Raw genomic sequence first — 142,505 nt, 5'->3', positions numbered from 1 at the left:
GAAAGTGTGTGCCCTCAGGCCTGGAGGGAAGCAAAAGTAATTCCCCTAACTAAGAATAGTAAAGCCCCCTTTACTGGCTCAAATAGCTGACCAATCAGCCTGTTACCAACCCTTAGTAAACTTTTGGAAAAATTGTGTTTGACCAGATACAATGCTATTTTACAGTAAACAAATTGACAACAGACTTTCAGCACGCTTATAGGGAAGGACATTCAACAAGCACAGCACTTACTCAAATGACTGATGATTGGCTGAGAGAAATTGATGATAAAGATTGTGGGGGCTGTTTTGTTAGACTTCAGTGTGGCTTTTGACATTATAGTTCATAGTCTGTTGCTGGAAAAACATGTGTTATGGCTTTACACCCCCTGCTATATTGTGGATAAAGAGTTACCTGTCTAATGGAAGCCTCTCCAACAAAATCCAGGTAGAATCAGGAATTCCCCAGGGCAGCTGTCTAGGCCCCTTACTTCTTTCAATCTTTACTAACGACATGCCACTGGCTTTGAGTAAAGCGGATGACTCAACACTACACGTCAGCTACCACAGCGAATGAAATGAATGCAACACTTAACAAAGAGCTGCAGTTAGTTTCAGAATGGGTGGCAAGGAATAAGTTAGTCCTAAATATTTTTTAAAAACTAAAAGCATTGTATTTGGGACAAATCATTCACTAAACCTTGTAATGAATAATGTGGATTTAAGCAAGTTGAGACTAAACTGCTTGGAGTAACCCTGGATTGTAAACTGTCATAGTCAAAACATATTGATACAACAGTAGCAAGGATGGGGAGAAGTCTGTCCATAAAGCACTGCTCTGAATTCTTAACAGCAACAAGGCAGGTCCTACAGAACCTAGTTTGTCTCACCTGGACTACTGTTCAGTCGTGTGGTCAGGTGCCACAAAGAGGGACTTAGGAAAATTGCAATTGGCTCAGAACAGGGCAGCATGGCTGGCCCTTGGATGTACACAGAGCTAACATTAATAACATGCATGTCAATCTCTCCTGGCTCAAAGTGGAGGAGAGATTGACTTCATCACTACTTGTATTTGTGAGAGGTATTGACATGTTGAATGCACCAGACACCCATGCATACCCCACAAGACATGCCACCAGAGGTCTCTTCACAGTCCCCAAGTCCTGAACAGACTATGGGAGGCGCACAGTACTACATAGAGCCATGACTACATGAAACTCAATTCCATATCACGTAACTCATGCAAGCAGTAAAATTTTATTTAAAAAACAGATAAAAATACAACTTATGGAACAACGGGGACTGTGAAACAACACAAACATAGACACATGCATACAAACACACGATAACATACACACTATACACACACTTACACATGGATTTTGTGTGGTAGAAGAGTAGGGGCCTGAGGGCACACACTTAAATCTGTTGTGAATGAATTGTAATGTTTTTAAAATTGTATAACTGCCTTAATTTTGCTGGATCCCAGGAAGAGTAGCTGCTGCCTTTGGAGCAGCTAATGGGGATCCATAATAAATACAAATACACACCCATTCAAGTGTTTGGACATACCTGGAATTGATGGAATTGTCCACCTCAATGACTGTATACAGTTGAGGTCAGAAGTTTACATACACCTTAGCCAAATACATTTAAACTCAGTTTCACAATTCCTGACATCTAATCCTAGTAAGAATTCCCTGTTTTAGGTCAGTTAGGATCACCACTTTATTTTAAGAATGTGAAATGTCAGAATAATAGTAGAGAGAATTATTTATTTCAGCTTTTATATCTTTCATCACATTCCCAGTGGGTCAGAAGTTTACATACAATCAATTAGTATTTGGTAGCATTGCCTTTAAATTGTTTAACTTGGGTCAAACGTTTCGGGTAGCCTTCCACAAGCTTCCCACAATAAGTTGGGTGAATTTTAGCCCATTCTTCCTGACAGAGCTGGTGTAACTGAGTCATGTTTGTAGGCCTCCTTGCTCGCACACGCTTTTTCAGTTCTGCCCACACATTTTCTATAGGATTGAGGTCAGGGCTTTGTGATGGCCACTCCAATACCTTGACTTTGTTGTCCTTAAGCCATTTTGCCACAACTTTGGAAGTATGCTTGGGGTTATTGTCCATTTGGAAGACCCATTTGCGACCAAGCTTTAACTTCCTGACTGATGTCTTGAGATATTGCTTTAATATATCCACATAATTTTCCTTCCTCATGATGCCATTTTTTTTGGTGAAGTGCACCAGTCCCTCCTGCAGCAAAGCACCCCCACAGCATGATGCTGCCACCCCTGTGGTTCACAGTTGGGATGGTGTTCTTCGGCTTGCAAGGCCCCCCATTTTTCCTCCAAACATAACGATGGTCATTATGGCCAAACAGTTCTATTTTTGTTTCATCAGACCAGAGGACATTTCTCAAAAAAGTACGATCTTTGTCCCCATGTGCAGTTGCAAACCGTAATCTGTCTTTTTTATGGCGGTTTTGGAGCAGTGGCTTCTTCCTTGCTAAGTGGCCTTTCAGGTTATGTCAATATACACTGCTCAAAAAAATAAAGGGAACACTTAAACAACACAATGTAACTCCAAGTCAATCACACTTCTGTGAAATCAAACTGTCCACTTAGGAAGCAACACTGATTGACAATACATTTCACATGCTGTTGTGCAAATGGAATAGACAACAGGTGGAAATTATAGGCAATTAGCAAGACACCCCCAATAAAGGACTGGTTTTGCAGGTGGTGACCACAGACCACTTCTCAGTTCCTATGCTTCCTGGCTGATGTTTTGGTCACTTTTGAATGCTGGCGGTGCTTTCACTCTAGTGGTAGCATGAGACGGAGTCTACAACCCACACAAGTGGCTCAGGTAGTGCAGCTCATCCAGGATGGCACATCAATGCGAGCTGTGGCAAGAAGGTTTGCTGTGTCTGTCAGCGTAGTGTCCAGAGCATGGAGGCGCTACCAGGAGACAGGCCAGTACATCAGGAGACGTGGAGGAGGCCAACAACCCAGCAGCAGGACTGCTACCTCCGCCTTTGTGCAAGGAGGAGCAGGAGGAGCACTGCCAGAGCCCTGCAAAATGACCTCCAGCAGGCCACAAATGTGCATGTGTCTGCTCAAACTGTCAGAAACAGACTCCATGAGGGTAGTATGAGGGCCCGACGTCCACAGGTGGGGGTTGTGCTTACAGCCCAACACAGTGCAGGACGTTTGGCATTTGCCAGAGAACACCAAGATTGGCAAATTCGCCACTGGCGCCCTGTGTTCTTCACAGATGAAAGCAGGTTCACACTGAGCACATGTGACAGACGTGACAGAGTCTGGAGACGCCGTGGAGAACGTTCTGCTGCCTGCAACATCCTCCAGCATGACCGGTTTGGCGGTGGGTCAGTCATGGTGTGGGGTGGCATTTCTTTGGGGGGCCGCACAGCCCTCCAGTTGGCGGATGCTTTAGTCCAGGTCTGGGAGGAGATCCCTCAGGAGACCATCCGCCACCTCATCAGGAGCATGCCCAGGCATTGTAGGGAGGTCATACAGGCACGGCCACACACACTACTGAACCTCATTTTGACTTGTTTTAAGGACATTACATCAAAGTTGGATCAGCCTGTAGTGTGGTTTTCCACTTTAATTTTGAGGGTGACTCCAAATCCAGACCTCCATGGGTTGATACATTTTATTTCCATTGATAATTTTTGTGTGATTTTGTTGTCAGCACATTCAACTATGTAAAGAAAAAAGTATTTAATAAGATTATTTCATTCATTCAGATCTAGGATGTGTTATTTTAGTGTTCCCTTTATTTTTTTGAGCAGTGTAGTACTCGTTTCACTGTGGATATAGATACTTTTGTACCTGTTTCCTCCAGCATCTTCACAAGGTCTTTTGCTGTTGTTCTGGGATTGATTTGCACTTTTCGCACCAAAGTACGTTAATCTCTAGGAGACAGAACGCATCTCCTTCCTGAGAGGTATGACGGCTGCGTGGTCCAATGGTGTTTATACTTGCGTACTATTGTTTGTACAGATGAACGTGGTACCTTCAGGCATTTGGATATTGCTCCCAAGGATGAACCAGAATTGTGGAGGTCTTGGCTGATTTCTTTTGATTTTCCCATGATGTCAAGCAAAGAGGCACTGAGTTTGAAGGTAGGCCTTGAAATACATCCACAGGTACACCTCCAATTGACGCAAATTATGTAAATTAGCCTATCAGAAGCTTCTAAAGCCATGCCATCATTTTCTGGAATTTTCCAAGCTTGTTTAAAGGCACAGTCAAGGCTGACTTCTGCCCCATGGAAGCGTGTACATAGTTTTCGTGACATTGTTAGCCAACCCATCTATGGAGACATAACATGCACAGTTTGAGCTACTCCAGGAAGTGACATTGCAGACTAGCTCAGTGCTGCCTCGCCCATTGAGTAACTCAAGTTGAAGGCCGACCTGGGTACTGCAGGCTGCCATTAGCAACAAAATTATCCTTAACTTATTGTGTGCAATTTAAAAATAATCGGTTCAAGATCATACATCTAGCGTATTAGAAGCAATTGTTGGTACCATGATAGCCTTCAAAAAAATGTTTTATTTACACAAAGATTGCCATTTTTCCATTCACTATTATGGGGGACACTGTTTTCGGCTAACAAAGCCTGCAATACCGCGGCCGGCTTTGAACTGCCGTGGCTTCAATGAGAGGGGGCAGTCGTTCTCCCCTAGTCCACCTACAAATGCTTATCCAAGATGTTACACTGAACATTAGCCCTTTTTTTTATTGATATCCTTGAAAAGGAACAGTCCCTTTAACATATTGAAGTGCATTTTGTTGCTGAAGCTAATGTTTCTCCCATATAGTACTACACTGGAGGTGGCTCACACATACTGTGCCTTAAGTACATTCCATTCTAGCTGATGTGTGACTAAACGGTTGGTGGACTCTAGTTTGGATTGGACAGACATCAGAAAGCAGTTGTGTTTGTAAGTAAGGAGGTATTGAGACATGGCCATTGACTGGTGACGTCAGTCAGATTCATGTGAATGAGATAGGGAAAAAAGGATTGAGAAATGATGCGGAAAGGTTTGTTTTTAGTGGACTATTATTTTATATTTAGCCATTTGGTAATGTTGGCCGTTCTGACTAATTTAAACAGAATGGTGTGTTTAAAATGAGTACCATAACCATTGTCGAGCAAATACCCCTTTACAGTGAACTTTCTTTACATCAGGAAAAAAGTGCCTACGTACACTGTGTACAAAACATTAGGAACACCTGCTCTTTCCATGACCTAGTCTGACCGGGTGAATCCAAGTGAAAGCTATGCTTCTTTATTGATGTCACTTGTTAAATCCACTTCAATCAGTGTAGATGAAGGGGAGACGACAGGTTAAAGAAGGATTTTAAAGTCTTGAGACATGGATTGTGTATGTGTGCCATTCAGAGGGTGAATGGGCAAGACAAGATTTAAATGCCTTTGAACGGGGTATGGTAGTAGGTGCCAGGCGGTTTGAGTGTGCCAAGAACTGCAACTCTGCTGGGTTTTTCACGCTCAACAGTTTCTCGTGTGTATCAAGAATGTTCCACCACCCAAAGGACATCCAGCCACAACTGTGGGAAGCATTGGAGTCAACATGGGCCAGCATCCCTGTGGATGCATCCTATCTGTAGTTGGACTTGAAGCACTATGCTGTCAACGTTCTAGCCACTGCCTTTGTAAGGTCACGGTCATTATGACACAAGGCACGCCAAACTTCTGATTCAAGAGGCCAATCCATGAGGGTGAATGAACTCTCAACTCATGTAAAATGAATTAAATATCTATGCATAAGGAATTACAACAAAACAAAGTAGACAGCGGTCTTATCCATAAAACACCAAATAGACGACGACCCCCCCAAGTACACACACAGGGAACCTAGACATTTAAATCTGAAGAAAGCATTTTATTATTCAAGTCAATCGGATTAAGTCTTTACATCTACATTTTAGTCATTTAGCAGACGCTCTTATCCAGAGCGACTTACAGTTAGTGAGTGCATACATTATTTTTTTATCATACTTCAAATCAAAAAGGTCATTACCATGATTCCAATTTCCAAAAATGTCATTTGATAAGACTACCAACATACAATTAGTAGAAAATAAGTAAAACTAAATCAAAAATGGTCAGTGAGTTTGACTTACTGTCGGTATTGCTTCGACAACTTTCCACAGCAACACAGTTCATAATAACTCTGAAAATGAACACAAAAATCAGTGACAAATATTTAGGAGAGTTCATACAGTAACATTCTGTACATCTCAGTCCAGTCCACATCATCACTCCAAATAAGCAATGCCTTAGGTGTTGCCCTTAGCGGCGCATATACCCATGAGTAGGTTTCAGTTCACCTATTGAACACTGTCTGGCTTTTCAGTTTTAAAAAACCCTGGTAAGTTAGTATTGATAACGTCCTCTCTTTCCTCCATGACCCCAACCAGTTCCACCACCTCGCCAGCCACCCTTACCCCCTCCTCCCCAACCACCATCTCCCCAACTACCACCACCACCTCCTCGACCACCTCCCCAACCACCACCACCACCTCCCCGACCACCACCACCACCTCCCCGACCACCACCCCAACCCCCTCCGCCGTCTTGTCTCTTCTGCCAGGTTGGCATCTCAGGGAGGGGGGCATCTATCTCAGAGGGCCGGCCACCTCGATCTGGCACCCTCCCCATCAGGATCTATAGAAGATAAATACAATGGTAGGTCAATGACAGGACAATGGATGGGGACCATAGAACATTTTAATTTAGTCAGTTATGCTGCACTTCCACCTAAGAATTACCCCACCCCAGTGTTTTATGTTAATGCTAGCTCTAGTATAACTGTGTTTCCATCAGGAGTGTGACACTAAATACTTGGGGCAAGCAGAATCAACAACTTCTGCACCATCAAGACAGTTGCTTTGTGAGGTATTAAGGTTCACAGGTAGCCATTGTTATGTAAATGCGAGCTGAAAAGTACCAGTGGCTTGGCTTTGGCCCCAAGTCAGAGCAGGTCCACCAGAGCCATGGTCCAGTGAGACACGGGTGCTAGCCCGCATAGATGGAAACAGAAAAGTCTGAGCCTTTTGGGTAAAACACTGGGGTAAATCTAAGATGGAAACTCAACATTAGTGCGATTCCACTGCTGGGTTTTACACCGGTACTTGGCCTAAGGACTCAAGACTTTTGTACACTCAGACATTTGGACACAATGTACATTGGGTCACATTACACAGTCTGGAAGGCTACAGTACCTTATTGACAGCACAGGCAGTATTCTCTCTGCTGGAGCCACTGCTGGTCTTCACCACGTTGCATATGTCCTCCCTGGCTGCCAACAGGTGAGCCATGCCTACAGATGAACTCTGGGCCAGGGAGTGTCTCTTAGGCTGGTAGGCCCTGGCCATGCTGTCAACTCTCTCCTAACAGACAGACAAGACAGTTTGTTGAGCATATGACATGCACAATGAGATTCTGCATAGAAAAAGCAAAGGGTGTAGCCTGCCGATTAAGGACGGTAGCACTGTGCCCTGATGAGGAATCAAATCACATTTTATTTGTCACATGCGCCGAATACAACAGGTGTAGGTAGACCTTACAGTGAAATGCTTACTTACAAGCCCTTAACCAACAATGGAGTTTTAAGAAAGAATACGAACAACAACAAAAAAAATCACACAAAAATACAATATAAAATAATACGAAATAAAAGTAACAAATAATTAAAGAGCAGCAGTAAAAATAACAATAGCGAGGCTATATACAGGGGGTACCGGTACCGAGTCAATGTGCGGGGGCACCGGTTAGTCGAGGTAATTGGGGTAATATGTACATGTAGGTAGAGTTATTAAACTGAATATGCATAGATAATAAACAGAGAGTAGCAGCAGCGTAAAAGAGTGGTGGGGGGGCAATGCAAATAGTCTGGGTAGCCATTTGATTAGATGTTCAGGAGTCTTATGGCTTGGGGGTAGAAGCTGTTTAGAAGCCTCTTGGACCTAGACTTGGCGCTCCGGTACCGCGTGGTAGCATAGAGAACAGTCTATGACTAGGGTGGCTGGAGTCTGACAATTTTTAGGGTCTTCCTCTGACACCGCCTGGTATAGAGGTCCTGGATGGCAGGAAGCTTGGCCCCAGTGATGTACTGGGCTGTACGCACTACCCTCTGTAGTGCCTTGCGGTCGGAGGCCGAGCAGTTGCCATACCAGGCAGTGATGCAACCAGTCAGGATGCTCTCGATGGTGCAGCTGTAGAACCTTTTGAGGATCTGAGGACCCATGCCAAATCTTTTCAGTCTCCTTAGGGGGAATAGGTTTTGTCGTGCCCTCTTCACGACTGTCTTGGTGTGCTTGGACCATGTTAGTTCGTTGGTGATGTGGAAACCCAGGAGCTCTCAACCTTCTCCACTACAGCCCCGTCGATGAGAATGGGGGCATGGTCGGTTCTCTTCTTTTTCCTGTAGTCCACAATCATCTGCTTTGTCTTAATCACGTTGAGGGAGAGGTTGTTGTCCTGGCACCACACGGCCAGGTCTCTAACCTCCTCCCTATAGGCTGTCTCGTCGTTGTTGGTGATCAGGCCTACCACTGTTGTGTCATTGGCAAACTTAATGATGGTGTTGGAGTCGTGCCTGGCCATGCAGACATGGGTGAGCAGGGAGTACTGGAGGGGACAGAGCACGCACCCCTGAGGGGCCCCCGTGTTGAGGATCAGCGTGGCAGATGTGTTGTTACCTACCCTTACCACCTGGGGGCGGCCCGTCAGGAAGTCCAGGATCCAGTTGCAGAGGGAGGTGTTTAGTCTCAGGGTCCTTAGCTTAGTGATGAGCTTTGAGGGCACTATGGTGTTGAACGCTGAGCTGTAGTCAATTAATAGCATTCTCACATAGGTGTTCCTTTTGTCCAGGTGTGAAAGGGCAGTGTGGAGCGCAATAGAGATTGCATCAACTGTGGATCTTTTGGGGCGATATGCAAATTGGAGTGGGTCTAGGGTTTCTGGGATAATGGTGTTGATGTGAGCCATGACCATTCTTTCAAAGCACTTCATGGCTACAGACGTGAGTGCTACGGGTCGGTAGTAATTTAGGCAGGTTACTTTAGTGTTCTTGGGCACAGGGACTATGGTGGTCTGCTTGAAACATGTTGGTATTACAGCCTCAGACAGGGAGAGGTTGAAAATGTCAGTGAAGACACTTGCCAGTTGGTTAGTGCATGCTCGGAGTACACGTCCTGGTAATCCGTCTGGCCCTGCGGCCTTGTGAATGTTGATCTGTTTAAAGGTTGTACATCAGCTACGGAGAGCGTGATCACACAGTCGTCCGGAACAGCTGATGCTCTCATGCATGTTTCAGTGTTACTTGCCTCGAAGCGAGCATAGAAGTAATTTAGCTCATCTGGAAGGCTCGTGTCACTGGGCAGCTCGCGGCTGTACTTCCATTTGTAGTCTAATAGTTTGCAAGCGGGATTTCTTATAAGCTTCCGGGTTAGTGTCCCGCTCCTTGAAAGTGTCAGCTCTACCCTTTAGCTCAGTGCGGATGTTGCCTATAATCCATGGCTTCTGGTTGGGGTATAGTCACTGTGGGGATGACGTCATCGATGCACTTATTGATGACGCCAGTGACTGAGTGAAAGGGGACACTTTAAAGTTGAGACTATCAAGATGCACCCAAGGACTCCACCTGCCTTAGCTCTGTCTGACCAGCCGAAAGACTGCACAGTGACGTCGAGACGTTTGATCAGCATCCTCCGTCGACACTCATACTCTGAGGACAGGACCGTGTTGATCTGCTCCAGCCTCTCCTGTGGAGACAAGGCCCATATTCAATGCACACTTGGCATCCCCTCATGCCTTAGCAGGAATTATACACTTTGCCTCCACAAAAATGGGTGACATTCTGAATGCTGTCTGCTTACCCACTGTTCACTGTCGAGAGAGTTATTCAGTACTGGCTTTCCAATGTGATCCTTTGGAAGCTCTTGAAGCAGTGCGTTTATCTGGAAATACATACAGTGCTTTCAGAAAGTATTCATACTCCTTGACTTATTCCAGATTTTGTTGTGTTACAGCCTGAATTCAAAATGGATGCGAATTAATTGAAAATCAAATACAGAAATATCACATTTCATAAGTATTCACACTCAAGTCAATACTTTGTAGAAGCACCGTTGGCAGCCATTACAGCTTTGTGTCTTTCTGGGTAAGTCTCTAAGAACTTTCCACACCTGGATTGTGCAACACTTGCCAATTATTATTTTCAAAATTCTTCAAGCTCTGTCAAATTGGTTATTGATAATTGCTAAACAACCATTTTCAGGTCTTGCCATATAACTGTAACTTGGACACTCAGGAACATTCACTGTCCTCTTGGTAATAACTCCAGTGTAGATTTGGCCTTGTGTTTTAGATTATTGTCCTGCTGAAAAGTGAATTAATCTCCAAGTGTCTGGTGGAAAGCAGACTGACCATGTTTTTCTCTAGGATTTTGCCTGTGCTTAGTTCCATTCCTAAACGATTACAAGCATACACATAACATGATGCAGCCACCACTACACTTGAAAATATGGAGAGTGGTACTCAGTAATGTGTTGTATTGGATTTGACCCAAACATATCACTTTGTATTTTGGACAAAAAGTTCATTGCTTTGCTACATTTTTTGCAGTATTACTTAACTGGCTTGTTGCAAACAGAATGCATGTTTTGGAATATTTTATATTTCGTACAAGCTTCCTTCTTTTCACTCTGTCAACTAGGTTAGTATTGTGGCATAACTACAATGTTGTTGATCCATCCTCAGTTTTCTCCTATCACAGACATTAATTTCGAACTATTTTAAAGTCACCATTGGCCTCATGGTGAAATCCCTGAGCGGTTTCCTTTCTCTCCGGCAACTGAGTTAGGAAGGATGCCTGTATCATTGTAGAGACTGGGTGTATTGATACATTATCCAAAGTGTAATTAATAACTTCACCATGCTCAAAGGGGATATTCAATGTCTGCTTTTTTTTTTACCCATCAACTAATAGGTGCCCTTCTTTGCGAGGCATTGGAAAACATCCCTGGTCTTTGTAGTAGAATCTGTGTTTGAAATTCACTGCTCGATTGAGGAACCTTACAGATAACTGTATGTGTGGGGTACAGAGATGAGGTAGTCATTCAAAAATCATGTTAAACACTATTATTGCACACAAATTGAGTCCATGCAATTTGTGTGACTTCTTAAGCACATTTTTCCTCCTGAACTTATTTAGGCTTGCCATAACAAAGGGGTTGAATACTTATTGACTGAAGACATTACAGCTTTTCATTTTTAATTAATTTGTAAAAAATTCAAAAAACATAATTCCACTTCGACATTATGGGGTATTGTGTGTAGGCCAGTGACGAACAAAATTTCAATTTAATCCATTTTAAATTCAGGCTGTAACACAACAAAATGTGGAAAAATACTTTCTGAAGGCACTACAGGATACAATACAATGCATCCATTGAATACAAAGACAATGATAAAATCGATGGCTATGCATTCAGGACTTTCTCACAGACTTATTATTTTTGTCATTTTAGCAGACGCTCTTATCCAGAGCGACTTACAGTTAGTGAGTGCACACGTTTTTCATACTGCCCCCCCGTGGGAATCAAACCCACAACCCTGGCATTGCAAGCACCATGCTCTACCAACTGAGCTACAGGAGGCCTATTGGGTTAATTAAGGACGTTTTTGCAGCTTTGGTATACCAGACCTTCTGAGCTAAGAGAGGAAGTGAACACACCTTTTTCCCTATCCCAGAGAACAGCTCTGCTACTCCATGCTCTCTTGGCTCTGGGAGCTTCAGTGTTTCACAGATTGCCTGGAGATCGTTTCTGTCTTTGTGCTCTTTGTCCTCAGCAGGTCGTCTCTTTACTATCTGCGCAGCTTGTAGCTCGGAGCATAAAAACACTGCAGAATAAAGATAGGAGCCACAGGTAAAAAATGCAAATGCAAAATGAAAACTCAAGACATAAACCACCCGAGCTACGGACTGTTCACCCCGCTATCATCTAGAAGGCGAGGTCAGCACAGGTGCATCAAAGCTGGGACCAAGAGACTGAAAAACTGCTTCTGTTGGGACCGAGAGACTGTTAAATAGCCATCACTAGCCGGCCTCCACCCAGTACCCTGCCCTTAGCCACTGTCACTAGCCTGCTACTAACCGGTTACTCAACCCTGCACTTTAGAGGCTGCTGCCCTATGTACATAAACATGGAATTACTGGTCACTTTAATAATATTTAAATACTGTTTACTCATTTCATATGTATATACTGTATTCTACTGTACTCTAGTCAATGCCACTGATATTGCTCGTCCTAATATTTATACAGTACCGGTCAAAAGTTTGGACACCTACTCATTCCAGGGTTTGTCTTTATTTTTTACTATTTTCTATATTGTAGAATAATAGTGAAGACATCAAAACTATGAAATAACACATATGGAGTCATGTAGTAACCAAAAAAGTGTTAAACAAATCCAAATATATGTTATATTTGAGATTATTCAAAGTAGCCACCCTTTGCCTTGATGACAGCTTTGCACACTCTTGGTATTCTCTCAACAAGCTTCACGAGGTAGTCACCTGGAATGCATTTCAATTAACAGGTGTGCCTTCTTAAAAGTTAAGAAGGAAAGAAATTCCACAAATTAATGCGTTTGAGCCAATCAGTTGTGTTGTGACAAGGTAGGGGTTGTGTACAGAAGATAGCACTATTTGGTAAAATACCAAGTCCATATTATGGCAAGAACAGCTCAAATAAGCAAAGAGAAATGACAGTCCATCATTACTTTAAGACATGAAGGTCAGTCAATGCGGAACATTTCAAGAACTTTGAAAGTTTCTTCAAGTGCAGCTGCAAAAACCATCAAGCGCTATGATGAAACTGGCTCTCATGAGGACCGCCACAGGAAAGGAAGACCCAGAGTTACATATGCTCCAGAGGATAAGTTCATTAGAATAACTGCACCTCAGATTGCAGCCCAAATAAATGCTTCACAGAGTTCAAGTAACAGATACATCTCAACATCAACTGTTCAGAGGAGACTGCGTGAATCAGGCCTTCATGGTCAAATTGCTGCAAAGAAACCACTACTAAAGAACACCAATAACAAGAAGAGACTTGCTTGGGCCAAGAAACACGAGCAATGGACATTAGACCAGTGGAAATCTGTCCTTCGGTCTGATGAGTCAAAATTTGCGATTTTTGGATCCAACCGCCGTGTCTTTATGAAATGCAGAGTAGGTGAACGGATGATCTCCGCATGTGTGGTTCCCACCGTGAAGCATGGAGGAGGAGGTGTGATGGTGCTTTGCTGGTGACACTGTTGGTGATTTATTTAGAATTCAAGGCACACTTAACCAGCATGGCTACCACAGCATTCTGCAGCGATACGCCATCCCATCTGGTTTGCGCTTAGTGGGACTATCATTTGTTTTTCAACAGGACAATGACCCAAAACCCACCTCCAGGCTGTTTAAGGGCTATTTGACCAAGGAGAGTGATGGAGTGCTACATCAGATGACCTGGCCTCCACAATCACCCGTCCTCAGCCCAATTGAGATGGTTTGGGATGAGTTGGACCGCAGAGTGAAGGAAAAGCAGCCAACAAGTGCTCAGCATATGTGGGAACTCCTTCAAAATTGTTGGAAAAGCATTCCAGGTGAAGCTGGTTGAGAGAATGCCAAGAGTGTGCAAAGCTGTCATCAAGGTAAAGGGTGGCCACTTTGAAGAATCTAAAATATATTTTGATTTGTTGAACACATTTTCGTTACTACATGATTCCATATGTGTTATTTCATTGTTTTGATGTCTTCACTATTATTCTAGAATGTAGAAAATAGTAAAAATAAAGAAAAACCCTTGAATGAGTAGGTGTATCCAAACTTTTGACTGGTACTGTATATTTCTTCATTCCATTGTTTTACTTTTAGATTTGTGTGTATTGTTGTGAATTGTTAAGATACTACTGCACTTTTGGAGCTAGGAACACAAGCATTTCGCTACACCCGCAATAACATCTGCTAAATATGTGTATGCGACCAATAACATTTGTCTGAACTATTACAGAGCCGCAACATACCAAAAAGGGTATCATAACATGATGGTACTCAGGCCAGTATTCTGGACAGATGGCAAATTCAATACTTACATGCTAGCTTTAGATAGTCTTTATTATTCTGCAGCCCTCCCTGTAGAATCCCGGAGACAAGGCCTTGATAGGGGCACTGCAACTCCTTCAGCATGCCACTCATCTCAAACTGAAGGCCATCAGTGTCACCTAAACACACATGTTTCAGAATTAACATAGCAATAGTATCTGATTTAACAAAACAAATGTCGATCAAATGGGACAGTGAGAGGTGATGTCTTTTGGCTCACCTGAACCTGACGTAATGCTCTCTTCCAGATCACATAACGGTTTCAGACGGGATGCTAACCACATGCATAGGTTGACATACTCAGGTGATGACAGTCCACCTTCACATGCTCTGACAAGCGTCTCCTCATTCTGCAGAGGTCCGTCATACCTGCGCACCAACAAACAACAAAATTATCTAGCTGTACGCTAGCATAGAATCATAGCTATGATAGCACTTGGATGTTGCATGGATGCATTTGCGAGGGAATAAGCAAAGTCCATAATATTTTTATACCGCTGTCTAGAACGACTACACTAGCTAAGTATACTGAACAGAAATATAAAATACAACATGCAACAATTTCATTTATTTTCCAGAGTTACAGTTCATATGAGGAAATGTCAATTGAAATATTTTCATTAGGCCCTAATCTATGGCTTTCACGACTGGGAGTACAGATATGCATCTGTTGGTCACAGATACCTTAAAGAAAATGGGCCTCAAAATGGGTCACAGGATCTCGTCACTGTATTTTTGTGCATTCAAATTGCCATCGATAAAATGCAATTGTGTTTGTTGTCTGTAGTTCATGCCTGCCCATACCATAACCCCACCGCCACGACAGGGCACTCTGTTCACAACGTTGATATCAGCAAAACGCTCAACCACACGACGCCATACACGTGGTCTGCGGTTATGAGGCCGGTTGGACGTACTGCCAAATTCTCTAAAACAACATTGGAGTTAGCTTATGGTAGAGAAATGAACATTCAATTCTCTGGCAACAGCTCTGGTGGACATTCCTGCAGTCAGCATGCCAATTGCACACTCCCTCAAAACTTGAGACATCTGTGGCATTGTGTTGTGTGACAAAACTGCACATTTTAGAGTGGCCTTTTATTGTCCCCAGCACAAGGTGCACCTGTGTAATGATCATGCTGTTTAATCAGCTTCTTGATATGCCACACCTGTCAGGTGGATGGATTATCTTGGCAAAGGAGAAATGCTCCTTAACAGGGATGTAAACACATTTGTGCAGAACATTTCAGAGAAATAAGCTTTTTGTGCATATGGAACATTTCTGGGATCTTTTATTTCAGCTCATGAAAGATGGGACCAACACTTTACATGTTGCGTTTATAGTTTTGTTCAGTGTATATTGCAGTGTTGGGGAAGCTACTCTGAAAATATAGTTTACCAAGCTACCAATTACTTCACACTGGACGAAGTTAAGCTACACTAAAGCTATAGTAAATATAATTTACTTAACTAAAGCTACTATGAAAAAGTAGTTCACTACATCCAAACTACTTAGTGAAAAATTATCATATGTAAATCAAAAACACTTTGGGGTCATATGTTAACAGAAAGTGTAATAGAGTACCACAGTATGAGTCATAATACACATCAAACCTAGCGGTCAAACAGGGAAATGGTTCCAATCGTTTTTTCACCATTAATTTTTATAAATAAGGGCTGTGTTTCGTGTAGGCTTACCCTTGCGTGACGTTTTGATAACCGTGTAAATCTCTCTAGGACAAGGTGACTTTTATCAATATATTCACCTGTATTTACCCCCCCAAAATGAAATGCTAATTAACTGCTAATGTCACTATCATATAGAACTACAAATGCCATGATGATATGGACTAGACTGCAGAATCTAGGCAAATGTAAGAATCTCTGGATTAACTAATGTTAGCTAAATGTAGTAATGAATAAATTGGCAACATCTCTTTAAATTGACAATTCTGTGAACTGACACAATACCTGTTAGCAAAGGTGTCTGCTAAAGATGACGTGAGGGAGCTTGCAGGGATTTGTAGTTTTGCATGGTCTACTTTCATGCTAATTAGCATTTTCGAATCAGAGTTAATAGAGCCGAATATATTGATAAAAGTCACCTTGTCCGAGAGACATGTACATGGTTATCAAAACGTCACGCCAGGGTACGCCTACACAAAACACAGCCCTTATTTAAAGTTTTTACTAAAATCCCCTATGGGAAAAATGTATGGTGGAAAAACAATTGGAACCAAAAACAAATAAACAATTGGATCCATTTGCCTGTTTGACCGCTAGGTTTTATGGGTATTATTATTCCTCCACTGTGGGGCTCTATTCAGCCCATTTAAACACAAAAACTATGTTTGAAGTGAGAATTGGGCCGGTCTGATGCCGAAAGAGAAAGGAAATGATTGCCTAATTCACCCAGATTTTATTTTTGCACAAAAAAGTAGCGTGCAGTTCCAGAAGTTAGCTAGCTACACCGCTACATGGCAAAAAAAGTAATTGAAACACTAAAGTTAGCTAGCTACCTATATTTGAATTTAGTTAAACTACCACCAAGATACTGCAAATGTAATTAAATTACTAGTTGAACTACATGTAGTTCACTACTCCCCAACACTGTTATGTTGTCAACACCCATGCTACCTTAACCCTAACCGAGCAGCATCATCAGTGGTGTTGTTGTTGTGCTGACTTGCTTACCCGACTTGTTCCAGCGCATCTAAAATATCACTTTCCATTGCGGCAGACAACAATATCAGAAGATTCCTTCTACTTTAAAGATGTAACCGATAGAAGCTTGAGTGTGTTGACATTGTGATACAAACATATAATTAGCTTAATTCATCGTCTACTAGCTAATTTAGCTACGCCGTTTTGAAAAACATGCCGCAAGTCAGGAGTAACGAAAATTACATCCGTAATAGAACATGCATCTTGGTTACTTCCATTCCGCTTAGTGTGTTCCCGCTAATAACCTCCCGGACTATCTTCATATCTTCCGTGGACTGAAAAAGTATCAACATATCATCAAAAAGCGCACTTTGAAAAGGGAGTTACATGACATCCCATTCTGAAATGTTATCATTTACCATTAATTTATGTGAATGAAAATAAACGTGTTATTTGTGTTATGCCATGGCCCATGATCTATAAATAATGCTGTCAATCTACTATATAACCGTAATTATCTGTAAGGTAATTCAACAGAATACTATTATAGTATATGTGACTTTCACATGGGAAAACATTATGCGATGCATTTCACTCGAATGGAAGGAATTGGTACTATAATAAAATCATCCTGCTGATCAGTCTTGATATTTGCTCACTAGCTAGGGATAGTCTAATACATGAAAAATATTCCTGATTAAAGGGTAACTCAACCACAATTTCAGCCTTTGCCTAACCCCTTCAAATAAAACTTTTTTTAAAATACATTCAGGTGAGAAGTTGTGGGTGGGGGCAATTGTTCATAAATATTCATTTTGTGGGAGGGTTAATGTAGTTGTACCTGATGCCAACACCTTCTCCCAAAGCATCGTGAGAAAATACCGCTGTAGACAGTGGTAAGGCGCCGACTTCTTGACATTATTGCCATTTCCTGCGTAAATTCGAATCCCCCATTGGGCGCAAAAAAACATATTTGAAATGTGGATTCACATTTATTGCGGTATTGTGTTGGGAAGAAAAGTGCAATCATCACCTTGAAAATTAAGATTAAGGGCTCAATTAAATCCAACCCGCATTGTAGTATTTAAACAGTAGCTATTTTTCCAATGGTCAAATTTACTCACACATTGGTCTTGGGTACTGTATAAAAACCTACAACTACTACCAAGGCGAACCCTCTCACAGGTATGCTTTCACTTTTCAGAATTAGAAGTGTGTGGACATATAATAATAATAATAATAATAATAATAATATGCCATTTAGCAGACGCTTTTATCCAAAGTGACTTACAGCCATGCGTGCATACATTTTTGTGTATGGGTGGTCCCGGGGATCGAACCCACTACCTTGGGGTTACAAGCGCCGTGCTCTACCAGCTGAGCTACAGAGGACCACACATCAGCTGAATAACATCTGCCCCATGTGGGATTAGAATTTACAACCATTGAACTGCTGTATGACCCTATGGTTTTAGCGGATTGAGCTACCAATCAGTCAAAACCGGTTAGCTAAAAAGTACTCAGATTTGACATGATGATCATTGTCATCTATTTCTTGTTATGATGGATGTAGTTATGTGGATAAATATATAATCCTCATAGCCTACAGTGGGGGAAAAAAGTATTTAGTCAGCCACCAATTGTGCAAGTTCTCCCACTTAAAAAGATGAGAGAGGCCTGTAATTTTCATCATAGGTACAGTCAACTATGACAGACAAAATGAGATTTTTTTTCTCCAGAAAATCACATTGTAGGATTTTTTATGAATTTATTTGCAAATTATGGTGGAAAATAAGTATTTGGTCAATAACAAAAGTTTCTCAATACTTTGTTATATACCCTTTGTTGGCAATGACACAGGTCAAACGTTTTCTGTAAGTCTTCACAAGGTTTTCACACACTGTTGCTGGTATTTTGGCCCATTCCTCCATGCAGATCTCCTCTAGAGCAGTGATGTTTTGGGGCTGTCGCTGGGCAACACGGACTTTCAACTCCCTCCAAAGATTTTCTATGGGGTTGAGATCTGGAGACTGGCTAGGCCACTCCAGGACCTTGAAATGCTTCTTACGAAGCCACTCCTTCGTTGCCCGGGCGGTGTGTTTGGGATCATTGTCATGCTGAAAGACCCAGCCACGTTTCATCTTCAATGCCCTTGCTGATGGAAGGAGGTTTTCACTCAAAATCTCACGATACATGGCCCTATTCATTCTTTCCTTTACACGGATCAGTCGTCCTGGTCCCTTTGCAGAAAAACAGCCCCAAAGCATGATGTTTCCACCCCCATGCTTCACAGTAGGTATGGTGTTCTTTGGATGCAACTCAGCATTCTTTGTCCTCCAAACACGACGAGTTGAGTTTTTACCAAAAAGTTCTATTTTGGTTTCATCTGACCATATGACATTCTCCCAATCCTCTTCTGGATCATCCAAATGCACTCTAGCAGACTTCAGACAGGCCTGGACATGTACTGGCTTAAGCAGGGGGACACGTCTTGCACTGCAGGATTTGAGTCCCTGGCGGCGTAGTGTGTTACTGATGGTAGGCTTTGTTACTTTGGTCCCAGCTCTCTGCAGGTCATTTACTAGGTCCCCCCGTGTGGTTCTGGGATTTTTGCTCACCGTTCTTGTGATCATTTTTACCCCACGGGGTGAGATCTTGCGTGGATTCCCAGATCGAGGGAGATTATCAGTGGTCTTGTATGTCTTCCATTTCCTAATAATTACTCCCACAGTTGATTTCTTCAAACCAAGCTGCTTACCTATTGCAGATTCAGTCTTCCCAGCCTGGTGCAGGTCTACAATTTAGTTTCTGGTGTCCTTTGACAGCTCTTTGGTCTTGGCCATAGTGGAGTTTGGAGTGTGACTGTTTGAGGTTGTGGACAGGTGTATTTTATACTGATAACAAGTTCAAACAGGTGCCATTAATACAGGTAACAAGTGGAGGACAGAGGAGCCTCTTAAAGAAGAAGTTACAGGTCTGTGAGAGCCAGAAATCTTGCTTGTTTGTAGGTGACCAAATCCTTATTTTCCACCATAATTTGCAAATAAATTCATTAAAAATCCTACAATGTGATTTTCTGGATTTTTTTCCCTCAATTTGTCTGTCATAGTTGACGTGTACCTATGATGAAAATTACAGGCCTCTCTCATCTTTTTAAGTGGGAGAACTTGCACTATTGGTGGCTGACAAAATACTTTTTTCCCCCACTGTACATGCTGACTAGACCCGGCACGCGCATGCATCCGTGTGAGCCATCGCACACATGTTGATTTTGTCCATCCACACCAGACGCGATCAGGACAAGAAATATCAAAAACGAACTCTGAACCAACTATATTAATTTGGGGACAGGTTGAAAGGCATGAAACATTTATGGCCATTTAGCTAGCGGGCTGTTGCTAGAAATTATTTCCTGGGATATAAATATTGGGTTGTTATTTTACCTGAAATGCGCAAGGTCCTCTACTCCAACAATTAATCCACAGATAATAGGGTAAACCTAGTTAGCTTCTAGTAATCTCCCCTCCTTCAGTCTTCTTCAGACTTTAAATGGCGGTTGGCAACCAACTTTAAGGTGCATTACCACCACCAACTGGACTGGAGTGTGGACCTCAGTTCAGCTTTCAATCACCCACGTGGGTATATGCTCCTAAAAACCAATGAGGAGATGGGAGAGGCGGGACTTACAGCACGTCAAGCGTCAAAAACAGAACCAAGTTCTATTTTAGCGCCTGGCTACGCAGATGCTCGTTGACACACATAAGCAGTTTGGATGAAATGATTGAATCACATGTACAGTGGGGGAAAAAAGTATTTAGTCAGCCACCAATTGTGCAAGTTCTCCCACTTAAAAAGATGAGAGAGGCCTGTAATTTTCATCATAGGTACACGTCAACTATGACAGACAAATTGAGGAAAAAAAATCCAGAAAATCACATTGTAGGATTTTTAATGAATTTATTTGCAAATTATTGTGGAAAATAAGTATTTGGTCACCTACAAACAAGCAAGATTTCTGGCTCTCACAGACCTGTAACTTCTTCTTTAAGAGGCTCCTCTGTCCTCCACTCGTTACCTGTATTAATGGCACCTGTTTGAACTTGTTATCAGTATAAAAGACACCTGTCCACAACCTCAAACAGTCACACTCCAAACTCCACTATGGCCAATACCAAAGAGTTGTCAAAGGACACCAGAAACAAAATTGTAGACCTGCACCAGGCTGGGAAGACTGAATCTGCAATAGTTAAGCAGCTTGGTTTGAAGAAATCAACTGTGGGAGCAATTATTAGGAAATGGAAGACATACAAGACCACTGATAATCTCCCTCGATCTGGGGCTCCACGCAAGATCTCACCCCGTGGGGTCAAAATGATCACAAGAACGGTGAGCAAAAATCCCAGAACCACACGGGGGGACCTAGTGAATGACCTGCAGAGAGCTGGAACCAAAGTAACAAAGCCTACCATCAGTAACACACTACGCCGCCAGGGACTCAAATCCTGCAGTGCCAGACGTGTCCCCCTGCTTAAGCCAGTACATGTCCAGGCCCGTCTGAAGTTTGCTAGAGTGCATTTGGATGATCCAGAAGAGGATTGGGAGAATGTCATATGGTCAGATGAAACCAAAATAGAACTTTTTGGTAAAAACTCAACTCGTCGTGTTTGGAGGACAAAGAATGCTGAGTTGCATCCAAAGAACACCATACCTACTGTGAAGCATGGGGGTGGAAACATCATGCTTTGGGGCTGTTTTTCTGCAAAGGGACCAGGATGACTGATCCGTGTAAAGGAAAGAATGAATGGGGCCATGTATCGTGAGATTTTGAGTGAAAACCTCCTTCCATCAGCAAGGGCATTGAAGATGAAACGTGGCTGGGTCTTTCAGCATGACAATGATCCCAAACACACCGCCCGGGCAACGAAGGAATGGCTTCGTAAGAAGCATTTCAAGGTCCTGGAGTGGCCTAGCCAGTCTCCAGATCTCAACCCCATAGAAAATCTTTGGAGGGAGTTGAAAGTCCGTGTTGCCCAGCGACAGCCCCAAAACATCACTGCTCTAGAGGAGATCTGCATGGAGGAATGGGCCAAAATACCAGCAACAGTGTGTGAAAACCTTGTGAAGACTTACAGAAAACGTTTGACCTGTGTCATTGCCAACAAAGGGTATATAACAAAGTATTGAGAAACTTTTGTTATTGACCAAATACTTATTTTCCACCATAATTTGCAAATAAATTCATAAAAAATCCTACAATGTGATTTTCTGGAGAAAAAAAATCTCATTTTGTCTGTCATAGTTGACGTGTACCTATGATGAAAATTACAGGCCTCTCTCATCTTTTTAAGTGGAAGAACTTGCACAATTGGTGGCTGACTAAATACTTTTTTTCCCCACTGTATGTGTACATTTGTTTTGTAATGCGAGCAGTGTGGTCAGCATGTTACAGTTGACCAGGGCAGCTCTACCAAGGCAGAAATTTGACAAACTGACTTGTTGGAAAGGTGGCATGCTATGACGGTGCCACGTTGAAAGTCAATGAACTCTTCATTAAGGCCATTCTACTGCACATGCTTGTCTATGGAGATTGCATGGCTGTGTGCTCGACTGTATACACCTGTCCACATACTTTTGTATATATAGTGTACATATGAAATGGGTAAAACAGTATGTAAACATTATTAAAGTGACCAGTGTTCCATTATTAAAGTGACCTGTGATTCCATGTCTATGTACATAGGGCAGCAGCCTCTAAGGTGCAGGGTTGAGTAACCAGGTGGTAGCCGGCTAGTGACAGTGACTAAATTCACGGCAGGGTACTAGGTGGAGGCCGGCTGGTGATGGCTATTTAACAGTCTGATGGCCTTGAGATAGAAGCTGTTTTTCAGTCTCTCGGTCCCAGCTTTGATGCAGCTGTACTGACCTCGCCTTCTGGATGATAGCGGTGTGAACAGGCCGTGGCTCAGGTGGCTGTGGTCCTTGATTATCTTCTTGGCCTTCCTGCGACACCGGGTGCTGTATATGTCCTGAAGGGCAGGCAGTGTGCCCCCGGTGATGCGTTGGGCAGACCGCACCACCCTCTGGAGAACCCTGCGGTTGTGGACAGTGCAGTTGCCGACAAGATGCTCTCAATGGTGCATCTGTAAACGTTTGTGAGGGTCATAGGGGTCAAGCCGAATTTCTTCAGCCTCCTGAGGTTGAAGATGCGCTGTTGCGCCTTCTTCACCACACTGTTTGTGTGGGTGGACCATTTCAGTTTGTCAGTGATGTGTACACTGAGGAACTTGAAGCTTTTCACCTTCTCCACTGCAGCCCCGACGATGTGGATGGGGTGTGCTCCTTCTGCTGTCTCCTGAAGTCCACGATCAGCTCCTTCGTTTTGTTGACGTCGAGGGAGGTTATTTCCTGCCACCACTCCGCCAGGGCCCTCACCTCCTCCCTGTAGGAGATCTCGTCTTGGTTGGTAATCAGGCCTACCACTGTTGTGTCGTCACTAGATGACTGACAGGGGGCGCTGTTTTGAAGCCACCGTGTCTCCATCTTGGCACTCCCCCACCATTATAAAAATTATTTTGGAACTATAGAAATGCATTAATACATTTCTACATTTATTTTTGACATGTTTATTCTATTACAGACACCGTAATGCATACTTTTAAACGATATGTGAGCTAAACATAATTTTCTTCTTAACATTTTCCTTAAAGTATATATATTTTTAAAGTACTTATGTTACTCTACTTAAATACATGTAATTTTGTCCTTGAAACATTTAAATGAAATACTGTAGAATTCCATTAATTCCTATGGAGATCTGCTTTTCTGAGGAGTGCCAATATGGCCGACCAGTGGCTTCAAAGCCTCTCATTGGCCAATACATTGCATCAGCAATCCAGGGTCTATATACATAATTGGTTGTGACTAGGGTAACGGGGTTGAAGAGACAAATATGGCTTCCATATAATTTGGTTTTGTTTACTCTCAAATTGTATAAACATTCTATTTCATAGATACAGTGGGGAGAACAAGTATTTGATACACTGCCGATTTTGCAGGTTTTCCTACTTACAAAGCATGTAGAGGTCTGTAATTTTTATCATAGGTACACTTCAACTGTGAGAGACGGAATCTAAAACAAAAATCCAGAAAATCACATTGTATGATTTTTAAGTAATTAATATGCATTATATTGCATGACATAAGTATTTGATACATCAGAAAAGCAGAACTTAATATTTGGTACAGAAACCTTTGTTTGCAATTACAGAGATCATACGTTTCCTGTAGGTCTTGACCAGGTTTGCACACACTGCAGCAGGGATTTTGGCACACTCCTCCATACAGACCTTCTCCAGATCCTTCAGGTTTCGAGGCTGTCGCTGGGCAATACGGACTTTCAGCTCCCTCCAAAGATTTTCTATTGGGTTCAGGTCTGGAGACTGGCTAGGCCACTCCAGGACCTTGAGATGCTTCTTACGGAGCCACTCCTTAGTTGCCCTGGCTGTGTGTTTCGGGTCGTTGTCATGCTGGAAGACCCAGCCACGACCCATCTTCAATGCTCTTACTGAGGGAAGGAGGTTGTTGGCCAAGATCTCGCGATTCATGGCCCCATCCATCCTCCCCTCAATACCGTGCAGTCGTCCTGTCCCCTTTGCAGAAAAGCATCCCCAAAGAATGATGTTTCCACCTCCATGCTTCACGGTTGGGATGGTGTTCTTGGGGTTGTACTCATCCTTCTTCTTCCTCCAAACACGGCGAGTGGAGTTTAGACCAAAAAGCTCTATTTTTGTCTCATCAGACCACATGACCTTCTCCCATTCCTCCTCTGGATCATCCAGATGGTCATTGGCAAACTTCAGACGGGCCTGGACATGCGCTGGCTTGAGCAGGGGGACCTTGTGTGCGCTGCAGGATTTTAATCCATGACGGCGTAGTGTGTTACCAATGGTTTTCTTTGAGACTGTGGTCCCAGCTCTCTTCAGGTCACTGACCAGGTCCTGCCGTGTAGTTCTGGGCTGATCTCTCACCTTCCTCATGATCATTGATGCCCCAAGAGGTGAGATCTTGCATGGAGCCCCAAACCGAGGGTGATTGACCGTCATCTTGAACTTCTTCCATTTTCTAATAATTGCGCCAACAGTTGTTGCCTTCTCACCAAGCTGCTTGCCTATTGTCCTGTAGCCCATCCCAGCCTTTTGCAGGTCTACAATTTTATCCCTGATGTCCTTACACAGCTCTCTGGTCTTGGCCATTGTGGAGAGCTTGGAGTATGTTTGATTGAGTGTGTGGACAGGTGTCTTTTATACAGGTAACGAGTTCAAACAGGTGCAGTTAATACAGGTATTGAGTGGAGAACAGGAGGGCTTCTTAAAGAAAAACTAACAGGTCTGTGAGAGCCGGAATTCTTACTGGTTGGTAGGTGATCAAATACTTATGTCATGCAATAAAATGCAAATTAATTCAAAATTATAAATAAAAATCATACAATGTGATTTTCTGGATTTTTGTTTTAGATTCGGTCTCTCACAGTTGAAGTGTACCTATGATAGAAATTACAGACCTCTACATGCTTTATAAGTAGGAAAACCTGCAAAATCGGCAGTGTATCAAATACTTGTTCTCCCCACTGTATAACCATGTAATGAGGACAATGGATATCAATTTAAATTAAACTTTTAGTAACCCAACTGCAATAAAAAACTATTAAAAACATAGCAGGCATTAATAACATTGAGGACATTCAGAGACTTGTCCCGAAGCCACTCCTGCGTTGTCTTGACTGTGTTCTTAGGGTCGTTGTCCTGTTGGAAGGTGAACCTTCACCCCAGTCTGAGGACCTGAGCGCTCTGAAGCAGGTTTTCATCAAGGATCTCTCTGTACTTTGCTCCGTTCATCTTTGCCTCGATCCTGACTAGTCTCCCAGTCCCTTCCACTGAAAAACATCCCCACAGCATGATGCTGCCACCACCATGCTTCACCATAGGGATGGTGCCAGGTTTCCTTCAGATGTGACGCTTGGCATTCAGGCCATAGTCTGAGAGTTGTTAGGTGCCTTTTGGCAAACTCCAAGCAGGCTGTCATGTGCCTTTTACTGAGGAGCGGCTTCTGTCTGGCCACTCTACCATAATGGCCTGATTGTTGGAGTGCTGCAGAGATGGTTGTCCTTCTGGAAGGTTCTCCCATCTCCACAGAGGAACTCTAGAGCTCTGTCAGAATGACCATTGGGTTCTTGGTCACCTCCCTGACCAAGGCCCTTCTCCCCCGATTGCTCAGTTTGGCCAGGCGGCCAGCTCTTGGAAGAGTCTTAGTGGTTCCAAACTTCTTCTATTTAAGAATGATGGAGGCCACTGTGTTCTTGGGGACCTTCAATGCTGAAATTTTTTGGTATCCTTCCCCAGATCTGTGCCGACACAATCCTGTCTTGGAGCTCTACAGACAATTCCTTCAACCTCGGCTTGGTTTCTGCTCTGACATGCACTGTCAACTGTGGGACCTTATATAGACAGGTGTGTGCCTTTCCAAATCATGTCCAATCAATTGAATTTACCGCAGGTGGACTCCAATCAAGTTGTAGAAACATCTCAAGGATGATCAATGGAAACAGGATGCACCTGAGCTCAATTTCAAGTCTCATAACAAAGGGTCTGTTTTGTATTTTTAATACATTTGCAAACATTTCTAAAAACCTGTTTTCGCTTTATCATTATTACATTTACATTTATGTCATTTAGCAGACGCTCTTATGCAGAGCGACTTACAAATTGGTGCATTCACCCTATGATAGCCAGTGGGACAACCACTTTACATTTTTTAAATTTTTTATATGTATTTATTTTTAATTTATATTTTTTAATTTTTAGAGTAGATTCTTAATTTTCATTAGTTTTATATATATTTGTTATTTCTTTTTTCAAAATTTTAATTTTAATTTAATTTTAAATTTAAATTTTAAATTCATCTTATTTTATTTTGCTAAATATTATTTTTTATTTCTTTCGGGAGATGACAAGTGCCTGGATTATTACCTCAAATCAAATCAAATCAAATTTTATTGGCCACATGCGCCGAATACAACAGGTGCAGACATTACAGTGAAATGCTTACTTACAGCCCTTAACCAACAGTGCATTTATTTTTAATAAAAAAGTAGAATAACACGTCTCCCGAGTGGTGCAGTGGTCTAAGGCACTGCATCGCAGTGCTAGCTGTGCCACTAGAGATCCTGGTTCGAATCCAGGCTCTGTCGTAGCCGGCCGGGACCGGGAGACCCATGGGGCGGCGCACAATTGGCCCAGCGTCGTCCAGGGTAGGGGAGGGAATGGCCGGCAGGGATGTAGCTCAGTTGTTAGAGCATGGCGTTTGCAACGCCAGGGTTGTGGGTTCGATTCCCACGGGGGGCCAGTATGAAAAAAAAACAAAAAAAAAACGTATGCACTCACTAACTGTAAGTCGCTCTGGATAAGAGCGTCTACGTAAATGTAAAATAAAACAACAAAAAAGTGTTGAGAAAAAAAGAGCAGAAGTAAAATAAAATAACAGTAGGGAGGCTATATATACAGGGGGGTACCTGTGCGGGGGCACCGGCTAGAGTTAAAGTGACTATGCATAAATAATCTACGTACAGTCACTGTGGGGACGACATCATCGATGCACTTATTGATGAAGCCAGTGACTGATGTGGTGTACTCCTCAATGCTATCTGAACAATCCTGGAACATGTTCCAGTCTGTGCTAGCAAAACAGTCCTCTAGTTTAGCATCTGCTTCATCTGACCACTTTTTTATTAACCGAGTCACTGGTGCTTCCTGCTTTAGTTTTTGCTTATAAGCAGGAATCAGGAGGATAGAGTTATGGTCAGATTTGCCAAATGGAGGGCGAGGGAGAGCTATGTATGCGTCTCTGTGTGTGGAGTAAAGGTGGTCTAGAGTTTTTTTTCCTCTGGTTGCACATTTCACATGCTGGTAGAAATTAGGTAGAACTGATTTAAAGTTTCCCTGCATTAAAGTCCCCGGCCACTAGGAGCGCTGCCTCTGGATGAGCGTTTTCCTGTTGACTTATGGCCTTATACAGCTCATTCAGTGCAATCTTAATGCCAGCATTGGTTTGTGGTGGTAAATAGACAGCTATGAAAAATATAGATGAAAACTCTCTTGGTAAATAGTGTGGTCTACAGCTTATCATAAGATACTCTACCTCAGGCGAGCAAAACCTTGAGACTTCCTTAGTATTTGATTTTGTGCACCAGCTGTTGTTTACAAATATACACAGACCGCCACCCCTTGTCTTACCGGAGTCAGCTGTTCTATCCTGCCGATGTAGCGTATAGCCCGCTAGCTGTATGTTGTCCATGTCGTTGTTCAGCCACAACTCGGTGAAACATAAGATATTACAGTTTTTAATGTCCCGTTGGTAGGATAACCGTAATCTTAAATCATCCAATTTATTCTCAAATGATTGAAGATTGGCTAATAGGATTGATGGGAGCGGCAGTTTACTCGCTCGCCGTCGGATCCTCACAAGGCACCCCGACCTACGTCCACGATATCTCTGTCTCTTCCTCATGCGAATGACAGGGATTTGGGCCTTGTCGGGTGTCTGTAGGATATCCTTCGCGGCCAGCTCGTTGAAGAAAAGATCTTCGTCCAATACGAGGTGAGTAATCGCTGTCCTGATATCCAGAAGCTCTTTTTGGTTATAAGAGACGATGGCAGAAACATTATGTACAAAATAAATTACAAATAACGCGGAAAAACAGACATAATAGTACAATTGGTTAGAGGGCTGTAAAACGGCAGCCTTCTTCTCCGGCGCCATTATAATCGTCTTGTGCCGCTTCCTGTGTAAGGTAGGGTCGTACTCTGCGAATGTTGTAGAGCATGAACCTACAGGATCGGGTCACCACTTTGATGTTAGCGGAGAACGACAGGGTGTTGTCCAGGGTCACAACAAGGTTCTTTGCACTCTGGGAGGAGGACACAACAGAGTTGTCAACCGTGATGGCGAGATCATGGAGCGGGCAGTCCTTCCCCGGGAATGGGCTAGTGACTGTGACAGCATGGAATTCAAATGAGGAGATAGACAGATGGGTCAGGGGGAAAATAGAGAATGTCCACTTGGACTTCATAGACTTTAGTTAGTGTTTGGTCTGTTAGCGATGTTACCAAACAGACTAGTTCTGTCTCTTACCTCTAGTTAGCGTCTGGTCTGTTAGTGATGTTACCAAACAGACTAGTTCTGTCTCTTACCTCTAGTTAGTGTCTGGTCTATTAGCGATGTTACCAAACAGACTAGTTCTGTCTCTTGCCTCTAGTTAGTGTCTGGTCTGTTAGCAATGTTACCAAACAGACTAGTTATGTCTCTTACCTCTAGTTAGCGTCTGGTCTGTTAGTGATGTTACCAAACAGACTAGTTCTGTCTCTTACCTCTAGTTAGTGTCTGGTCTATTAGCGATGTTACCAAACAGACTAGTTCTGTCTCTTGCCTCTAGTTAGTGTCTGGTCTATTAGCGATGTTACCAAACAGACTAGTTCTGTCTCTTGCCTCTAGTTAGTGTCTGGTCTATTAGCGATGTTACCAAACAGACTAGTTCTGTCTCTTGCCTCTAGTTAGTGTCTGGTCTATTAGCGATGTTACCAAACAGACATTACTTCATCTCTTGGTTAGCTACATAACATTACTTCATTTCTTCTTTAGCTACATAGCATTCTTCTGCTCATTCTAGTGAGAAGTAGCTTTGACATAAGGTAGGAAGACCCACACAGTAGGCTACAGGAGGAAATCTGCTGGATATCAGATACCTTCTTAGATATATTCATTTACCTATTTCCCCCCCCTCCTCCCTTGTTCTAGCTATATTTATTTATCTATTTCCTCCCCCTCCTCCCTTGTTCTAGCTATATTTATTTATCTATTTCCTCCCCCTCCTCCCTTGTTCTAGCTATATTTATTTACCTATTACCTCCCCTCCTCCCTTCTTCCAGCTGTATTTAATTAACTATTTGTTCCCCCTCCTCCCATCTTCTAGCTGTATTTATTTACCTATTTCCTCCCCCTCCTCCCTTGTTCTAGCTATATTTATTTACCTATTTCCTCCCCTCCTCCCTTCTTCCAGCTGTATTTATTTAACTATTTTCTCCCCCTCTTCCCTTCTTCTAGATATATTTATTTAGTTTGGGTAACCTCTCCCTGTGTCTTTGTGTCTCTAGGTGGGCTTGTCAGCCAAGTCGGGCGTGGCAGGGGGCATCCTACTGGTGGTGCCCAACGTCATGGGCATCATGTGCTGGTCTCCTCCACTGGACAAGCTGGGCAACAGTGTCAGAGGCATTCAGTTCTGCATTCTAGTTCACTCTGTCTCTTCCTATGGTCAGATAGGACAGTCAGTTTGAAAGTAAAATTATTTGTCTCTCTCTGCATCCGTCTCGGTCTCTCTACTACAGCTGCTCCACGGGTGCCGGTGACGTGGGTTCATATTATGGGGTATATTGTGTGTAGATTGCTGAGGATTTTTATTTATTTAATCCATTTTAGAATAAGGCTGTAACGTAACAAAATGTGGAAAAAGTCAAGGGGTCTGAATACTTTCCGACAGGACAACGACCCTAAGCACACAGCAAAGACAACGCAGGAGTGGCTTCAGGAAAAGTCTCTGAATGTCCTTGAGTGGCCCAGCCAGAGCCCGGACTTGAACCCGATCTAACATCTCCGGAGAGACCTGAAAATAGCTGTGCAGCGACGCTCCCCATCCAACCTGACAGAGCTTGACAGGATCTGCAGAGAAGAATGGGAGAAACTCCCCAAATACAGGTGTGCCAAGTTTGTAGCGTCATACCCAAGAACACTCGAGGCTGTAATCACTGCCAAAGGTGCTTCAACAAAGTATGGAGTAAAGGGTCTGAATACTTGTGTAAATGTGATATTTCAGCTTTTAATTTTTAAAAAATAAATGTGCAAACATTTATGGGGTATTGTGTGTAGATTGATGAGTGGAAATGTAATCCATTTCAGAATAAGGCTGAAATGTAACAAAATGTGGAAAAAGTCAAGGGGTCTGAATACTTTCCGAATGCACTGTATATACTTAACATGGACAACATTACAGTCAACATATGCATGTCGTTATAAAGATAAACAATAATAATTAATTTGAATAACTTCACAAAGTGACAAACTCAACCCTGTCACAGTCTCACAACCTTGTTATGGTCAAACAAGTAACGGGGTTGTGTTTTTTGGCTCAAAATGGCTACTGCTCTTCATGTGGTGAAGAACAGGAGACCACAAGGCATGCATGAAATTAAGAATTTGCATATATTTTGAACTGCTAGGGGCAAAAAGAGCTAGATTTACTTACTAAAAGACCAAAATATAACTTTTGCAATGAACTGACAAAATGAAAAGCAGAATTTGTCATTTAAGTTACTCTTTAATGGTTTGCAATGTTATGTACAATTTGGTTGCATTGTACATATGCAATGTCTCCACCATAGAAATATAACACTATGGACTCCCCTCGGATCATAAGGAAACCTGAGGTGGAAAGAGAATGATAAAAATCTTCAAAATAATCCCACAAGATGACACAAGATTAAAACTCACCATTTTATTATGATAATGTTATTTGATATGACAAATTACAAGTGTATGATGTAACATAAAAACAGTTAAACATATGTATGCATATTTACATTATATATTTATGAAAAGTAACAAGTTACATCTGTATAAAGAAAGTACAACTATGACATGAGTTATTGAACTATACATTTTACATCATATACTTGGAATTTTCAAACCATGATAGAAATACCTAGACATATATAAACCAATATAACCAGAACAAGAGCTGTTAAGTTTTAGATGGAAACTATGATGGACGTGAGGCACTTTTTCAAGGTTGTCAGGATGTGAAGCCAAGGGCACTAAGAAACTGAAAGAAAAGATGCATGAGAAAGAAAGTAAACAGGCAGTGTTTACAGAAGAATTAGAGTACCATTTATACTGCAATTTTCAAAACACAAATGTTTTCCACTATTTAGAACTAATCACGTTACATCATCAAGCGTTGTAATAAGAAAAAAGCATACATACATCATCAGTGCACCAAAGCGTTGGATAATTGAAAAGTAACCACTCAACTGCTGTGAAAATAAACCTTTTTAAACAATACACTGAAGAAATACGTTTATATAGGCATTTCTATTTTAACGCACACAAAGTCAAGAATGTACATTTTTAAGCAATCCAAAGATATGCACACTTTCCAAGATTGAAATAAGTATAAAAGACTAGCAGCAAAGTGGTTAAAAACTGAAGTCTTATGCAAAGTTAACAGGTAAAACATAAATATATTAAAGCAGACAGACATGTTGCATATATAATACAGTACATGATAGCGAGTTACACTATGCTGGTTAATGCAGAATGAAACGGATGATTTCAGTATCTCTCAGATAAACTTGTATGAATGTACGTCCAACACTTTGCTTCTCAGCCAGCAAGTTTTTAATCAGGTTCATCAAATCTTGGGTTCAGCTTGCAATATGCAGGGCAATCCAAATTACAATATGGGAGAACAAAAACATTGATAAACCAACCAAATGCGCACGCACACACACGGTTATATGCTATCATAGGAACTAGGTATTGTTTAAACAGTCTTTCGTAGCTGACTTTTCACTCAACTCAATAAAAAATTAGTGATTGTATCTAGCAGCTTTATATATATATAGATATAACTTTTTTTTAAATAAGTGGACTGCCACTACTGTACCATGTTAGCACTCTAGCCTTCCTCCCTTCGTAGAAAACTAGAAAGAAACTCCATTAAAAGCTCAATAGTCATTTCCATCATGAACGCCCTCTACTTTCAATGTGAAATAATACTAAAAGGTGACCTATGTACATAATGCTGTCAATTGAAGCTACAGTATATGCTGACAGCAGTGATAAATACAGCTATATCTTTTCATTTCCAAAAAACAAAATGGGATTATTATCAGGTATTTAAATATAGTGTTACTTATTTACAGGTGCTTGGAGTTTGGTACCTGGGGTAACGTGTAAATAGCGTTATTAAAGTGTACCGTCACTGACTCAGTGTGGAGAGAGGTCTATGTGTTTCCCATGGTCAATAGTTTGCATAGAAAGTAAAGAGTGTTGGTTGGTGCCTCGCATGGGGCATAAGGGAGGGATATGGAAGAAGTTGACTGCCCCCATCCAGTCTGGAGACGAGACAGGGTTGCCACTTCCTTTTCTCAAGAAGTGGCGGGCCGGGGGATGGTGTGCATATCTATTGGCTACAGTACAGGGCTGTAATGACAAGCTTTTTAAATAGGGGAGGGCGATTTTCAAACCTTTTGATAACGATTTTGTCTAAATCACGTGTCAAACTCATTCCACGGAGTGTCTAAGGGTTTTTGCTCCACCTTTGTACTTGATTGATGAATTAAGGTCACTAATTAGTAAGGAACTCCCCTCACCTGGTTGTCTAGGTCTTAATTGAAAGGAAAACACAAAAACCCGCAGACACTCGGCCCTCTGTGGAATGAGTTTGACACCCCTGGTCTAAATGATCAAATAAACTAATTTCTTTGTTCTCAAAAACTATTCAGGTACACAGGCAGAAAGATTTATCAAAACAGTTCATTCTGATGTGTGGAATTAGCATACTGTCTTTTAAAGATGCAGTATCGAATTAATACAACCGGGGGTATGTCTACAGTTATTGTTTGTTATCGTGGCTATGTTCCTCTGAGTGAAATATGGATTTCAACAAGGACCTTCATACTGTATCTACCCATCAGCCTTCAACAAAGTCAGGTTTGTTACAACGAGTAAACACATATCAGTTTCTATGATCACTGTGCTTGACGTCTCACTGCCACTGCATATGAAGACCTATGCACATACAGTGTGTAACAAACAATCATACCCATATGCTATAATTACCTATAGGCAAATGCACTTTGTGACATTTAAAAATGAGGCACCTGTTCATTCATGACTGGGCAAATGTTAAACTATGTATTCTAGGAGTTACCGTGGACAAACTGCAAAATGACCTAATAACAGCAGTACATTTGACTCCTTACAAATGCTTCAATCACAAGGGGACAGACATCCAGTACATTTGAAATATGAAGATGGTGCTGTAACCAAAGCTTGGAGACCAGTGCTTTCAAGGTGGGCTTTTCGCACACTAAATTTGAGTTTTAGTTGGTAATTTCTAGTTGATGACTAATAAAAAAAATAAAAAAAAGTGTTTTCCCCAAACTAGCCTGATTTAAGTGCCTTGTTCAACAAAGGGGCACTCAAGACCCCTTACTCACCAACATTAAACTGAAAAACTTGCTGGTTGAGCAAAACTTCAGCTTTAAATAAAAAACAACAGTTTTACCATGAAGCAAAGATGTGATGGAGTCAAAATAGAAAATCTGGTAAAGTACCTGGAATTGTGACATTTTGGTCTCAAGGAAGGTGAGTCAAGAAGTGCTAACATTAATTCTTGACTTGTTCGGAAGATGGAGGATTGCAAAACACATTACCATATTTTCGCTTCTGCTCATGGAATCGATCCCTTTATGTTGGAATGCAATTAAGTGGTCCAAATCACTCTAACATCTAGCTATGTCAGACTGTACCACGAAAATATAAAAAGGTGTTACGTTCTTTTTTTGTTCAACATTTGATGAATAGGAAAAATAAGGAAACACGTACACATCCACCACAGCAACATCTTTGAACTGTTAATTTACTCAATAAGAATGGTCTTAAGGTTAATGTACCATTAGAATTGTGTGAAGGGGGGGTAAAACATTTATAGTGCACTTTAATGCTCGAGTCATAAAGGAACGGCCACTGTTACCCAACTGCAAATTCACAAGAACATATCCCTTTTAGCATACTCAAACACTAAGTATGTTTTCTGTATGCACAATTGTTTTGTTTTGTTTTTTGCTGTTGTTGTGTAGTTTTTGCTCTCTGTACAAAATACAATATTCCTTCATAAAGTTACACATTACTTGTAGGGAGAGTGACATGGTGGCCTGGTTGTTGTGTTTATTATGTACGAGTGTGAGTAAGAGTGTGTGTTTAGTAATATCTCCACGTCTGTTAATCTCAACGCCTTCTCCTCGCGTTCAGCTCCCGAACTTCACTTCACGCTCAGAGCCCGTAAAGCACGAGGTTCGTCTTCCGCTGCTCTCTGCGCCGGAAGACACAAACATCTCCAAAAGACCTCCAGAGCTAGGCGTCTACAACAACGTCACCCCCTCTGAGGTGAATGAAAAACAAGGTTGCCGGTATTTTAATACCCAGCTTTTTTCCGCTTTCCTGTGTCAGCTAGCTGTGTTGTGGGTAGGTCATCCCGGGTGAGGGGTCAGAGTTCATTCAGGTCACCCGGCGGCCTTGTGCTTGCCCCCGCAGCATCTGCAGGCCTCCCCACAGTGGTGGCAGGCTCTCAGTGGCAGGTAGCAGCACATACAGGGAGCGATGAAGGACAGTGCCGTCAGGGCCAGCCAGCGCAGGCAGAACTGCTCGTCAGCCGCGTCACACGAGCAGGGGTCCGAGAAGTCTCCCTCCGAGTCAGACATGCAGTGGTACAGCATGCTCTCGGCACAAAGCATGCAGCTGACTTTATAGATGCACTGCTTGATGGGGTCTGGAGCGTCCTGGCACTGGCCCCGCTGGTTGTCCTCATGGTTGAACATTTCTCGGCAGTAGATACAGCGCGAACGCTCACCGTCCTCCCGCCTCCGCCGCCCTTTTTTGGACTTGAGCAGCGGCGAGGGCTGCGTCTTGATGGATGAGTCTTTACCCAGCCCTAGCCCCAGTCCTGTGCCCATGCCCATACTTCCAGGGGCTGAGTGGGACTCCATTCCCGGCCCCTCGGGGAAGAGGTACTCACACTTCTTGCTGTCCAGTTTGTGGAAGAGGGCAGGGAAGTCAGGGTCCTCTCGCTCTGCCTCCTGCTTCCACATGACGGGGTGGCGGTAGTCCTCGTAACCGCGGATCAGAACGTCCTTACGAGGGTTGATCCTTACAATCTCCTCCTCGTCCATGTGAAAGCTCACGTGGCGCGTAGACTTGAAGGAGACCTGATGGAGACATAGTGTTATTTCATTTAATTCAGTTCAGAGAACACAACAGACATTTTAGCAGTGTGTCAGTATATATTTAATTTATTTGAGTATTCATCTTGAATGATCTTTACTGTCCTTCCATGTCATGTAAGACATTCTTCAGAATAAGTATACCTTATTGAACTAGATCTAACATGGAGGTTTAATCTCTAGTGGCAATAAAGGGCTAATGATATACTGTAATATAGTGGGTCTAGAATAGAGGTCTTCACAGGTCCAACTTACGAAATGGAACATGGCTTTCCCACCCGACCCAATATGAATAAAAAAACATTTTTAAAAATGGAGACACGTTCCGAAAAGGCCTGTGGAAAAACAGACTCGAACAAACCCCTTCCGATTTGGATCCGAAGACCCGTTCAGAGTAGAAAGAAAGAAACCTCAGACTGGGTGCTGCCGGCGCCATCAATAAACTAGCGATATTAGTCAAATGATCAACAGTTGTGTGTCCTTAAAACCTGCCTAAAACAAATACAAAATATTTGTTGTGTTTTGATGTGTAGCATATTCAAAACTTTATAGCCTATTGTTATATTGGTTTTTAAAACAATAATTGTCCACCTCACGGTTCAGCTGTCGGAGATTTGAGTGCTAAATGCGCCAGGACATTGCATGCATATATGCCTATCGGCATAGGTGTCCACTGTCTGATATTAATATTGAAAAAAATATATACACTACCGTTCAAAAGTTTGGGGTCACATAGAAATTCTTGTTTTCTAAAGAAAAGCAATTTTTTTGTACTTTTTTTTTTACTTATGTAAAATACTTATGTCCACGACTGTGTGGACACGCACAACTCCAACGTTTTCAATAAGTTTGCTGATGACACGACATGGTTGGCCTGATCACCGACGACGATGAGACAGCCTATAGGGAGGAGCTCAGTGACCTGGCAGTGTGGAGCCAGGACAACAACTCATCCCTCAACGTCAGCAAGACAGAGGAGCTGATCGTGGACTACAGGAAACGGAGGGCCGAGCACGCCCCCATCCACATCAACAGGGCTGTAGTGGAGCGGGTCAAGAGCTTCAAGTTCCTAGGTGTCCACATCACTAAGGAATTATCATGGTCCACACACACCAACACAGTTGTGAAGAAGGCACGACAATGCCCCTTCCTCCTCAGGAGGCTGAAAATGTTTTGGCATGGGCCCTCAGATCCTCAAAAAGTTATACAGCTGCACCATTGAGAACACCTTAGTATGGCAACTGCTTGGCATCTGACCGCTCAAGGATTTTACCATGAGGCCAATGATGACTTTAAAACAGTTACAGAGTTTAAAGGCTGTGATAGGAGAAAACTGAGGATGGATCAACAACATTGTAGTTACTCCACAATGCTAACCTAATTGACAGAGTGAAAAGAAGGATGCCTGTACAGAATACAAATATTCAAAATCATGCATCCTATTTGCAACAAGGCACTAAAGTGATACTGCAAAAAATGCGGCAAGGCAATTCACAAAGTGTTATGTTTGGGGAGTACCACTCTCCATTTTTAAGCATAGCGGTGGCTGCATCGCAGTGGAGGCTGCTGGGGGAGGATGATTCATAATAAATGGCTGGAACTAATTAGTGGAAAGGGCCTTTCCACTAATTCCACTCCAGCCATTACTACGAGCCCGTCCTCTCCAGTTAAGGTGCCAACAACCTCCTGTGCTGCATCATGTTATGGGTATGCTTGTAATCGTTAAGGACTGGGGAGGTTTTCAGGATAAAAAATAAACAGAATGGAGATAAGCACAGGCAAAATCCTAGAGGAAAACCTTGTTCAGTCTGCTTTCCACCAGACACTGGGAGATGAATTCACCTTTCAGCAGGACAATAACCTAAAACACAAGGCCAAATCTACACTGGAGTTGCTTACTAAGAAGACAGTGAATGCTCCCGAGTGGCCGAATTACAGTTTTGACTTAAATCTACTTGAAAATCTATGGCCAGACCTGAAAATGGTTTAAAGAACTGGTTTAGATTCGTAAATAGGCCTACAATAATAATAATAAAACAAATGATAATAAACACAAAAATAAAAATAGCGAGTTGCACACAGTCCATTTGGCCACATCAACCTTATTCTCATCTTTGTCCACAATATTCCCCTGGTCGGCTTCTTTTCACTATACTCTTTCTCCTCTAATTTTCGTTTTACTTCAATTAAAAAGGCCATCTTTGCAATCAACAGTAGCCTAGGCCAAGGCTCCTTTCACTCGCTCCCTCTGTCTCTCTCCTCAGCAGCAGGAGCACGTGAGGTGAGTGGCGGAAACCAGTTTCAGCTGGACATAAATTCAGTTTTATTGAGTTGCAATTGGCTGACACAGATAACAAGCAGATAAAAGTAATAATTTAGGGCCCGGTCCCGCTCGGTTCCCGAGTCGGATCTCAGAATTCCAGGTCTGTTGGACCCGTGAAGACTTCTAGTCCAGACATGTTTGGTACTGACCTGAGGAGGCAGGTAGCGCTGGTTGCTGGAGGGAAACTCGTCAAAGGGCTGAGCGCGGACGTAGCAGCCCCGGCAGGGTTCAGTGGACACCACACTGTGGACACTCAGGGGGGAAAAGGGCTCCTTCATGGGCGTACAGATGGAGGGCGGCTCCTCACACAGGGTCTGCAACACAACGACAAAAGTACTATTTTCAATATATCATTCATTTTTCACATTTCACCTTAATTATACAAGGCGCCATTATTATACTTCACAAGTAGGTATAAGAAGCATACCACTGACTCACATTAGCTACAGACACCACTGATATCCTAACTATATTTCTCTCACATTTGTCCACCAGGTAGCGCCCAGAGACCACATTTCTCCTTGTGCCTCTGCCTGTGAGATGAGATGACTCAAGCCCCTTCTGTTGAGAACACAGAGTTCCTAGCAGCCCCCCCATGTGTTCCCACAGGCATTTTATCGGTGTGACAGATCCTAGTCAACTGTATTGGACAACTACTGTTAAGAACTCGAACACACACAAATACAAAATACATGTATACATACACCCACCTGCCTATTAGGTGACAACAATGGACTATGAGTTCTGAGCCCAACCCCAGCAGGAGAGGAAGAACAGGTGTGGAGGAGAGGAAGAACAGGTGTGGAGGAGAGGAAGAACAGGTGTGGAGGAGAGGAAGAACAGGTGTGGAAGAGAGGAAGAACAGGTGTGGAGGAGAGGAAGAACAGGTGTGGAGGAGAGGAAGAACAGGTGTGGAGGAGAGGAAGAACAGGTGTGGAGGAGAGGAAGAACAGGTGTGGAGGAGAGGAAGAACAGGTGTGGAGGAGAGGAAGAACAGGTGTGGAGGAGAGGAAGAACAGGTGTGGAAGAGAGGAAGAACAGGTGTGGAAGAGAGGAAGAACAGGTGTGGAGGAGAGGAAGAACAGGTGTGGAGGAGAGGAAGAACAGGTGTGGAGGAGAGGAAGAACAGGTGTGGAGGAGAGGAAGAACAGGTGTGGAGGAGAGGAAGAACAGGTGTGGAGGAGAGGAAGAACAGGTGTGGAAGAGAGGAAGAACAGGTGTGGAAGAGAGGAAGAACAGGTGTGGAGGAGAGGAAGAAAAGCAGCCATTACAGAGAAAGGCCTTATGGTGAGTTCTTAATGATGGCCAGCACATTTCAGCACTCACACGAGCATGGAGCTCCCATCTGCGCACGTACACACAGACACAAACACACACTCAGACATGCACTCGCACACAAATTCTCACACACATATTGGTACACAACCTTATATGCAGTCACAAAAAGATGCATATTCTCACACAGAGAAGCATATACTTTATATTTCAAACACAAGCAGAAACACACCCTTCCCTCATTCAGGCCTCTCTCGCTGCCTCTCTCTCTCGCTGCCTCTCTCTCGCTGCGTGTGGAGGAGGCTGCTGGCTCTGGTTAGTCAGTGCTGTGTGTAAAGTAGCCCACGCCAGTGTTTTAACGCACAGCGGAAATCTGGTTTGCTCCCAGCTGCTGCTACAGTAATTAGTGGTTGCTAAGAGATGCTTCCTTTGACTCTTCCCCCCCACCCCCCCTTTCTCTTCTTACCCACTTCTCTCGCTCTCCCCCCTCAGACTGCTAACAAACCGTGTGTGTGCGCGTGTCTTTTTTCCTCTTGGCTTCTCTGAATGCTAAAATACTGTGTGTGGTGTGTGTGTGTCACACACCCGGTGTGTTAGCAGTCTGAGCAGGAATGCCAGAATAAGGAGAGGAGGGGAGAGAGAAAGAACAGAACAGGAAAAAATAAGTGTGTGTACGTGAGCATATGTATACGTGAGTGTTTATGCATGTGTGTGAGAGAGAGCACGGCCAACAAGTCTGCTGAGGGAATGTCATAAACCAACTCCAGCTGGAGAAATGCAGGCCAGAATTTAAAATGCCAGATGACAGCTGTTTGTGTGTGTGTGTGTGTGTGTGTGTGTGTGTTTGTGACTGTGTGAGAAAGAGAGAGAGGGGGTTAGGGGGATGAAATTGGAACCAGACTTGGGCTTCCTTTTAAAGCGCTGCACTGAGCCCCACCATTCAAAGGCATGCGTGGGGGCCAATCTGGTTCCGATCTGACCCCAGAGATGTTGAGGTGGAGATGGTGGGGGGGGGGGGGGGGGGACCTGGCTCAGGACCAACATCAGAGCTCCACGCAGTTCCACCCTCCCAGGCACACACAGGGGAAGGGGCTGGCCTGCTGTGTGTGAGTGTGTCCTACGTTATGTGTGTGCATATATTCTATCAGTGACTCATAAAGACTCACAGGTCCAAGCATCTGTATGTTCACAGTATTTCACTGTGAAACATCAAGTAAAAAGAATTCAGATGTGTGTTAAAGAGAGGGAGAGAGAAGGGGAGAGAGTGGGATTGTGTATGAGGAGTTCTTCAGTGTTAGGGATGATGACTCATCCCTAGAATGCATCCTCGTAATGCTGCTCAGCCCTGCTCTACAAAGATTCTACTGGGGCTTCTCTCCAGTACGCTTTCTCCTCAACCAAACTACCTAACCTGACTAGAACATTCCAGGCGCCGTTTGACCCACTTCTTTAATCTCTCCAGGACTATAGCACCCCACCTCCTCTCAAAAACCTGATTGAATTGAAATCGCTGCAAACACAAACTACATTTCTACAAGTTCTATCTTCTACATTTAAGATGAGGAGAGGATCACCCATCCTTCTCAGCAGAGGTCGTGCAGTAAAAAACAGATGTGGTTTTGCGTCTCAAACACCTGTCAAATGGTGCACCTAAACAAGGTTCTGCATAGGCTGTCAAGGAGGGTGGCGGGTGTATGCAATTTGTACAGTATGTCAGCCTTTGAGTGGGTATGTACAGTACCAGTCAAAAGTTTGGACACACCTACTCATTCCAGGGTTTCTCTTTATTTTTACTATTTTCTACATTGTAGACATCAAAACTATGAAATAACACATATGGAATCATGTAGTAACCAAAAAAGTGTTAAACAAATCAAAATATATTTTAGATTTTTCAAAGAAGCCACCCTTTGCCTTGATGACAGCTTTGCACACTCTTGGCACTCTCTCAACCAGCTTCACCTGGAATGCTTTCCCAACAGTCTTGAAGGAGTTCCCACATATGCTGAGCACTTGTTGGCTGCTTTTCCTTCACTCTGCGGTCCAACTCATCCCAAACCATCTCAATTGGGTTGAGGTCGGGTGATTGTGGAGGCCAGGTCATCTGATGCACCACTCCATCACTCACCTCCTTGGTCAAATAGCCCTTACACAGCCTGGAGGTGTGTTGGGTCATTGTCCTGTTGAAAAATAAATGATAGTCCCACTAAGCGCAAACCAGATGGGATGGCGTATCGCTACCGAATGCTGTGGTAGCCATGCTGGTTAAGTGTGCCTTGAATTCTAAATAAAATCATAGACAATGTCACCAGCAAAGCCCCCCCTCACCATCACACCTCCTCCTCCATGCTTCATGGTGGGAACCACACATGCAGAGATCATCCGTTCACCTACTCTGCGTCTCACAAAGACACGGTGGTTGGAACCAAAAATCTCAAATTTGGACTCATCAGACCAAAGGACAGATTTCCACCGGTCTAATGTCCATTGCTCGTGTTTCTTGACCCAAGCAAGTCTCTTCTTCTTATTGGTGTCCTTTAGTAGTTGTTTCTTTGCAGCAATTCGACCATGAAGGCCTGATTCACGCAGTCTCCCCTGAACAGTTGATGTTGAGATGTCTGTTACTTGAACTCTGTGAAGCATATATTTGGGCTGCAATCCGAGGTGCAGTTATCTCTAATGAACTTATCCTCTGCAGCAGAGGTAACTGTGGGTCTTCCTTTCCTGTGGTGGTCCTCATGAGATCCAGTTTCATCATAGCGCTTGATGGTTTTTGCGACTGCACTTGAAGAAACTTTCAAAGTTCTTGAAATGTTCCGGATTGACTGACCTTCATATCTTTAAGTAATGATGGACTGTCGTTTCTCTTTGCTTATTTGAGCTGTTCATGCCATAATATGGACTTGGTCTTTTACCAAATAGGGCTATCTTCTGTATACCCCCCCTACCTTGTCACAACACAACTGACTGGCTCAAATGCATTAAGAAGGAAATACATTCTACAAATTAACTTTTAAGAAGGCACACCTGTTAATTGAAATGCAATCCAGGTGACTACCTCACGAAACTGGTTGAGAGAATGCCAAGAGTGTGCAAAGCTGTCATCAAGGCAAAGGGTGGCTACTTTGAAGAATCTCAAATATATTTTGATTTGTGTAACACTTTTTTGGTTACTACATGATTCCATATGTGTTATTTCATAGTTTATGTCTTCACTATTATTCCACAATGTAGAAAATAGTAAAAATAAAGAAAAACCCTGGAATGAGTAGGTGTGTCTAAACTTTTGACTGGTACTGTATGTGTCGACTGTGTGATTATGCATGTGTGTGTGTGATTATGCGTGTGTGTGTGTGTGTTTGTGATTATGCATGTGTGTGTGTGTGATTATACGTGTGTGTGTGTGTGTGTGTGATTATGCGTGTGTGTGTGTGTGTGATTATGCATGTGTGTGTGTGACTGGCTGTGGGTGTGCGGTGTGTGGTGTCAGGGTGAGAGAGGAAGACTGTGGTGTTCTGGTAGAGGGTGCTGAACCCTGCTGGGCACGATGTGGGCTGATAAGAATGTCCTACACCACACACACACACGGACTGCGGGTTAAGAGGTTCCAGATACCAAGAGACCTGGCTGGCCATCAGAGTATTAGGGGAAAACCAGACATCCCAAAACACTCTACATGGCAGACATGTTCCTAGTCCAGTCCAGCTCATACAGAGAATGACTAGGCTAAATCCAATAAAGGCCCAAATGACGCTCCAGAGTGCCCTCCATCCCATGTCAAAGTGACTCGTCTCGTGGCTCTCGGCTGGGCTACAGCACAAGGTCACTTTCAGCTAAATGAATTCATGTCAGACCTTCGATGAAGAAATGAAACTGAACAAAACTCTGAACAAATGTTTTGTCTGTACACACAGTTCTCGTCATCTGAGTCAAATTCTGTGAAGGAGCGAAGACTGGAACGTGTTAAATGATGAAGAGGTGCAGAGTAATGTCACACATTGTGTGGTGGCATTTAAGTGGAGCGTTCGTTAGCGCTCTCTAGCTGCGTGGCTTGGTGTTAGAGAGTGACTAGCCTCACGGTTTCTCGCCCGTGTAGCTCAGGTCTCGGACCGCAACACTCGGATGCCAAATTACTATGGCGACACCCTCTGTTGCTCACTCACTGAACCCCTCTCCCCCTCTCCTCCCACTGCCTGCTCCTCTGCTGCTTAGCAACAGCGGTGCCATTGGACTTCCTGTATGGCTGATTCCTTAAAGCTGCTCTCCACATGAACAAGAACAGATTCAGCCTCCCTCTCACGCCCTCTGACCTTCTCTACTCCACTCAGTGAATGTCAGATACTGAGGGTCAAAGGTGACTGCAGCCCAGCCACCGGATCACTGACGGACACAAAACCCACAGATACTGGGAACTAAAGAGCAGCAGGAGCTACTAAATGATTGGCTTGGCAGGTCATCTGAAACAAGGCCTTTCGTTAAGAGGTTCAGTTTGCCATGTATACTTAGCAAATACCACGCATTGTACCGTCGTGTCTACTTGTGGTGTTTCAAGGAGCAGTGTTATGTTTCAACAACACACCCAATATCTAAAGCAAAATCAGCGTAGGTGTGTAGTCATATACCTGTACTCCATCTTGTTGAGATTGAGAAAACCTTGCTAACCACACTTGAAAACAGTACCTGTAGCTTGTGAAAGCTCAGACTGAGGAGGTCAAAGTGATAACCAACTCCTTTATCAGCTTCCGAACACAATACGTCCGAGCATAGCTCAATCTATTAATAGACGAGGAACATGAGTAAATACGAGTGGCTTCAGATAATCCATGAGGCCAAATGGGAGACATTTCGCCATGTTTATATTTTTTTTTACGCAATTGGGTTCCCCCAGGTATCAGTTTTGACCAGATGACAGATGTGCACACCTAAGCCGTGGGCACACTCAACAACTCCCCAGCAATGGAAGGTAAGGTCCTGGCTGTTCAAACAGACTCAAATCCTAAAGACAACTGGCAGAGTAGAAGACAAAAGGGCCTGAAGTAGTACTGGGATAGTGTTCTGTTGAGCCACTGACTGCTTAGATTTCCCAATGCTATGCTTCCTGGATTCAAGCATCAGCAAGAGAACTGAAACACACTAGACTAGTGAGAAGTCAAGTTAGTCCTACAGCAAACCTCAGTGCTAGCAAATAGAGACACAGGTACGTGGACTCACCTGTAATCCATCTTCAAGAGAGTCTGAGTCGTCAAACACAGGACAGCCTGGAAAGGAGAAGATTGAATAAAATCAGATATTCAATAAGACTTCCAGCTACACAGATACAGATGAGCTACAGAGAGAGAGACAGAAAGAGACAGAGAGAGTTCACATAACATACAGTATGTCCCCACGTCACCAAGCCATATATTAAAATTCCCTAAAATGTCAAAAAGTCCCCAGACTTCACATGTCCCCACAAGTACGCCACTGGTGATTGAAGGAAGAGGGAAGCCATTGAGGGAGGTATGGTAGGCCAAGACTTACATTCGCCCAAGAACAGCTAAAAGGGGAAATGAATGCTACTCTGTGTTAGTGGGACACATAGCCTAATGAAATCTGCTCTCGGGTCGAGGCTAAAAAGCCATGACTCAGTCCAAAAATGTTGCATTCACTGACGACAAGTTTCAAGTAAGTTGACTTATGATAAGAATACTAAGTAATTGTACTGTTGAACTTGTACCCGACATCATGTCTAAAAACAAGCTTTTCCTGAAATCTTGGGGAAAATAAATTAGTCCAAAGTTAAATGTTGGCAGTAGTGTAGAAAACAGAGATTAGCTCATTTCCACTGGGACGGACGAAGAGGAAACTGTTTGTACCTGAGGCATCAAGAGGCTCTTTTAAGACTCCCAGTTCACTTAATTAGGATCACCAAGACCTCATTTAAAACGAGCCAGGCAGGCAGCAGGAAAAACCGGACCTCTGTCTGTCCCCGTCTGTACGTCTGTCTGTATATCTGTCTGTGTCTCTCAGTCTAGTTTAGAGAAGAAGACCGTCGGGTCGAAACATTGCACAAGAAAATTGTTGGAGTATTGAACAGTGTGCGGGTATCCATCTTCCTGTCTGTCAGTCTCTGCTACGGTGAGACCCATGCTGTCTGTCTGTCTGTAGCACGTTGAGACAGAGACTTCCTGCAGCACGACTCTGCTAGTGCTGGGCCACGGAGCTGCCAGGGCCATGTGTCCACTGTTGCTATGGCAACTGAGGACCGCAAGGCTGACACACACACTCTTAAACACACACTAAGAAGAACACACACACACCACACTGCAGTCCGGCAGCAGAGCGATGCAACAGGAATACAAAGGAACCTGCTTGTGTGGAGAAGAGGCATTACACAACACTGGTGGAATACAGAGGAAGCCAGAACAGATCAGAGGATACAGAGAGGAGAGGAGTAGAACAGGCTCTGAGAGCGCTGAGAGCCAGGCAGCAGTCTTATTATCAATCAGTTAGGAAAGCAGAGGCTAGCTTTTTCAAACAGAAATGTGCATCCTGTAGCACTAACTCCAAAAAGTTCTAGGACACTGTAAAGTCCATGGAGAATAAGAGCACCTCCTCCCAGCTACCCACTACACTGAGGCTAGGAAACACTGTCACCACTGATAAATCTACGATAATCGAGAATTTCAATAAGCATTTTGCTACGGCTGGCCATGCTTTCCCCCTGGCTACCCCTACCCCGGCTACCGTCTCTGCACCCTCCGCTGCAACTTGCCCATGCCCCCCCCCCCCCCCCCCCCCCCCCCCGCCCCCCGCTTCTCCTTCACCTAAATTCAGATAGCTGATGTCCTGAAAGAGCTGCTAAATCTGGACCCCTACAAATCAGCTGGGCTAGACAATCTGGACACTTTCTTTCTAAAATTAGCCGCCGAAATTGTCGCAACAACAGATCACCGACCGTTTAGAATCCCACCGTACCTTCTCCGCTATGCAATCTGGTTTCCGAGCTGGTCATGGGGGCACCTCAGCCACGCTCAAGGTCCTAAACGATATAATAACCACGATCGATAAAAGACAGTACTGTGCAGCCGTCTTCATCGACCTGGCCAACAATTTTGACTCTGTCAATCACTGCATTCTTATTGGCAGACTAAATAGCCTTGGTTTCTCAAATGACTGGTTCACCAACTACTTCTCAGATAGAGTTCAATGTGTCAAATCGGAGGGCCTGTTGTCTGGACCTCTGGCAGTCTCTATGGGGGTGCCACAGGGTTCAATTCTCGGGCCGACTCTATTCTCTGTGTATATCAATGACGTCGCTCTTGCTGCTGGTGACTCTCAGATCCACCTCTATGCAGACGACACCATTTTGTATACATCTGGCCCTTCACTGGACACTGTGTTAACAAACCTCCAAACGGGCTTCAATGCCATACAACACTCCTTCCGTGGCCTCCAACTGCTCTTAAACGCTAGTAAAACTAAATGCATGCTCTTCAATCGAACGCTGCTTGCACCCGCCCGCCCGACTAGAATTACTACTCACGGCGGTTCTGACTTAGAATATGTGGACAACTACAAATACCTAGGTGTCTGGTTAGACTGTAAACTCTCCTTCCAGACTCACATTAAGCATCTCCAATCCAAAGTTAAATCTAGAATCAGCTTCCTATTTCGCAACAAAGCCTCCTTCACTCATGCTGCTAAACATGCCCTCGTAAAACTGACTATCCTACCGATTCTTGACTTCGGCGATGTCATTTACAAAATAGCTTCCAACACTCTACTCAGCAAATTGGATGTAGTTTATCACAGTGCCATCCGTTTTGTCACCAAAGCCCCATATACTACCCACCATTGTGACCTGTACGCTCTTGTTGGCTGGCCCTCACTACATATTCGTCGCCAAACCCACTGGCTCCAGGTCATCTATAAATCACTTCTAGGCAAATCCCCACCTTATCTTAGATCATTGGTCCCCATAGCAACACCCACCCGTAGTATGCGTTCCAGCAGGTATATCTCACTGGTCATCCCCAAAGCCAACACCTCCTTTGGCCGCCATTCCTTCCAGTTCTCTGCTGCGAATGACTGGAACGAACTGCAAAAATCTCTGAAGCTGGAGACTCTTATCTCCCTCACTAAGTTTAAGCATCAGTTGTCAGAGCAGCTTACCGATCACTGCACCTGTACACAGACCATCTGTAATTAGCCCACCAAACTACCTCATCCCCATATTGTTATTTACATTATTATTTATTTTGCTCATTTGCACCCCAGTATCTCTATTTGCACATCATCTTCTGCACATCTATCACTCCAGTGTTAATACTAAATTGTAATTATTTTGCACTATGGCCTATTTATTGCCTTACCTCCATAACTTTCTACATTTGCAGATTTTCTATTGTGTTATTTACTGTACATTTTGTTTATTCCATATGTAACTCTGTGTTGTTGTTTTTTATCGTACTGCTTTGCTTTATCTTGGCCAGGTCGCAGTTGTAAATGAGAACTTGTTCTCAAATTGGCTTACCTGGTTAAATAAAGGTTAAATAAATAATAAAATAAATAGCTGGACAAAATTAGGCTACAGGAAATGTGCAATACTGTTAATATTCCCATTTTAGTTTGGGTTTTCAGTGAATTTACGTAAATCACAAAGCTCATCTGCATTTCCTGCGGTGCAGGAAAATTCTCAACAAACGTGTGATCAAATTAAGATCCTACACCTGTACCTTAAAGCCTGAACTCCAAATTTCACACACAGCCCCTATCCTGACCTAAATGCATCCCTCAGCTTGTGCCCCTATCCTCTGACTCAACTGTCTGGGCACAGGCTTGGGGTTGTCAGTCTGTACAGGAAGTTGTGCCATTATGTCCTCCACAGCTGGCACAGATAAGATAGGAGAGCCAATCATGGGTGAGTGAGCAGGGAGCAGGGGAAGTCATCACAGCTAATCAACACTAAGCATCTACCACCAGGAGAACAGACAGCAGGTCAACCATTACATGCCACAGACCAACCCACAAACACACGCAGACACACACACACAGAAACGAACACACACAAATTCATACAAATACAGGCATAATGTCAGAGGCAAGGAGTCTACAAAAGCATGAGTTCTGTGAGGTGAGACTGTACTGAGGTGGACTGAAGCTCAGGGGTCCTTCCTAACCCACCTTGGTTGATGTCCTCGATGGCCCTGCGGATCCCTCTATCGAAGGCCCTGGCGTCGGCAGGACTCTGGAATGTCAGGCCAAACTTCTTGTCGTTGATCCTCCAATGGTGGAATATGGGGTTGACCTTGTTGTAGACCAGGTCCTTCTTTAGAATACACTCCAGAACAACCTGAACACAGAGAGCCATCTGTTAGTGACTTGAAGTTCCCAATTTTATTACATTGACATTTTAGTCATTTAGCAGACGCTCTTATCCAGAGTGACTTACTGGAGCAATTAGGGTTAAGTGCCTTGCTCAACGGAACATACTGATTTTTCACCTAGTCGGCTTGGGGATTCAAACCAGCAACTTTTCGGTTACTGGCCCAACGCTCTTAACCGCTAGGCTACCTGCCCAGATGGTAAAATGTTGGACCCACTACTTTAATGCAGAATAAGCTAGCTTCTAGCTTTCTCCAGAAGCAGCAAGAAAGCCCCAAAATCAGTTTCCTCACTCAATAAGCAATGCCGTTTTATGGTTAAGTAGAAATCCAGCATGGTATAGGAGTGTAAAATCACTCAATGGAAACTATGCTATTTACCCCTGTCTGAGGGAACCTTTGAGGAACAGACATTTAACCTCCATCTTATTCAACACCCTAAGCTGTTTAAATGTGTCACGTTTAATTACAACACAACACGAAGCGCGTGGAGAAAAATGAAAAGCCCCAACCCTGTCCCAACACTGGATATGAGGAGAAACTTCTGAAAAATAGAAACACTCCAAGTCCCCAATAATTAACCCTAACCCTTCCCCCCCTCTTCATTTGTAAAACACATTACAATATAGTGGGGCTTTATTTTACAAATGATAAAGCTGGAGTTATGATACGTTTTGGAGCCAGGCACAGAAACTAAGTGTGTGAAAGAGAGACGGTTGCTTCCAAAAGCCTATTATTAATCAAGACTGCTAGATGGTCTCCAGCCCTTCCTCTAGGCAGATTAAATGAAATGAGATACGGCCATTAGTCTTTGAGGCTTTGGGCGAATGTGCACGACGACGAGGGCTGAGTGAGTGAGAGGGGGCGCGTGCACGTTGGGTAGAATGAGGGAGGGAAGGAAGGGACGACATTGTTGTGTGGTAACTTGTGCATTCTGTTTGATGTGCATGTTTGAAACCGTTATTTGGTGGTTGTCTATGACATGGTAATTTGTGCTATATTGTCACGTTTATAACCAAACGGCAGTATTAGTAAATAAAGATTGGTAATAACATTTAATTGTACCTATGCAAAAACAATATAAGAAACCCCTAAAACAAATCACCAGTCAAAGAAAGTCAAGCCCCTACGGCATCATGATGGTCAGTATCTAAATCATTGTCAACGTGTACACCTTTGTCTATGTTTGATAAGAGAGCATAGGTGGAAGCTGTATGTGTGGGTGTGTGGATATGTGATATATCTGGTGTGTGACTGATCACATGAGTAGTGCACAAAAACATTCATGTATTACAAATAGGCCTATTAGCTGTAAATGCAGGTGTGTATTAGACAGGAGTGTGTCTCGCTCGCCCAGAGAAAGAGAGGAATAAGAAACAGCAGTAAGAAAGTGAGCAGTAAGGGTTTAGCCCTTGTGTTTACACAGAGCCTGTGGAGGGAAGGAGGGAGGGAGAGGGAAGGAGGGAGGGAGAGGGAAGGAGGGAGGGAGAGGGAGGCGTGAGGGGGTGTCTGCCTCTGGGGCTGATTGTGGGAGGCGAGACTGAGCGGAGCCGGAGTGGGTAAGGTGAGCGGCTAGCCTGGGAGAGGAGGACGTATCGCTGTTGAGGAAGGATGACACTCAATACCACATTCATTCAACACAGGGAAATAGAGAGGTGGAGCCACAGAAAGGTGGAGAGTAGAGACCAGAGAGAGACCTAGAGAGCGAGGGAGAAAGTGAAAATACAGATGTAGGCTCTTAGTTTGAGCCAGTCTCCTACAGCAGGAAAATAATCATGCAGCAACAGGAAGTGTGAATTTTTATGTATGGACATTTTTGTAGAGGTACATTTTTCGTAAGGGAAAATCAAGTCTGAAACTTAAACGTGGAAATTACAAACTGTAGAAGCCTTTTTAAACCTCAAATACACCAAGTTCTCCTGCAACAGGGTGATCAAATTAAGATCCTATGTATGTAGGAGACAGAGGTGGAGCGAGAGAGAGGGAGGGATTGGTAATGAGATAGTGAGAGAAAGAAGGAGAGAGAAGATCAATTTAATTCAGTGAGAGTCTTAACAGATTGGGGGAGTTTGAAGGAGGGGGACTGATTCCACTCTGGGATGTTGTCAAGAGGACAGGACTGTTTCTCTGTGTGAGAGCAGAGGACAAGCAGACACCAAACAGCAGACACACCAAATCAGAGAGATAGATGCCACATCCATCCATTCAGTTATCCATTTGATAATCTACCAAGCAGCAATGCTATATCTATAAACTAATTCCAAAAACAACTTCCGATACACATAGAGTACCGTAACTGGGGCACAGTCCTCTTAGTTTGTACGATCTCTTATCTTTATTCATTTATGGGTTAAAATCCTGAAGGAAATTCGTTGGTTCAGGAAAAAAGATTACAAATCATTCTCAATCACTCCAATACAAAAGTAGCCTATTAGGCAGGCTACACAAATAAATAAGTACATCTAAGAAGGTTAGGTTAAATCTAGCAGTGGAGAAAGAACTGCCATATTAGAGAGAGTCAGAGAGTTTAGAGAGAGAGAGCTGTTATAATCTGAGAGCTGGTAATTCAGCAGCCAATAAAATCTGTGCTCTTTAACAAACACACAGAGAATGAGCGAGAGAGGGGGAGAGAGAACAGAGAGAGAGACGGGGGGACAGAGAGAGAACAGAGAGAGAGAGAGAGAGAACAGAGAGAGATAACAGAGAGCCAACAGAGACAGAGAGAACAGAGCGAGAGAACAGAGTGAAAGAGTGAGAGAGAGAGGAGAGAGAACAGAGAAAGAGAGAACAGAGAGAGAGAACTGAGAAAGCGAGAGCGGGAGGGAGAGAGAGAAAGAGCAAGAGGGGGGGAGAGAACAGAGAGAGCAAGAAAACAGAGCGAGAGAGGGGGAGAGAGAGAGAATAGAGAGAGAGAACAGTGTAAGAGAGCAGAGAGAGAGAGCAGAGAAAACAGAGTGAGAAAGAACAGAGAGAGAACAGAGAGAGAGTGAGTGAACAGAGAGAGAGAGAGAACAGAGAGAGCAAGCGAACAGCGAGAGAGTGAACAGAGAGAGAGTGAACAGAGAGAGAGTGAACAGAGAGAGAGAAAGAGAACAGAGAGAGAACAGACCAACCAACCTGCACATGTCCTCTATATTGTTATTGTTCAATGGTTATTTTATTGTTGTTACTGTTGTCCCGAATAGAGAGAAAGTCAGCGAGAGAAAGAAGGGGAAGAGAACAGATAGAGGGGTAGAGAGAACAGAGAGAGAGAACAGAGAGAGAGAGAACAGAGAGAGAGAGAGCGCAAGCTAGGGAGAGAGAGGAGAGAGAACAGAGGGGGAGAGAGAGAAAGAACACAAAGAGAACAGAGAAGGAGAGAGAGCAAGAACAGAGAGAGAGAACAGCGAGCGAAAGAGAGAGGGGGAGAACAGAGAGAGAGAAAACAGAGAGAGAGCGTGAGAGAGAAAGCGAGAGGCAGAGAGAGAGAACAGAGAGAGAACCGAGGGAGAGAGAACAGAAAGAGAAAGAGATCAGAGAGAGAGAGATCGAAAGAGAAAGAGGGGGAAGAGAACAGAGAGATAACTGAAAGAGAACAGAGAGAGTGGGGAGAGAGTGAACAGAGAGAGAGAACAGAGAGAGAGGGGGTAGAGGGAACAGAGAGAGGGGTAGAGAGAACAGAGAGAGAACAGAGAGAGAACAGAGAGAGAGCACAGAGAGAGAGCGAGAGAGAGAACACAGAGAACCTACAGAGAAATTAACCTGGAGAAGAGTCCCCTCAGCAAGCTGGTCCTGGGGCTCTGTTCACAAACACAAACAGACCCCACAGAGCCCCAGGACAGCAACACAATTACACCCAACAAAATCATGAGAAAACAAAAATATCATTATTTGACACATTGGAAAGAATTAACAACAAAAAAACAGCGCAAACTAGAAATGCTATTTGGCCCTAAACAGAGAGTACACAGTGGCAGAATACCTGACCACTGTTACTGACCCAAACTTAAGGAAAGCTTTGACTATGTATAGACTCAGTGAGCATAGCCTTGCTATTGAGAAAGGCCGCCGTAGGCAGACCTGGCTCTCAAGAGAAGACAGGCTATGTGCACACTGCCCACGAAATGAGGTGGAAACTGAGCTGCACTTCCTAACCTCCTGCCAAATGTATGACCATATTAGAGACACATATTTCCCTCAGATTACACAAACCCACAAAGATTTCGAAAACAAATCCAATTTTGATAAACTCCCATATCTATTGGGTGAAATACCACAGAGTGGCATCACAACAGCAACATGTGTGACCTGTTGCCACAAGAAAAGGGCAACCAGTGTAAATACAAAACCATATTTATGCTTATTTATTTTCCCTTTTGTACTATATCTTTACAAAACTGTATATAGCCATAATATGACATTTGAAATGTCTCTATTCCTTTGGAACTCTGAGTGTAATGTTTACTGTTCATTTATATTGTTTATTTCACTTTTGTTTATTATCTATTTTACTTGCTTTGGCAATGTTAACATATGTTTCCCATGCCAGTAAAGCCCTTAAATTGAAATGAGAGAACAGAGAGAGATCAGAGAGAGAGATAACAGAGAGCGAGAACAGAGAGAACAGAGGGAGAGAGAGATAGGACAGAGAGAGAGAGAGAACAGAGCGAGAACAGCGCGAGAGAGAAAAGTGTGCACGCGAGAGAGAAGGCCCATTGGTGGCAATATCAGGAGCCAGCTGACTCATCAGTACACTCTGTGCCGCATCATTACGCTTATTGGCAGATCCCCTCCAACATTGCAGTCACCACCTCATCTCTCCATCTCCCCCTCACTTTCTCTTCTTTCAGTCTCTTTTTTTACAGTTTGACTGGCCATCTCACGCTCTTTTTCCTCCCCTCCATCTCTTTCACTGATCCCTTCTTTCTCTCGCTCCCTGGCTCTGTCTCCATCTCTTCCCATGTTCCCATTGTCTGTAGTAAAATGGTGGTTTGGACCTCCCGCTTTAACAAGCCACTGGGGTGGGTGACATCACCAGAATCATGCTCCATGTAGCACGGTGACCCAGGCTCAGAATAGACAGTTACACTGAAAGTGGCATAGCAGGCAGGAGCCACTTCTCTACGACACTTAATGAAGACAGTCATCTCTTCATTCTTGTCAAAGGAAATGGTCATCAATATATTTGTTTAACATGAAAAAAGAGACGTAAGGGCATGATAGTTTTAGGACGAGAGCATAGGAATATTTGACTAGAATCAGTGCTCAGAGCACCAATATCCGTTCAATTCTTTCCATCCTTTTTCCTCTATCTTTTTAGTTTGAATTCCTACATCCCTCATCCCCCTCTTCTGAGCAGTCTGCCCTTCTCTTCTCTCTGATGATGTCAGCATGCATCACACACTCATTCAGCCCGCTCCTATTTACAGATACCTTCCCTGCGCAGCGGAGGAAAGCCAAACAGCCACTTCCTGTGTGACTGTGTGTGTAAGGCGGAGGCTGATGGTGATCTCATCCCACGACCCCGTCGCTGTGGAATGTGTCACAGGCTGAGTCGATGCATAGTACATAGCGAACATGCTTGCTCTCCATTGTGATAGATTAGTGTGTGTGGTGTGTATGAGGCCCTCAGAGTGAGTGTGAGTTGCATGGTGAGGAGTGTGAGGTGTGTAAGGTTTGTGTAAGGAGTGTGTGACTCCCTGAGTGGGAGGTTTGTATAGTTTTATATGATTCTTAGGCTACATGTCACTAGGTTGGGTGATATGGCCCAAATATCATATCACAACATTTCCCACATTTTTTACGGTATTTGATGTTTTTGAATAATAAAAGTTCTACATTTGCTTTATGAGCAGTGCATGACTCTAGGGTGGCAACACATACATTCTAAGGGATTTAAAAAATGGGGCCTTCTCCATTCTGATTGAACAGTATAGAACAACCAAACTTCAACCAAAAATCATTTTTCAGCAATTTCTGCATTTCCTCATTTGAGATCGTTTCCACATAGGGCTGCACGATATGGGCAAAAAATCTAGGCCTTGTTTTTAACCAAATATTGCAATTGCGATTTAGATCAAAACGCTTGGGTGAACTGTTGGAATAATGGAAATAGAATAATTATTCTAATTCTATATTAAGAATTTAATCGTGGGCACTTTGAATACAGGTTTAAAAAAAGGGGGAGGTCACAATTGTTTGTACACTTGTTTACATGGATATGCTTCTTAATAAAAACCTATTTGAAACAAGCCATTACACTTCTTTATTATCAATGCATTTCATTATTATTATTCAGGTTATTAGTTATAAACATTAATAAACAAATTAAGAAATGACAGGTTGGAGAGGATCTGTCGCATTTTTGTATTGACGCAACATTAACAGAGTCAAAATAAAGATATATTCCTACCATGTCCTTGTCTGTTGGCTTTTCTGCATATGAAAAAAATACAGATCCTATTACGACGAACAAAACCATTTAAACAAAGTCCGATGGGTTCTCCTACTTTCCCAAAATATTCGCATAACGTCACAAACCCTGCTACTACGGTCATTCTTCAAAGAGAGGACGCCATATTGAGAGAAATTATGTAGCCTAAGCTACTGAAAACAGGCCTTTTACAAGACTAAATCATGAGATTGAGTCCAGACAGGCTACTTTAGGAAACCTTCTGAATGGACATATTCAGACCCCTTCCCCTTTTTCACATTTTGTTACTAAAATTGATTAAATTATTTTATTTCCTCATCAATCTACACACAACACCCATTAATGACAAAGCAAAAACTGGTTTTTAGAAATTCTTGCAAATGTATTAAAAATAAAGAATAAGAATACCTTATTCAGAGCCTTTGCTATGATACTGGACATTGAGTTCAGGTGCATCCTGCTTCCATTGATCATCCTTGACATGTTTCTACAACTTGGGAGTCCACCTGTGGGAAATTCAATTGATTGGACATGATTTGGAAAAGCACACACCTGTCTATATAAGGTCCACAGTTGACAGTGCATGTCAGAGCACAAACCAAGCCATGAGGTCGAAGGAATTGTCCGTAGAGCTCCGAGACAGGACTGTGTCGAGGCACAGATCTGGGGAAGGGTACAAAATAAATTCTACAGCATTGAAGGCCTCCATCATTCTCAAATGTAAGAAGTTTGGAACCACCAAGACTCTTCCTAGAGCTGGCCGCCCGGCCAAACTGAGCAATCGGGGGAGAAGGGCCTTGGTCAGGGAGGTGACCAAGAACCCAATGGTCACTTTGACAGAGCTCCAGAGTTCCTCTGTGGAGATGGGAGAACCTTCCAGAAGGACAACCATCTCTGTAGCACTCCACCAATCAGGCCTTTATGGTAGAGTGGCCAGACGGAAGACATTCCTCAGTAAAATACACATGAAAGCCTGCTTGGAGTTTGCCAAAAGGCACCTAAAGACTCTTAGACCATGAGAAACACGATTCTCTGGTCTGATGAAACCAAGATTGAACTCTTTGGCCTGAATGCCCAGCGTCAGATCTGGAGGAAACCTGGCAGCATCCCTACGGTGATGCATGGTGGTGGCAGCATTATGCTGTGGGGATGTTTTTCAGCGGCAGGCACTGGGAGACTAGTCAGGATCGAGGGAAAGATGAACGGAGCAAATTACAGCAAGATCCTTGATGAAAACATGCTCCAGAGCGCTCAGGACCTCAGACTGGGGCAAAGGTTCACCTTCCAACAGGACAACGACCCTAAGCACACAGTCAAGACATTTACATTTTAGTCATTTAGCAGACGCTCTTATCCAGAGCGACTTACAGTTAGTGAGTGCATACATTTTCATACTGGCCCCCCGTGGGAAACGAACCCACAACCCTGGCGTTGCAAGCACCATGCTCTACCAACTGAGCTACAGGGGACAACACAGGAGGGGCTTCAGGACAAGTCTCAATGTCCTTGAGTGGCCCAGCCAGAGCACGGACTTGAACCCGATCGAACATCTCTGGAGAGACCTGAAAATAGCTGTGCAGCGACCCCATCCAACCTAACAGAGCTTGACAGGATCTGCAGAGAAGAATGCTTCAACAAAGTACTGAGTAAAGGGTCTGAATACTGTAAATGTGACATTTCATTTATTAATTTTTTTTAATATATTTGCAAAAATTTCTAAAAACCTGTTAGCTTTGTCATTATGGGCATTATGTGTAGATTGATAAGGGAAAAAAACAATTTAATCAATTTTAGAATAAGGTTGTAACCTTACAAAATGTGGAAAAGTCAAGGGGTCTGAATACTTTCCGAATGCATAATAATAAATAATAATATGCCATTTAGCAGACGCTTTTATCCAAAGCAACTTACAGTCGTGCGTGCATACATTTTTGTGTATGGGTGGTCCCGGGGATCAAACCCACTACCTTGGCGTAACAAATGCCGTGCTCTACCAGCTGAGCTACAGAGGACCACATTGTAGGCCTACAGAGAATCAGCGAACTCATACACCCACAGCCCCGTCAAAGCACCCGTCAATCAAAGCCACCAGCGTATGTCAGAGAAGAGAGCAAATATTTATCCTTTCCTTAAACGTTTTAAAAACCTAGGCCTACCTTAGGCTTTCCGAAAGTAGGCTATAAGATAATCAATTGACAAGGAAAGTATGAAGATGAATTTGACAATCATTAAAATAGAAACAAATACATGCAACATGTCCATAGCCTATTAATCAGTAATGCTGATTATCGAGGAGTAGTGTTGGAATGATTTTTAAAATACTGAGAGGAACTATTATAATTTTAATGGATAACTTGGTTGATTTACTGTGTGAGGTGAAGAAAACAATGACATAAGCACTGTTGGGCACATTCCTACTTTTGACATTTGCGAGAAGCAGGCCAGGTACTTCTATGCGTGCTCCGTCAACATCAACAGGACAGAGAAACCAGACATATGCTCATTGCGTACATGGAGTGCGTAAATTATGGTATAAAATAAACCAAAAATTGTTTCTCACAAGTGTAGCAGGTTGTGAACTCTGCAAACAACGTTTCCACTCCAACAATGATAATGGTAAATTACTGTAATGAATACATGCATTAACAGAAATTAATGTAACCATCTGACAGGGATTAATGGTAAATTGCCTGTTTTACAAACGGTAGGTTACCACATGGCCATTCATAAAAGTGTATTTCGGCTGATACTGTATAGCCTAGGCTACGATTCTACTTTGCAGGGATAAGAGGGCAGTCATTTCCTTGGTCTCGCCTAGGGCGGCATATTGGCCAGGATCGGGCATGATCAGTGTTGATTAGTCTAGAAATTAAGAAAATATTCATATTAAATTATACCATGCCAGGTTGGAGAGGATTGCCGCATTGTCCATTTGACACAACATTAGCGCATTATAGGCCTCAATAGTCAGACATATCCAACGTTTTTTTTAAAAGACCAATGTATTTAATTACTAGCAAGCAATGAAAACCTGCATTGTATAAAAAAAAGTCCATACATCAAATACATTTTTACTGAAGTGCCATAGGAGATGTAGAAAGTTTAATATACAGACTAGGTTAGAAAAACAATTGCTTATAATCATTAGTAAACACTCCCACTATTACGTAAAGTTTATCTACATTAAAATAACGTTAATAAAAACTTAAATACATACTAAAATGAATGTAGGCCTGTTTAAACGGTTTTGACGGTTATTTTATAGCTTAAATGAGGAGAATTGCACTCGATGTGTGTGTGTAGAAAGCGAGGTGGACCCTTACCGATTTGTCTTTGAGCCGCTCCCCCTTGATGAGGAAGTCTGCTGTGGTGGTGGTGGTGTTTGGGTCTGTGGTGCTGCTGTTGCTGTCGCTGTCCGGTGTCCGGCTGACTTTGTAGACGGTGACGCAGCTGAGGCCCCCGGCTCCCAGAGGCAGCCACCCACCGCTGGAGTCATCCCGAGTCATGACCACTGCTCTCACACGCGCATAACTGTCACTGAAGACAGAGACAGAGAGAAAGACATGGTTAGGGTGGGACTGTAACAAGACCACGGCATCAACTACCTCTGTATATAGAGAGAACACAGATACTATGACAACACAACCATGTCGCCTCACGGGTACAGGGCTGCCATTGCACACACAGAGAACATGGTTAGGCATAATGACGGCAACACGACCACTGCTTCAACACATGCATGACTTGTCACTAAAGAATAGAACACACACACACACTATAACCGACCGTAATGTGACACTCACAAATGTCAGTAAGAGTGAGAGAGAGAGAAATAGAGAGAGGACAACAGAAAGAGAGTTGGAGGTGTCAGAGAAACACACAGTAATTAGAAGTGACAGGTCATGAAATACAATGGCAGGAGGGCCTGAAAACCCAACACATCCCAAAAACAAGAGGATATTAAAACCTTGAACAATCATTTACAACCTCCGTATCTCATGGGCTTTTATGAGATGTCACTGACCGATGTAGGGCCCTATATCTTTTTTTTTGCCCGATTCCACTTTCTCCCAAATTCGGATTTCTCCGTTTTGTTTTTCCAGGTTTCCAGTTCAGGTTTTAACTCTCAAAAATCACCGGCTCAGCGCGTGCGTCCGTGTGTGCCATCGTGCGCATGTTGATTTTGTCTAACCCTACCAGACAGTTCATGACACGCAGGTTAACTAACTACCAACTATACTGAACAAAAATATAAAACACAACATGTAAAGTGTTGGTCCCATGTTTCATGAATAAAAGGCCACTAAAATGTGCAGTTGTGTCACACAACACAATGCCACAGATGTCTCAAGTTGAGGGAGCGAGCAATTGGCATGCTGACTGCAGGAATGTCCACCAGAGCGGTTGCCAGAGAATTGAATGTTAATTTCTCTACCATAAGCCACCTCCAACATCATTTTAGAGAATTTGGCAGTACGTCCAACAGGCCTCACAATCGCAGACCATGTGTAACCACGCCAGCCAAGGACCTCCACATCCGGCTTCTTCACCTGCGGAATCGTCTGAGACCAGCCACCCGGACAGCTGATGAAACTGTGGGTTTAAACAACCGAAGAATTTCTGAACAAACTGTCAGAAACCATCTCAGGTAAGCTCATCTGTGTGCTCGTTGTCCTCACCAGGGTCTTGACCTGACTGCAGTTCGGCGTCGTAACTGACTTCAGTGAGCAAATGCTCACCTTTGATGGCTACTGGCATGCTAAAGAAGTGTGCTCTTCACGGATGAATCCCGGTTTCAACTGTACCGGGTAGATGGCAGACAGCGTGTCGCGCTGCATGAGGCAAAATGGTAGTCATACCTGATACTGACTGGTTTTCTGATCCACGGCCATACTTTAAAAAAAATATGTTTAAGGTATCTGTGACCAGTCATGTGAAATGTTTGGGAATCTGTATTCCCAGTCATGTGAAATCCATCCATAGATTAGGGCCTAATGAATTTACTTAAATTGACCGATTTCCTTACAGTTCATATAACTCAGTAAAATCTTTGAAATTGTTGCATGTGGCATTTATATTTTTGTTCAGTGTTTATTAATTTGAGGACAGGTTGAAACACACATGAAACATTCATGGACATTTAGCTAACTTGCTGTTGCTAGCCAATTTGTCCTCGTAGATAAACATTGGGTTGTCATTTTACCTGAAACGAATATGTTCCTTTTTTCCCACTGGATCGTTGTAAATTTGGACCCATTTTCAGTCACACAAAATCATGTGTTCCCTACTTCGACAATTAATCCACAGATAAAAGGGGAAACCTAGTTTATTTTATTTTATTATTAATCTCTTCATATTTATTCTTCTTCTATGGATTTTATATGGCGGTTGGCAACCAACTTTAAGGTACATTACCGCCACCATCTGGAATGGAATGTGGACCTCGCTCATCTTTCAATCACCCACGTGGGTTAGTATGTTCCTAAAAACCAATGAGTAGATGAGAGAGGCAGGCCTTTCAGTGTGTCAAGTGTCTAAAATAGAACCAAGTTCTATTTTAGCACCGGGCTACGCAGACGCCCGTTGACGCGTGCGAGCAGTTTGGATGAAATGATTGAATAACATGTACATTTATTTTGCAACGCTCACGCACGCAACAGGGGTGGTTTGGTCAGCATGTTTTGATAATCTTGGGCAAATTAATGCATTTTCAAATAAGTTCAGTACATTTAGTTGATGTCCTACTAAATTCAATACATGTTTGAATATTGTTGAATTCCGTTTTAATGTCTGGATTCCATGACTCCATCAGCGTTCTCCACAAGGTATGGACAGGAGCATAAAAGGCTCATCTGTTTTTTTTTAAAGGCCTATGGGTTTAAGAGAGTTTGTAAAGATACCAACACCTATAATCAATCCCAGGTTACCATAAACTAAAACCCACCATGGATATAACTAAGTAGTGACACATTAAAAGCCCAAACATACAGTCCCAGTCAAAAGTTTGGACACACCTACTCATTCCAGGGTTTTTCTTTATTTTTTACTATTTTCTACATTGTAGAATAATAGTTAAGACATCAAAACGATGAAATAACATGTGGAATCATGTAGTAACCAAAAAAGTGTTAAACAAATCAAAATACATTTTACATTTGAGATTCTTCAAATAGCCACCCTTTGCCTTGATGACAGCTTTGCATACTCTTGGCATTCTCTCAACAAGCTTCATGAGGTAATCACCTGGAATGCATTTCAATTAACAGGTGTGCCTTATTAAAAGTGAATTTGTGGAATTTCTTAAAAATAAAGAAAAACCCTTGAATGAGTAGGTGTGTCCAAACTTTTGACTGGTAGTGTATGTCAGAGCCAGAAAGTCATTGTCTTTGTGTGTGTGTGGTCAGTCAGTGCATACGATGTGTCCCACTTCTTGGAGGCCAAACAGTGGTTGAGTGACTATGTGGCCAGGCTACAGACTCCAGAGTCAGGCTCATGCTGTGGCCTCACTTTTCCACTACAGCAGGCAGGTAGCGGAGGCTGTCACTGTTAGGTTACTGTAGTGAATGTATCCAGCCATCTTCCCTCTCCCTGCAGTCTGATGGCTCTCAGATTATATAAGAACATTCCTCTGGGCCACCGGAAACGACAGCACGTTACAGAACCTACTAGTAACATATTAAAGGCGGAGTGAGTGAGTGAGAGATATACCGCGAGACGTCTTTCTCTGTGTCATGTTGCACCCTCACAGGGGTTAGAGTTTATTAACCTATTGATGAAGCAGCCAGCACCACTGGATTTGGTTGACAATGGGTATTTACCCCCTTCTGTTTAATGTAATCAATTGTAGTAGTCAGTGAGCCAGGGATGAGGGATAAAATGCCAAATTATGCTTGATTTTGCAGATGAGCCCTGCATGAACACATCAATAAACAACAATTACACTATACATATCTAAGGCTGAAATGTAACAAAATGTGGGAAAGGTCAAGGGGTCTGAATACTTTCCGAATGCACTGTACATACACATCAATTATGCAATACATGAAAAGCAAAACACAATCATATGAAACAAACACATTCTTCAGTAAAAAGGCCCTCTAACATCTGCATGAATTGCCCTAGAGGCACCAACTCCACCAGCTGTGGCCCTTTACACTTGTATCCGTATAAGGGTTGAAAATGGCAAATTTGGACACTGATAAGCGTCTAAATTGGAACGCAGTGGCTGTGAAGTAACATAGTATACATGAAGTCAGAGCTCAGGGTCTCTGCTTCACAGCTCTGTATGGGTTTTCACTGACCGCCGTTCTGAACTTGAGCACCGCGTGAGACAAGAACTTTTGCAGTTTTTGTTGCCCGAGTGAGAGAAATGCTGTAAATTACGGAGACTATGTATTTTGAAAGATGAGATGTTGAGGTTTATAATAAATTCTCTGGCTGCAGTCTGTCGACACACAAGCAAGCCAAACACCCAGGAATCTAAATGTGCACCTCAAATTTCCATATCATAAAACGTTTGTATGCTAATATAGTCTCAACGTTTATGATCACTATGTTTGATGTACAGTTACAAGATGATATGGCGTTATACCCTGGGTTGTCCTGAACAGAATAACCATTTTTGGATTGTGTAAACAGTAATATAAAAGGCGGGAATGCAGGGCTATGTTCCAAAGTAAACAACTACAAGTGTGCTTGCTCTAGTTCCTCAACAGCACAGCTAGGGGAACAAAAAAAAGCACCTTATAGTTGAAGACTCTTCTATGAGTCATAAAAGTGCATCAATCTACGAGACTTCAAAAGAGGGCCAGCCTACTTTCTGATACAAAATGCAATGACGTATACTGAACCTATCGCCCGTAATAAAGTACAATGCGCTATGATAAACTGCGTCCAATGGCTTCAATACAGTGGCAGCTGCATAATTGGAATGAATGTTGACTGAATTATTTGTTTTCTGCTATTTAACGAAAGACAATACCTATTCCTATAGAAGGAGCCTATTTTGATTCTTAATTTCTTAACTAACTCATCAACAAGCTTTTTGAAAGATGGCTTTTCGTCAATCCAGATAAACAGGAACATGATCAATGAGGGCATCATCCAAAGCACAGTTGAAGTCAGAAGTTTACATACACTTAGGTTGGAGTCATTAAAACTCGTTTTTCAACCACTCCACAAATTTCTAGTTAACAAACTATAGTTTTGGCAAGTCAGTTAGGACATCTACTTTGTGCATGACAAGTAATTTTTCCAACAATTGTTTACTGACAGAGTATTTCACTTATAATTCACTGTATCACAATTCCAGTTTACATACACTAAGTTGACTGTGCCTTTGAACAGCTTGGAAAATTCCAGAAAATGATGTCATGGCTTTAGAAGCTTCTGATAGGCTAATTGACATCATTTGAGTCAATTGGAGGTATACCTGTGGATGTATTTCAAGGCCTACCTTCAAAGTCAGTGCCTCTTTGCTTGACATCATGGGAAAATCAAAAGAAATCAGCCAAGACCTCAGAGAAAAATGTGTAGACCTCCACAAGTCTGGTTCATCCTTGGGAGCAATTTCCAAATGCCTGAAGGTACCACGTTCATATGTACAAACAATAGTACGCAAGTATAAACACCATGGGACCACGCAGCCGTCATACCGCTCAGGAAGGAGACACATTCTGTCTCCTAGAGATGAACTTACTTTGGTGCAAACCAATCCCAGAACAACAGCAAAGGACCATGTGAAGATGCTGGAGGAAACAGGTACAAAAGTATATATATCCACAGTAAAACGAGTCCTATATCGACATAACCTGAAAGGCCGCTCAGCAAGGAAGAAGCCACTGCTCCAAAACCGCCATAAAAAACGATTTGCAACTGCACATGGGGACAAAGATCGTACTTTTTTGAGAAATGTCCACTGGTCTGATGAAACAAAAATAGAACTGTTTGGCCATAATGACCATCGTTATGTTTGGAGGAAAAAGGGGGTTGCTTGCAAGTCGAAGAACACCATCCCAACCGTGAAGCACGGGGGTGGCAGCATCATGCTGTGGGGGTGCTTTGCTGCAGGAGGGACTGGTGCACTTCACAAAAAATATGGCATCATGAGGAATGAAAATTATGTGGATATATTGTAGCAACATCTCAAGACATCAGTCAGGAAGTTAAAACTTGGTCGCAAATGAGTCTTCCAAATGGACAATGACCCCCAGCATACTTCCAAAGTTGTGGCAAAATGGCTTAAGGACAACAAAGTCAAGGTATTGGAGTGGCCATCACAAAGCCCTGACCTCAATCCTATAGAACATTTGTGGGCAGAACTGAAAAAGCGTGTGCGAGCAAGGAGGCCTACAAACCTGACTCAGTTACACCAGCTCTGTCAGGAGGAATGGGCCAAAATTCACCCAACTTATTGTGGAAGCTTGTGGAAGGCTACCCGAAATATTTGACCCAAGTTAAACAATTTAAAGGCAATGCTACCAAATACTAATTGATTGTATGTAAACTTCTGACCCACTGGGAATGTGATGAAAGAAATAAAAGCTGAAATAAATCAGTCTCTCTACTATTATTCTGACATTTCACATTCTTAAAATAAAGTGGTGATCCTAACTGACCTATGACAAGGAATTTTTACTAGGATTAAATGTTAGGAATTGTGAAAAACTGAGTTTAAATGTATTTGGCTAAGGTGTATGTAAACTTCCGACTTCAACTGTACGTATGCACAAATCATCAGATACATTTTTACATGATGTGGAAAAGAACATACTTGGTTTTACCTTCATTAAGTACCCATTTCAGTTCAACAAAGGCTATCTGCAGGGTAATAAAGGCAGATTGAAGCTCTGACAGAGCCTGGTCAGCTGTGGGGGCAATAACATAGTGGCTGTTGAGCAAGTTGAGAAGACTAAACTTCTTGGTGTCATCTTAAACTGTAAATTGTCAAGGCATATTGATTTAATTGTTGAAAAGATGGGGCAAGGTCTGTCTGTGATAAAGAGAAGTTCAGCATTTTTAACACTACAGTCGACCAAACAAGTCCTGCAGGCTCTAATTTGTATTAATCTTGACTATTGGCCGGTGATATGGTCAAGTGCTGCAAAAAAGGACCTAGAAAAGCTGCAGCTGGCCCAGAATGGAGCAGCATGTCTTGCCCTTCAATGCAAACAAATCATGTCAATCTCTCTTGGCTTAAAGGAGAGGAGAGATTGACTGCATCAAATCTTGTTTTTGTGAGAAATATTAATGTGTTGAAAATTCAAAATAATTGTCTGTATAATCAATCAACATACATATAGCTCTGACAGACATACAGTCCTTACCCCACCAGACATGCGACCAGGGGTCTCTTCACAGTCCCTAGGTCCAGAACAAATTCAAGGAAACTTACAATATTATATAGAGCAATGATTGAATGGAACTCCCTTCAATCTCATGTAGCGCAAGTGAACAGCAAACCTGGTTTCAGAAAACAAAAGAAGCAACACCTGACCTACTTATTGTGTGTATGTATGTACTGACATGTACATTGAGTGTACAAAACATTATGAACACCTTCCTAATTTGAGTTCACCCCCTTTTGCCCTCAGAACAGCCTCAATTCGTCAGGGCATGGACTCTACAAGGTGTCGAAAGCGTTCCACAGGGATGCTGGTCCATGTTCACGCCAATGCTTCCCACAGTTGTGTCAAGTTGGCTGGATGTCCTTTGGGTGGTGGACCATTCTTGATACACATTGGAAACTGTTGAGCGTGAAAAACCCAGCAGTGTTGCAGTTCTTGACACACAAAATGGTGCGCCTGGCACCCACAACCATACCCTGTTCAAAAGGCACTTAAATCTTTCATCTTGCCCATTCACACTCTGAATGGCACGCATACACAATCCATTTCTCAATTGTCTCAAGGCTTAAAAATCCTTCTTTAACATGTCTCCTCCCCTTCATCTACACTGATTGAAGTGGATTTAACAGGTGACATCAAGAAGGGATCAAAGCTTTCACCTGGATTCACCTGGTCAGTCTCATGGAAAGAGCAGGTGTTCCTAATGTTTTGTACACTCAGTGTATGTGTAACTGATAGATGCACACACCCCCACACATTATTATTATTATTATTATTTCGCTGTATTGTTTATTTTTTAGCAAATTTGTGTGCCTTTTATTGTTCTTTATATATATATATATATATATATATATATATATATATATATATATATATATATATATATAAATCTGGAAGGTCTACATGTTAATGTTTTTAAATGTATGTCAATTGTAATGTATTTTTGCCTGTAATGTATTTTTCGTAATGTGCCGGACCCAAGTAAGACTAGCTGTTGCCATTGGCGTCGGCTAATGGGGATCCTAAATAAAATCAAAATCAAAGCATACACTACAGTCTGCATACAGGTGAAAGTATATATACTTTTTACAGATAAACCAATATTGTTCATGTAAATAGTGAAAAGAACCGGACCAAGAATCGATCCCTGTGGGACACCCTTTGTTATGTCCAGAAGACCTGATTTAACACCATCAATAAATATATACCGTCCGTTAAATAATTTGATGACTGAACGTTTACAAAACGTTTACAAAGAGATTGCCTATTCAATCAATGTCCAATAGGCTAATGGTTTCCGTCACAAGGCAGTTCCCGTTACAAGAGTAGAGCAGCGTTTTCCATTTTCTCCATTCATACCAGTGTAAAGTCTCTTCACTGCAATAACTCAAACAGGTGCCCTTTGCTCTACATCCACGCCCTTGGCAAACCTTGATGCCGAGGTTATTAGTTATCGATTCATCCATTTGAGCCATCGAGCATTAAACTTATTTTTGCTCGCATCCAAACTTAGGTAGGCCTACATACAAATGCTAGCTACCCCTGGTAATAGTTGACTAACGTTCCTTCCATGATCAACGACCAAGGTTAATACCTCCAAAATAAATCAACCAACAAAACAGGAAAGTTGGTTTCAGCAGCCTTGAGACCACACAGTCAATTCCGGCCCTGTGGGAGTGGAGGAAGGAGGGATGAGGGGAGGAGGCCTACTGCATTACACCCCTTGTGCACACAATGTGGTAACACGCTCCTGGTCATGCTAATCAAAAGTAGCCTTCCTTACAAACATTAGGGCTTGTAACACAAACAGGAGAGATGTGAACTAATGCATTCTTTACATTAGTAAAATATGTGTAGTAAAATCTGCCTCTCTTCAACATCAGATTTGCAACTTTTCTGTTTACACTATCCTTATATTATCCTTGGATGTGGTGTGGCCAAAGCAACATTTCTGCTTCATATGTGTGTAGATTCAGCATACCGTAACTACCATAGTAGTGTATAGACAAACAAAAAAAGGATAGCTATCAAACTATAAAGGAGCTCATCTAAACCATGTCGCCCATAATGTTGCACAAATGTGTGGACATTTTAAAAGCCTTTAATTTTCAAATTTGCCTAACAACAAAAATGCTGTGTACTGGTATTAAAGGGATACTTCAGGAGTTTGGCAATGAAGTCGTTTATCTAATTCCCCAGAGACAGATGAACTTGTGGATACCATTTGTATGTTTCTGCGTGCAGTTTGAAGGAAGTTGCTAACTATAGTTGCCGCAATTACTAACTAGCATTAGCGCAATGACTGGAAGTCTATGGTATCTGCTAGCATGCTAGTAGATACCAAAGACTTCCAGTCATTGCACAAATGCCAGTTAGCATTGGCGCCTGTAGATGTGTCTCTACCTACGGAGGTGGCTTGAGAAAGAGAGATTTTTATCTAGATCAGTCTCTTTACACTACAAAAATGTGTGTCCTGGAACTAGTATGTGTTATCAAACTAGTGAAGTGTAAAAAGGCCATAACAATGGGCTGTGATGACCTGACAGTGCAGGCAGACAGGGAGTTTACGATGAGTTCCATTTGGCAGCTCTTTACAGGGTTCTACACTAACTATTTCCACTGGTGTGCTACCAACTTTTTCAGTTTGTGGCACCAACACATGATTTGGTCACACCAATTTTTTTATAAAATAATTGATAATGACCGGGCCTGTGTCCCATAATATGCCTGCATTCCATACAGAACCAGGCGAATAATGACTAGCCATCTTTTAAATTAGCATGCCCTTGTGATCTTACACTGATTGTGGTAGATTTACTGTAACAGCAAAGAAAATATACTTAAAATAAAGTGCAAAATGTATTTATCCAGGTTTCAAAGTGCTATGTGTTATGCGAAATCCTCTAGAAGGCAGAATTAGCAAAAACTATACTTGATACCAAAAACAATACAAAGGCCCCCCCCCAAAAAAAACGGGGAGGACTGTGATATCCCCCCGTTTTTTTCAGGTTTTTGTTCTCAAAATCACACTTTAATTGAAAAGCAACTAAATTGGATGTTCTAAGTCCACAACAAAGATTAAACCATATCAGGGGACCATTTTTTAGGTCTGGGAAAAATCTGAGAAATTTAGATTTTTTTTGTAGTTACCCTTTATTTCAGGTGCAAACCAGCCAGACAGTTGTGTTTGGCTAGCAGTGTTTCTGTAGCGTACTCGTGATGAGTTTCCAAAATAAATGGACACTGGATTGATGCAAATGTAACCGACCACCTCGATTCGGTCTTATGTAAAACATTTTGAAATAGTGTTTTTTACATTGCAGTTGAGGAACAATGGGAAAGTAATTCTGCTTTGAAAGTTGATAAACTTATAACCCCACTTTTGAGAAAATGGTCCTTGAATGTTTTGGAACACCTACTGGACAGCTCTTCTTTGTCTACACCCATTCAGCATCGTTCACACCCTCTTAAGCCTTAGTCCCAGCCATCTCTTTAAGGATTCACGTGAGGCCATGTGGTAAACACATGCTATATCAATTAAAATGTGAGTTTATTTGTCACATGCACAGGATACAGAAGGTGTAAACGGTACAGTGTTAGTACATGCATATTTGCATAGTACAGGTTTATAATGGCGCCGGAGGGAATGGCTGCCGTTTTATGGACTCTTAACCAACCGTGCTCGCCTGCGGTAGAATATATCATGATAAGCTGTAGACCAGACTATCTACCAAGAGAGTTTTCATCTACATTCTTCGTAGCTGTCTATTTACCACCACAAACCGATGCTGGCACTAAGACCGCACTCAATGAACTGTATCCGGCCATAAGCAAACAGGAAAATGCTCATCCAGAGGCGGCACTCCTAGTGGCCGGGGACTTCAATGCAGGGAAACTTAAATCCGTTTGACCTCATTTCTACCAGCATGTTAAATGTGCGACCAGAGGGGAAAAAAAAAAAACTCTATACAACCTTTACTCCACACACAGATACGCGTACAAAGCGTTCCCTCGCCCACCATTTGGCAAATCTGACCATAATTATATCCTCCTGATTCCTGCTTACAAGCAAAAACTAAAGCAGGAAGCACCAGTGACTCGGTTAATTAAAAAAAGTGGTCAGATGAAGCAGATGCTAAGCTACAGGTCTGTTTTGCTAGCACAGACTGGAATATGTTCCGGGATTCTTCCGATGGCATTGAGGAGTACACCACATCAGTCACTGGCTTCATCAATAAGTTCATCGATGACGTCGTCCCCACAGTGACTGTACGTACATACCCCAACCAGAAGCCATGGATTACAGGCAACATCCACATTGAGCTAAAGGGTAGAGCTGCCGCTTTCAAGGAGCGGGACTCTAACCCGGAAGCTTATAAGAAATCCCACTATGCCCTCCGATGATCCATCAAACAGGCAAAGCGTCAATACAGGACTAAGATCGAATCGTACTACACCGGCTCCGACGCTCGTCGGATGTGGCAGGGCTTGCAATCTATTACAGACTATACAAAGGGAAGCACAGCCATGAGCTGCCCAGTGACACGAGCCTACCAGACGAGCTAATTTACTTCTACACTCGCTTCGAGGCAAGTAACACTGAAACATGCATGAGAGCATCAGTTGTTCCGGACGACTGTGTGATCACGCCCTCCGTAGCCGATGTGAGTAAGACCTTTAAACAGGTCAATATTCACAAGGCCGCAGGGCCAGACGGATTCCCAGGATGTGTACCCTGAGCATGCGTTGACCAACTGGCAAGTGTCTTCACTGACATTTTCAACCTCTCCCTTTCTGAGCCTGTAATACCAACATGTTTCCAGCAGACTACCATAGTCCCTGTGCCCAAGAACACTAAGGTAACCTGCCTAAATGACTACCGACCTGTAGCACTCACGTCTGTAGCCAGGATGTGCTTTGAAAGGCTGGTCATGGCTCACATCAACACCATTATTCCAGAAACCCTAGACCCACTGCAATTTGTATACCGCCCCAACAGATCCACAGATGATGCAATCTCTATTGCGCTCCACACTGCCCTTTCACACCTGGACAAAAGTAACACCTATGTGAGAATGCTATTCATTGACTACGGCTCAGCATTCAACACCATAGTGCCCTCAAAGTTCATCACTAAGCTAAGGACCCTGGGACTAAACACCTCCCTCTGCAACTGGATCCAATAAATTATATTGGCGCAGTAGAACTTTAAATCAGAGCCTAGAGGAAATGTCTGATTTTCAAAGTAGGCTATTCCATGATGACTGAATTGCGCATCGCAAATATTCAACGAAGACTTAACTTTTTAATTAGCTGGTTCGCATACCCATTCTTGCCTTACCATTTCCTGCTAGATATCATATCTTGGACATCTTTCCTAACCCTACCGCTGTTGGTCTTGACTTCCTCCTGGCGACCTTAGCCCCTTCCTGGTTCCTCCTGGCCTGAGACTTTTCTTGTTTCCTCCTATTCTGAGCCCCTTCCTAGCTCCTCCTTTTCTGAGACAGCAGCACTATGGGACCATGATGACACTGAGGACAACAACCCAGTTTGGGCAAAGGTAGGGTAGTAAAGGGGGCAGTAACATGGGGGCGATATTGCACCCCTAACACCGCCCCTACAGCCCCCAATAAAGGCAGTGGGTCCTGGAGGAACTGTTAGTCAAGGCGGGGGTCCCTGGGGGCTACCAGAAGGCAGGCGATGGTGTCACTCAGCCATGACCAGGTTATAATGACCAGTGTCTGACCCCACAGCAACAGACCACCAACAGCCAGGCCCCACCATCACTCACATGCCAGCAGCCAGGAGACCCATGCGGGCTGGAGGGGCACTGACAGAGTGGAAATAGGCAGGTGTGTGTAAACACGTAATGTCGCCTTTTCAACACTATTTGAACTCAAACACAACACTGTTGAAGCCACTTACCCGGATTCCTGGATAAGTCATACAGCATTCCAGCCAGAAAGCTGGAATGCAGTTCAGTTTTCCATTGTTTGACACCGTAAGAAACCAAACCTAGGCTAACATGCATTTTTGCAGCTCACAAAGAATGAAGTTGACAGTTACCCCAGAAACCTGGTAAATCGGTTTCGTCTAATAAACCTGACGATTTCATAAACAAAGGAACTTCCATATTTCTGTGGAGGCATCACAATCAGGCTTCCAGCAGTGCAACTATTCCATTTACATTTGCGTCATTTAGCAGACGCTCTTATCCAGAGCGACCCACAGTTAGTGAGTGCATACATTCCCATAATGGCCCCCCAACATGCTACACTGACACTCTGCCCTGCTTACTAAAGCAACCTACATCAACATGGCAATGAGCACCGTTTCTCTTGAAAAGTAAGCTTAGCCTATTGGTTTGCACTGTCCAGACATTAACAGACCTGCTTGTTGATTTATTTCCTCTAATTCCAATTAAATTAATATTTTTTATCTCATGCAACAACTCCTCCACCACTCCTTAAAAACAGAAACCCACAATCTCTTGAAAAGAAAAGCATCTTAAGCCTGGACACAAACCCTCCACTCTCCCTCCTCTCACACACACTAGGGCCCTATAAAATCAGTTAGATTTTCTGCCTAATTCCGTTTAGTTTTTGCAGGTTTCCGTTTTTTCCCGTTTTCACTCTCAAACTCACACTTTTTAAATAGAAAAACAACTAAATTGGATGTTCTATGTCCACAGCAGGAGACCACTTTTGAAGTCTGGTAAATGTTTTTAAACATTTAGATTTTGGGGTGTAGTTACCCTTAATATCCAGTGCGTACCTAGCAAGAGGCTGTTGTTCAGGTGTGTTTTTGTAGCGCACATGATGGTAGAGTTTGCAAAACAAATACCCACTGGATTGATGCAACTAATCATGATATCATTCTGCCAGGTAAGCATATGCTAATTCTAGCTAACATTTAATTGAAAATAAATGTGCAACCGGTTTTCCCCACTAAGCAATGAGTCAAAGTCAGAACCCGAGCATTCTCGGGTCTCTCCTCCACCAGTTACGGGGTCTGAGCCACCGAAGCCTCCCACCATTAGCTCTGACAGATTGAAAACCCTAGTCATTGGCAACTCCATTACCCACAATATTAGACTTCAAAAGAATCATCCAGTGATCATACATTGGTTTAGCAGGAGGCAGGGCTACCGACGTAAAGGCTAATCTGAAGATGGTGATGGCTGAGGCTAAAACTGGCGAGTGTATAGTGATATTGTTATCCTCGTCGGCACCAACGATGTTAGGATGAAACAGTCAGGTCACCAAGCACAACATAGCTTCAGCGTGTTACTTTGACAGAAAGATGTGTCGGCATCGAGTAATTGTCTATGGTCCCCTCCCAGTTAGGGGGAGTGATGAGCTCTACAGCAGACTCGCACAATTCAATTGCTGGTTGAAAACTGTTTTCTGCCCCTCCCAAAAGATCACACTTGTTAATAATTGGCCCACTTTCTGGGACTCACCCACAAACATGACCAAGATTGGCCTGCTGAGTAGTGACAGACTCCATCCTAGCTGGAGGGGTGCTCTCATCTTATCCATCAACATAGACAGGGCTCTAACTCCTCAATGAGATAGCCAACCTGCCAGCTTAGTGGAGTCTGCCCCAGTCTGTGTAGTCAGCTCAGATTTGTGCAGTGCAAATAGTCAGGGTAGCCATGATTAGCTGTTTAGGAGTCTTATGGATTATGGGGTAGAATCTGTTGATAAGCCTTTTGGACCTAGACTTGGCGCTCCGGTACCGCTTGCCGTGCGGTAGAAGAGAGAACAGTCTATGACTAGGGTGGCTGGAGTTGTTGACAATTTTGAGGGCCTTCCTCTGACACCGCCTGGTATAGAGGTCCTGGATGGCAGGAAGCTTGGCCCCAGTGATGTACTGGGCCGTACGCACTACCCTCTGTAGTGCCTTGCAGTCGGAGGCCGAGCAGTTGCCATACCAGGCGGTGATGCAACCAAATAAAATAAAATTTTATTGGCCACATGCGCCGAATACAACAGGTGCAGACATTACAGTGAAATGCTTACTTACAGCCCTTAACCAACAGTGCATTTATTTTTAATAAAAAAGTAGAATAAAACAAAAAAGTGTTGAGAAAAAAAGAGCAGAAGTAAAATAAAATAACAGTAGGGAGGCTATATATACAGGGGGGTACCGGTGCAGAGTCAATGTGCGGGGGCACCTGCTAGTTGAGGTAGTTGAAGTAATATGTACATGTGGGTAGAATTAAAGTGACTATGCATAAATAATTAACAGAGTAGCAGCAGCGTAAAAAGATGGGGGTGGGAGGGGCAGTGCAAATAGTCCAGGTAGCCATGATTAGCTGTTCAGGAGTCTTATGGCTTGGGGGTAGAAGCTGTTGAGAAGTCTTTTGGACCTAGACCACAGTGATGTACTGGGCCGTACACACTACCCTCTGTAGTGCCTTGCAGTCAGACGGCCAAGCAGTTGCCATACCAGGCGGTGATGCAACCAGTCAGGATGCTCTCGATGGTGCAGCTGTATAATTTTTTGAGGATCTGAGGACCCATGCCAAATCTTTTCAGTCTCCTTAGGGGGAATAGGCTTTGTCGTGCCCTCTTCACGACTGTCTTGGTGTGTTTGGACCATAATAGTTCGTTGGTGATGTGGACACCAAGGAACTTGAAGCTCTCAACCTGTTCCACTACAGCCCCGTCGATGAGAATGGGGGCATGCGTAGTCCTCTTTTTTTTCCTGTAGTCCACAATCATCTCCTTTGTCTTGGTCACATTGAGGGAGAGGTTGTTATCCTGGCACCACACGGCCAGGTCTCTGACCTCCTCCCTATAGGCTGTCTCATCGTTGTCGGTGATCAGGCCTACCACTGTTGTGTCGTCTGCAAACTTAATGATGGTGTTGGAGTCGTGCCTGGCCATGCAGTCATGGGTGAACAGGGAGTACAGGAGGGGACTGAGCACGCACCCCTGAGGGGCCCCCGTGTTGAGGATCAGTGTGGCAGATGTGTTGTTACCTACCCTTACCACCTGGGGGCGGCCCGTCAGGAAGTCCAGGATCCAGTTGCAGAGGGAGGTGTTTAGTCCAAGGGTCCTTAGCTTAGTGATGAGCTTTGAGGGCACTATGGTGTTGAACGCTGAGCTGTAGTCAATGAATAGCATTCTCACGTAGGTGTTCCTCTTGTCCAGGTGGGAAAGGGCAGTGTGGAGTACAATAGAGATTGCATCATCTGTGGATCTGTTGGGGCGGTATGCAAATTGGAGTGGGTCTAGGGTTTCTGGGATAATGGTGTTGATGTGAGCCATGACCAGCCTTTCATAGCACTTCATGGCTACAGACATCAGTGCCAAGGGTCGGTAGTCATTTAGGCAGGTTATCTTAGTGTCCTTGGGCACGGGGACTATGGTGGTCTGCTTGGTATTACAGACTCAGTCAGGGACATGTTGAAAATGTCGGTGAAGACACTTGCCAGTTCGTCAGCACATGCTCAGAGTAAACGTCCTGGTAATCCGTCTGGCCCTGCAGCCTTGTGAATGTTGACCTGCTTAAAAGTCTTACTCACATCGGCTACGGAGAGCGTGATCACATAGTCATCCGGAACAGCTGGTGCTCTCATGCATGCGTCAGTGTTGCTTGCCTCGAAGCGAGCATAGAAGTGGTTTAGCTCGTCTGGTAGGCTTGTGTCACTGGGCAGCTCGTGGCTGTGCTTCCCTTTGTAGTCTGTAATAGTTTTCAAGCCCTGCCACATTCGACGAGCGTCAGAGCCGGTGTAGTACGATTCAATCTTAGTCCTGTATTGACTCTTTGCCTGTTTGATGGCTCATCGGAGGGCATAGCGGGATTTCTTATAAGCGTCCGGGTTAGAGTCCCGCTCCTTGAAAGCGGCAGCTCTACCCTTTAGCTCAGCACGGATGTTGCCTGTAATCCATGGCTTCTGGTTGGGGTATGTACGTACAGTCACTGTGGGGACGACGTCATCGATGCACTTATTGATGAAGCCAGTGACTGATGTGGTGTACTCCTCAATGCTATCTGAAGAATCCCGGAACATGTTCCAGTCTGTGCTAGCAAAACAGTCCTGTAGCTTAGCATCTGCGTCATCTGACCACTTTTTTATTAACCGAGTCACTGGTGCTTCCTGCTTTAGTTTTTGCTTATAAGCAGGAATCAGGAGGATAGAGTTATAGTCAGATTTGCCAAATGGAGGGCGAGGGAGAGCTTAGTATGTGTCTCTGTGTGTGGAGTAAAGGTGGTCTAGAGTTTCTTTCCCTCTGGTCCCTTGGGTTTTGCCCAACATGTCTCGGGTCCTACACATTCCCACAGTCATACCCTGGATTTAGTTTTGTCCCATGAAATAGATAGTGGACCACCATCTTATTACGTTTGCAATCGCAACAAATCATTCGCTTAGACCCCAACTAAGGATTATTACAATTATTCGACTACCCAAAGATTCCTAGATGCCCTTCCAAACTCCCTCCACCTATCCAAGGACGTCTGAGTACAAAAATCAGTTAACCACCTAACCGAGGAAATAAACTTTCCGTAACCTTACGTAATACCTTAGATGCAGTTGCACCGCTAAAAACCAAAAAATATTGTCAAACAAAACTAGCTTCCTGATATACAGAAAATACCTGAGCCTTGAAGCAAGCATCCAGAAAATTGTCTTCCGACTAGCTTGGAAAGACCGTACCATTCAATATCGAAAAGCCCTCACTGCTGATTGATCATCCTACATTTCCAACCTGATTAAGGAGAATAGAAACAATCCAACATTTATTTTTCATACTGTCGGAAGGCTAACTAAAAAGCAGCATTCCCCAAGTATGGATGGCCTTCACTTCAAGCAGTGACAAATTCATGAACTTCTTCGATGAAAATATCATAATTAGAAAACAATTACGGAATATGCGTATTTCACCAAATCTCAGTTGTCCTGAGCCAGCACATAACTGCCAGGACGTCGGCTCAATGGAGACTCTTGACACATTCACAAATATAGTGTTGCCCTCTAAACCTTCCAGCTGTCTACTGGACCCTATTCCAATTAGACTACTGAAAGAGCTACTTCCTGTGTTTGGCCCTCCTATGTTGAAAATAATCAACGTCTCCCTATCCTCCGGATGTGTACCAAACTCACTAAAAGTGGCAGTAATAATGCCTGTACTGAAAAAGCCAAACCTTTACCCCTATAAAATTAAATAAATTTGGCCTAAATCTTATCACCCATTCCTGTTGCTCAACAACTCACTGCCTTCCTGAAGACAAAATAATGTATACGAAATGCTCTGGTCTGGTTTTAGATCCCATCATAGTACTAAGACAGCACTTGTGAAGGTGGTAAATTACCTTTTAATGGTGTCATACCAAGGCTCTGCGTCTGTCCTCGTGCTCCTACACCCTAGTGTAGCTTTCGACATCATCGATCACCACCTTCTTTTGGAGAGATTGGAAACCGTAATTGGTCTACGCGGACAAGTTCTTGCCTGGTTTAGATCTTATCTGTCGGATAGGTAGCAGTTAGTCTCTGTGGAAGGTCTGTCCTATGACAAATCAATTGTACATTTCGGTGTTCGTCAAGGTTCCGTTCTAGGAACACTATTGTTTTCCCTCTGTATCCTACCTCTTGTTGATGTCATTCGGAAACACAATGTCAACTTTCACTGCTATGCGGACAACACACAGCTGTACATTTCGATGAAACTTGGTGAAGGCCCAAAATTGCCTACCCTGGAAACTTGTGTTTCATTTACATTTACGTAATTTAGCAGACGCTCTTATCCAGAGCGACTTACAAATAGGTGCATTCACCTTATAGCCAGTGGGATAACCACTTTACAATTTTATTTTATTTTTTTTGAGGGGGGGGGGGGGGGTAAGGGGGGGTAGAAGCATTACGCAATGCCCTCGTTTGGGTGTAGGGACTGATCAGAGCCTGAAGGTACGGAGGTGCCGTTCCCCTCACAGCTCCGTAGGCAAGCACCATGGTCTTGTAGCAGATGCGAGCTTCAACTGGAAGCCAGTGGAGTGTGCAGAGGAGCGGGGTGACGTGAGAGAACTTGGGAAGGTTGAACACCAGACGGGCTGCGGCATTCTGGATGAGTTGTAGGGGTTTAATGGCACAGGCAGGGAGCCCAGCCAACAGCGAGTTGCAGTAATCCAGACGGGAGATGACAAGTGCCTGGATTAGGACCTGTGCCGCTTCCTGTGTAAGGCAGGGTCGTACTCTCCGAATGTTGTAGAGCATGAACCTACAGGATCGGGTCACCGCCTTGATGTTAGCGGAGAACGACGGGGTGTTGTCCAGGGTCACGCCAAAGCTCTTCACACTCTGGGAGGAGGACACAACGGAGTTGTCAACCGTGATGGCGAGATCATGGAACAGGCAGTCCTTCCCCGGGAGGAAGAGCAGCTCCGTCTTGCCATGGTTCAGCTTGAGGTGGTGATCCGTCATCCATACTGATATGTCTGCCAGACATGCAGAGATGCGATTTCAGACATAAGAAAGAGGATGACTTCAATTTTTGTACTTTTAAACTCAGACAAAACAGAGATGCAAGTTCTAGGTCCCAAGAAACAAAGATCTGCTGTCGGATCTGACAAGGAATCTTGATGGTTGTACAGTAATCTAAAATAAAATTGAAGGACCTCTGTGTTACTCTGGACCCTGATCTATTTTGACGAACATATCCAAAATATTTCAAGAGCAGCCTTTTTCCATCTTGCAACATTGCATAAATCTGAAACTTTTTGTCCAAAAATGATACAGAAAAGCTCATCCATGTGTTTGTCACTTCAAGATTAAACTACTGCAATGCTCTACTCTCCGGCTACCCAGATAAGGCACTAAATAAACTTCAGCTAGTCCAAAATACAGCTATTTGAATCTTGACAAGACTAGGGCTGATTTTAAGGTTTTACTGCTAACCTACAAAGCATTACATGGACTTCTTCCTACCTATCTGCCAAAGACGCAAGCCTCATTGTTCCTCAAATTTTTTTAACAAATGGCTGGAGGCAGGGCTTTCTCCTATATAGCTCAATTTTTATAGAATGGTCTGCCGATCCATGTGAGAGAGAAAGACTCGGTCTCAACCTTTAAGTCTTTACTGAAGACTCATCTCTTCCGTAGGTCCTATGATTGAGTGTAGTCTGGCCTAGGGGAGCGAAGGTGAACGGCAAGGCACCGGAGCGACGATCCACCCTTTTTGTCTCTGCCTGGCCGGAACCCCTCTCTCCACTGGGATTCTCTGCCTCTGAGCCTATTACGGGGGTTGGGTCACTGGCTTGCTTGCGCTCTCCCATCGTTCCTGTCCTCAGGCGGTAGGTGAGATCTTCATGGGCTATACTTTACCTTGTCTGAGCGTAGTAAGTTAGTGGTCTGTTGATATCCCTTGAACTTTGGACCGGGCCACAGTGTCCCCCAACCCCCCACACGCTCACAGTCTTCAGTATCTATGCTGCAATAGTCTATGTGCCAGGGGGCTAGGGTCAATCTGGCATATCTAGTGTAACTCTCCTGTCTTATCTGGTGTCCTGTGTGATCTTAACTATGCTCCCTCTAATTCTCCCATCTCCCTCTTCCCCCCGCCCCTCCCGGAGGACCTGAGCCCTAGGACCATGCCTCAGGTTTACGTGGCCTGATGACTCCTGGCTGTCCCTGTCCCTAGTCCACCTGGTCGTGCTGCTGATACAGTTCCTGCTGTTCTGCCTGCAGCTATGGAACCCTGACCTGTTCACTGGTTGTGCTACCTTGTCCCGGACCTGCTGTTTCATCCCTCTCTCCCTCTCTGCATCTTGTGTCTCGACCTCTAAATGCTCGGCTATGAAAAGCCAACTGACATTTACTCCTAAGGTGCTGACCTGTTGCACCCTCTATAACCCACAGTGATTCTTATTTGACCCTGCTGGTCATCTATGAACGTTTGAACATCTTGAAGAAAGATCTGGCATTATGGCCATGTACTCCTATGATCTCCTCCCGTCACAGCCAGAAGAGGACTGGCCACCCCTCAGAGCCTGGTTCCCCTCTAGGTTTTATCCTAGGTTCCAGCCTTTCTAGGGAGCTTTTCCTAGCCACCGTGCTTCTACATCTGCATTGCTTGCTCTCTGGGGTTTTAGGCTCGGTTTCTGAATAAGAACTTTGTGACAACTGCTGATGTAAAAAGGGATTTATAAATACATGTGATTGATTGAAAAGGTTATTGGGAAAGCCTTTCCATCTACTAGAAGATGTTTTCATTAGCATCGTTGCCAACAGCCACCGCACATACAGACAGGGGCAATTCTCATTGCCTCTTCAGAAACTAGCAGGAAATACGAATCGCTGATGCATTATGTTCATGTCTGTTCAACTTAGGCACATTCGTTTTCAATACATTTAGTTGATTCCCTACGAAGTTCAATATATTTTTCTATATTGTTGAATTCAGTTTTAATATCTAGATTCCGTGATTACGTCTGTGTTTTCTGCATCACAGATTTTATAGGGCCCTAACATGCACAAACACAACCCCCCTGTCCTGTACAGAGCGGGGCGGTCCATGGAGACAAAGGTTGGGCTCCGTGCCCCTCACTGGGTGCACAGTCCACTGGACACACAATGAGAGCGGAAGTGGATCAGCTGGCTTGGGCCCGCAAGCAGAGAGGGAGAGAGAGAAAAGAGAGAGAGGAGCCCTGCCTCAGCCCCCCCATTCAAAATTATTCCAAGTTATTCTGATGGATGACCGACTTCATTTCCGACAAAAAGTAGAAGAAAACAGAGGGAATGAGAGAGCGAGGGGGAGAAAGGGGGTGTGGGAAGGGGAAGGGAGGGAGTCGACAGCTCTCATCCGGATTTAAAACCCCTCAAGTTCATCACCAAACTAGGGCATAGGTCTCCTCTTCTCGTATAAGAGCGTAGCCTATATGCGCATTTCAGGATTATATAATCTTCCTCAACATAGGCTAGCCAAACAGGTTTGTTGAGTTCACTCAAACACCCCTCTCAATACAATCTAGTTGGATGTATGAAGACAGATGTGAGATTTCAAAGCAAAAAAATATAAGGTTTTACGCCATTGTTTGTAAACAATGTATTTGTCAACAACAAAAAATTATAGAACTGTCTAAATTACCTAATAAGCTTTGGTGAAATAAACAGAAAGACACTTTCAATCACATGCAGTTTTTGTTATACCACAACTGCTTGCCTGTGATTTCATACCTAAACCAGTGTTTTCCATAAGCGCTAAACAGCCGATAACAGACTCATTGTCAGTCGGCTACTGTTTCCATTTCATTAACTAGGCTTCTTTTAATTTAAAAGTTTCAATTCTCTAGTCAGAAAAGTCTGTATCGCCTTCTCCAACTATAGAATAACGATACGCATCTTCTAGTTTTCTCTTGGTAGGACAGGCACCTGTCAGTCAAAAAGTGAGTGATTACAGGAAAACACTGCTAGTTTGTCAGTCTGCAGTCTGTCCGGCTTCTCGGCACCTGTGTTATTTTTGTGTGCTGTGGTTGGCTGCAGTCAAATTTATTTTCACGGAGGAGAGAGAGCATGATGAGTCTCCTGTGAGTTAATTTACACGTCCCATGTAGTGGTAAGGATGAGTTGAAACCCACTTAAAGCAACAATATATACTTTTTGGGCAACCCGACCAAATTCACATCGAAAAGTGAGTTATAGATCTGTCACTCATTGAAAGCAAATCTAAGAAGTGGTAGATCTGTTCTATGTGCGCTATTTCCAGGCTTCCCGGATTTAAGTTTCGTTTTTGCATCTTTTACTTCGGTATTGTACACCAGCTTCAAAAGAGCTGAAAATACAATATTTTTGGTTATGAAAAGGATATTTCACAGCGGTTTAGATGGTACAATGATTCTCTACACATTGCTTGTTTTCTCAAAAAATGAAATTAGGCGAACTATTAGAATTTTAGCAACCAGGAAAAGGCAGGGCGATTTCTGCATATTGCACCTTTAATTATTATTTTGTGGCACATTGATTTATTATATTTTCTGTGTTTCATAGGCCTATATACCCAGCCACGTAGTCAAGGAACATAGGCTATTTACTGCGCTTTGATTGCCGACCGAACAGCTTGTGTCGACTAGCTTATAAAAAGTGTCGAACTGACTGAATAAAAGTAAATCTCCTATATCCTTTGCTATTCATAAACATACAACATAGTCATGTCCATGGTATCGCATCAGGACAAGTAAACCAAAAGATCTTGTTTGTATTTTCCTAGGATTCGAAGCCCATGACTGCTAAAGTGACATGTCAGTGTAGCCTAGTGATGGGTTGTTCGTGAACGAACTGCTCTTTTTGAACTAATTTGTTAGGTCAACGGAACCTGAATCGCGTAGGTGAGAGAGCAGTTCATTTGTTTCCCTAATTTGCATACTGGTAGGCTACTACTGTTTTTTGGCGATAATCTGCAGATCAATTATGAAAACATTCGATGAAGAAGTTGAATCCTCACTGCAGGAACCATAGGTAGTGGAGAGGGCCTCATTCTGGTACAAAATACGATAAAAAGAAGACAGATTGAAGGTTACAAAAGCTAACGTCACGATACACTACATAACCAAAAGTATGTTGACACCTGCTAGTCGAACATCTCATTCCAAAATCATAGGCATTAATATGGAGTTGTCCCCCCTTTGCTGCTATAACAGCCTCCACTCTTCTGGGAAGGCTTTCCACTAGATGTTGGAACATTGCTGCGGGGACTTGGTTCCATTCAGCCACAAGAGCATTAGTGAAGTCGGGCACTGATGTTGGGCGATCAGGCCTGGCTCGCAGTTGGTGTTCCAAATCATCCCAAAGGTGTTCGATGGGGTATAGGTCAGGGCTCTGTGCAGGCCAGTCAAGTTCTTCCACACTGATCAACAAAACAATTCTGTATGGACCTTGCTTTGTGGCTTAACCCGAACCATGAAAAACAGCCCCTGACCATTATTCCTCCACCAAACTTTACAGTTGGCACTATGCATTGGGGCAGGTATCGTTCTCCTGGCATCCGCCAAACCCAGATTCGTCCGTCAGACTGCCAGATGGTGAAGCGTGATTCATCACTTCAGAGAACGCGTTTTCACTGCTCCAGGGTCCAATGGCGGCGAGCTTTAAACCACTCCAGCTGACGCTTGGCATTGCGCATGGTGATCTTAGTCTTGTGTGTGGCTGCTCGGCCATGGAAACCCATTTCATGAAGCTCCCGACGAACAGTTATTGCATTGACGTTGCTTCCAGAGGCAGTTTGGAACTCGGTAGTGAGTGTTGCAACCGAGGACAGATGATGTTTACGCGCTTCAGCACTCGGCGGTCCCGTTCTGTGAGCTTGTGTGGCCTACCACTTCGCGGCTGAGCTGTTGTAGCTCCTAGACGTTTCCACCTCACAATAACAGCACTTACAGTTGACCGGGGCAGCTCTAGCAGGGCAGAAATTTGACGAACTGACTTGTTGGAAAGGTGGCATCCTATGGCGGTGCCACGTTGAAAGTCTCTGAGCTCTTTAGTAAAACCATTCTACTGCCAATGTTTGTCTATGGAGATTGCATAGCTGTGTACACCTGTCAGCAATGGGTGTGGCTGAAATAGCCGAATCCACTAATTTGGAGGGGTGTCCACATACTTTTGTATATACACACAGTGCCTTCGGAAAGTATACAGACCCCTTGACAATCTCCACATTTGTTACGCTACAGCCTTATTCTAAAATGGATCAAATAAAATACTAATCCTCAGCAATCTACACACAATACCCCAATGACAAAGTGATTTTTTTGCAAATGTATTAAAATACAAAAACTTAAATACCTTATTTACATAAGTATTCAGACCTCTTGCCATGCCACTCGAAATTGAGCTTAGGTGCATCCTGTTTCCATTGATCATCCTTAAGATGTTTCTACAACTTGATCGGAGTCCACCTGTGGTAAATTCAATTGATTGGACATGATTTGGAAAGGCACACACCTGTCTATATAAGGTCCCACAGTTGACAGAGCATGTCAGAGCAAAAACAAAGCCATGAGGTCGAAGGAATTGTCCGTAGAGCTCAGAGACAGGATTGTGTCGAGGCACAGATCTGGGGAAGGGTACCAAAACATTTCTGCAGCATTGAAGATCCCCAAGAACACAGTGGCCTCCATCATTCTTAAAATGGAAGAAGTTTGGAACCACCAAGACTCTTCCTAGAGCTGGCCGCCCTGCCAAACTGAGCAAATCGGGGGAGAAGGGCCTTGGTCAGGGAGGTGACCAAGAACCCGATGGTCACTCTGAAAGAGCTCCAGAGTTCCACTGTGGAGACGGGAGAACCTTCCAGAAGGACAATCATCTCTGCAGCACTCCACCAAATCAGGCCTTTATGGTAGATTGGCCAGACGGAAGCCACTCCTCAGTAAAAGGCACATGACAGCCCACTTGGGAGTTTGCAAAAAGACACCTAAAGGACTCTCAGACCATGAGAAACAAGATTCTCTGGTCTGATGAAACCAAGATTCAACTCTTTGGCCTGAATGCCAAGCGTCAGGTCTGGAGGAAACCTGGCATCCTCCCTACAGTGAAGCACGGTGGTGGCAGCATAATGCTGTGGGGGTGTTTTTCAGCAGCAGGGACTGGGAGAATAGTCAGGATCGAGGCAAAGATGAACAGAGCAAAGTACAGAGAGATCCTTGATGAAAACCTGCTCCAGAGCGCTCAGGATCTCAGAATGGGGTGAAGGTTCACCTTCCAACAGGACGACAACCCTAAGCACACAGCCAAGACAACGCAGGAGTGGCTTCGGGACAAGTCTCAGAATATCCTTGAGTGGCCCAGCCAGAGCCCGGACTTTAACCCGATCGAACATCTCTGGCGAGACCTGAAATTAGCTGTACAGCAACGCTCCCCATCCAACCTGACAGAGCTTGAGAGGATCTGCAGAGAAGAATAGTAGAAACTCCCCAAATACAGGCGTTCCAAGCTTGTAGCGTCATACCCAAGAAGACTCAAGGCTGTAATTGCTGCCAAAGATACTTCAACAAAGTACTGAGAAAAGGGCCTGAATACTTATGTAAATGTTATTTATGTTTTTTATTTTTAATAAATTAGCAAAAATGTCTAAAAACCTGTTTTTGCTTTGCCATTATGGAGTATTGTGTGTAGATTGATGAGGGGAAAAAACAATTTAATCAATTTTAGAATAAGGCTGTAACCTAACAAAATGTGGAAAAAGTCAAGGGGTCTGAATACTTACCGAAGGTACTTATGTTATTGTTAAAGATATTGATATAGGCCTACTGATTTGATTAGTGTCAACAATGGAGTAGTCAACTGCTTCTGTGTGGCAAAGCCCATGTTTAACACCTGCTTCATTCTTCAAAACAAACTTTTAAGTCTATTCATGTATAAAAGTGGAGGTGCACAATCTGGCGGGGGGTCTGGGGGTCCTCCCCCTGAACATAAAAAAAATAAAATGTTTTCCCGTATTTCTATATTGAATCCATGTTTACTTTACAGAACACAACCTTTTTCCTTAGGTTAACAAAATTAACAAAATATAAAGCGTAGATTAGTTTTAGTTTGTCACAATAAATTAAATTGAAATGGTAGACTAGACTCGTTTTTCTGACTAGAATACTAATCTAGTGCCTTCCCTCAAAGTCCCACCCACTGTGGTTGACTGACAGGTCTGAAACCCTACCACGTGACTCACAAACATCCTTGATTGACAGGCCAAACTGATAAAGGGATAGTTCACCCAAATATATAATTTGAAAAACAAACATAATTGTGGCAATTCATACCTTGCAGTAAAACTGTAAATATGGGAGGTAAAGTAATCAATTATTTAGCTGTGTATTTTGGATGGAATTACGGCATTAGAATGTACCAGAGGTCACCAAAATAGAGCTTGTTCTGCAATTGTTTTTTCCTCCCGGACTCCCACAGCCCAGAACTACCGCTAAACCAGCTCAACTTCCCCAAACTAGGCTATACATTACACACACCACCACAGTACAAGCCATCCAAACACACAGCAAACACACAGCAGGAACAGCAACATAAAGGGCTGTAGGCTAGGGCTGTACTTGAGAGCACGTGCTGGCCAGGCCTGCGCCCAGAGGGTCTTGCTGCTTCAGTGTGTGGTGGAGAAGGGGGATCCTGGGACAACCATTTCCTGGCCTGACAAAGTGGCCGTTTGTCTGTGGCCCTGGCCCGTGGCTCACAGAGCTCCAGCATGCCATCATGCTCTGCCTCAGCCCCCGGGCTTCCCAGCCCGAGGGGAGAGGAGGAGGGGAAGGAGGCCTGAAAGTAAGACAGGAGAGGGCGAGAGTAGGAGGAGGAGAGGGACGATGTGGCCTTAGCCCTGGGTGATCGCCCTCCCTTCCTTCCCACCCGTCCTCCCTATCCTCCCACCCCTATCCATCCCCCTCCCCGGCTGCCTCTCTACACAATGGCTGCTTCTCTGCTGAAATTTCACGTTATTGGATCCCAGGCCTGGAGTTTTGTGCTCTCACAATGTCCAGGCAATGGAGCATGCTACAGGAGAGACACACTCTGCAAGCTAAAAGCTGGAAAACCGTTCCTCTTTCATTAGCATTAGAAAAGGGGAGAGACACCCCCCCCTGTACCTAAACCGGAGGAAGGCCGTCAAGCTTCAGCAGTCCACTTTGGGTTTAAGACTTAGAATAAAAATCTTTCCGAAAATAAACAAGCTACTTATCCCAATGGGATTCTATAGATTATCCTTCCGCAGAGTGGGAAAGGAAACGCTAGCAGAGGACAGAAATGTTTTTGTTTTTTTACTAGCAGTGACTCATTCTTTTTTGTGGCTGAAACGTCTGGATATCTTCTTCCATGCAAACTGAGCAACTGCATCAAGGACAAATATATGCTAACACACACATCTTTACGTTTCCAAAAGAACATAGGCTACTGTTTTAATGTTTTACAAATAAACAACAGGCATGCAGACCCAAAACAAAACACCAGCACAACCCTTTGAAAGCTGGACAAATGACAGAACCCCACGATTACATTTTACATTTTAGTCATTTAGCAGACGCTCTTATCCAGAGTCACTTACAGTATTAGTAAGTGCATACAGTTTCATACTGGTTCCCCATGGGAATCGAACCCACAACTCTGGCGTTGCAAGTGCCATGCTCTACCAACAGCCACACAGGACCTTCTAAAGGGTTCTATGTAGTGTTAATATCAAATAGGCCTACTCCCATCTATGTAGAGCAAGTATTAGGGTAGTTAGCAATGAGCCTAGCTATCCTGAAATGCAACGTGCCTTCCGCACAAGAGCAAATCTACCCATCAAGTTGGCTATAAATAGGCTACATATCCTAGCCTATATAGAAGTGTAACAAGGAACGAGAGACTGGTTGAAGGACAACCTTTTATAGCTCTAATCACAGAAAAACAGTTAGAGCAGCACATTTCTCACGTCTTGAACGCTACCTCCAGAGTTAGCGCATGACCCTTCCCAGAGAGCTGCCCCCCTCCAAGCAGGACTGTGTAAAAGCGAATTGTCTCGTTGAGCCCAAACCTCGTACAGTAAAAATCTTAACCCCTTAAAGTGGAATTCCACGGCCCCTGGAAAAATAATTAGCATAATAAAACAATCCCCATCCATATCAGTCAGTTTAAGCTAAAGATCCGTTTTTTTGCATTGCCTGCGTCTCAATCCACAACATCCGGTGATGTCGCACTTCCACATCTGTGGTGAAAGGTGGCAGAGCTAGAGCAGTGTGGCAAACCATGAGACATCCCCAAAATTGGTCTTCTCACTAAATTGTTTGTAGCGTCCAAACGGCCAACAAACTATTACTCTATGGAAAGAAGAGACTCATGAACACGATGGTGTTATCCGTTTTGCTCTACGACCCCCACAAGAGTCTTGGGACAGCCGATCTGCCAACTTCTGTCTGTAGTGTCAGAACAGTTTGGGCTACACACTAATATGGCGAGACTCTCACAAACATGTACATGTTGGTTGGTTTGCTATAGGACACCCTCACAAGACTCATCTGAAGGTCCCCTGGTACCAGTAAAAATGTATGGAAGTATATATGGAGATATTTTTGGCACTAAACTAAGGTGTTAAATACATTTCAAAAAAATAGTTTCCTGATCTCTTATATCTCTCAGATAAAGGACAGCAAACTTTCTTTAGATTTTTTTGGGAGGACTCTGTTGTTCCATGTAGGTGAATCTGTTATTCAATATGTTTTTATGGGCTAATAGCAGTAAATCAAAATGTATTGGTCGCATACACATATTCAGCAAATGTTATTGCAGGTATAGCGAAATGCTTCATCAAATAATTGTTTTATATATATTTTTTTATACTTCAAGGGGTCTTAAAATTCAAAATCAAATAACTAAATGATCCTTGGTATGACCTTCGTAAAACAATTCCATATGTTAGCTTAGTACCCGTCAATGTCTGCATCATTTCCAATCCCTCATATTTTTTTGTAAATATGTGTAGAATATACAGTACTAGTCAAAAGTTTGGACACACATACTCATTCAAGGGTTTCTTTATTTTTTACTATTTTCTACACTGTAGAATAATAGTGAAGACATCAAAACTACGAAATAACACATATGGAATCATGTAGTAACCCAATTGTTTTTTAGTAAATCTAAATATATTTTCTATTTGAGATTCTTCAAAGTAGCCACCCTTTGCCTTGATGACAGCTTTGCATTCTCTCAACCAGCTTCATGAGGTAGTCACCATGAATGCTTTTCCAACAGTCTTGAAGGAATTTTCACATATGCTGAGCACTTGTTGGCTGCTTTTCCTTCACTCTGCGGTCCAACTCATCCCAAACCATCTCAATTGGGTTGAGGTCGGGTGATTGTGGAGGCCAGGTCATCTGATGCAGCACTCCATCACTCTCCTTCTTGGTCAAATAGCCCTTACACAGCCTGGAGGTGTGTTTTGGGTCATTGTCCTGTTGAAAAACAAAATGATCATCCCATCTGGTTTGGGCTTAGTGGGACTGTGTGTCGCTGCAGAATGCTGTGGTAGCCATGCTGGTTAAGTGTGCCTTGAATTCTGAATAAATCACCAACAGTGTTACCAGCAAAGCACCCCCACACCATCACACCTTCTCCTCCATGCTTCACGGTGGGAACCACACATGCGGAGATCATCCGTTCACGTACTCTGCGTCTCACAAAGACACGGTGGTTGGAACCAAAAATCTCACATTTGGACTCATCAGACCAAAAGGACAGATTTCCACCGGTCTAATGTACATTGCTCGTGTTTCTTGGCCCAAGCAAGCCTCTTCTTCATATTGGTGTCCTTTAGTAGAGGTTTCTTTGCAGCAATTCGACCATGAAGGCCTGATTCACGCAGTCTCCTCTGAACAGTTGATGTTGAGATGTGTCTGTTACTTGAACTCTGTGAAGCATTTATTTGGGCTGCAATCTGAGGTGCAGTTAAATCTAATGAACATCCTCTGCAGCAGAGGTAACTCTGGGTCTTCCTTTCATGTGGCAGTCCTCGTGAGAGCCAGTTTCATCATAGTGACTGCACTTGAAGAAACTTTAAAAGTTATTGAAATTTTCCACATTGACTAACCTTCATGTCTTAAAGTAATGATGGACTGTTGTTTCTCTTTGCTTATTTGAGCTGTTCTTGCCATAATATGGACTTGGTCTTTTACCAAATATGGCTATCTTCTGTATACCACCCCTACATTGTCACAACACAACTGATTGGCTCAAAACATTAAGAAGGAAATACATTCCACAAATTAACTTTTAACAAGGCACACCTGTTAATTGAAATGCATTCCAGGTGACTACCTCATGAATCTGGTTGAGAGAATACCAAGAGTGTGCAAAGCTGTCATCAAGGCAAAGGGTGGCTACTTTGAAGAATCTCAAATATATTTTGATTTGTGTAAAATAAAAATTGGTTACTACATGGTTCCATATGTGTTATTTCATAGTTTTGATGTCTTCACTATTATTCTACAATGTAGAAAATAGTAAAAATAAAGAAAGATCCTGGAATGAGTAGGTGTGTCCAAACTTTTGACTGGTAGTGTATATTGTTAGAAATAATATATTTTCCTTTATTATATTCCTCTAACCCTATCATCCCTCCCCTAATTGGAGTAAACTAATGGGCAACAACACTTAGGCTTCTACCTCCAGCTTACACATACTATATACATTTTACGAATGGAGTTGTTACTTAGCTACAGTGTCTTCAGAAAGTATTCACACCCCTCCACCCCCATTTTCCACATTTGTTGTGTTACAGCCTGAATTTAAAATTGATTTTGTGTCACTGGCATACACACAATAACCCATAATGTCAAAGTGGAATTATGTTTATAGAAATGCTTACAAATTAATTACAAATGAAAAGCTCAATAAGCATTCAACCCCTTTGTTATGGCATGCCTAAATAAGTTCAGGAGTAAAAATGTGCTTAACATATCTCATAATAAGATGCATGGACTGCGTGCAATAAGTGTTTGACATGATATTAGAATGACTACCTCATCTCTGTACCTCAAACATACAGATAATTTTAAGGTCCCTCAATCGAGCAGTGAACTTCAAAGAGATTCAACCAAAGACCAGGGAGGTTTTCAGATGCATCGCAAAGAAGGGCACCTTATAAATAATAAAAAATAAAGCAGAAATGTAATATCCCTTTGAGCATGGTGAAGTAATTAATTGCACTTTGGATGGTGTATCAACACACCCAGCCACTACAAAGATACAGGCATCCCTCCTAACTCAGTTGCCAAAGAGGAAGGAAACCGCTCAGGGATTTCACCATGAGGCCAATAGTGACTTTAAAACAGTTAGCGAGTTTAATGACTGTGATAGGAGAAAACTGAGGATGGATCAACAACATTGTAGTTACTCCACAATACTAACCTAAATGACAAAGTGAAAAGAAGGAAGCCTGTACAGAATAAAAAATATTCCAAAACATGCATCCTGTTTGCAATAAGGCACTTAAGTAAAACTGCAAATAACGTGACAAAGAAAAAAAACGTTATGTCCTGAATACAAAGCATTCTGTTTGGGGCAAATCCAACACATCACTGGGAACCACTCTTCATATTTCCAAGCATGGTGGTGGCTGCATCATGTTATGGGTATGCTCGTCATCGGCAAGGACTAGGGAGTTTTTTTAAAGGATAAAATAAACTGAATAAGCACAGGCAAAATCCTAGAGAAAAAGCTGGTTCAGTCTGCTTTACAACAGACACTGGGAGACCTTCACCTTTCAGCAGGACAATAACCTAAAACACAAGGCCAAATATACACTGGAGTTGCTTACCAAGATGACATTGAATGTTCCCGAGTGGCCTAGTTACAGTTTATTTACAATAAATTAGCAAAATGTAATAAAAAAATACATGTTTTCACTTTGTCATTATGGGGTAGTGTGTAGATGGGTGAGAAAAAAATCAATTTAACCCATTTTGAATTCAGGCTGTAACACAACATGGAACAAGTCAAGGGGTATGAATACTTTCTGAAGGCACTGTATACAGCGCATTCGGAAAGTATTCAGACACCTTGACTTTTTCCACATTTTGTTACGTTACAGCCTTATTCTAAAATGGATAAAATAAAAAAAATCCTATATACCGCATAATGACGAAGCGAAAATAGTTTATTTTTACATTTTTGCAAATTTATGAAAAAATAAATGTAAAACATTCCTTATTTACATAAGTATTGAGACCTTTTGCAATGAGACTCGAAATTGAGCTCAGGTGGATCCGGTTTCTATTGATCATCCTTGAGATGTTTCTACAACTTGATTGGAGTCCACCTGTAGTAAATTTAATTGATTGGACATGATTTGGAAAGGCACAGACCTGTCTATATAAGTTCCCACACTTGACAGTGCATGTCAGAGCAAAAACCAAGCCATGAGTTCGAAGGAATTATCTGTAGCGCTCCAAGACAGGATTGTGTCGAGGCACATATCTGGGGAAGGGTAGACAAAAGAACCCGATGGTCACTCTGACAGAGCTCCAGAGTTCCTCTGTGGAGATAGGAGAACCTTCCAGAAGGACAACCATCTCTGCAGCACTCCACCAATCAGGCCTTTATGGTAGAGTGGCCAGACGGAAGCCTCTCCTCAGTAAAAGGCACGACAGCCCGCTTGGAGTTTACCAAAAGGCACCTAAAGGACTCTCGAACCATGAGAAACAAGATTTTCTGGTCTGATGGAACCAATATTCAACTCTTTGGCCTGAATGACAAGTGTCACATCTGGAGGAAACCTGGCACAATCCCTATGGTGAAGCATGGTGGTGGCAGCATTATGCTGTGGGGATGTTCTTCAGCGGCAGGGACTGGGAGACTAGTCAGGATCGGGGAAAGATGAACGGAGCAAAGTACAGAGAGATCCTTGATGAAAGCCTGCTCCAGAGCGCTCAGGACCTCAGACTGTGGCGAAGGTTCACCTTCCAACAGGACAATAACCCTAAGCACACAGCCAAGACAACACAGGAGTGGCTTCGGTCAAGTCTCTGAATGTCCTTGAATGGCCCAGCCAGAGCCCAGACTTGAACCCGATCTAACATCTCTGGAGAGACCTGAAAATAGCTGTGCAGCGATGCTCCGCATCCAACCTGACAGAGCTTGAGAGGATCTGCAGAGAAGAATGGGAGAAACTCCCCAAATACAGGTGTGCCAAGCTTGTAGCCTCATACCTGTGAAGACTCAAGGCTGTAATCCCTGCCAAAGGTGCTTCAACAAAGTACTGCGTAAAGGGTCTGAATACTTATGTAAATGTGATATTTCCTTATTTTGTTTTCATAAATTGCAAAAAAATCTAAAAACCTGTTTTGCTTTGTCATTACCGGGTATTGTGTGTAGATTGATGAGGAAAAAATACAATTTAAATCAGTTTAAAAAAAAGAACCTAACAAAATGTGGAAAATGTCAAGGGGTCTGAATACTTTCCGAATGCACTGTATCCCATGTAATGATTGTAATGATTTGCATTATAGGATAAAACGAAGCCTGGTTTGTTGAGGTAATTATCTTAAATTGTAATATAATCTAACTGAACAAAAATATAAATGCAACATGTAAAGTGTTGGTCCCATGTTTCATGAGCTGAAATAAAAGATTGCAGAGATTGTCCATACGCACAAAAAGCCTCTCAAATTTGATGCACACATTTGTTTACATCCCTGTTAGTGAGCATTTCTCATTTGCCAAGATAATCCATCCACCCGACAGGTGTGGCATATCAAGAAGCTGATTAAACAGCATGATCATTACACAGGTGCACCTTGTGCTGGGGACAATAAAAGGCCACTCTAAAATGTGAAATTTTGTCACACAGCACAATGCCACAGATGTCGCAAGTTGAGGGAGGGTGCAATTGGCATGCTGACTGCAGGAATGTCCACCAGAGCTGTTGCCAGAGAATTTAATGTTCATTTCTCTACGATAAGACACATCCAACGTTGTTTTAGAGAATTTGGCAGTACGTCCAACCGGCCTCACAACCCAGGACCTCCACATCCGGCTTTTTCACCTGCGGGATCGTCTGAGACCAACCACCCAGACAGCTGATGAAACTGAGGGTTTGCACAATCGAAGAATTTCTGCACAAACTGTCAAGACCAGTCTCAGGGAAGCAGATCGGCATGCTTCTCGTCCTCACCAGGGTCTTGACCTGACTGCAGTTTGGCGTCGTAACAGACTTCCGTGTTATTGTCTGAATCCTGTAATTTGAGTTTGCAAATGGGAAAATAAACCCTCTTAAATTGTCTGCACATGCTTGTGAATTGGTGTATCATGTTGTATTATTGAAGTATTGTAGGCCTAAATGTTAAGATGAGAAGCTGCTCATAGAGCATTCTGTGAGATTTACAGTACTAGAGGTGGGCAGAGAGAACATAGTGTCGCTGAAGCCACAGTAAGTGTAGCTAATGTGAACACCAAAAAATGAAATATGTGATTTTAGAGACCGGTGCTAGTAACAAGTCTAGTAAATCTGAACGGGCCCTGAAGCGCCATACCAAGCTACTCCAGCAACGTTTTTGTAACAATGATTTTCTGCCTCACACCAAAGCTAACCAACCTCTCATTACACGTTTCAGCCTGTAAACCCAACGACAATGTTGTGGGTACCACAGCACCGGTGTACTGTAATAAATCAAAAGAATCCCATATGTGTATCAAAAGCCCCAAAACTATTCTCAAACATCAAAGCACCACATATTGAGATTATCTTAATTCAAACCGCAAGCATTTGGAAAACTAAAACCTTGCACTCGCCATTACAGAAAGAGGAACCGCAAATTTGGACTGCTACGGCGTCTCCAGGGCGGCTTTGATGTGAAAGTATTCTTTGGACACCTTGCTTCTAATTGTAATAGTTACTGCAGAAACTCAGACTCAAGACTGGGGACTGCTAGGAACGGGTACTAGGACAAGGCTGAGAAGAAGCAAACCCTCATTACAAGGAATCCACCATGCTGTAAAGAAGCCATCATCCATCCACCATGGTTGTAAAAATCACAGAAATGGAGCATTAGTATGTTGTAAACTATCCCTGTAATCCATACTGTTGTTAAAGCATCACAACCACAGCATACTGTTCATTTTTTAAAATAATAATCACATTGTGGTGAGTTGTAAAGAAACCTTCTACTGTACTGCCCATTACAATTTATCACGCTGTAAAGAGAAACTGCGTTGAAAAGTGTTCTAGCTAGAAAGACCTTGTGATAAACAGTTCACAGGTGTAGGCTACACATTTGGAGAAGTGGCTTCTCATAAAAAGTCCGGTTCAATTCCTAAAAATGGCCGCGGGCCTGATAAAAATCTGCTAATAAGATGACTCAGCAGATGAGCATCCATTTCCCTTTAATAGGCTTCATACCTGGTGTTTGGTTCATAAAAGATTCCTTCTATAAAATGAAGTTGTGTTTGCTTCAAGCCTATACCTACTTATTTGTTATAGACAAACACACACTAGACAAGCATGTACACATGCGAATACACACACAGGCCCCAACTCCTTCCTGTTTTCAAAGAGTTTGGAAACTCAATCAAAAGACAAGGTTTAGGATTGACATATGTGCCCTTTTATGTCAGTGGTCTCACAGGAAAGAACCGTCTTACCCCAGCTGCAGCAGCTCCCAGCAAAGCCTTCATACTTCAGCATGCAGCAGCACAACTGAAAACAATATCTACAATTCAGACGTTTTACTGCTCAAAGAACTTCTGAGATATGGCAAAGGCACATCAGAGAGTGGAGCTCCTAGAAAAAAAGACGTTGTGACGATCCATCTGGTGACAAAATAAAGAAATGGGGAGGATTTTTTTTGCCTGGTCTAATAGGACACAGCATAGCCTAGTAAGAAGCATTTTCAAAGGTAATATGTGCATTGCATACGTGTTATCTATAATTTTGTCTTGATTGTTATGACAATCAACTAAATAGGTACTGTGTTTTTTTAAAGGATTTTTTATTTTTTTACGCTCCAAATACACTGATGACATTTACAAGTTTAAGTTCGCTCCTAAAATACTTTTAAGAGGAAATGAGAATTATAAGAGGGAAGTTGCTCGGGTTTAAAATATACCGAATCGTAACTCTGGCCATGGGAAGAGAACAGCCAGAACAGACTACATTCATACTGTACAGGGCCTGTTCAGTTGCACAGTAACACAGTCAGTAACAAACCATCCCATTCGCCAGATAGGTTTATAGAGGATTATTGTCATGCAAACAATACAACACCCTCTAACAGAACAAGCAGACTATAAATAGCCTGTACACGGGGTAATTTCACAGATTATACAACTGCTCATCCTCCATTAGGCTTGGGCGGTAACAGACCTTGTGCCATCCCAGGATATTCAGTAATACCGGCATTGAACACAAGGGGCGCTATTTTCAAACCCCACTGAAAGTTAGCAATGCTAACAAGTACATGTAAAATCCCATAGAGAATGCTAACTAAATGCTAATGAGTGCATTACAAACATTTTATACAGTCTCTGACCTAAACTATTTGCAGGACCGACATCCCAGCTCATAAAGTTATACAAGTAACTAAAAAAAGCTACTCACAGTTTGCAGCAAGCATTAAACAAATATTAAGACAGCAAGGCTCTTGATCCAAGAGGGGATTCTCTGCTGTTACCAAACAAAGATTGATTTAGGAAGAAGCTAACCACTTAGCTAACTAGCTACCAAATTAGCAAACCAAATCAACAACTGCAGAGCATTTAGCACATTTTAGACAGTTAATTCAAAGGGATCCTTAGCATGCTAGTAGATGGCGCAATGACTGGAAGCCTATGGGTAACGCTTAAATGTAAATATAGTTAGCATTGGCTCATGAAACTACCTCTAACTTCCTTCATACTGGACACAGAGACATAGAAAATGGTATCCACGAGTTCATCGAACTCTGGGGAAGTAGATAAAGGGCCTCATTGCCAAAATCCCAAAGTGTCCCTTTAATAGTTAAGATATCTAGCTGGCAAACACTTAGTTGTGAATTCCATACTGTAACTAGATCACCTGGCTCATGCTGCACAAGAGTGAGTGACTGGGGACTACCAGTAAGCTTCATAATGAAAATGTTTTGGACAGGTCAAAAGAATGCGATCTTCTTTATCTCCTAACATATTGCACCAGTTGACTGCAGGTATTTGCTTGAAAAGTAGCTACAAATATTAAAATGTATTTAACTAAACAAAATAAATAGTTAACGGTATTGATAAACCATCGTGTGGCCATTTCCAAATACCCCGGTATACGGTATATATGGTATACCGCCCAAGCCTATCCTCCATAGCTAATTATCATATGTTAAGAATCTGTAAAAAACGAAGGAGAAATTATGATGTTGCGGCAGGAAAAACAGACAGAATGTTCTGACATTTGGTAAAATATATCTTGAGATCAGTGGGAGCTAGAATCAGTGATCGTTTGACAACCTATTAAGCCAGCCAGCTGATATAGTTAGAAAATAACAATGAGCTCTGACTCAATCCAAAGTCAGGTTGTTAGCCAAAACATATTTTTGTACATTTTGTTGCACAGATAACAAGTTCCAATTCAATCAATACAGAGCAGTGGCCAGAAATATTCTAAAAGGCTAGTTCCCAAAAAGAATACAGAAGCAAAACTACAGACAACTCTGAGGACCATACCGTATACCGGGGTATTTGGAAAATGCCACGGGATGGTTTTTCAATACCGTCAAAACTATTTATTTGAAGTTTTTCAATAAATGTGAATATTTGTAGCTACTTTTGAAGTTAATACCTTCAGTCAATTTGTGCAATACGCTGAGAGATAAAGCAGATTGCGTTCTTCCTTTCACCAGTCACATTATTTTACACTATGAAGCTTACCCTAGTTCCCCAGAACAGTTGAGCCAGTCACGTGTTCGTTGTAACGAGCACAACGGGAGAAAGCGTTCTATATACATTCAATATATACACATCGGAGAGTCTGTTGTGCCGTGCACATGAGGTGATGAAGTTACACTTGTATGCAATTCACTACTAAATGTTTGCCATCAGATATCTGATAACGGCTTTCTGCCATGTTTGAGAAGTCAAAGTTCTGTACAGCTGCCTCTGCTTCCTACTAACTTTTTTATCCTCCTCCGTTCGTCTCCCCTCTGCTCCGTGTACACATGCTGCTCTTCCTTCAGAAAAGCATGCATCACAACTTTGTTCATTTGCACAATTTATCTTGTTCACTTTCTCTTGTAAATGTCCACACTCACCGAAAATGACATTCGGTTGCTACTATCTATGCTTCTATAACTTTATGAGCTGGATTTGCCTTCCTTTGCAATTAGTTTGTTCGTTTTCGCAAGTTAGCATTTTGCTAACCGCATCTGTGTGATTTCGCTATTACTTGTGCTAATTTTGGTAACCATTTTTTTATTTATTTACATTTTTGTAATTTAACAGATGCTCTTATCAGAGCGACTTACAGTAGTGAATGCATACATTTTCATACTTTTTCGTAGAGGCTCAATTGACTTTTTTTAGCACCCCCTTGTGTGCTATGCCAGTAATACCATAAATCCCGGGATGGCAGAAGAGCGGTATGAAAATCTGGATACCACCCAAGCCTACATCACACCAATGGGTATTTGAAACTCAGGCCTAGGAGGAGTGTGAGGCCTAGGCTACACGAAGGCTTCAGAACTACAGGTGTGGTGCATTTCCACTGAGGATTTACCCTGATGTTATACCCAAGGCTCAGACTTTTGTTTCCAGAACCAGCGACCTTTCGGTTACTGGCCCAATGCTCTAACCGCTAGGCTACCTGCCGCCCTAAAACACTGGCTGCCCACTGGTGTGGGGGTAAGTCTCGATGGAAAAGCACCAGTGGTGTTAGCGGCAGGTAGCTTAGTGGTTAAGAGCGTTGTGCCAGTAACCGAAAGGTCGCTGGTTCTAATCCCCGAGCCGACTAGGTGAAAAATCTGTTGATGTGCCCTTGAGCAAGGCACTTAACTCTAATTGCTCCTGTAAGTTGCTCTGGATGAGTGTCTGCTAAATGACAAAAAAAAAATAATGTAGGCTATTAATTCCCCCCACTATACTGCATCACCCAAAACACTAGCCTAAAGAGATGAACAAAAGGTAGCCTCCTAAACATTATTTCACAGAGTTCCACAGGACATTACCTGAGCAATTACCACCACCATAAACGACTAGCCGAACAGCTGAAGAAGCTATGGTCTGTCATCAAGGCACGATACTCACATTCAATCAGTGGTTGTTTGGGTGCAATGTGTTTCGGGAAGCCCGTCAGAGGAATGGAGCGAAGGGCAGAACAGGCCCCCAGATGATAAGATCATGACACTCCGCATTGACAGACAAAAGCTGAGCTGTCAAATCCATCACCCAGATAGGAAGAAGAGGAGTCAGAGAGGAATCACCTGACTGCCAAACTAGGCTAAACAGAAGACAGAACAACAATCCAAAACCATTAGGCTAACCCCTAAATATATATGACATTCTTTCCCTGTGCTTCGTACTAGCATTTTTTTTCTCCGTTCTTCTCCCCTCTGCTCCGTATACACATGCTGCTCTTCCTTCAGAAAAGCATGCATCACAACTTTGTTAATTTGCACAATTTCTCATTCACTTTCGCTTGTAAAAATGTCCACACTCACCAAAAATGACATTCGGTAGCTACTAGCTATGCTTGTATAACTATGAGCTGGATTTACCATTCTTTGCAATTACTTTGTTTGGTTTCGCTCATTGGCATTTAGCTAACAGCAGGTGTGATTTTGCTATTACTTGTGCTATTTTGTTAGCATTTTGGGCAATTTTTTTTGCATTTTTAGCACCCCCTTGTGTGCTATGCTGGTAATATTATAAATCCTGGGATGGCAGAAGAACGGAATGAAAGACTACTTTAAGCTCCCTCATAAGGATAGGGATGAATGCTGTTATGTCTCCTATAGTCCAAGACAGACACCACCTGGTTCTTCTACTTTCTCTGTGTGATTATTTTTGCTTATCTGAAGGACTACGCTACCTTCTTCGACCCCACACACACACACAGAAAGGGAGAGTGAGAATAGGCCATGTTAGGCCTAGTCATTCCTCTTTTCAGTGTAACATGTAGACTGGATATTTAACATGGTGGTATGTATTTCACATTCTCAGCAAAAAAGCTTTTAATAACCTGTACGTGTGCGTCTTCGCGCGTGTGGGTGAGTAGCACACACATTCAACCACATTTTATTCATCACACAGCTTTGTGATCATTTGAGGAAGCAACAAGCTGTAATGTGTTATATATTACTATGCAAAATAAAAGCATATACATCTCATTTGACCCGTGATGCTAACAGAGAAAAAAAAACAACAAGACGACAATGTAACCTATTGAGCATCCCATTGTATTCATACAGATACGGCTCACAGCAATAAGTGTGTGGTTTAATGACTGTCTTTGGCTACTCATTGACATGGTTAACTTTAATGCTGTTGTGAGAAGAAATAGTAAGATACGCATGGAAATGGCTCTGTCATATATGCTTCGCAAGTACAAAACCTGATAGACCTGAACATTTGATACATTAGTGTAGCTGAAATATGTCAAAATGGCATCCAGTGGCATTAAAAAAATCTTGCTTCTTTGTGCGTTTGTGTGTTCTTTGTCATCAGAAGCGTATGTTATGTACAACAGCTGCTAGACTGAGGGTAAATTCCAGACAGCATAAATATAAAAATGGATCAGGCGGGGCTTACTGTTCTTTTCCCACCATCTTCCTTGATCTTCAATTGCCAGATACATTGGATCATATGTTGGCCATCTTATGTGTTGTGCTGCTGCAGTCACTAGGAAGAACAAACGCACAGCACCATACATCATAGTCCTTGCTTATGTAATATATTGAATATGAAACAACAATATGCCTACATTTCCTAGTTCAAGGACAAAGTGTCCCACATTAAATCAATCCACCTGATGTGTGCGAGGCAGATGGATGGAGAACATGGGCGTCTTTCGGACACAAAAACGATGAAAATGTCAGTTTAGGAACAGATTTCAACCGTCTAGAATAAGAAATATGGAAGCCAGTTTTGAGAGCATCGGAAGACTGCGAAAAGAGCAAACCATCCTTGCATGATTTATTTGTTTCCTAATGAATGGATGTCTATCATGTCTACATCCGGATTAAGCTCATCCTAAATGCAGATATAATCTTTGTGTGATCGCCAGTGCGTTGCGAGACACTGTACTGCACAGCGTACTGTGAATGGGCACCCAGGTACTCTTTATGAATGGAAGCGGTCACGTGACCACAGCACCTCCCGAGCAGATATTTTTCACTTACTGTCAACAAGCAACGCAAGGGATCAGCCCATTAAAACAATACGGATTTACAGCGAGAATTAAGCGAGATGTATACAAAGGACCTTATTTCAATTCACAATCACATAAATGTTGCTTTCCGCATTCGGAACGCAATACGTCTATTTTAAGATTTTTTTATGAATGGAGATTGTGATATGCAAATGAGTGCGATTGTGAAAAAATATGGCGTCTTCTACTTTTGCAGCAACCAGTTTACAGCCACATTTCCATTGAAAAAATTATAATATTGAGGGAATATATCTTTTTTAAACCACATCGATACTTATTCCTTACCATTTTATGATAACTCCTCTACATGAACTAACAGAGTAACCTGTTATCAAATGTCAAGAAAACACGATCGTATAATACTGAATCTGAAGGTACAGTAAGCATATAATTTGTCTTCTTAAATCCTATGCATAAACAAACAAATCTAGCCACAGTGATTGTAAAAAAAAATACACGATTTAGTCACACATCCAATCTGAACTATCAATAGATATTATCCAATTGCAGTCCAATCATAAGGTCTTCTTCAAAGACAGTCTTGATGAAACAACTATCATATATATTGCATTAATTATGAGGCTAATGTTAGTCGTCAAAATTACATTTAGCACCTCTCGTTGCCATAATATAATACGAGGGCTCTATTTCTATTGCATCAAGTCCCAAAACACATTGTTGTTGTGACCATGGAAAATAAACCAAACAAAATAAATGGATGTGTATTTATTGCTTCAATAGTTCTCATTTAAATATGAAAGTTCACAAAATGGTATTTGCAGAACCAATTATCATAGTGGAACAGTCATTTAGAATCATGCAAATCATTGCAGTGAAGATTAGATACATGAAGGCAGGACATCATCGCATTCTAGAATGTGGGATAAAAATGTACTCACTCCTTTGGATTTGTCGAATCTTCGCTCATTTTTTCTCACGGGGATCCAAATCCTGGCAATAGCATCGAGGACGCAGTGACGGCGGGGAAATAAACCGCAAATATCAACATTTTCCTTCACATAAAACCCCTAGATATTGGATAAAAGTTAATGGTCTTACAATGGTGCATGCATAAATGAGCTCTCTTCGGAAAACCAAGTAGCCTAGCTAATTGTGTAACTCAATTGCGAGGAGGAATGACAACCGATTATTAATTTTATCTTCCCTGGAAGTAAAATCCAACCACAACAAAATGCACATCTTCGTCATCCTCTTCGGCAACACGAAATCCAATGCGTTCAGATGATAAAAAGTGTACACAATAAACCAGACATTTGGCACGTTATTAGTGGCTAACTATCGAGCATTCCCCTCTCCAACTTCAGGTCCAGGACAACACTTGAAAAGCGCTGGTTGGTCCGTCAATGTGTCAGTGTACGTTGAATTATAGCCTCCACAACTGGAAAAAGGTACAAAAGAATTTCAATTATGAAATTGAAATACAAAAGGTAAAGACAGTGAGTTACATTTTCCCGAAGAAGTTGTTGGACATCTGCTTTAATCGAACTCCATTTTCAACTCGGGCAATGAACATCGGAAAACTGGGCGGAAGCGTCCACCCCCAGTTCTACAATGAAATCCTTCCGCGTGGCTGCAAAAAAAACATATGATATGTCAAAGGAATCTCAACTATCAATACTATTGTTTACATCTACCCGAACCACATGTGAGTAAAATATGATAAAATATGCCTGTGTCATTAGGCATATATTCGGATTATTTATATCCAAAATTGACCTAAAGTAGTCCCTGCACTTCCCAACAGAAGTTTCCCTTCAATCACGCAGTGATACAGAAAAAGGAAGCGTCTGTGTGATAGCACGCAAAATATAAAATAATCTGTAGGAAGGATTGTGCGTGTGATACCACCACCAATAGGCTATCATGTGTAGATTATGTTGGTGTGGGTTGCATTTCGCGCCTTTAGCATCACAGAAAACAACCGCTTTCATACTGGAAGACTAGTGCTATAAAATGGAGGAGATTGTATAGACATATGAGCCGAATACATGGGGCAGCACGTGGAATTACATCAGATTCCACTTCATGATTTCAAAGAACAGAGAACGACGGCTACAGCTGTATTCCTCAATCGTTTTCTCATTCATTGGCTGTAGGCTTGATCTCACATTTAGGTCTGAGGCCAGATATGTGAATGATGATTAATGTAATTTATTTGAATTCCAGAAAATGATTGTTTCATGTTGACGATGATGGGAAGTGCTACAAAGAATCCATAAAATGATATTGTCTCTGTAGTGACTTCTTGATCGGGCCAGGTAAATGAGTAATCTTCAATATATTTGCTTCGGACCAGAATATCCGTTTAAAATAAAATAAATATGTCGTCTTGGATGTAAAAGGCGATTATAATAGACAGCAATATAAACATTATTCTGATCGAAATGACATTTGAAGACAGTTATTTTAGCCTTTCACACACATAGCTTTAGAAAATAGATTATTTTATAAAATTACATTAACCAGCAAGTGTAGGCCTTTGAAAAACACTACCCACAGATCTTTAACTTTATTATGATTATTGTATTGTTCTAACTACATGTTTCTCCAAAAGATAGTATGAATGTAGTATATAGTGATATTACATTGGCATTCTGCAAACAACCATTGGACATTTTCATTTTGTGAGATAAAGACAGCCAGAAAACAAAAGCAATACCAATTGACAACTTAACCCCAAATTCATATGATATGCATTCATCTTATTCACTCGTGGAAGATGTGTCATATGCCATGAGAAACCAATGGGGTGGTTATATAAGACTTTAATGCTATTGGATTTCTGAGCTGTCTGGAATAGCGAGGAATCTGGTTAAATGATTCTGCCCGGTTGTCATAGTGACAGTATGTTGTGTGAGAAGTTTCTTTGTATTTCACTGGCTCCAATACAGCTTGTTTTATACGGCTGCTATATAAGGCTGTGGCACAAACAGCCACTAGTTACCACAGCCACAAAGTCAAACTTTTGGCTAAACCCCACCTATTTCTTCAATTTCTCTTCTTAAAATCTGATTGGAAACCCTAAATTTAGCCACCCTGCTAACCTTATGCCTAACATAAACCTTAAATTAAGACAAAAAAATACATTTTTGCTGCTGATATTCTTGGAAGTTCTTTATTTTTCTTATTTAAAAAAATCAGTATGGTGCAGTCTTGATGGCCATGTTATTTGCAGTCTTATAAGCATGTTGATGTCACCAAACAGACATTTGTGGCAATGGGTTCATAAAATGAACTCATTTTGAAAAGTAGGTTACAGTAGTACACTTTTCACCCCTCCGTTCTTTAATAGAATCAAGTGTCCTCATGTTTAGGCTTAGGTCCACAAGCCCAAATAAAGTGTCCCTTGTTTCATTTGAGCAGAAAAACAATGACCATCTTTGAATTTTCTCACGATCATTGCCTCTATACTTTGGAGTGCTATTCAGAGTTCAGGAAGTCTGTTTGTTTTCTCATCTCACAAATATGGATGGCCTAGTGCATTTCCTGTGTTGTTCACACACAACACAGTGTACAGAGCACAAGGGCAACAGGATGTTTAGCTCAAAGAGAGAAGCCTCATTGCACTACTTCCTTCACATAGGGGAATATAACATAATGAATCAATAAGATTTTCAATGGTGACCTCAATACCTGAAGATTAGATCTAGACCAGGGTTACCTACTCAAGTTTTAAGGAAGCAACGACTCATAGCATTTTATAAACACATATCATAGATGCAGTAGATTAAGTAACTCACTCACATACTGCAAGAATGCACACCAACATTGAAAACATTTCAAGGAAAGTGAGTTATGAAAGTCAGGATTGTGCAGAGCAAGACACACATTGAAACACACAGCCTAGGGACACAACGTGGCTACTGAAGGAAGATGAACCTGCTCAAGGTGAAATGTCCAAACTAAAATGTGTTCTATTCAAAGCAGCACCAGTTTCTAGCTCTCATGCATGACCACAATCAGGTGACGACCTCAAACTCAGGTGATCACTAGTGTAAGCAGCAGAGTGATCTAGAGTAGACAGACAACCTCCGGTCACAAGTGAAGGGAAGTGAAGGCCACTCTTTGTATGAACATTATGGAGAGAACTGGATGTGTGTGTACATCAGACATTCAGTCTGTGGAGACCTCCTGGAGCCTGTAGAAAGTATGATAAACAACAACTCCTAAAGACACTAATCTAAGGATCCTCTGCGTTTTTATCTACATTGTGTCCCTCCCTCTCTTGTTTATTTGATTTAAGCCGCACCGGTTTGGGTTCCCTTTATGTTCCTGTTGATGTTGTTGGTTCCTGTTGATGTTGTTGATTCCTGTTTCCCAATAGCATACCTGTGGCGGAGCAACTCCGTTCTCCTCAGCCCATTCTTAAATCTGGAGATCTCCCCTTCAGTTTGCCATCTAACCAGACAATGTACTAGCCTAGTCTAAGGGCTGGGCCTGTGCCCAACTCAACAGAGAGGTGGGGCTTTAAACAAGAGGTGATGTTTAAAGGGCTGCCAGCTGAACACAACAATTCATACCTATGATTAGTGCGGGCCCGGCCTCGGAAGCCTGTGGCTGCCAGGCATGCTAATTGCTGTGTGGCCGGCGGAAAAGGTGGAGCTGCTCCAAGGAGAGGAAGTGTTAGGGCCTTCAGGCATGTTTGACTACTGCCTATGTATGTAGACCTATGTGGGACTGCCTGTGGGACTTTTTTAACCGAACGTGACTAAAACTGGTTTAGAGTAAACAAAGACAACACTGCATGGTAATATTGAGGTACCTTTTAGGTATATTAGTAGCGACGTGACTGTGGACGACCTGTTGTTGAGCCCCTAAGGGGAGTGTGCTTATCCAGGGAATGTGCCAGTTAGAGGATCTGGCTAAATGGATGGGTAAAGTGTGTCAACAGTGTCATGCTTAGACAGTGTTTCTTGTGACCACAAGAATGTACAATACATGAACGAAAGTATGTGGACACCTGCTCGTCGAACATCTCATTCTAAAATCATGGGCGTTAATATGGAGTTGGTCCCCGCTTTGCTGCTATAACAGCCTCCACTCCTCTGGGAAGGCTTTCCACTAGATGTTGGAACATTGCTGCGGGGACTTGCTTCCATTCAGCCACAAGAGCATTAGTGAGGTCGAACACTGATGTTGGGCGATTAGGCCTGGCTCGCAGTCAGCGTTCCAATTCATCCCAAAGGTGTTAGATGGGGTTGAGGTCAGGGCTCTGTGCAGACCAGTCAAGTTCTTCCACATCGATCTCGACAAACCATTTCTGTATGGACCTCGCTTTGTGCACGGGGGCATTGTCATGCTGAAACAGGAAAGGGCCTTCCCCAAGCTGTTGCCACAAAGTTGGAAGCACAGAATCGTCTAGAATATCATCGTATGCTGTAGCGTTAAGATTTCCCTTCACTGGAACTAAGGGGCCTAGCCCAAACCATGAAAAACAGCCCCAGACCATTATTCCTCCTCCACCAAACTTTACAGTTGCCACTATGCAGTCGGGCAGATAGCGTTCTCCTAGCTTCCGCCAAACCCAGATTAATCCGTCGGACTGCCAGATCGTGAAGCATGATTCATCACTCCAGAAAACATGTTTCCACTGCTCCAGAGTCCAATGGCAGTGAGCTTTACACCACTCCAGCCTACACTTGGCAATGCGCATGGTGATCTTAGTCTTGTGTGTGGCTGCTCGGCCATGGAAACCCATTTAATGAAGCTCCCGACGAACAGTTATTGTGCTGACGTTGCTTCCAGAGGCAGTTTGGAACTCTGTATGGAGTGTTGCATTTTTCTACGCGCTTCAGCACTTAGCGGTCCCGTTCTGTGAGCTTGTGTGGCCTACCACTTCACGGCTGAGCCGTTGTTGATCCTAGACGTTTCCATGTCACAATAACAGCACGTACAGTTGACCGGGGCAGCTCTAGCAGGGCAGAAATTTTACAAAATGACTTGTTGGAAAGGTGGCATCCTATGACGGTGCCACGTTGAAAGTCACTGAGCTCTTCAGTAAGGCCATTCTAGTGCCAATGTTTGTTTATGGAGATTGCATGGCTGTGTGCTCGATTTTATACACCTGTCAGCAACTGGTGTGGCTGAAATAGCCGAATCCACTAATTTGAAGGGGTGTCCACATACTTTTATATATACAGTATAAGTTCAAATGGAGGGTCATTGCTGTGAAGCAATTGAGAGAGAGAGATGCTTATTCTGGATGGCCCCAGCTATGGAAATAGATAATAGGTAGAATGTGAACTATGTGTGTCAATGTGAGCATCCATAGATGATGATGTTGGGTAAGGAGATAAGTAATTTACCCCGCTATGAGGATGTAATAACACTTTAAATGCCATTCAGAAGACACATGAGGGATGTGCTTGACCAGATTGAAAAAGCTCCTGTTTAGTTCAGCACTGTGTGTGGGCTTATAGGAAATGAATACCTGGACTGTTTGTTTTCATTTCACCTACAATGGGCCTTTCCTAGTGGTTTCAGACTAGTTTCTGTGGTTGTATCCTATGTTAGCGTTATTGAAAGCTGAGCCTGCTAAAGGGGGGAACTGTGTTTTGGGTGAGGTGGACAGACCTTTGTTGCTTGGGGGGGGGGGGGGGGGGGGGTTATTTGGGCGGCGGCAGTTCAGTTGGCTTCCCTGTAATCATCCGACCCCACAGGATAAAAGGAATTAATGAACACGTTGGAGAGGAAGTTACAGATGACTGTTTATCATTCTCATGGGGATGTTACGGAGAGCAGAGAGAGAGAGAGAGAGAGAGAGAGAGAGAGAGAGAGAGAGAGAGAGGCACATAGAGACAGCCAATATGATAAATACATTGACAAACACTGAAATTAGTTATGAATGTCAGGGGCGGACTGGCCATCTGGCATTTTGGGCAAATGCCAGATGAGTTGGTCCATTCTAAGCACAAATATCACTATCTGGCAAAAAAAATTAAATAGGCCGGTTTGGGGGTCTCAAGGAAAAACAATTCTGGTCCCAGTCCGCCCCTGATGAATGTGGTGATTACTCAACACTGGGGCCTTTCCCTTTTTCTACGAAAACTGGTTTCAATTTAAGTCCCCCAGGGCCTAACCTGGCCCGGAGACGTTTCCGGACTGCCCTCAAACCCAGAGGAGGACTCACTGACCGAAAGCTTTGAGTCACACATGACTCCTCATCTTACTCTATGCAAGAATATTTATATATTTTTTCTCCCACTTCAGCTGTGTGACCCCCCCTTCCTCCCCTTAATCCTCCCTGCTTCATCTGGGAACCACACTGACCCCTCCTTAAAGAGCCGCATTGTGCCCAGATTATTTTATTGTTTTCAGATGTCTGAGCTTTTCCTACACAAAAGAGGAAGAGAAAAGAGGAAGACCAGGTGCCCGTCCAGAAAAGCCTCTCCGGGGCCGCCTAGCCACCTGGGGTGGGTGGGGAGACACATGGGGATCGGCGGAGGCAGCCAAAGGGGTGGCATGCAGAGAGCAAAGGAAGGAATCCTCCCTGGCTGCTCCCTGCAACATCCATTCAGACAAGCTTGGTGCTGGGTGGGGGCGTCAATTCAGAGATGAAAAGTAGCCGTATGGAAATGGATGAGTATTGGGCAGGGGTGGGGATGAGGTGGGAGTTGGCCCACTCTACCAGCAGATGTGAACAGGGATGGAGGGATGGAAGGAGAGGAGGGGTGGAAGAAGAGGGAAAGGGGTGGGGGAGGTGCAGGAAAAGGGGGAAGCAAGAAGAACCGTGAAGGGTGTATAGTCTGGCAAGAATGTATAGTCTGTCATGCCAGGGAATAATGGGTGTGATTCAGGGCTTTTCAAGCATGGAGTCCCGTGCCTGTCAAATAGCATGTAACCAGCAGACTTTTTTTCTTTCTCTGTGTGTGAGGGTCGAGTAGTGTGGAGGGGAAGCCGCGCGCTCACGCTGAATGGCGCTTTTGTTTCCGAGGCTGTTGCGGCTTTTTACATTTGACCGAGCCTGCAGGAGAGGAGAGGAAGTAGACATCAGGCCTTTGCCTTGTGATTCCTGTAGAGCTCAGAGACGGAGGCAGCAAACCTGGTGATGAGAGAGAACCAGAGAGAAAAGGACCCCTATGGTGCAACACACACACACACACACACACACACATATACACACACAAACACACACACACACACAAACACAAACACACACACACACACACACACACACACACACACACACACACAAACACACACACACACACTCACCACCCCCGTCTGCACTGTCCGTGTGTGACTCACAGCGCATCAGCAGCAGCACCGTGAGAACTTCAAAAAGAGTCTGGCTGTACATTCACTGTGTATTCAACCCCTGCTCTTTAAATAGCTCTACCTCCTCCGAACAGAAAAATCCATGCATTAGAAATGACTAAATCATACATGAATTAAAGAGACAGAGAGCAGCTTTTTAACGCAGCTCTCAAAGGAGTACTGCACAGACAATGGAATTTTGTCTCACCCTTCCCCACGTACCATATGTGTATGACAGTGGAGGCTGGTGGGAGGAGCTATAGGAGGATGGGCTCATTGTAATGGCTGGAATGGAATCAATGGAATGGAGTCAAGCATGTGGTTTCCATATGTTTAATGTGTTTGATACCATTCCATTGATTCCATTCCAGCCAATACAATGAACCCGTCCTCCTATAGCTCCTCCCACCAGCCGCCACTGGTGTATGATGCATTCATGGGAATAGTGTGTGTGTTTGTGTGGGGGGTGCTCTCTGTGTCTGTGTGTGTGTGTGTATGTGTATATGTATATGTGTGTGTGCATGTGTGTGTTCTGGCCCCTCCTCACAGAGTGGAATGCACCTGGCCTGACAGGCAGGCGGTGGAATACTGCAGACCCGTCTCTCACCAAGGAAGGCTGGGCTGGAATGCGGCCCAGGCCCTTTCTCTTTCTTTCCACTGCACAGAGATCTAGGTTCAGGTACACCCCACACACACACACAGACACACAGTCTTTCTCTCTCTCTCTCTCTCACACACACACACACACACACACACACACACACACACACACACACACACACACACACACACACACACACGATTGCACTCACTACTATCAGGCCTCATAGTCTGTAGGCCAGGATCAGCCTGCAGCCAAGGGCTCCACATGCACCTGTGTGTGTGTTTGTGTGTGTGTGAGAGAGAGAGACTGTGGGTGTGTACGTGTGTATGTATGTATGTGTGTGTGTTTGGTCGAGTGTGCCTCCCTGCCTGCCTGTGCGTGTTTGTGCTTGGATGAACAAATGTATCTGGAGTGCAACCTGAGAGCAATTAATTTTTCCTTTGGAGCAGAAGCTGTGTAATTTTCATTGCTTCACGCATTGTTATTAAGTCGTTCCATGGTGCTGCAAATTCCAACCAACAAAGTGAGCTTACAGCCTCTTTTAGAAACTGCCTTATCTCTCCCCCTGCTCTCTTCAGCTCAACCCCCACTCCACTTACCCTTACCCTCATCCTCTACTTTCTGGTCCCGGTGTGTGTTTGTGTGTGTCTGTGTGTGTGTGTGTGTGTATGCGTGCGCGTGCACGCTAAGTGTAACAGTATTATACACTCTTAGGAAAAAAAGTGATATCTAGAATCTAAAAGGGTTCTTCGGCTGTCCCCATAGGAGAACCCTTTGAATAACCCTTTTTTGTTTCAGGAAGAATCATTTTTGGTTCAATGTAAAACCCTTAGCCGAAGAACCCTTTTGGAACCTTTTTTTCTAAGAGTGTATACACTACTCACAATGTGACTGATATGTGAATGTACTATAGTACAGTATATGACCTTAGTGAACATATCAGCATCACAATGAAATGATCAAATCAAGTCCTGGATGTGTGTTTTAGTCCCTGTTCTACTTTAACATTTACATTACATTTTAGTCATTTAGCAGACGCTCTTATCCAGAGCGACTTACAGTTAGTGAGTTTTTTCATACCGTGGGAATCGAACCCACAACCCTGGCATTGCAAACGCCATGCTCTACCAACTAAACTACATCCCTGCCGGCCATTCCCTCCCCTACCCTGGACGACGCTGGGCCAATTGTGCGCCGCCCCATGGGTCTCCCGGTCAACTATAGTTGAGTATCATTGACCATTTCCACTCGGGGTGTGAGGCCCCTTGCAGAATACCTTTTTTGAGGATGTCAGCGTTTCCCCTCTGTGTGGGTGGGAGGCAGCATGAACACACCCCTGTGAGCCCCCTCCAGCCCGGACTTACAACGCACGCAGACTGAAAAATGTGGCTTCTTAATTGATAAGGAGTAATTTGTCTGTTTCCTTCAGCGTGGAGGGGGGAGGAGGGGAAGTTTCGGGGTCCTGACAAATTTGATTATCTGGACAAAGTTCAACTCTGCTGGGAAAAAGTAATGGGATTCCAGGGACCAAAACTCTGGGAATACACTCACCGTTCACCAAAATGGATCCCTCGTACGGACACATGGCCGTGGCTTGCTATATAAAACAGGCAGACAGGCATCGAGGCATTCAGTTACTGTTCGATTGAACATTAGAATAGGCAAAACGAGTGACCTAAGCGACTTTGAGCGTGGTATGATTGTCGGTGCCAGGCACGCCGGATCCAGTATCTCAGAAACGTCCGCCCTCCTGGGTTTTTCACTCACGACAGTGCATATCGTTTCCCGAGAATGGTGCGACAATCAAAAATAATTCAGTCAGCGGCAGTCCTGTGGGCGAAAACAGCTCGTTGATGAGAGAGGTTGAAGAAGAATGGCAAGAATCGTGCAAGATGACAGGCAGGCCACAAACAGGCAAATAACGACACAGTACAACAGTGGTGTGAACAGCATCCTGTGGGCAAAAAAAGCTTGTTGATGAGAGAGGTCGAAGGAGAACAGCATCTTGGAACTCACATCTCGTCGATATTTGTCACGGATGGGCTATTGCAGCAGACGACCAAACAGGGTTCCATTCCTATCAGCTAAAAACAAGAAGTGGCTCCAGTGGGCACGCGATCACCAATACTGGACAATTGAGGAGTGGAAAAGCATCGCCTGGTGTGACGAATCCCGGTTCCTGTTGCATCATGCTGATGGCTGTGTCAGGATTTTGCATAAGTAGCATGAGTCCATGGACCCATCCTGACTGGTGTCAATGGTACAGGCTGGTGCCAGTGGTGTGTTGCCTTCCAATCTGCAGCAACCCGACACTAGATGGGTGTACCTACTAAACTGGCCGGTGAGTGTATGTTTGGTTGCACATATAGAAATTAAAGGTGGAAGCAAATGATAAAGGATCTATTTTTCTTCTTCATACTTGTAATGGTTAGGATTGGGAGTAGGGTAATCTCACCCTAGATCTGTGGTATTGGCGCAACTTCTACCTAAATGTACCCTTTTTATCCATTTTAGGGAGATATTGGATGTGGCACAAGACACACACTGCTTTTAATGAAGAGTCCCTCCATCCACATGATTCAAATGCATTTCAGGAAGGAGACCTTCTGCACTCTGTTCTCCCCTCCTAAAGATTAGTTATATTTTTTGAAGAGAGGAGCTATAAAAAGAAAGCCTTCGCATAGTGCCGTCTTTCAGGGGCAATTTGCTGCATGGCAGTCTTGAGACTCGCAGAGCCAATTGATTTTTGCGTTGCTTTTTGATCCCTTGCACAGCACCAGGATTTTAGGATTTGTTTTCTCAAACAGGACAAATAAGCAGGGGCTGTCAGTTTGTTTGGGATGGAAAAAGGGGGAGGAAGGGTGAGGAAGGGGTGAGGGGGGCAAGGCAAACCAAGGGGAACTCCATTCCTTCTGGGGCCTGTTGCATTGACTCTGACCGTGGCTAGAAAGCAAACTCAAAGCGTCTCCTTTCACATTTAAAGTGGCTTTATGTGTGCTGACAGTAGCGCTGAGCTGATTGACAGGGCTTGGTGTCACACAGACCCAGCTCAAACCCAGCACAGTCCCCAGCTGCCCCAGTGCTGGAGCCTGGTGGGGCTTATTCTCTCAATTCAGGTTTCAGAGTGGAAATGGCAGATTTCACTGTTTAGTCAAATAGAGTGAGCGTGTGTGTGTCTCTGTGTGGCGGGGGGAGTACAGAGTGCACACGCACATGTTGGGTGTGCCTGTATGTGGTTGTTTGTATGTGCTTGTGATTAATTACTTTTGCATGTGAACGTGGAAGAGAAAAAACGTGTGCCGAACAGTGACTAGATAGGTGTGTAGATAAAAAATGTATGCACTCACTAACTGTAAGTTGCTCTGGATAAGAGCGTCTGCTAAATGAAAAAAAAAACACCCAACAGCACTGTTGCTAAGTTAAATATGAACTACTTTCTTGTATAAGGCTGTTTTGTGGTCTCTCCTGCCACCTAGTGTAAAGAGAAAGTAAGTGCAATAAAATGATTGACCATAGACTGTAAAACAAATAAGAATGATGTAAGCTACTTATTACCTTTTGTCTATTTACTTTTTAAAATATACTCTCAATTTAGGAAGATGGCTGATTATTTCCAGGGATACACAACATCCTGAAATATATGTAGATATCTTTGTTAGAAATAATACTATATTTCCTCCCTTACCCGAACCCACCCCCCCCAAAAAATTAAAATTAAAAATAAAAAAATAAACACATTGTAAAGTGGTTATCCCACTGGCTATAAGGTGAATGCACCAATTTGTAAGTCGCTCTGGATAAGAGCGTCTGCTAAATGACGTAAATGTAAATGTAAATTTCCCTTGATGGAGTGAGGCTGAACGTGAAAAATGGCTCAACTTACCCCACTCTCCCCTATACATATATAACCATATTTGGTATGCTGCGCATCACCATCACTGCCAACCCTATTGGTCAACACACGCTCCTAATTTTCTTATTTTCATGGGTGCTGGAAGTGGGAGATGAAACTATTAATTACATAGAGAACTGATTTATAGGATATCTGTGTGCTGAAGAGCTGTGTGCGAATCTGTTGTGTAGGTCTACACATCTTGGCAATAGTACCAAGCCTGGAGGATTCCTTGTGAAGTGTCTTTGAGTCAGGCTGGAGGGGAAGGAAGCCTGACTGACTGACAGATCTACAAGACAAGAGGAAACACACCTGCCAGGTGTCTTTAGGTCTGTTGATTGTGCAATGCCGTGTGTATTTTTTGTGATGTAGCCTACCCTAACCTCATCTGATATATCATTGAGAAGGATATATAATTGAGAAGGACCTGGCACTGTATAGGTAGGTGTAAAGTAACTATGCATAGATAATAAACAACGAGTAGCAGTAGCGTAAAAAGGGGGGGTCAATGCAAATAGTCCGGGTAGCCATTTGATTAGCTGTTCAGCAGTCTTATGGCTTGGGGGTAGAAGCTGTTAAGAAGCCTTTTGGACCTAGACTTGGCACTACGGTACCGCATGCCGTGTGGTAGCAGAGAGAACAGTCTATGACTAGGGTGGCTGGAGTTTTTGGCAATGTTTAGGGCCTTCCTCTGACATTGCCTGGTATAGAGGTCCTGGATGGCAGGAAGCGTCGCCCCCAGTGATGTACTGGGCCATACACAATACCCTTTGTAGAGCCTTGCGGTCGGAGGCCAAGCAGTTGCCATACCAGGCGGTGATGCAACAAGTCAGGATGCTCTCAATGGTGCAGCTGTAGAACCTTTTGAGGATCTGAGTACCCATGCCAAATCTTTTCAGTCTCCTTAGGGGGAATAAGCTTAGTTGTGCTCTCTTCACGGCTGTCTTGGTGTGTTTGGACCATGATGGTTTGTTGGTGATGTGGACACCAAGGAACTTGAAGCTCTCAACCTGCTCCACTACGGCCCCGTCGATGAGAATGGGGGCGTGCTCGGCCCTAATTTTTCTGTAGTCCATAATCATCTCCTTTGTCTTGATCACGTTGAGCGAGAGGTTGTTGTCCTGGTACCACACTGCCAGGTCTCTGACCTCCTCCCTATAGGCTCTCATCGTTGTCGGTGATCAGGCCAACCACCGTTGTGTCATTGGCAAACTTAATGATGGTGTTGGAGTCGTGCTTGGCCACGCAGTCATGGGTGAACAGGGAGCACAGGAGGGGACTAAGCACGCACCCCTGAGGGGCCCCAGTGTTGAGGATCAGCGTGGCAGATGTGTTGTAGCCTTACCACCTGGGGGCAGCCCGTCAGGAAGTTCAGGATCCAGTTGAAGAGGGAGGTGTTTAGTCCCAGGGTCCTTAGCTTAGTGATGAGCTTTGAGGGCACTATGGTGTTGAACGCTGAGCTGTAGTCAATGAACAGCATTCTCACATAGGTGTTCCTTTTGTCCAGGTGGGAAAGGGCAGTGTGGAGTGCAAAAGAGATTGCGTTATCTGTGGATCTTTTGGGGCGGAATGAAAATTGGAGTGGGTCAAGGGTTTCTGGGATGATGGTGTTGATGTGAGCCATGACCAGACTTTCAAAGCACGTCATGGCTACAGACGTGAGTTCTACGGGTCGGTAGTCATTTAGGCAAGTTACCTTGGTGTTCTTGGGCACAGGGACTATGGTGGTCTGCTTGAAACATGTAGGTATTACAGACTCGGCCAGGGACAGATTTAAAATGTCAGTGAAGACACTTGCTCGGAGTACACGTCCTGTTAATCCATCTGGCCCTGCTGCCTTCTGAATGTTGACCTGTTCTGGTAGGTCCTGGCATCCGTTCATGACCAGGGGATCAGTCTGGCACCCAACTGTGCACTTTGTCTAACAGAAAAACAGGGTCAACGATTGAGCGTGATCATACAGTCGTCCGGAACAGCTGGTGCTTTCATGCATGATTCAGTGTTGCTGGCCTCGAAGCGCATCTGGTAGTCATTTAGCATTTTATGGTTTGTCTGAGGGCATAGCGGGATTTCTTAAAAGCGTCCGGGTTACAGTCCCGCTCCTTGAAAGCGGCAGCTCTACCATTTTGCTCAGTGCGGATGTTGCCGGATGACTTCTGGTTGAGGTATGTACAGTTGAAGTTGGAAGTTTACATACACCTTAGCCAAATACATTTAATCCTAGTAAAAATTCCCTGTCTTGGATCAGTTAGGATCACCACTTTATTTTAAGAATGTGAAATGTCAGAATAATTGTAGAGAGAATGATTTATTTCAGCTTTATTTATTTCATAATATTCCCAGTGGGTCAGAAGTTTACATACACTCAATTAGTATTTGGTAGCATTGCCTTTAAATTGTTTAACTTGGGTCAAACATTTTGGGAAGCTTCCACAAGCTTCCCACAATAAGTTGGGTGAATTTTTGGCCCTTTCCTCCTGACAGAGCTGGTGTAACTGAGTCAGCTTTGTAGGCCTCCTTGCTCGCACACGCTTTTTCAGTTCTGCCCACAAATGTTCTATAAGCTTGAGGTCAGGGCTTTGTGATGGCCACTCCAATACCTTGACTTTGTTGTCCTTAAGCCATTTTGCCACAACTTTGGAAGTATGCTTGGGGTCATTGTCCATTTGGAAGACCCATTTGCGACCAGGCTTTAACTTCCTGACTGATGTCTTGAGATGTTGCTTCAATATATCCACATAATTTTCCTTCCTCATGATGCCATCTACTTTGTGAAGTGCACCAGTCCCTCCTGCAGCAAAGCACCCCCACAGCATGATGCTGCCACCCCCGTGCTTCACGGTTGGGATGGTGTTCTTCGGCTTGCAAGCAACCCCCTTTTTGCTCCAAACATAACGATGGTCATTATGGCCAAACAGTTCTATTTTTGTTTCATCAGACCAGAGGACATTTCTCCAAAAAGTATGATCTTTGTCCCCATGTGCAGTTGCAAATCATAGTCTGGCTTTTTTATGGCAGTTTTGAAGCAGTGGCTTCTTCCTTGCTGAGCAGCATTTCAGATGAGGTCGATATAGGACTGGTTTTACTGTGGATATAGATACTTTTGTACCTGTTTCCTCCAGCATCTTCACAAGGTCATTTGCTGTTGTTTTGGGATTGATTTGCACTTTTCGCACCAAAGCACGTTCATCTCTAGGAGACAGAACGAGTCTCCTTCCTGAGCAGTATGACGGCTGCGTGGTCCCATGGTGTTTATACTTGCGTACTATTGTTTGTACAGATGAACGTGGTACCTTCAGGCATTTGGAAATTGCTTTCAAGGCTGAACCAGACTTGCGGAGGTCTACCATTTTTCTCTGAGGTCTTGGCTGATTTCTTTTGATTTTCCCATGATGTCAAGCAAAGAGGCACTGATTTTGAAGGTAGGCCTTGAAATACATCCACAGGTACACCTCCAATTGACTCAAATGATGTAAATTAGCCTATCAGAAGCTTCTAAAGCCATGACATCATTTTCTGGAATTTTCCAAGCTGTTCAAAGGCACAGTCAATTTAGTGTATGTAAACCTCTGACCCACTGAAATTGTGATACAGTGAAATAAAAGTGAAATAATCTGTCTGTAAACAATTGTTGGAAAAATTATTTGTGTCCTAACCGATTTGCCAAAACTATAGTTTGTTAACAAGACATTTATGGAGTGGTTGAAAAATGAGTTTTTTTCATGTATGTAAACTTCTGAATTCAACTGTATATACGGTCACTGTGGGAACGACGTCATCGATGCACTTATTGATGAAGCTGGTGACTGATGTGGTAAACTCCTCAATGCCATCTAATGAGTCCCGGAACATATTCCAGTCTGTGCTAGCAAAACAGTCCTGTAGCTTAGCATCTGCGTCATCTGACCACTTCCGTATTGAGCGAGTCACTGGTACCTCCTACTTTAGTTTTTGCTTGTAAGCAGGAATCAGGAGGATAGAGTTATGGTCAGATTTGCCAAATGGAGGGCGAGGGAGAGCTTTGTACGCATCTCTGTGTGTGGAGTAAAGGTGGTCTAGAGTTATTTTTCCTCTGGTTGCAAATGTAACATGCTGGTAGAAATTAGGTAAAACGGATTTAAGTTTCCCTGCATTAAAGTCCCCAGCCACTAGGAGCTCCGCCTCTGGATGAGCATTTTCTTGTTTGCTTATGGCCTCATACAGCTCATTGAGTGTGGTCTTATTGCCAGCATTGGTTTGTGGTGGTAAATAGACAACTACGAAAAATATAGATGAAAACTATCTTGGTAAATAGTGTGATCTACAGCTTATCATGAGATACTCTACCTCAGGTGAGCAAAACATTGAGACTTCCTTAATATTAGATTTGCGCACCAGCTGTTATTGACAAATAGACATAGATCGCCACCCCTTCTCTTACCGGAGGCAGCTGTTCTGTCTTGCCAATGCACGGAAAACCCAGCCAACTGTATATTATCCATGTCATTGTTCAGCCACGACTTGGTGAAACACAAGATATTACAGTTTTTAATGTCCTGTTGGAGGATAGTCTTGAACGGAGCTCATCCAGTTTATCTCAAATGATTGCACGTTGCCCAATAGGACGGATGGTAGAGGCAGGTTAGCCACTCGCAACTAATTCTCACAAGGCACCTGGACCTGCGTCCCCTGTATCAGCGTATTTTCTTCATGCTAATGACGGGGATTTGGACCTGGTCCAGTATCTGCAGTAAATCCTTCTCGTCCGACTCGTTAAAGAAAAAATATTTGTCCAGTTCGAGGTGAGTAATTGCTGCTCTTTTTGGTCATAAGAGATGGTGGCAGAAACATTATTTACTAAATAAGTTACAAACAACGTAAAAAAACTATTGGTTAGGAGCGTGTAAAACGGTAGCCATCTCCTCCGGCGCCATTATCAATAACTATTGGATGCAGCTATGGTGATACTAGCTAACTAATGTCTGACTACAACAGTGTACTAACTAGCAGCAACAAACTCAAACCAACCCAGCGCCATAGCAAAACATGTCACAGTTGGTTGCATAGTGTAACGACATCACCGGCCTGAATCTAATCCAATCTGGTGCCAGTCAGTTTACTGTACATCTGTAAAGCATAGAATTAGCTTCCAAACGAGATTACTTTATTTCTCAAGCTATGTTTATAAGTACCCTTGTGACACCTCCTCCGTTATTGCCAGACTCTCCCTCGACTCCTATGAAAAGGATACGCCATCATGAGGCCTCTGATAGTGACCCAAGTTACTGCCCTGATGACACAGACGGCTTAATCAACAACGACAGGTAATGTCTGTTATGTGAAAAGTTGTGCCCGGCTTGATAAAATAGTAGGCCAATTCCCTAGCCAAGCAGATACAACGATTAGAGTCATTTTGGTTGTGAAATACATTAGCAAAAAGATTTGTCCTTTCTTTAGAACAAAATGCAATTTACCACTTGGCTTTCTATTATATAATCTTGTCACAGGCCCTCCCAGTCAACACCACCTCATAAGATTGCCTGCTGCAGTTGTTCGAGAGATGTCCAGTTTGCAGCCGAACATGAAGCATAGAGAAGGTCAGCAAGGAGGCCCTCATCAGCATCGTGCAGACATGCCCTCGCTGTGAGCATTCCTATGAATGGAACAGTCAGCCACATTTTGGCAAGTATCCGGCCAGCAACCTTCACCTGTCAGCGGCAACAACTTTCACAGGCTCATCATTTGTACAAATACAGAAGGTAACCCACTTCATTATTTTGATACATTTGATAACCCAGCTGTGAAAAATAATTTATGTGAACTGACATTATTTGTTGCTTATTTTCTACTTCTTATATGCATATAATGTCCAGGGCATAACCTAGCCTGGTGGAACCAACCTGATCGCTGTGTTCACCATTCTATTTCACTTCACATTTTATGATATCTGAAGTGAAATAGAAATGTGAACGCAGCGATCAGGTTGTTTCCACCAGGCTAATCGTAACCACCATTGATAATGTAGTCAGTGCTCTGTGTGTGTGAGTTTGTGTGTGACCGACCAGTATCTTTGATGAGGGGCCAGGAGCTGATCTACGCTGCTATGCCCATGAATGGGGCTCTTGCAAAGACCTCACCTCCAGCCTCACATCTTGCCTGCTCACCAACGGTCATCGATTGGGAGAACAGAATTATGTAGGTTTAGTCTAACTTGATCAAACTTCAATATAGTATACTGTATGTTTGTGTGTCAGATATCACCTATCCCTAACTGCCATTGGTAATAGAACAGTGTTCACAGAAACATGTAGGAGTCAGTACATGGAGACTTGCAAGATGATGTGATGAAGTCCAATCTGACAGATGGGCTTGATACTGATGTCTCTGAATGGAGAGAATCCGGGGGCCTCATTTATAACCGTTGCGTAAATGTAACACTAAATATCTGCATGAGGCATTTCTGAAAAGACTGCGCACTCACAAAAATATTGAGATTGTAAACTTGGTGCATGCCATATATACAACATGTTTCCCGTTATAAATCAGACCTGTTGTAAAAAGGTGTGCGCATGAACAAGCTTTAAAACGCCCATAATTCACCTTTTATGGTGACAATAACATCCTTATTTCCTGTATACTTTGGAAGTATTGGAATTAGGCCAAGACAGTATCTAAAGGAAATAGCAATGGCGAACTTAATCAAATGTCTTTGGAGGTGTTGGCAGAATGTTTTCTTTTGGAGTGACATTTGCTGTATCTGACCGTTTCTGAAAGACGATAACAATTGCAAATTGTTGTGGACCTGCAAACAGATCGTTTGAATGTAATAATGTTTGCATTCACTTTTTCCGAAACCTAAATATGTTGCACTGCCCGCTAATTCTGAAACATTGTCTACTCTGAAGAAAAAAAATGGAATCTATAGTAGGCCTACTTACAGTGGTAGCCTACACACTTCAATGCAAAATATCAACTGTCTGTTCACCCGTTAAATTCCACTGTATGTTATAAACCGTGCTCCCTGTTGGATGCATAGAGCAAAAGCTTGAAATTATAATAGCCTGTCTAATAGGCCAAATTAAATGAGAGATGTTATATGGCTACTTCATGAATATGAACTAAACTGTCTCAACATAGCCAGAAAAGGTGAAGAATTTATTCTGCAATGGTTATGATATACAGTATGTATTATGTTTATAAATGAAATATTGTCTACTCGAGAAATGTGCCATTACAGTATTCAGAAGTAGCCTACAAACGTCAATAGAAAAGAGGAACCATCCGTTAAACTGAGCGTCGGATTACATTGAATAGAACAAAATACTTGAACTAGCTTATTTATTTATTTACTGTAAAGTGGGTCCAATTACATGAGAGATGGGACGAATTGTAGCCTATACTAACTTGTTTTTTTATTTTATTTTATTTTTATTTTACCTTTATTTAACCAGGTAAGCCAGTTGAGAACAAGTTCTCATTTACAACTGCGACCTGGCCAAGATAAAGAAATGCAGTGCGATAAAAACAACAACACAGAGTTACATATGGGGTAAAACAAAACAAGTCAAAAATACAACAGAAAATATATAAACAGTGTGTGCAAATGTAGCAAGTTATGGAGGTAAGGCAATAAATAGGCTATAGTGCAAAATAATTACAATTAGTATTAACACTGGAATGATAGATGTGCAAGAGATGATGTGCAAATAGAGATACTGGGGTGCAAATGAGCAAAATAAATAACAATATAGGGATGAGGTAGTTGGGTGAGCTAATTTCAGATGGGCTGTGTACAGGTGCAGTGATCGGGAAGGTGCTCTGACAACTGATGCTTAAAGTTAGTGAGGGAGATAAGAGTCTCCAGCTTCAGAGATTTTTGCAATTTGTTCCAGTCATTGGCAGCAGAGAACTGGAAGGAATGGCGGCCAAAGGAGGTGTTGGCTTTGGGGATGACCAGTGAGATATACCTGCTGGAGCACATATTACGGGTGGGTGTTGCTATGGTGAACAATGAGCTAAGATAAGGCGGGGATTTGCCTAGCAGTGATTTATAGATGGCCTGGAGCCAGTGGGTTTGGCGACGAATATGTAGTGAGGACCAGCCAACAAGAGCATACAGGTCACAGTGGTGGGTAGTATATGGGGCTTTGGAGACAAAACGGATGGCACTGTGATAGACTACATCCAATTTGCTAAGTAGAGTGTTGGAGGCTATTTTGTAAATGACATCGCCGAAGTCAAGGATCGGTAGGATAGTCAGTTTTACGAGGGCATGTTTGGCAGCATGAGTGAAGGAGGCTTTATTGCAAAATAGGAAACCGATTCTAGATTTAACTTTGGATTGGAGATTCTTAATGTGAGTCTGGAAGGAGAGTTTACAGTCTAACCAGACACCTAGGTATTTGTAGTTGTCCACATACTCTAGGTCAGACCCGTCGAGAGTAGTGATTCTAGTCGGGTGGGCAGGGGCCAGCAGCGTTCGATTGAAGAGCATGCATTTAGTTTTACTAGTGTTTAAGAGCAGTTGGAGGCTACTGAAGGAGTGTTGTATGGCATTGAAGTGTCCAATGAAGGGCCAGATGTATACAAAATGGTGTCATCTGCGTAGAGGTGGATCTGAGAGTCACCAGCAGCAAGAGCGACATCATTGATATACACGGAGAAAAGAGTCGGCCCAAGAATTGAACCCTGTAGCACCCCCATAGAGACTGCCATAGGTCCAGACAACAGGCCCTCCGATTTGACACATTGAACTCTAGTTCTCTAGTTCTTGTTGTAGGCCTATAAGCTATTTCGCAAGTGTGAAACCATCACAGTCTGTCATAGACGGGTCAGACCAAGGCGCAGCGTGATATGCATACATGTTTATTTGAACCGAATAAACAACGACAAAACAACAAACGAAACGAAACGTGAAGTCCAAGGTACACAAACAACATACCTCACACGGAACAAGATCCCACAACCCACTAGTGCCAATAGGCTGCCTAAGTATGGTCCCCAATCAGAGACAACGAGCGACAGCTGCCTCTTATTGGGAACCACACCGGCCAACATAGATCTAGAATTACTAGACTATAAACATAGATCTACACCACATAGAAAATCACACCATGACTCAACAAATAAGAGTCCCCAGAGTCAGGGCGTGACAGTACCCCCCCCCCCCCCCCCCCCTACCCCACCAAAGGTGCGGACTCCGACCGCACAACCTTTACTTAACAGGGTAGGGGTCGGGTGGTCATTCCGCCGCGGAGGCGGATCCGGCTCCGGGCGTGACAACCACCTATTCTCCGCCTCCCTGTTGCGCCCCTGGTCTGGTCTGGACCTCGGCGCGCTGCTTCCCCTCTCCTTCCTCCCACAATACTCCAAGCCCTGTCTGGACCCTGGTGTGGGAGACCCCGAACCTGGAGAGGGGCTGACGTCTGCGTCTGGACTGGAGCCGCTGACCGGAGCTGGACCGGGCACCGGTGGAGCGGACTGCTCAGGCTCCGGACTGGAGCCGCTGACCGGAGCTGGACAGGCACCGGTGGAACGGGCACGGGCCGTGCCGGACTGGACACACTCACCACTGGTCTGGTAAGAGGAGCCGGCACGGGCCGAACCGGACTAGGAACACTCGCACCACTGGTTTGGTGTGAGGAGCAGGAACAGGCCGGGCCGGGCTGGCGACACGCACCACTGGTTTGGTGCGAGGAGCAGGAACAGGCGGGCCGGGCTGGCGACGCGCACCACTGGCTTGGTGCATGGAGCAGGAACAGGCCGGGCCGGGCTGGCGACGCGCACCACTGGCTTGGTGTGAGGAGCAGGAACAGGCCTTGCCGGGCTGGCGACGCGCACCACTGGCTTGGTGCGAGGAGCAGGAACAGGCCGGACCGGGCTGGCGACGCGCACCACTGGCTTGGTGTGAGGAGCAGGAACAGGCCTTGCCGGGCTGGCGACGCGCACCACTGGCTTGGTGCGAGGAGCAGGAACAGGCCGGACCGGGCTGGCGACGCGCACCACTGGCTTGGTGTGAGGAGCAGGAACGGGCCGTACCGGACTGTGGAGGCGGACTGGTGATCTGAAGCGGAGAGCTGGCACAACCCGTCCTGGCTGGATGCCTACTTCCGCACAGTATGTGTGAGGCATTAGCACAGGACGCACAGGGCTGTGCACGCGTACTGGCGATACAGTACGTAGAACCGGCGCAGGATATGCGGGACCGAGGAGGCGTACTGGAGACCAGGAGCGTTGAGCCGGCACACCCCGTCCTGGCTGGATGCCCATCTTCGCACGGCACGTGCGTGGTGCTAGCACAGGACATACAGGAGTGTGCCGGCACACTGGCGACACAGTACGTAGCTCCGCATAACACGGAGCCTGCCCAGTCACACGCTTCCTCGCATGAGTACGGGGAGTTGGCTCTGCTCTAACACTAGGCTCCGCCAACCACCCTTTTAGCCCCCCGCAAAAAATGTATTGGGGCTGTCTCTCTGGCTTCTTCCTCGACCGGCGTCCTCTGTGTTGCCGTTGCTCCTCTCCTGCCTGGGCATCTACCTTCGCCCATGGCCCTTTCCCCGCAAATATCTCCTCCCATGACCACCAATTGCCCACCGGTGACATGGTTACTCTCTCCGCCTGGGCACGCTGCTTGGTCCGTGTTTGGTGGGATCTTCTGTCACGTTCGTTCATAGACGGGTCAGACCAAGGCGCAGCGTGATATGCATACATGTTTATTTGAACCGAATAAACAACGACAAAACAACAAACTAAACTAAACTTGAAGTCCAAGGTACACAAACAACATACCTCACACGGAACAAGATCCCACAACACACTAGTGCCAATAGGCTGCCTAAGTATGGTCCCCAATCAGAGACAACGAGCGACAGCTGCCTCTGATTGGGAACCACACCGGCCAACATAGATCTAGAATTACTAGACTATAAACATAGATCTACACCACATAGAAAATCACACCCTGACTCAACAAATAAGAGTCCCCAGAGTCAGGGCGTGACACAGTCAGAAAATATGAGGAATTTATTCTGTAATGATCATGAAAATGCAATAAATAATAGGAAATATAAAATGGCTTGCGAAAGTATTCACCCCCCTTGGCATTTTTCCTATTTTGTTGCCTTACAACCTGGAATTAAAATGGATTTTTGGGGGGTTTGTTTAATTTGATTTACACAACATGCCTACCACTTTGAATATGCAAAATATTTTTTTATTGTGAAACAAACAAGAAATAAGACAAAAAAACAAAAAACTTGAGCGTGCATAACTATTCAATCCCCCAAAGTCAATACTTTGCAGAGCCACCTTTTGCAGCAATTACAGCTGCAAGTCTCTTGGGGTATGTCTCTATAAGCTTGGCACATCTAGCCACTGGGATTTTTGCCCATTCTTCAAGGCAAAACTGCTCCAGCTCCTTCAAGTTGGATGGGTTCCGCTGGTCTACAGCAATCTTTAAGTTATACCAGATTCTCAATTGGATTGAGGTCTGAGCTTTGACTAGGCCATTCCAAGACATTTAAATGTTTCCCCTTAAACCTCGAGTGTTGCTTTAGCAGTATGCTTAGGGTCATTGTCCTGCTGGAAGGTGAACCTCCGTCCCAGTCTCAAATCTCTGGAAGACTGAAACAAGTTTCCCACAAGAATTTGCGCCATCCATCATTTCTTCAATTCTGACCAGTTTCCCAGTCCCTGCCGATTAAAAACATTCCCACAGCATGATGCTGCCACCACCATGCTTCACTGTGGGTGTTCTCGGGGTGATGAGAGGTGTTGGCTTTGCGCTAGACATAGCATTTTCCTTGATGGCCAAAAAGCTCAATTTTAGTCTCATCTGACCAGAGTACCTTCTTCCATATGTTTGGGGAGTCTCCCACGTGCCTTTTGGTGAACACCAAATGTGTTTGCTTATGTTTTTCTTTAAGCAATGACTTTTTTCTGGCCACTCTTCCGTAAAGCCCAGCTCTGTGGAGTGTACAGCTTAAAGTGGTCCTATGGACAGATACTCCAATCTCCGCTGTGGAGCTTTGCAGCTCCTTCAGGGTTATCTTTGGTCTCTTTGTTGCCTCTCTGATTAATGCCCACCTTGCCTGGTCCGTGAGTTTTGGTGGGCGACCCTCTCTTGGCAGGTTTGTTGTGGTGCCATATTCTTTCAATTTTTTAATAATGGATTTAATGGTGCTCCGTGGGATGTTCAAAGTTTCAGATATTTTTTTATAACCCAACCCTGATCTGTACTTCTCCACAACTTTGTCCCTGACCTGTTTGGAGAGCTCCTTGGTCTTCATGGTGCCGCTTGCTTGGTGGTGCCCCTTGCTTAGTGGTGTTGCAGACTCTGGGGCCTTTCAGAACAGGTGTATATATACTGAGATCATGTGACACTTAGATTGCACACAGGTGGACTTTATTTAACTAATTATGTGACTTCTGAAGGTAATTGGTTGCACCTTATTTAGGGGCTTCATAGCAAAGGGTGTGACTACATATGCACGCACCACTTTTCCGTTATTTATTTTTTAGATTTTTCTGAAATAAGTAATTTTTTTCATTTCACTTCACACTTTTTGACTATTTTGTCTATGTCCATTACATGAAATCCAAATAAAAATCAATTTAAATTACAGGTTGTAATGCAACAAAATAGGAAAAACGCCAAGGAGGATGAATACTTTTGCAAGGCACTGTATGCCTGTTTCTAATTATTTTAGAATCCAAAAGAATCGCTCTTCTTACTAACAGCAAATGTTTACATCTTGTTATTATATTTACATAGGCTACCAGTTATTTTGTTATGAATAAGAGTGTCATATATTCTCATTTGCACAAGGCTACTACTTTTGCCTTCTTGCAATGCAATACTTTAACCAATAGAAAATGTGCGTACGCATGGTCTAAAGTTTGCAGGAGGATAAACACATTCTCACATCAAAAAAAATTGCTGTGCAGCGATGCTCCCCATCCAACCTGACAGAGCTTGAGAGGATCTGCAGAGAAGAATGGGAGAAACTCTGTGAATACTGGTGTGCCAAGCTTGTGGTATCGTACCCAAGAAGACTTGAGGCTGTAATCGCTACCAAAGGTGCTTCAACAAAGTACTGAGTAAAGGGTCTGAATACTTATGTAAATTTGATATTTCCGTTTAAAAAAAAATTCTTAGTCATTATGGGGTATTGTGTGTAGATTGATGAGGAAAAAACCCAATTTAATCAATTTCATAATAAGGCTATAACGTGACAAAATGTGGAGAAGTCAAGGGGTCTGAATACTTTCCAAATGCACTGTATGACCACTCTGACATGTTTGCCAAGGTAGCCCCATTACCACCAGACAAAATGCTGATAGGCACAGTATCTGTATCGGCTGGGAATTGAAAGATGAAAGGTGCACATTGTTATATTAGCATAACATTACTTCTATGGTATTATGTAAAGGGTTGGTTATTCTACATGGACCTGTTACTACATTTGAAAGTTATTTAGTTTAGAAAAATAATAATCTTTGGTTTAGAATATCTTGTTAATGTTACTCATTGTGTATTTATTCCTTGTGTTATTCTTTTTCTATTGTTTTTCTCTCTGCATTTTTGGGAAGGGCCCGTAAGTAAGCATTTCACTGTTAGTCTACACGTGTTGTTTACGAAGCATGTGACAAATACAATTATTTGATTGTTTGATCTACAGTGGGGAAAAAATTATTAAGTCAGCCACCAATTGTGCAAGTTCTCCCACTTAAAAAGATGAGAAAGGCCTGTAATTTTCATCATAGGTACACGTCAACTATGACAGACAAAATGAGAAAGAAAAATCCAGAAAATCACATTGTAGGATTTTTAATGAATTTATTTGCAAATTATGGTGGAAAATAAGTATTTGGTCAATAACAAAAGTTTCTCAATACTTTGTTATATACCCTTTGTTGGCAATGACACAGGTCAAACGTTTTCTGTAAGTCTTCACAAGGTTTTCACACACTGTTAATGGTATTTTGGCCCATTCCTCCATGCAGATCTCCTCTAGAGCAGTGATGTTTTGGGGCTGTCGCTGGGCAACACGGACTTTCAACTCCCTCCAAAGATTTTCTATGGGGTTGAGATCTGGAGACTGGCTAGGCCACTCCAGGACCTTGAAATGCTTCTTACGAAGCCACTCCTTCGTTGCCCGGGCGGTGTGTTTGGGATCATTGTCATGCTGAAAGACCCAGCCACGTTTCATCTTCAATGCCCTTGCTGATGGAAGGAGGTTTTCACTCAAAATCTCACGATACATGGCCCCATTCATTCTTTCCTTTACACGGATCAGTCGTCCTGGTCCCTTTGCAGAAAAACAGCCCCAAAGCATGATGTTTCCACCCCCATGCTTCACAGTAGGTATGGTGTTCTTTGGATGCAACTCAGCATTCTTTTTCCTCCAAACACGACGAGTTGAGTTTTTACCAAAAAGTTATATTTTGGTTTCATCTGACCATATGACATTCTCCCAATCCTCTTCTGGATCATCCAAATGCACTCTAGCAAACTTCAGACGGGCCTGGACATGTACTGGCTTAAGCAGGGGGACACGTCTGGCACTGCAGGATTTGAGTCCCTGGCGGTGTAGTGTGTTACTGATGGTAGGCTTTGTTTCTTTGGTCCCAGCTCTCTGCAGGTCATTCACTAGGTCCCCCCATGTGGTTCTGGGATTTTTGCTCACCGTTCTTGTGATCATTTTGACCCCACGGGGTGAGATCTTGCGTGGAGCCCCAGATCGAGGGAGATTATCAGTGGTCTTGTATGTCTTCCATTTCCTAATAATTGCTCCCACAGTTGATTTCTTCAAACCAAGCTGCTTACCTATTGCAGATTCAGTCTTCCCAGCCTGGTGCAGGTCTACAATTTTGTTTCTGGTGTCCTTTGACAGCTCTTTGGTCTTGGCCATAGTGGAGTTTGGAGTGTGACTGTTTGAGGTTGTGGACAGGTGTCTTTTATACTGATAACAAGTTCAAACAGGTGCCATTAATACAGGTAACGAGTGGAGGACAGAGGAGCCTCTTAAAGAAGAAGTTACAGGTCTGTGAGAGCCAGAAATCTTGCTTGTTTGTAGGTGACCAAATACTTATTTTCCACCATAATTTGCAAATAAATTCATAAAAAATCCTACAATGTGATTTTCTGTCATAGTTGACGTGTACCTATGATGAAAATTACAGGCCTCTCTCATCTTTTTAAGTGGGAGAACTTGCACAATTGGTGGCTGACTAAATATTTTTTCCCCCCACTCCATACATTCAGAAATTGTATTCCTTTCATATTACTCTGTAGGCTACTGTACTATTCAAAGCTTCCTCCGGCATCTCACCATACATCTGCCATTTAGATGAATGGCGCCGATGAAGATGGCTGCCGTTTTACAGCCCTCTAACCAATTGTACTATTATGTGTGTTTTTTCAAATTTTTTGTAATTTATTCTGTACATAATATTTCTGCCACCGTCTCTTATGACCAAAAAGAGCTTCTGGATATCAGGACAGAATTTTTCTTAAACGAGTCGGACGTGAAGGATATCCTACAGACACCCGACAAGGCCCAAATCCCCGTCATTCGCATGAGAAAGAGACTGAGATATTGTGGACGTAGGTGCCTTGTAAGGATCCGACGGCGAGCGAGTAAACTGCCTCTTCCATCAATCCTATTAAATTGGACGACCTAAGATTAAGGTTATCCTACCAATGGGACATTAAAAACTGTAATATCTTATGTTTCACCGAGTCGTGGCTAAACGACGACATGGGCAACATACAGCTGGCGGGATATATGCTACATTGGCAGGATAGAACGGCTGACTCCGGTAAGACAAGGGTTGGCAGTCTGTGTATATTTGTAAACAACAGCTGGTGCACAAAATATAATACTAAGGAAGTCTCAAGGTTTTGCTCGCCTGAGTTAGAGTATCTCATGATAAGCTGTAGACCACACTATTTACCAACAGAGTTTTCATCTACATTCTTCGTAGCTGTCTATTTACCACCACAAACCGATGCTGGCACTAAGATTGCACTCAATGAGCTGTATAAGGCCATAAATAAACAGGAAAACGCTCATCCAGAGGCAGCGCTCCTAGTGGCTGGGGACTTTAATGCAGGGAAACTTAAATCCGTTCGACCTAATTTCTACCAGCATGTTAAATGTGCAACCAGAGGGAAAAAAACTCTAGACCACCTTTACTCCACACACAGAGACGCGTACAAAGCTCTCCCTCGCCCTCCATTTGGCAAATATGACCATAATTCTATCCTCCTGATTCCTGCTTATAAGCAAAAACTAAAGCAGGAAGCACCAGTGACTCGGTTAATAAGGAAGTGGTCAGATGACGCAGATGCTAAGCTACAGGACTGTTTTGCTAGCACAGACTGGAATATGTTCCGGGATTCTTCCGATATCATTGAGGAGTACACCACATCAGTCACTGGCTTCATCAATAAGTGACTGTACGTACATACCCCAACCAGAAGCCATGGATTACAGGCAACATCCGCACTGAGCTAAAGGGTAGAGCTGCCGCTTTCAAGGAGCGGGACTCTAACCCGGACGCTTATAAGAAATCCTGCCATGCCCTCCGACGAACCATCAAACAGGCAAAGAGTCAATACAGGACTAAGATTGAATGGTACTACACCGGCTCCGACGCTCGTTGGATGTGGCAGGGCTTGAAAACGATTACAGACTACAAAGGGAAGCACAGCCGTGAGCTGCCCAGTGACACAAGCCTACCAGACAAGCTAAATCACTTCTATGCTCGCTTCGAGGCAAGCAATACTGAAGCATGCATGAGAGCATCAGCTGTTCCGGATGACTATGTGATCACGCTCTCCGTAGCCGATGTGAGTAAGACTTTTAAGCAGGTCAACATTCACAAGGCCACAGGGCCAGACGGTTTACCAGGACTTGTACTCCGAGCATGCGCTGACCAACTGGCAAGTGTCTTAACTGACATTTTCAACATGTCCCTGACTGAGTCTGTAATACCAACATGTTTCAAGCAGACCACCATAGTCCCTGTGCCCAAGTACACTAAGATAACCTGCCTAAATGACTACCGACCCGTAGCACTCACGTCTGTAGCCATGAAGTGCTTTGAAAGGCTGGTCATGGCTCACATCAACACCATTATCCCAGAAATCCTAGACCCACTCCAATTTGCATACCGCCCCAACAGATCCACAGATGATGCAATCTCTATTGCACTCCACACTGCCCTTTCCCAACTGGATAAGAGGAACACCTACGTGAGAATTCTATTTGACTACAGCTCAGCGTTCAACACCATAGTGCCCTCAAAGCTCATCACTAAGCTAAGGACCCTGGGACTAAACACCTCCCTCTGCAACTGGATCCTGGACTTCCTGACGGGCCGCCCCCAGGTGGTAAGGGTAGGTAACAACACATCTGCCACGCTGATCCTCAACACGGGGGCCCCTCAGCGGTGCGTGCTCAGTCCCCTCCTGTACTCCCTGTTCACCCATGACTGCATGGCCAGGCACGACTACAACACTATCATTAAGTTTGCCAACGACACAACAGTGGTAGGCCTGATCACCGACAACGATGAGACAGCCTATAGGGAGCAGGTCAGAGACCTGGCCATGTGGTGCCAGGATAACAACCTCTCCCAGAACGTGACCAAGACAAAGGAGATAATTGTGGACTACAGGAAAAAAAAGAGGACTGAGCACGCCCCCATTGTCATCGACGGGGCTGTAGTGGAACAGCTTGAGAGTTTCAAGTTCCTTGGTGTCCACATCACCAACAAACTATCATGGTTCAAACACACCAAGACAGTCGTGAAGAGGGCACGACAAAGCCTATTTCCCCTCAGGAGACTGAAAAGATTTGACATGGGTCCTCAGATCCTCAAAAAATTCTACAGCTGCACCATCGAGAGCATCCTGACTGGTTGCATCACCGCCTGGTATGGCAACTGCTCGACCTCCGAACGCAAGGCACTACAGAGGGTAGTGTTTATGGCCCAGTACATCACTGTGGCCAAGCTTCCTGCCATCCAGGACCTCTATACCAGGCGGTGTCAGAGGAAGGCCCTAAAAATTATCAAAGACTCCAGCCACCCTAGTCATAGACTGTTTTCTCTTCTACCGCACGGCAAGCGGCACCGGAGTGCCAAGTCTAGGTCCAAAAGGCTTCTTAACAGCTTCTACCCTCAAGCCATAAGACTCCTGAACAGCTAATCATGGCTACTCAGAATATTTGCATTGCCCCCCCATCCCACCCCAACCCCCTCTTTTACGCTGCTGCTACTCTGTTTATTATTTATGCATAGTCACTTTAACTTTACCCACATATACATATTACCTCATTACCTCGACTAACCGGTGCCCCCGCATATTGACTCTGTACCGGTATCCCCTGTATATAGCCTCCCTACTGTTATTTTATATATTATTTTATTTTTGACTTATCTATTTTTTACTTAACACTTGTTATTTTCTTAAATACTGGATTGTTGGTTAAGGGCTTGTAAGTAAGCATTTCACTGTAATGTCTACAGCTGTTGTATTCGGCGCATGTGGCAAATAAAGTTAGATTTTATTTTATTTGTAGTTATTGAACTCAACCTGCAGGAGGTTTGTTTGTTGTGATTGAGTGGGGGAAACAGCTGCGGGCAAGGTTCTGACAGATGGGTGTGTCTTAGTGGTGGCAAGGACATACCCAAGAAACACCCACATCAAACCACACCCCCAAGACAACTTACGTTTGGCTTCTGTTGTGGCCGCCAGCATTTCTTGATGCATTTCTCGAGGCCAATTCAGCGGGTGCAGTTTCCGTTTAAGCATCTTTTAACACAGGCTTTACACCTAACAAACACTTCATAATATTTTTACCCTTTTAACATAGGCCCTATAGTTACCTCATATCCCAGCGATAATGTCTTGCATTACGCCTGGGAAGAAAACATTTCAATTTGCTCAACTTGCCATTAGCTCAACCATTCGCTCAACTTACCCCATGGCCATTGGCTCAACTTACCTCAAGGCTAGCTTTGTCGCAAACCAGGCTTCCCAGGCAGAAATCAGCTAAAGAGGGGTCGGAACCCGGTGTAAATCAGTGACACCTTGCAACACATCAAAGCAATCAAATGCTTTGCTTGGGCGGAGCTCCAAAGGTGCTCACTGTCGGAGCAACAGTGCGTGAGGACAAAATATGTCAACTAAACAAGCACTGGTGACAAAACATTCTAGAAGGTTTGCGGCATGCTGGTTTTCACAGCATTTCTCTGTTGTTTCCAGATGAATTAAAGCTGCAGCAAGAGGGGAGAAATGGTCTACAATGCTAGCCATACATGTAACACACAGCACTCCTTCTACAGGTGTGTGGGGGGAGGGTTCTTGAAATGTAACATCCAATCAAAATCTTGCAGTTGGGAGCCAGCGGACAATTCAAACTGTTTCAGCAATACAAAATCTGTGCGACAACGATGTGATTTTGGAGATATGGCAACGCAAGACTACCCCAAGGCAAACATTTTGACTATATTAGCCCACACAGCTACACTTTCATACTAGGTTTAGGACCTCATATTGAAGCTTATGGAGACCCCAACTGATGTGTAGAACAATCTTTAAATTATCTACTTTGGTTTAGATCAGTGCTTGACTTGGACAGGAGCTCACCGGAGCAGAGTACCGGCACCTCAAAAGTTCTAATGCTTGAGCTCCTGTTCCTCTTATAGAAAAGTAATGTGTAGCTCCTGCATCTAAACGTAAACAGTACCGGCACCCAAAATTAGTACCGGCACCTATTTCAGTCCAAGTCAAGCACTGGTTTAGGTACAAGCATCATGAAACCTCTAGCACAATACATTTATTTCACTTGATGAAAATCTGATTTTTTTACCGAACTTGCTTACCACTTTTTCCATGTGGTTTCTTCCTTCACAGACTGCATGAAATGATGAACTCTTCCTAAATATTTGGTCAAATGATTAATTTAGTGTATAGTTTCCTAAAAACAAAGGTTAGCTCAACTTACCCCTTTGGCTCAACTTACCCCATTCTCCCCTGCTGTTGAGCATATACTGATCCTGTTGTTTTGAGGAGCATCGAGGATAACTCGGAAATAACAACCACAACATGAAAGGTTAGCTTTAAACGTTTATGTCCTGTAAAATGCAATCTCATTATTTAGAACTATTTATGTTTTGGATCAAGATGATCACGGAAACGCTGGGTTTTGCCAAGGCTTCAGAATGACAGCCATTGCCAGCTTGCCAAGGCTTCAGAATGACAGCCATTGCCAGCAACAGTTAGCGAGCTACTGGCTAGTTAGCTGCATTACCTAAATTACTGAAATTGCTATCGACCACAGCCATTGTAAAAATGAAACTCTGTTAAGGAAATTATAGTTATCTTATCGAGCCAAAGCCCCAGTTTTATAATTTATCGAGGCTACGGTGTGCTTTGGGACCATGCGGACGCCTCCGAGCGGTCGGATAGGCTGTTTAGAGTGTTTATTCAACTGGATAAAAAAATATATATATTATGCCCCCCCCACTTCTAAAACCAAAGTTGAGCCCCTAATGTGAACTACAATCCCAAAGCTCTGTTTCAAAGTTTAGAAACGTTAATAGTCCTCATTTGCGATATGGTTTTGGAAACATTTGGAACTGAACTTTCATACCAGCGAGAAAGAGTATTGAAAACTCTGCTGTGTTTTGAGTAACACCTTCTTCCGACCGGAAATGTGGAATGGAATGGTCCAATTGAAATGGGAACGCAAGGTGAGAGGAGGTGCCGTACCTTGGCTGTAGGCTGTGTCATAGCAAGGTACAACTTTGCTAAACTGCGTACAGTAAGTGTATATTTAGTATAAAAACAAATCTTTCTCGTTCATATTAAAGTTCATTTCCAAATGTTTCCAAAACTGTATCGTGTGCGAAGGCATATTTGCGTTTAGACCGAGCATTTGGGCAGTGTCCGGAGTGTCGGGGGCATTTCCATCACAAGGCTAAAGGGGACGTCCAATGACCCAATGTAATGCAATGGAATTGGACTCATGTTAAGGGCTAGGGCTAGCTTTCTGACAGTCAAACTAGTTAGATCTGTTCTAGGAGGAGACAGTATAGTCAAAGTTTGTTGACTGGCAAGATAGTTTTGATGATTGGAGAGCTAACTAATATTTACATCATTTAGCAGACGCTCTTATCCAGAGCGACTGACAGCAGTGAGTACATACAGTGCATTCGGAAAGTATTCAGACCCCTTGACTTTCTCCACATTTTGTTACGTTATAGCATTTGGGGAGTTTCTCCAATTCTTCTCTGCAGATCCTCTCAAGCTTTCTTCGGGTTCAAGGCTGGGCCACTCAAGGATATTCAGAGACTTGTCCCGAAGCCACTCCTACATTATCTAGGGTCATTGTCCTGTTGGAAGGTAAACCTTCACCCCAGTCTGAGGTCATGAGCGCTCTGGAGCAGGTTTTCATCAAGGATCACTCAGTACTTTGCTCTGTTCGTATTTCCCTCAATCCCTTCTAGTCTCCCAGTCCCTGCTGCCACCACCATACTTCATCGTCCTTCTGAAAGGTTCTCCCATCTCCACAGAGGAAGTCTGGAGCTCTGTCAGATTGACCATTGGGTTCTTGGTCACCTCAAAGGCCCTTCTCCCCCGATTGCTCAGTTTGGGCGGCCAGCTCTAGGAAGTCTTGGTGGTTTCAAACTTCTTCTATTTAAGAATGATGGAGGCCACTGTGTTCTTGGGGACCTTCAATGAAGCAGAATTTGTTGGGTACCCTTCCCCAGATCTGTGCCTCGACACAATCCTGTCTCGGAGCTCTACGGACAATTCCTTTGACCTCATGGCTTGGTTTTTGCTCTGACATGCATTGTCAACTGTGGGGCCTTATATAGACAGGTGTATGCCTTTCCAAATCATATCCAATAAATTGAATTTACCACAGGTGGACTCCAATCAAGTTGTAGAAACATCTTGGACCTGCCAAATATATTTTATATTTGAGATTCTTCAAATAGCCATCCTTTGCCTTGATGACAGCTTTGCACACTCTTGGCATTCTCTCAACCAGCTTCATGAGGTAGTCACCTGGAATGCATTTCAATTAACAGGTGTGCTTTCTTAAAAGTTAATTTATGGAATTTCTTTCCTTCTTAATGCGTTTGAGCCAATCAGTTGTGTTGTGACAGGGTAGGGGGGGGGGGGGGGGGGGGGTATACAGAAGATAGCCCTATTTGGTAATAGACCAAGTCCATATTTTGGCAAGAACAGCTCAAATAAGCAAAGTGAAACGACTGTCCATCATTACTTTAAGACATGAAGGTCAGTCAATACGGAAAAAGTGCAGTCGCAAAAACCATCAAGCGCTATCATGAAACTGGCTCTCATGAGGACCGCCACAGGAATGGAACACCCAGAGTTACCTCTGCTGCAGAGGATAAGTTCATTAGAGTTACCAGCCTCAGAAATTGCAGCCCAAATAAATGCTTCACAGAGTTCAAGTAACAGACACATCTCAACATCAACTGTTAAGAGTAGACTGTGTGAATCAGGCCTTCATGGTCTATTGCTGCAAAGAAACCACTACTAAAGGACACCAATAATAATAAGAGAATTGCTTGGGCCAAGAAACACGAGCAATGGACATTGGACAGGTGGAAATTTGTCCTTTTGTCTGGTGTCCAAATTGGAGATTTTTGGTTCCAACCACTGTGTCTTTGTGAGACGCGCGTTGTGGGTGAACAGATGATCTCCGCATGTGTATTTCCCACCGTAAAGCATGGAGGAGGAGGTGTTATGGTGTGGGTTGCTTTGCTGGTGAGACTATCTATGATTTATTTAGAATTCAAGGCTCACTTAACCAGCATGGCTACCACAGCATTCTGCAGTGATGCGCTATCCCATCTGGTTTGGGCTTAGTGGGACTATCATTTGTATTTCAACAGGGCAATGACCCAACACACCTCCAGGCTGTGTAAGGGCTATTTTACCAAGAAGGAGAGTGATGGAGTGCTGCATCAGATGACCTGGCCTCCACAATCCCCCGACCTCAACCAAATTGAGATGGTTTGGGATGAGTCGGACCGCAGAGTGAAGGAAAAGCAGCCAACAAGTGCTAAGTATATGTGGGAACTCCTTCAAGACTGTTGGAAAAGCATTCCAGGTGAAACTGGTTGAGAGAATGCCAAGAGTGTGCAAATCTGTCATCAAGGCAAAGGGTGGCTATTTGAAGAATCTCAAATATAAAATATATTTTGATTTGTTTAACACTTTTTTGGTTACTAAATGATTCCATATGTGTTATTTCATAGTTTTGATTTCTTCACTATTATTCTACAATGTAGAAATGTTCTAAAACATTGATCGGTAGTGTATTTCTGTTTTTTATCTTTAATAAATTTGCAAAATTTTCTAAAAACCTGTTTTTGCTTTGTCATTATGGGGTATTGTGTGTAGTTTGTGTGTAGTAAAACATATATTTAATCCATTTTAGAATAAGGCTGTAACACAACAAAATGTGGAAAAAGTCAAGGGGTCTGAATAATTTCCGAATGCACTGTACATTTTAATACTTTTTTCGTACTGGTCCCCCGTGGGAAACGAACCCACAACCCTGGCGCCATGCTATACCAACTGAGCTACACAGGCTTTAACTATTGAATTCTTCTGTATCCTGTTTCTTCCTGATGCCCCCTAAACCCAAGGCAGCAGGGAAGGGCAAAGGTCCAGCCAAGAGGAAGCTTGCTGAGGAGTTCCCCCCTGCAGAGTTTCTGACAGATACTGGTAACGAGCCCACATTGGACAGGGCGGCTTCGGACTGCTCTATCTGGGTAAGTTTTCCCCAGATGGCCGACGGGGTAGTTAATTGTCAGCACACAAATGTCAAGTGATTGCATGTTGGGAGAGAACTTCCGACAAGATTCTTCAGGAAAATCGGATAAAAGGGCATCCTATGCGCGGTTACTCTGCTCCAAACCCTAATTCTCATATAAGAGACAGTTCTTAGTCTTCCCACATCTGGTAAATAGCCTAATTCATTATGGAACAGGAATGCCCTCTCTTTGTGTAGGAGATTTGTAATAATGCAGTTTTGAACTCCAATGGTGCTTTGATTCTTATTTTTCTGAATTTCTGTTATGCGATGGACGGCACAAGGTTGGGAAAAATGTAGTTTTTGAATATTCAGACCATAATAAGGTTGGGACTTATTTTACACTGAACAAAAATATAAATGCAACATGTAAAGGTCCCATGTTTCATGAGCTGAAATAAAAGATCCCAGAAATGTTCCATTCGCACAAAAAGCTTATTTTTATAACATTTTGTGCAGAAATTTGTTTACAGCCCTGTTAGTGAGCATTTCTCCTTTGCCAAGTTAATCCATCCACCTGACAGGTGTGGCATATCAAGAAGCTGATTAAACAGCATGATCATTACACAGGTGCACCTTGTGCTGGGGACAATAAAAGGCCACTCTAAAATGTGAAATTTTGTCACACAACACAATGCCATAGATGTCTCAAGTTTTGAGGGAGCGTGCAATTGGCATGCTGACTGCAGCAATGTCCACCAGAGCTGTTACCAAACAATTGAATGTTAATTTCTGTTATAATCCGCCTCCAACGCCATTTTAGAGAATTTGGCAGTACGTCCAACCGGCCTCACAACCGCAGACCAAGTGTAACCACGCCAGCCCAGGACCTCCACAACCGGCTTCTTCACCTGCTGGATTGTCTGAGACCAGCCACCCAGACAGCTGATGAAACTGTAGGTTAGCACAACCGAAGAATTTCTGCACAAACCGTCTCAGGGAAGCTCATCTGGGTGCTCGTCGTCCTCACCAGGGTCTTGACCTGACTGCAGTTCGGCGTCGTAACAGACTTCAGTGGGCAAATGCTTACCTTCGATGGCCACTGGCATGCTGGAGACATGTGCTCTTCATGGATGAATCCCGGTTTCAACTGTACCAGGCAGATGTCTGGCATCGTGGTGGCGAGCAGTTTGCTGATGTCAACGTTGTGACCAGAGTGCCCCATGGTGGTGGTGGGGTTATGGTATGGGCAGGCATAAGCTACGGACAACAAACACAATTGCAGATTATCGAGCGGCAGGTAGCCTAGCGGTTAAGAGCGTTGGGCCAGTAACCGAAAGGTCGCTGGTTCGAATCCCCAAGCCGATTAGGTGAAAAATCTGTCGGGGCACTTCACCCTGTAAGTCGCTCTGGATAAGAGTGTCTGCTAAATGACAAAAATGTAAATGTAAAAATCTATGGCAATTTGAATGCACAGAGATACCAAGATGAGATCCTGAGGCCCATTGTCGTGACATTCCTCCTCCGCCATCACCTCATGTTTCAGCATGATAATGTATGGCCCATGAAGCTAAAAATGTCCCAGTTCTTCCATGGCCTGCATACTCACCAGACATGTCACCCATTGAGGATGCTCTGGATCGACGTGTACGACAGCGTGTTCCAGTTCCCAGCAACTTCGCACAGCCATTGAAGAGGAGTGGGACAACATTCCACAGGCCACAATCAACAGCCTGATCAACTCTATGCGAAGGAGTTATGTCGCGCTGCATGAGGCAAATGTTGGTCACACCAGATACTGACTGGTTTTCTGATCCATGCCGTTACCTTTTTTTTAAGGTACAGTATCTGTGACCAACAGATGCATATCTGTATTCCCAGTCATGTGAAATCCATAGATTAGGGCATAATTTATTTATTTAAATTGACTGATTTCCTTATATGAACTGTAACTCAGTAAAATCTTTGAAATTGTTGCATGTTGCGTTTATATTTTTGTGCAGTGTGTCACGGTTCAGACAGACGACCAGAGGACCACAATTGCGTCACACCAGAAAGTTTATTAAAACTTAAGGGAAAAGGGAAGTAGGGAGTGAATGAAGGCTCCAGGGGTAACAGGGATCCCGTCCAATGTGCTGGGTCTGTGCCCCCCCCAGTGGCAGCGATGCGTCCTATGAAGCCGGTGGTGGGTGGTCCAGAAGTCCTGGGGGGGGGAGACACAGACACAACAGGGCGGAATGAAACAAGGCAGCAGTACAGTTCAAGGGAAATCCAAAATACGTAGTAGCAAGGCAGAAGGCTGGTCAGAGTTACCGGGATTGAAGAGTAGTCAGGAGTCGTTATGGCAGAAGCAGGTCTGGATCTCCTGGGGCAGAAGAGTATCCAAAAATCAGGCAGGTCCGGGGTCACAAAACCAGGGTGAGCCAGAAGCGCGAGCAAACAGGTTCCGGGTGTGAGCTTTGCAGACGATCTGACACCGGAGAGCTGAAAGACAGGGCCTTAAATACTGGGAGAGGTAGTGGGTAATGCAGCGCAGCTGGCAGAGTAATTAGAGCAGAGCAGAGCAGGGACAGGTGGAGCTAGTTAGGCTGAGTAGAGAGAGTGGTGAGCAGAGTGGAAGAAAATAAAGGTGGTAACCCGGTGGAGTGAGAGGCTCATGACAGAACCCCCCCCCCAAGGGACGGCCCCAGAAGTCCCAAGAGCAACACCACGCCGGGCGGGAGGAGGGGAGCCGGAGGAGGGCTAGAACTCCTCCGAACGGTCCGAGTGAACGTCCTCATCCTCGGAGGAAGCCGGAGGGCCGTGGTCGGGAGATGGGACAGGTCCCGAGACAGGATCAGGCACAGGACAGGAAGCCGAGCGGGCAGGACGGTTAGGGACCCCTCTGGGGCGGCCCCTACGGATTGCAGGTTGATCAGGATGCCGTTGGTGGAAGGCGGTGATGAGAGTCCTATCCACAATCCGACTAGCTGGCACCCAGGTCCTTTCCTCAGGTCCATAGCCCTCCCAGTCAATGAGGTACTGGAGACCCCTACCCCTCCATCTGGACCGAAGCAGGCGGCGGACGGTGTAAACCAGACCACCATCGACGAGCCGTGGAGGAGGAGGACAAGGCGCAGCAGGGACCAGCGGACTCTCATGGATGGGCTTAATCTTAGACACATGGAAAGTGGGGTGCACCCTCAGGGAATTAGGCAGTTGGAGCCGGACAGCAGTTGGGCTAATCACTCTTATGATAGGGAATGGGCCAATGAACCGAGGTGCCAGCTTCTGCGACTCCACCCTGAGTGGCAGGTTCTTCGATGACAACCACACCCTTTGACCAACATGGTAGGTGGGAGCAGGAATTCTCCGACGGTTGGCCCCGGTAGTGTAGCTGGCAACGGATCTGAGGAGTGTGGCTCGGGCTTGTGACCAGGTGCGGCGACATCGACGGGCAAAAGCAAGTGCAGATGGGCAAGTAACCTCCTCTTCCTGGCTGGCAAATAGAGGAGGCTGGTATCCATAAACACATTGGAAAGGGGACATACCGATGGCAGAGCAGGTCAGAGAATTGTGTGCGTACTCCACCCATGTCAATTGCTGCGACCAGGAGTGGGGGTTGCGTGAAGTCATGCATCGCAGTGCCTTCTCGAGCTCCTGATTAGCCCGCTCTGACTGCCCATTGGATTGGGGATGGAATCCGGAAGTCAGACTGACTGTGGCTCCCAGCAGGTGACAGAACTCCTTCCAAAAAGCGGAGGAGAATTGTGGACCACGGTCAGAAACTACATCCTTTGGCAGTCCGTGGATCCGGAAGACGTGTTCCAGGACCACCTGGGCGGTCTCCTTGGCGGTTGGGAGCTTGGGGAGGGGAATGAAGTGTGCCATCTTGCTGAAACGGTCAACTATGGTGAGAATGACGGTCATGCCACTTGAAGGGGGCAGCCCCGTGACAAAGTCAAGGGCGATGTGAGACCAGGGACGTCTGGGCACAGGCAGGGGCTGCAGCAATCCAGCTGGGGGCTGGCAGGACGACTTGTGTTGGTTGCAGATGGGGCAGGCTTGGACGAATTCCCGTACATCCTGTCTCAGAGAGGGCCACCAGAACCTCTGGGCGAGCAGGTTGTAAGTGCGGGTGGAGCCAGGGTGACAAGCTAGGCGGGAGTCATGTCCCCACTGAACGACCTGGGACCTCAGGTCTTCGGGGACAAAAAGGCGGTCAGCTGGGCAAGTGCTGGGACCTGGCTGGTTACGGAGAGCCTCCAGCACCTGTTCCTCAACAGCCCAGGTCAGAGCTGCAACGATGCAGGGACTTGGCAGAATCGACACAGGGTCCTTGGAGGGGGTGTCATCCTTCTGGAATTGACGGGAGAGGGCGTCTGGCTTGGTGTTGCGTGATCCAGGCCGGTATGACAGAGTGAAATTAAACCTGGTGAAGAACAGGGCCCAGCGGGACTGCCTGGAGTTCAACCGTTTGGCCATGCGGATGTACTCCAAGTTCTTATGATCGGTCCAAACGAGAAATGGAATGGTGGACCCCTCCAGCCAGTGACGCCACTCCTCCAAGGCAAGCTTCACAGCCAGCAGCTCACGGTTCCCTATGTCGTAATTGCACTCAGAGGGGGACAACCGACGTGAGAAAAAGGCACAGGGATGGAGCTTCCTATCCTCCGCAGCCCACTGAGAAATCACAGCACCAACTCCCACATCCGAGGCGTCCACCTCCACAATGAATTGCCGGTCCACATCAGGCATCTGGAGGATGGGAGCAGAGGTGAACCTCACCTTGAGGGTACTGAAGGCCTTGTCGGCTGCTGGGGTCCAGGTGAAGGGTTGCTTGGTGCTGGTTAGAGCAGTGAGAGGGGCAGCAACGGTACTGTAGTTCCGGATAAACTTTCTATAGAAGTTAGCAAACCCCAGAAACTGTTGCAGCTTCTTTCTGTTCTCCGGAACTGGCCATGAAGTGACTGCTGATACTTTGGCAGGATCCATTTGGATACTTCCCTCTGCCACTATGTACCCCAGGAAGGCCACTGTCTTGACGTGAAACTCACATTTCTCTGCCTTGGCGTAGAGGGAATTCTCCAGAAGACGATGAAGGACTTGCTGGACATGGCGGGTGTGTTCAGACAGGTTTCTGGAGTAGATTAAGATGTCATCCAGGTAAACGAAGACAAACTTGTTTAACATGTCCCGCAGTACATCATTCACTAGAGCCTGGAACACAGCAGGAGCATTGGTGAGGCCAAAAGGCATAACCAGATACTCGTAGTGGCCTGTTGGTGTATTGAATGCGGTTTTCCATTCATCTCCCTCCCGGATCCGCACTAGGTGGTAAGCGTTTCTGAGATCCAACTTGGTAAAAACAGTGGCTCCCTGGAGCAACTCAAAAGCAGAGGTGAGCAGAGG

General features: G+C 43.7%; 2 protein-coding genes across 3 annotated transcripts; both read right to left on the bottom strand.

Moving 5' to 3' along the window:
• Window positions 1-5,908: 5,908 nt before the first annotated feature.
• On the bottom strand, window positions 5,909-17,094 carry LOC311102356 (protein FAM98B-like). The gene is made up of 8 exons (XM_084143673.1): window positions 16,900-17,094; window positions 14,426-14,574; window positions 14,196-14,324; window positions 11,783-11,949; window positions 9,924-10,004; window positions 9,693-9,809; window positions 7,266-7,433; window positions 5,909-6,708 (listed from the first exon to the last, which is right to left on the bottom strand). Exons 1-8 carry the CDS (start codon window positions 16,935-16,937, stop codon window positions 6,418-6,420), a joined length of 1,140 nt encoding a protein of 379 aa, XP_083999799.1. The 5' UTR covers window positions 16,938-17,094; the 3' UTR covers window positions 5,909-6,417.
• A 17,452-nt stretch (window positions 17,095-34,546) lies between these two features.
• LOC311103068 (sprouty-related, EVH1 domain-containing protein 1-like) lies at window positions 34,547-102,102 on the bottom strand. 2 transcript variants are annotated; one of them, XM_084144595.1, is made up of 7 exons: window positions 101,449-101,536; window positions 99,931-100,020; window positions 58,677-58,890; window positions 48,742-48,910; window positions 44,788-44,834; window positions 38,451-38,615; window positions 34,547-35,963 (listed from the first exon to the last, which is right to left on the bottom strand). In XM_084144595.1, exons 2-7 carry the CDS (start codon window positions 99,945-99,947, stop codon window positions 35,262-35,264), a joined length of 1,314 nt encoding a protein of 437 aa, XP_084000721.1. In that variant the 5' UTR covers window positions 99,948-100,020; window positions 101,449-101,536; the 3' UTR covers window positions 34,547-35,261. The 2 variants fall into 2 exon arrangements, with proteins under 2 accessions (XP_084000721.1, XP_084000720.1); XM_084144594.1 differs by lacking the exon at window positions 99,931-100,020 and having other exon boundaries at window positions 34,608-35,963; window positions 101,449-102,102.
• Between the last annotated feature and the right edge of the window lie 40,403 nt (window positions 102,103-142,505).

The sequence above is a fragment of the Coregonus lavaretus genome, assembly GCF_964263955.1.
Source record: "Coregonus lavaretus genome assembly, chromosome: 27".
In the NCBI taxonomy this organism is placed as follows: domain Eukaryota; kingdom Metazoa; phylum Chordata; class Actinopteri; order Salmoniformes; family Salmonidae; genus Coregonus; species Coregonus lavaretus.
Note: the sequence above shows the minus strand (reverse complement) of the source record. Positions and strands in the feature narration are given on the sequence as shown.

Bases quoted from the DNA above. Each gene is read 5' to 3' on its own strand.
- LOC311102356 (XM_084143673.1), bottom strand. From the start codon at position 16,937: ATGGAAAGTGATATTTTAGATGCGCTGGAACAAGTCGG. The intron at 9,810-9,923 runs GTAAGCAGACAG...TTGTCTCCACAG, and splicing joins CTCTCGACAGTGAACAGTGG to GAGAGGCTGGAGCAGATCAA. The intron at 7,434-9,692 runs GCAGGTGGAGTC...TCTGTCTGTTAG, and splicing joins GCTGGTCAGACAGAGCTAAG to GAGAGAGTTGACAGCATGGC.
- LOC311103068 (XM_084144594.1), bottom strand. From the start codon at position 101,477: ATGAGCGAAGATTCGACAAATCCAAAGGA. The intron at 58,891-101,448 runs GTGAGTACATTT...CTCTGTCTTCAG, and splicing joins GATTCGACAAATCCAAAGGA to TGACAGTTATGCGCGTGTGA. The intron at 38,616-44,787 runs GTGAGTCCACGT...GTTGTGTTGCAG, and splicing joins CTCTTGAAGATGGATTACAG to ACCCTGTGTGAGGAGCCGCC.